This window comes from Meriones unguiculatus, chromosome X (genome assembly GCF_030254825.1).
Source record: "Meriones unguiculatus strain TT.TT164.6M chromosome X, Bangor_MerUng_6.1, whole genome shotgun sequence".
NCBI classification, from domain to species: Eukaryota; Metazoa; Chordata; class Mammalia; order Rodentia; family Muridae; genus Meriones; species Meriones unguiculatus.
The window spans coordinates 76,340,116-76,455,334 of record NC_083369.1 but is presented as its reverse complement, the minus strand read 5'-3'; the positions used below and the strand labels follow the sequence as shown (position 1 = coordinate 76,455,334).

Below are 115,219 nucleotides of genomic sequence, written 5' to 3'. Positions count from 1 at the left end.
CTGTACACAAGGTTGGCCTCAAACTCGAGAATATGTATGTCTTCCAAATGCTGGAATTAGAGGTGTGCACAAACATACCACACTAAGCTAGAGGTTTTTTTAAGAGGTGAATTGTCAAGATCAACAAGTTAGAGCTTAGTTTCTGAGGATACTAGTAAAATACTTATCATTTCTTGCTTTTTATTACTTACAATGTATAACAAATTAATTTATGTCAAAATGTTTGAAAAGCAATAACTCTGTGACTGAAAAGTTGAAAAGAGGTTTTCTAACAGTATTAGCTGTCTATTCCCAGAAAGCATTTTTTGCTTTTGTTATACTTAATTTTAAAAGGAAAGATAGATAGGAAATCCCTAAAAAATTAATAAAAGTGTGAACTAAAATTTAAGGTTATTTATTTACAACTTTTGAAAATGTACAGTTTTTTCATGGGTTACTTGTGCAAAGTATGAAGTGCTATAAATGCATAAAAATTAATAAAAATTAACAGGTAAAATATATTACACAAAAATTTATAAGCCTCACCTCATACTGTATATTTTAAAATGTAAATATCCAAAGAAACATTGCAGATGTGGGCATTAAGGTTCTCAAAATACTGAAAATATACAGCAGTAACTCAGGTTTTATTGGGGACATTTTGCAAGATATGCTCCCTTCCTTGAATCATAAAGAGAAAGCTTGTTTAAGACAACACTACTCCTTTAAAAAGATTAGAGGTACTTCAATTTTCCCTAACTTAAAAAAAAAAAAAGAAGATAGCTTCTAGTCCTGTTTTCACACCTCTTTACTAAGCAAAGACCTCTGTAGGTCAGGATTCTAAAACATAGTGAGTTTGCACTATGAGTATCTGGCAAAAAGTGGTCTATGTCAGTTATTAAAATTGCTTCAGTTTGTTAGCTGGGTCCTTTTCTCCTTGCTACCAATAAATGCCATTTTGTAGTTCATATTGCTTAGAATAGGATTTTTTTCAGATTTCCTTCCCCTTTCAAATAATGTTTATACGGATGCGTTCCTGGTTTTTTGTTTGTTTGTTTGTTTTGGGTGATATTCAAAACATTGAATTTACCAAATCAAACACAAGGGAAGGACCAGGATGAAACATGGCAGCAATCATTTTGTTACAAATAACATCCTGGTCACCAGGCTATACATAACATTTTATCTTAAAAGCTTGGTATAAAAAGTACAATAACCTGATAACTACTTGGAGGCTGGAGATGAGCTACAACAAAGGGACATGCAGTTGTGTTTGCAAGTAACCCAGGTACAGTACTTTGGATTTCAAATAGTATCTCTGCTGCTCCACACAGAAAGGAGAAGAAAAACGTGGGAAGTGAAGACAGAAACAGCACAACAGCTATTTAGTTTTTAATAAAGTAAATGTAATGAATTAGGAATAAGGTGGTAAATTCATCAATATACATTTTTCATATAGCCAGCCTCTTCTTTTGCTGCCAGCCTCTTCCTTTGCTCTACCCTGAGTCAACAGTCACGCCAGCTTTGTTCTACAATTGCAGAAACACGCTTTTCATATTCCCGCTTGTTCTCCTGGTACAGCTGTGCAGCCTGGCTGTTTGCTGGACTATTGGGATTAGGTTCATCCAATAGAGACTTCAGAGAAAAGATATATTATGTCAGTTCCTCAATGAAAGACCAAAAAATTGAGAACAAACAGCTAGTTTATCAGTTGGTGACAACACAGCTGTCCCAAATAATAGTTAATTTTCCCATCTTCTACATACTAACTTAAATTAACTGCAAGTAGCTCAGGCAAATAATACATGACTATTCACATATTTCCTGGTGACTTGGATTTTAATGCTCCCTTTACTTATACAATATTTAATACTCTTTTACTTATACAATAAGCTTGGTCGAAAAAGTTAAAAGATCTAAACAATCATTAATGTAAAAACATCAAAGATCATAATCCCATTAAAGAAAAAATCACCTGTATGGATGTTAAAATGGATGACACATCATAGGTTGGACTCCAGCGATTCTGGAGTATATCCAGACATATACTACCATCTGCATAGACTAAGAACACGGAAGTAGGTATATTAAACATAAGACGATAAAGTTTAAACATACTCAAGACAAAAGTGCTTAAGACTACTTTGCTTTCGAAGTTTTAGAGATTCCTAGGTAACTGTCTAAAAAAGTATCATAATCATTACTAGGAAAATAAGATGATCAGGAAATAACAAATGGTATAAAACTGGAAGGCAGTGTTTATCTGAAGAAACAGTCCTGTTTAGGGTGTCATAGATATTTTTCCAGTGGATATCCTATCCATAGAATTGTGGGAAATTCAGCCCACCAAATCTGAAAGCTATATATCCTATTTGTAATATTAACAACTTAATATTTTCAAAGTTTTATTTTGGCTTAAAGATAAAAGTCTTAACACCATGAAAAAAAATTATCATTACTAGAAAAAAAAGTAAAAGTCAGAATCATGTAGATTAGTACCACATTTCCAACAATTGCCAGGTCCTTCAACAGAATCTGGTATTTGGTGGGTCTGATGTGGAACCACAGAATCTGTGTATTCAAAATGCTCCAAGGAAATTCTGATTTGCACCTCAAGTTGAAAATCATCTTTCTGAATGCTAGTGAAGATAATTACAGTACACAATTACCCTAATTTGGCCTATCATTAAACAGAACTCCCAATAGCATCCTTATTTTTAATAAGTAACAAAGATCACAAAGCCAGCAGACTGTTAAGACTCCAAGCAAAGGATGGTACCATCCTCTTGCATTTCTAGGGCTACAGATCAAGACAGCAAAAGACCATAACAAATTTCAGTTTCTAGAGAAAGGAAGATCCCTAAGCAAATACTCAAATGCTATACATATACAACAACAGCATTCAGAATAGCAGTGTAATAAGCACTGTAGGACCTTACAAAAACATGTTTAAAATACTTGCCATTAGGATGGAACATCTTAGAGACAAATCTAACAGTAGGTGGTTTATTTGGATATTCTTCAGTGAATTCAATTGTAAGTTTAAATGTTCCTGTAGTGAAAAAGAGGAGGAGGAAATTTTATCACATTTTTCACATGTACTTTGTTTTTAATGCTACCTGAGTTTTTTCAGTTATTAAATAAGATAATATAAAGACAATCACCATAAACAAAATTGCTTTTTGCTTTAAGTCACTATGCACCTTGATGATATCCTTCAAATGACAAGGTACTGAGTCCCAAATTTGACTTTCTTCCTTTAGACGAAGAGAACTTGGGACTAGTGATACAGATTAGTAGGAGAGCACTTGCTTACAATGCAGGGCGCCCTAGGTTTAAACTCCAGTAAACCTGAATACCTCAAAGGACTATTGCAATCAGCCATCACCTTAAAATTCTTTTATAGTCCCCAGTTGATAGGAAAAAAAGGGTTCAAAACCATTGATAGAAATGAAAATCCAGAGTCAATACATAAAATAGAACACAGAAAAACATTCATTGGTTTCTTTTTATATAGTATTATAATGAAAACATAAGCTAAAACAAACTTTACAGTGCCTCTTACAACCCCATAAAGTTTAACCCACTAAAAAGTCAGTGCATTCATTCTAATGGAGGAACTAACAGAAATAATTTAAAAACTATTTGGTTTATATTGCATTGATGGCTCCTACAAGTTTATCTTTAATGACATTTGTTAAGGTTACTGGCATTAAAAAGAAACAACTTAGAAAACAATCATCCTGAGTGAGGTATCCCAGAAGCAGAAAGATACAATAAAATTCTTAATAGCATGGTGACCATGTATTTATTGAAATGAAATAAAACAAAATGTAAAATCAAAAAAAAAAAAGAAACAACTTTTAAAATACATGCCAAGCTAAGGTTAGCTGAAGGCCCTAAAGTATACAGGTTATAAATGCTCTGAGTATCATTCAAGATTTGTAAACTGTTGTGATGTGGTGAGAGGGCACATCCTTTAAAGTGTTACTTTTAATTGTCCTTAGATTTAAGAAAGCGATAGGCTTTTTATTTTTTTCTGACTTAAATCTCTTTGAGTAAACCAAGAATCAGTTATGGGGCCTGATGAGGTAAGCTAAGTGCTTGCCAAGCAGCATCTCTAGAACCCAGATACAAGTAAAAAGAACAAATTCCATGAACTTAGCTTTAGACCTCCACAAGCACACCCTGGCATACATAGAAACACATCATATACATATACAATAACATAAAACAATCAGGCAGGGCAGTGATTGTACATGCCTTTAATCCAGCACTCAGGCAGCAGAGGCAGATGATCTGAGTTCGAGGCCAGCCTGGTGTGCTCCAGAAGAGCTACAGCTACACTGAGAAATTCTCTTGAAAAAAAAAAAAAAAAAACAATAGATATACATATGTATGAACATATACATATATATGTTTACATATGAATGGTTCATTATTATTATCTGGTTAGTATGCATGTGCATTACTATGACCCATTTAATTATTTATCACTATGAAGTAGCCTATACTTTAGACAGAGTATAAATTATTACAAGTTCCTTTAGAGCTAACAATTTATTTCCTCCTGGCTTTCATTCATAGGTGTATTCCTACTTAAGAAAACAGAATACTATAATCTTTTTACTATTATATCTGACACATAACAATATCAAAAATTTGATATTCTACTACCAAGCTGACCTTGCTATGAATGTGTCAAAAAAAAAAAATCCAGAATAATTTAAAATACAATACAGGGACTGGCAGAATGGCAAAGTTGGTAAAGGCACTAAGCCTGAAAACTTGAATTTGATTCCCAGTCCCATGAGGTGAAACGAGAGAACTACCAGGTTGTCCTGTAATTTAAACATGTGTATTCACAAACATACAGAAAACAAATGTAAAAAAACAAAAAGAAATGCTATAAAGCATCCCACCCACCCACAACAAAAGGAGAGAAAGAATTATTTTAAAAAGGCAACATCGCCTGTGAGTATAACTTAGTAACAGTAGCATTTAGCTTATTCCAAGCCCTGGGTTTCATCCACAACACCACAAAAATAGAAGTAAACAAAATGTAACAACTGCAGTTGTACCGTTTCCCAGTTACTGTTACTCTAAGAACTGTTTTCTTTTGAAGGCCGTTTGTAAATACTGTATGAAGGAAAGGGAGCAAAACAAATGGTCATACTACAGGGCATCAGAGCATACTTTATGCTCAACAGCTCCTGCTTACAGTTTTCCTTTTTGTTGCTTAAGACAGAGGGTCTCTCTGGGTAGCCCTGGCTGCCCTGGAACTCCCCACAGAAATCAGGCTGGCCTTGAACTCAGAGAATCATCTGCCTCTGCACCTGAGTGCTGAGAGTAAATGTGTGTGCTGCCATACTCAGCAACCTTCCTCTTCTTGATGAATTGCAATTCTTCTTTTTCAGTATGAATGACTGTGAAATGCAAGGAAAGTGGAAATGGTAGACCATGTTTAATCCTTAGAATTTTCTTATGTATAAACAACTGGATTAGTGAGGAAATCTCACTAAATTATTAGGTAATGGATTTATGACCAAGAAGCAGCTCTAAAACTGGGCAGAGACTCCAGCTACTCTGAACTAAACCATCATTAAAATGGGGGACCATAAGGGAGTAAAGCAATACACAAGGAAAGCAACAGGAAAAACACCACAATAAGCTTAAGAGTACAAGCTCAGGGCTGGATTCCCAGCACATACATGGAGGATCTGGGGATCCCATGCCCTCTTCTAGCCTCCATAGGCAATAGGCACACACATGGTACACAGAAATGTAGTAAAACACTCATATCTTTGTTTCTATATTTGACTAAACCTCATTTTTTCATGCACAAAAGAAGGCTAATAATTAGTATTCACTGCAACTGTTGTGAGGCTTAAATATGGCACATGTGTATAGTCCTACAATGTTCTTCACAAGTGAACAATTACTATGATTCTGCTGCACTTATCTAGACTTGGCTGAATGACAGAAAACTCTAAACTCTGAACTTTACTACCAGTCAGAAACACACAAGCAAATTCAGATATTAATCAATTCATTTTCGGTCACGTAGCAAACACTATATTCATAAGTTGAGTATATTTGCAGCCTGTTCAAATTCTTTGGCTGGAGCCCTTTGCCTAACTGTGGCCTGGAAAAGCAAGGACAGCCTTACCCTAGCTACTAAGTAGTGAATCCAGTCTTTGTAAAAGCTTTAGTTGTCTTCAGAAGTGAAACAACCTGTTTGTGTTTACTTGATTCATAAATTAAGACTTACCCTAAAAAATAAAAATAAAAAATAATAAAATAAAAAAATTAAGACACCCAAATAAATCTTATTCAATATATACATTTAAAAGTCAACATCCCTTTCAGTTACATTAAGTAAATAGATCCTCTTCAGTAGAACTCTTAATGCAATTTATGAGATCTATAAAAAATGTTAAGGAATTTTTTTTTAATTATAGGCTATTAAACAATTGCACAGTAGAGTTCAACTTCAGAGGGCTAGGCTCTAAAATAATAAGTTTCAACTCATAATTGTTGTGCATAATCTTTACTGATTTTCTTCATCTTCCTGAAGAAGCCAAACCATTTTAAATGCCAACACAAATATGGAGGCCAGAAAAATAAATGTCTAGTATATGGCAATTAAGACTAACATGGTTGAATTAATGAGTATATGTTCTTCCTAAAGATGTAACATAGATTCAGTGTTTTTGAATTTGAAGTTAGAAGTCAGGCCTGATGGCCTATGCGGCGCAAAAATCTCTAATCCTAATACTTAGGACTAGGAAGCAAGAGGATCAGGAATTCCAGATCTTCCTCAGACACATATTTGAGGCCAGCTTGGACTACAAGAAACCTTGTCTCAAACACACACACACACACACACACACACACAGAGAGAGAGAGAGAGAGAGAGAGAGAGAGAGAGAGAGAGAGAGAGAGAAAACCATGTTAGTCAAAGAAAACTTTTTCTAGTCATGTTTTTCATTTGACTAACTTAGAAGCCTGGAGGCAAAAGCAAAATTATGTGTACTTGTTAATTTTTTTGATGACTGAAAGAAAATTCTTCATCATTCTTAGTGGTCTTTAAGAGAGACCTTTTTAAAAAGAAAGGATATACACATTCAAAATCTAAAAGCCACATATATCATTAAAAGTAACTGCAATTATCTCACTCTTAATTTAATATATCCCATAACTTTATTTATGCTTATTACATTATATGTATTTAGCTTATATACAAAGGTATTTTAAGAAAATATTTTCTTACAGTGTTCTGGTAGTTGAAGTTTTCCAGAACATATTTCCTCTCATTTTAAATATATGAATCTAAAACAAAGTGCCTTTAAGATTTCCTTTTCTCTGGGGCATGCTCACCTGTAATCCCAGCACTCAGAAGGTAGAAGCAGGCAGATCTCTGAGTTCAAGGCCAACCTGGTATACAAAGTGAGTTCCAGGACAGCCTAAACTACAAGGAAACCCTGTCGCTAAAAACAAAAACAAAACCAGGATTCTTTTTCTCAGAATTTCCTCTTTTTGTTTGTTTGTTTGGTTGGTTTTAGTTTTTTTGAGACAAGGTTTCTCTGTATAGTCCTGGCTGTCCTGGACTCACTTTTGTAGACCAGGCTGGCCCCAAACTCATAGAGATCCATCTGCTTCTACCTCCAGAGCCCTGAGATTAAAGGCATATGCTACCACTCCTGGCTTAGGATTTCCAAAGTAGGACCAGGTTCAGAAACATCTAACAAGGAATAAAGAAAAGATGTGTGAGGGCTTTAAATTTGGAAACACATGTGAAACAGCAAAATCAGCTGTCATTTTTCTCTATCAAATTTCTTCTATAATTATAAATTCTCCAAATGTAATTAGGAGTAATGAAAAAATGGTCAGAATTTGGTTTTACCAGTCAGAGCTCTCCAAGGCAGCATCCATGTATAGTAGACTGTTTTACAGAATCAGTTCAATACTGTCATTTAGCTTAACAGGGCAAATCTCAATTCTGAAACTGCTTTGAGATTACGGATCAGAAAATCCTAGTTAAAGCACACACTGTAAATGGATTAAAAAAAAAAAGGAACAAGGAGGAAGGATAGGATTGGGAGGGGATGAGGGAAGGCACTACAGCTGGGATACAAAGTGAATACACTGTAATAAAAAGTAAATGCATTTAAAAAAATAAAATCAAGAAACAATGTTACACTGAAAGGCATTTAAGAGCATTGTTAAAGCAGTGAGGCTGATGCACCTTCTACGTCATAGTGTAAACGCCAGGTAATTGTGTGTCAGGGAATCTTGCACCCATTTGGCACTCACCAAACCGCACACTAAGCACTGCTGAATGTCCTTGGAATGGAAAGCATACTAGACCAGATGGCCTTTGGTGGACTAGTTTCATACAGAACTATCTCCGTGGGGGCTGAATTTAGCAGGAACACAACTCAAAGCCCACAGTCCTTAACACCAGGCACTCTTTGGTACTTCTTTTAAAAACTGACTATCTCTACCCAGAATGTATTAAACGGAGGAAAACACCCGAAAATGTGCAGTTCTGGTTAAGCAGAGGGACCATCCTGAACAACAAGCCACACACACTTGAGCCTTTAGTAGGCGGAGGAGGCAGGTTCTTTAAGCTGGGGGCGCTTGCTGATGACAGGGAACCCCTTCCCCTGATGAGTAGGCTCCTGTAAGATGGGTTAGGAAACTCTTTCTTACCATCCTCAAATGGGGTCCCTTCAGGCCTGTAACAGAAAAAACAAAAACAAAACCCAGTTAAGACCCGACAGCCGCGAGGCTTCCCCATCTTCCCAGAGGCCCCCAAAGAGAAGGCTCCGTCAATGTCTCCCATCCTGGCCTCCCGTCCCCCACCGCTGTCTTGTGTGAGGAAAGCTACTCTGGTCCCTTTAGGGGCTCCCTGAGGCTGCGCAGGCAGCCACCGCGGCAACTGCCACCAATCCCCACCCCGCCCCCTAGAACCCTAAACGGCTTCCCTGGCAGCGGGGAACCAAGCTAATCGAGGCAGAGGCTCCGTGTAGGCGCATAGGCCCGAACAACCCCAAATATCTTTCCCTTTTCCTCCCAACCCCCCGCAGTTCGTCGAGGGGCCGGCCCCCGTCCCTCATCCCTCAGTGGCGGCCTGAACACAGACTCACCCGAAAATGACCGCGTTCCAAACCATTATGTTGTTCTCCGACGGAGCCCCGCTCACTCCGGCCGGAGGATCCTCTTGTAACCTTCAGAAACACACGCAGGCTCCCCTCAGTCCCGCCACTCGCGGCCGGCCCCCCTCACCACACCCGAGCCACTCCGTTTCGGGATCCGCCCAGCGCCCCGGCTGGGCAGCCCCCCTACCTCCTCTCCCTAACCTACGACAGGTTACCTCTTGAAGTCCCTCATGAGGCGCCGCCGGGCCGGGGTCGACATGTCTCTAGCGGCGTCAGAGGAGGGGCATACACCAGGGTCCGCGGTCCCTGAGGAATCCGAGGTAGCCGAAGTAGTCTAGTCGAGGAAGCGCCAAGAGTGACAGCGCTGACTCTCCGAAGCCGAAGGTCGGTCTGGCGCCGGCTAAGCCCCACCCCTGAGTAGACGGGGACAGAACCAACCTGAGGGAAAAGCAAGGGGGGGGGACGTCTCACAGAGGGCGGGCTGTACCAAGACGAGCGCGGGGCAGGGGGGATTCAAAGTTGTTAGGTCACTCAAGCCCAGCCAGGAAGACCACGCCCATGAGCGTGGGGAGGTGGCAGCCAATTTTGAGGGGAAGTGCTAGGGAGGGAGCAAACGGAAGCCTCCGACTTTTTACGGGGCAGCCAGTCTGATTTGAAGAACCCTGCGAAGTTTTCTTTTAATATTTACCTACTTTTTTCTTTTTTTCTATTTTTGCTGTTTTGAAAGGAAGTCTCATGTAGGCCAGGCTGCCCTCGAACTCACTGTGTAGTTGAGGATGACCTTCTACGTCCCACCTCCCTGCGTTGACCTCCCAAATGCTGGAATTACAAGAGTGCACCACCGTACCACTCTTTAATTACTACTTGTTTTGTTGTTGGTTCCCCTCCCCTCCTCTTCTTCCTCCTCCTCCTCCGCCTCCTCTTTTTCCAGTTTAGAGACAGGTCTTCTGTAGAACAGGCTGGAGTCGAACTCACAACGCAGTTGAGGATCACCTTGAACTCCTCACCCTCCTGTGAGGATTACCAGAGTGGACCACCACACCAGTCTTTAATTACTACTTGTTTTGTGGTTGGCTCCTTTCTCTCGATTTTATTTCCTTTTTTTCTTTTTTACTATTTTTAAATTTTGGTCTCAATAGTAACACAATTTAACACAACCTAACTCAAAAACTGAAACTCACTGTGAATCACAGAGGCTAGACCTTGAGGTCACCTCAGACTGCCAAGCACCTATGATGACAGGAATATGCCTTAACGCTTTTTTGTTTGTTTTGAGAAGGTATGCTTTATTAAAGTGCCAACTACTCTCCAAGATGAGGTAAAGAGGAGAGAAGAGAATATTGGTTGAAAGAGAAGAAAGGAGGAAAGGGTTAGCAAAGGCAAACTGGTTCTCGAAAGGCAACCATGTTTTGGTCACAATCCTGCAGACACAGGAGACTAGGGTAATATTAAAATCACGGAGAACGAACAAATAAAAGGGTTTTGACTCTGAAAATGGACTCTGGGTCCATTTTCTCTGGGATGAGGATGCACAATTCAATCCCAACATTTAAGCCTAGGGCTGAATAAAACGTTTTGGGGATGGTGGTGGAAATGAGAGCTTCAGCAGAGAAAACAGACTTTTAACAATTGCTATGGGCACTCACAATTTGTCTCTGGAACCACATTTCCCCTTGTCAATTCAACAAACCAAGCAGCTAGTTTAGAAGAGTCCAAAGTATGAGATTCTCCAGATGCAGAGAATTGTTAAGGCAGTAGTTTGGGTGGAAGGAGAGGTAACTGTAGGATGCATGTGAAAAAGGTGCAGGCTGCAGGGAAGGCCCACAGATCATATAGGGATGTGGAAAAGTAGTAACAGCTTGAAAGAAGCATTTAGAAAGATCAATCCAAAAATCACTTAGTAGGCAGACAAAATACACCTTTAAACATGATGGAAATTATCATAAAGGTAGGTTTGACTTAAATCCTGGAGAGCTTTGAATGCCAAGCTAATTGAATCCTTGCAAGGTAGTTGAGCAGGGAAGTGACACCATTAGAGCTCTGCTAATCAGAATATGCTCCCAAAAGAGCTCTTGTGCTACTGTTGGGAGAGGGGGGAGATACTATACCAGGCAATCTCACCTTCCAGCAGCCAACAGCATTCTTTACCATGACCTACCACAGCTTCAAAGTCTTGAACACATTTTCTCTCCCATTAAATCCTCTCTGTCTCTCTCTCTGTCTATCTATCTATCTATCTATCTATCTATCTATCTATCTATCTATCTGTCTGTCTCCAGGAGAGCCCAGTTTTTTATAGTCATCAAAGAAAAGGAGGAGGTAAATAAAGAGTACCTGGCAATAGATTGAATGTGATGGCAAGAAGCCAAAAGTTCCTGAAGCTTTCAACACCAAGAGAAGTAGAGATTTGAAGTAGCATTAACAGAATTCGGTATAAAGGGTAACAGACACATTTGGGAGAGGAAATTTTGAGTAGAACTTTCTGAGCTACTAGGGCCGATGTGAAGATGTTAAGAAATCATCAGATGCAAAATAGAATTTGTTTTATGCACAGGAATAGGAAGCACATGCCAACAGTAATGATTTTACTAGGTGCTCTACAGCAAGTACTTTCCTGGCTAGCAATTGTTATCTCCCATTAACCCCAACATATGTTTATGCCTGATTCGCCAGACCCCCAAAAGACTACCAGGAGTTGAGTCTGTTGCAAAAACACATGAAGGTCATTATTTGAAGCTCGAGCTGAGACTCTCACAGACACCAAGGCATTGGTTTCCAGCTGAGAGCCCTGAGCTCCAGACTGTGGTTGATTTATAAGTCCCAGTCCCTCCCAGAGCACCCAAAGCAGGGGGATTCCAGCCTGGCAAGCTTCTAGTGGTTAAAACAGGAAAGGGGAGGCTATATTTCAGAAACCATTCTGGCTTTCTTTGTTCTCTCTCTTGTGAGAGGGTGGCTGGCCTTGGGTAGTCTGTGCTTCTGTGCTATTTTCATGGACAAAGCTACAAGTTGGAACGAGTTGGGGGCTATCTGGGCCAGTTTCCTGTCAATGATATCTCTAATGAGCAGCAAGGTCAGCTCTTCCCTGCAGTTGGCTGGATTTGCCTAGAAGCAGCAAGGTCAACTGGCCTGATATGTTTTAAATTTTTTAGCTCAGTACCCCAAAACCTAGTTTTTAATTCTCTGGCCACTCAATATCAGTTAAAATAAGTTTCCCTAGCAGTAGTGTATTATGGCTGTGGTCAGGAAAGGTTACAAAACTAAATATCAAAAAATCCTTTCCCCTCATCTAGGAACTTAAAGTTTTCTATTTCACACATGAAATTAGCAAAAGCAAGGCCTGCAAAAACAGAGCATTTGCTTTCTAGCACAGCTTAGTTGGTCACCATTAACTGTAGGCCATGTCCTGTTCCTTGTGGTTATAGGACTCAGGGCCTTATTTCATTATTAATTGCCAAATTGAGACAATTCCCAGCTCCCAGAGGCCGCCTCCATTCTTTGCTATGTAACCTACGCACTTTTAGTCACAAACAGAATATTTCTTTTTTATTAACTCCTCAAACTTTGAAACTTCTTCAAGGAGAACACAGTGTACTTTCTCCAACTTATCTGATTAGATCAGATCCAACCTCGATAAACTCTGTATTTTAAACATTTTAAAATTGGTAAATCATTACTTAATCTATTTTGAGGAAATAGTTCATTTCCCTTCTGTTTTATGACCATCTTTTAAATATTACTGTTAGATGTTTTCATGTTTGACCTGTAATATAGTAAAAGTTATATCTGTAACAGTTTTCATGTCATAATGTCTAAAATATTGTTGAATTCCAATAGAATACATGTTGAAGCACCACCAGCCCCAATTATTCAAGGGCATCTCCAAAACATTCACCATCTCTAACGAATGTGTAACCTTAAGATCATGCTCTCCAGAATTTAAAACAAAAGTCCACTGGAAATCTGAATATGAATTTATGGCATGCTACATGTATTTCAGTTCTCCAAACTCTGTAAAATGGAGCACACCAGCCACCTTCTCACCTTGTTCCAAGACAACACTAAATAGGATCTACATTTCTACTTTAGCATATAGGCCGTCATCTAGTAATTGAACCTTAACAATACACACACAATCTCCAGTCTGACAAAGTTGGCCTATAGCTGAAGACTTTCTCTCCAGCATCTCAATGGGCTGTCATTTTGTAATATCTTCAAGCCTCTGTGGACATTTCTCATCTGGAACTACCTCTTTTGGTGTTATTGTAAGTACCAGATTGGATTGCTATGAAGGCTCTTTATTTTGATTCAAAGATTCCCCCAATTTCTGTTCTATGACCTTTAATTGTTTTTTTACTCCTAGACCACTGTTCAATCCAAATAGGTTGGTCAGCCAGCCAACTTAGTAGTAAGTCTATGGGTGTTTTATCAGCAGTGTCTTCCCAACACTGTTGAAAAGTTGAAAAGACAGCCTCTGCTGTATTTTGCTTATGGACAGCGTGGACATTCTGTAACTATTTTTTGATGACATTTTAAAATTATTTTAACTTCTTTATCAGGAGTATTACCTGTTTTTTGGCTTGCCTTTGAAATTGGGGGGAGGATGTTAATCTGGGTTTTCTATTGTAACAGATCTCTTCCCCTTAAGTTTATGGCTGTCTCAGCCACGTATGGCCTTAATTTTCCCATTTGACCTTCTGGTCTTGTACATTTAAGCCACCTGACACTTTGTTTTACTTTAGATAAAGTTCCAACTCTTAGGAATTGAATATCTACCTCTTGAAATGGCCAATCTGGGGGCCAGGATTTAGGAATGATAACTGTGACATCAGCCCCAGTATCCACCATGCCTTCAGTTTCAATATTATTTAAAATTAACTTTGGCTGTTAATCATTTAGAGAGGTTTGCCAGCATATTCGTTTTTTGTTTCCTTCCTGGTTTTGTAATTTATCTATAGAACTTGCTCTGACCTCTCTGATTTTTTAATGTTTATTCCCAGAGTAATGGTGTTTAATTTTCTTGTAGAGGAGTATCCCTGTCCTGTATTAGGACTTTTGAGAGGTTCCCTTGGGTGTTGTTTTTGATAGAGGATTACCCCATTGATCTGTTGCTGCTCTACATTCACTAGGCCAACATCGACCCTTGCCATATCTTCTGCATATTCTAGGAAGCATAGGCTCCCTTTTTGAATTATTTTGGATTTCCTTTGTAGTAACCTTGCTCACCACAATTATGACATTTCCCAAGGCCTGTAGGGCTCATTTCTTCTATCAAGGTCATACTGGGTGAATGAGATCTGATGTCAATTGTATTTCTAATCCATTCTTCTGTTGGTGCAGATCTTGCTCTTAAAGGCTTATTGTCTCTTTGCATTCAGTATTAGCATTTTCAAAAGCTAAAGATCCTATGCCTTTCTAGATAGTGGATCTGATATGCTTCTATCACAGCTGAGGTCAATCTTTGTAAAAAGTTGGTGAATGTTTCACTTGGACCTTTTATGACCTGAGAGAATGGCTCAAACCTTTTTCCTGATTCCTCAATCTTGCCCCAGGCATTTAAGCCTGCTAGGCGACATAATGCTAAGGTTTCTTCATTATATACAGCTTGTTTCTCTGTGTCAGCATATTGGCCATCACCAAGCTGCTGTTCATTAGAAACACCAGCACCTTTGGCTCTATTTTTGTATGCTATCTCTCTAGCCTTTTTTCTCCACCATGAAAGTCATTGTAAATATGATCCAGGTTCTAATACTGCCATTTCCTGGGCTGGAGTGATGGCTCAGAGAATAAGAACACTCACTGTTCTTCCAAAGGTCCTGAGTTCAATTCCCAGCAACCACCATGGTGGCTCGTAGTAATCATCTACAGTAAGATCTGATGTGCAGGCAGAATGTTGTATAAATAATAAATAAATCTTAAAAAATTGCCATTTCCTCCTGGTCTTTTGGTATTACTCTATTTCTGATTGACCAAGAAATCAGCATTTGTTTTACAAATGGTGAATGCATTCCAAAATCAGTGACACTTTCCTTGAATTTCCTCAGATCTAGTACTTTCACAGGGCGTCATTCAGTTTCGTGATAATCCTTGGATGATCATCATCTGTTGGTCTCTGTGTATACTGACTGGATAAGCTACTGTTTGTTTTCTAACCACCTTTGGTTGGCTTTATTTATTTTTATCTTTCACCTCTGCTGAGTATTTTCTTTACTTAGTATTCTAAATTCTTCTCTTAAGGTGTGTTCCTGTATTTCACACCTATCTCTCTGTTGTTTGTTTTGTTCAATAATCTCTTGAATCCCTTGTTTTATGTCTCTCTTCCAACTTTTAATTTTTTTCTTTATATTGTTCTAGTTGTTCTTTGTGTTATTCCAGTATCTTTTCTAAAGCCTTTACCTTTGAGAAGACATAATAGGCGAATCCAATGATTAAAGTTAAATTGAGGACTATGAATGTACCCATAGTCATAATTTCTAAATTTTCCTTTATTTCTGTCTTAAAACCATAGAAGAGATTATCAGCCAAGGTCCAAGAAGTCTGTTTTATTGTCTTTCCAATCCTGTTTCTTTGTTTACTTAAAATTTGTGTATAGCATAAACAATTTACCTCATCATAAGTTCTGTTTCCCGTCTGTGTTCTTTTGTGCTGTGTGGTGTCTCACAACTCTTGTTTATCAGCTCACAGCAAAGAGGCATAGTTTTGCCTCCCACTTTTTTTTTTTTACCAGATCTCTACTCCTCCCACAATCGGTTGAGTTCTTGTCTACCTTGGAAGAGCACTTAGTTTGGACCTATTAAACTGGCCTTTTATTTTTACATAAGCTTTTATCCTAAGAAAGTAGTTTAAACAACCTCCCAGCTTTTCTTCTCAGTTTGGCTACTGCTTCCAAGGAGAGGTATTTTATCTGCCTCCCTCACTAGATTCTGACACCTTCTTCACCCTGGGAAGTTATTGGGGCCACAAACTTTTGCTCCTCAGACCAGCAAGAACCCTTCTCAAATTCCCCTTTGCCTTGGCTAGCAAAGTCTGGCTTTGAGAAGCTTCCTTGTTAAAAAGCCACTCCTTTTCTCTTCCTAAAGAAACTGCCTCTGTGGAGGTTTGTATGTGTCAATTTTTGATTTTCTGTAGCCTGCTGAAAGCCTTGCTGCTCTGTAGGAGGTCTGTCTAATCATGAATCTGTGAGCTCCTAGTTTAGGTACTGCCTTTGTTCTGTTTTTAAGAAATAAAACTAGGGGCTGGAAAGATGGCTCAGTGGTTAAGAGCACTGTCTGCTCTTCCAAAAGCCCTGGGTTCAATTCCCAGCACCCACATGGAAGTTCACAACTGTCTGTAATGCCCATTCCAAAGGATCTGATACCTTCACACTAATGCACATAGAATAAAGTTAAATAAATTTAAAAAAAAGAAATAAAACTAAACAAAAAAAACCTGCTCTATAGTTTTACTTTCTATGTAAATTCTTGTTAGATTATTGTAAATTCTGCCACACGTTGGTACACCATCTGTTGTTGATTATTAATATTTATTATTGATTTTTTCTTTTAGTTAAACTGGTTATAACTAATCCAGCTGTATACCCAAATCACCACACAAGAGCCTAGGATTTATTTAATTAACTTAGAGCACAATGCTGGGAAATAGTTACTCCATCCTAAAACTCCAAGCCCACATACTTTCCTCCCATTCAGATTTCCCACATTATCCTTGCTCTTAGTCAAATCTTAGGTCAGGTTCATCTCTCCTCATGCTTCCAGATCCTCTCCTACCCAATCTCTCCCTCCCACTCCTCCCCCTCACTTCTTTCACTTCCACTCCAGAAAAGGATGTCCAACCCTATTTTCTCCATTGCACAACATTGGCTGGTTGTTTCATTGAAAATACAGAGAACAAATGGTGGCATGTTTACACAAACTTGAGACAGGTGATGCTTAGAATAAACATAATGCAATGTCCAGATTGTAACCAGACAGTGGGGATATCCGCATTTGAATAAAAAAGAGTAAATTGTATACATTCCACGGCAACATTATAACAACATGAGAGTTTGAGCACAAGAGAGAGAGAAAGGTACACATTGTATACTATTGAGAAGCAACATACAAGCTGGGCGAGGTGAATGATGTCTGTACATCCAGCACTGGGGAGGCTGAGGCAGGATGAGTGCAAGTTTAAAGCCAGTTTATGTTAAGTGTGAGACTGGGAAGGAAGAAGAGAGGGAAAGGAGTTGGGGGGAAAGGAAAGGGGAGAGGAAGGAAGAGCTAGGGAGAGCCTCTAGGGATCTATTAAAGGGTTAATTTATTGACTGGATGTAAGTGTATGGAAGAAATTACAAAATACAGTAGGCATGTTTAAATTTTCTGTGGACTTGTTTATTTCTTATTTTTAAAAAATTTATTGTTTTCCTTTCTTGGACTGTACACTCAAGTCAACTCAAGGGCCTGAAGCAAAGTAATTTTTAAGCCCCAAATCACCTGATTGAGAAATGAAATTGCATCCTCGCACACTGTGTCCCCAACACTCCTCATCAAAGCAAGGTTGCCATAGCAAGCAGGAACACAGTGTTGTTTCCCAGTACAGATGCTTATCAGACTAGAACATATCACCTACAGTACAGTTAACCAAGCATTCTTTCGCCCCCATCTTACCTCGAAACCTTCAAGAAATGGTCTCTTCACAGACAAGGATTACACTCTGCCTGAGAGCAGAGGATCATTCACCCACTCTCGTGATGGAACCATTTTCAGTTCCCTGACTTTTATCAGAGATGATAAATGAGTGTTTGACTTGTCCTGCCAGCTGCAGCTCTACAGATCAGAAAGTTCTTAGAACTCAGAACTGAAATTCTCAAAGAATAAATAAAAATATTACTAAATGCTTTAAAAAGTTTTTTGTTGTTTGTTTGTTTGTTTTGGTTGGTTGGTTTGGTTTTTTGAGACAGGGTTTCTCTGTGTAATAGCACTAAATAGCCATAGCTGTCCTGGACTCACTTTGTAGATCAGGCTGGCCTCAAACTCATGAAGATACACCTACCTACTTCTGCTTCCTGAGTTCTGGGATTAAAGCTGTGTGCCACCATGCCCAGCTTTAAAAGTTTGCATTCTTATATAAAGTTGTAGGGAGTATATTTCCCGAGTTCATATTATAATTCTAACAGCATTTTCCAGGTCATAATGGAAGTGCAAAACACTGTGCATTTCAGAAATCAATGCAACTCCACAACTAAGGAGCATATATTCAAACTTGTATTGAAGGTTATTAATCTGCAATGCAGGGACATGATACAAGGTAAATGTCTTTGATTCCCTGCCCCAAAGGAAAAGAGCAAACATCAAGAGTTTATATTAGGGTTGGAGAGATAGCTCACTAGTTGAGAGCCCTGGATGCTTATCCAGAGGCGCCTGGGTCAATTCTTAGCACCCACATGACAACTCACATCCTCAGTAGCTGCAGTTCCAAGGTGTCTGATGCTCTCTTTGGCCTCCATGGGCACTGAACATGTGATGCACAGATATACATACACATAAAGAGTATGAACTAATAGAATTGTACGAATGCCTTCTCAGAGATTAATATGCTGAATTAACATAATGTCCTGTGGACTGATACAAGTATATGGTAGTAGTTATCTCTGTGGAAAAAAAATTTCAAAGATCAAATGTTAATCTACAAATATCTGCAACGAATTTACTGATCAGAAATACTCACTCTGAACCTTAATATTTGAGAAATACTATTCCTTTTCATGAAAGTATGCAATTCTTCTAATTAGTACACCTGCATTATTATATATTAAAAGGATGGTGTTGTACTTTGAAAATTTTCAATGAAGGGCCATAAAATGTATTTCCTCTTATATAAATTTCTAGACCATGTTCTTTATTTTGTTTCTTGCCCCTCTATCCTAAAGGATTCATTATCGAGTCCTTTAAGGAAAAAGCTTGCTAATTGCAGCAGAAGAGTAAGCTACATGAGGGGTGAGAGCATTTGAAATTGATTATTATAGCACAGTGCCTAAACACAAACTTGGAATAGTGTGGAATGAAAGGGGTGATATTGGTTTAAGACCTACAGGTCAAAGAATGAAAGAGTGTTATACTGTAAGACTTTCATTAATAATTCTCTTAAACTTGGAGCTAGGTGTGTAACTAGTAGGACAGTACTTTCCTAACATGCACAAAGCCCTTGGTTCAATTCCTAGCAACTCAATAAAGCAAAAGGAATGATCTTGACAGGTGTGTTGTGTTTGCCTGTATTTCTGGCACTGGCTAGGCTGAAGCAGAAGAATTGTGAATGCAAAGTTATACAGGAAGCCTGCTGCCAAGCCTGACAATGCGAGTTATATTCCTGCACGCACACACACCATACACTAAATAAATGTTTTTGGTTTTGTTTTTGTTTTTTAACTGGATACTGGAGAGGTTATAGGTCCAAGGCATCTGTCTAATTACCTTCTACATATTATGTTTATGCCCATAGGATAATGCTGCTGTCAACTTTGGTCGGTGAAGCTTCTTTTTGCAGTGGGTAAAAATGATTACTGCAGAGACGCACAGCTGGTCAGAATGCTGACGAGTCTTAATGTTGGGGGCTCAGTCCTAAAGGAAATATCTTCAGGACCACGGAAACACCCTCAAAGAGAGGGTAAGAATATAAGCGCTGAGGGAAGGGTTGGGGGAGTTTGGAACACTGTTTTTTTTGGGGGTGGAGTGAGGGTGGGGGCATGATTTGGTGCTCTCTTGAACTTCCAGCAGTTGTGATTACTTGCCACTCAACCATTCTGTCCTGGAGGGAGAAGGGACTCAGGAGATTCTTGTGGAGCTACACAGGCAGTTGCTGAAAGCCAGCCACCGCCCCCTGCTGGGCGTGGTGGCACATGCCTTTAACCCTAGCACTCAGAAGGCAGAGACAGGTGGATGCCTGGTCTACAAAGCTAGTCCAGGACAGCCAACGCTCTGTTACATAAAGAAACCCTGCCTCAAAAAAAAAAAAAAAAAAAAAAAAAGAGAGAGAGAGAGAGAGAAAGAGAGAGAGAGAAAGAGACCATTTCTTCAGTGGTGTAGCCACTGGTAAATTGTCCATTCTCTTGTAAATACCTCTCATGCACACTACTGTAACTCTGGGAAAAAGGAGAGGATCAGTGGAGGTGGGAAGGGAACAAGACACAGTAATGAGATTGAATATGATCAAAATACATTAAAAACATGTATGAAAATGTCACAATGAAATCTATTTAAGTATAATATAAATTTATAAGTATATTATAAGTATAATTAAGTATATTTAATATATGTTATAAAGTTAAAATATTTTTGTTTTGTGCGTTAATGTTTGCCTGCATTCATACCTGTGCACCATGAGTGTGCCTACTGTCCGTGAAAGCCCGAAGAGGGTGATGAACCTCCTGAAACTTCACTTATTAATGGTTATGAGCCACCATGTGGGTTCTCAGAATCAAACTCAGGTCCTCTGGAAGAGCAGCTGGTGCTCTCAAACACTGAGCCATCTCTCCAGCCATGGCCCCCTTAACTTGTTAAAAGAAGAGTCTTATATTTTAAATATATACATCTTCACTGAAGGTCTGGTAACTGAATATGAATTGTCTTGATGTGTTTATTCTAAGTTTCCTCAGGCTCTTATCCTCCAAAAAGAGAACGTTGGGAGACTTTCTGGGGTTGGAGTAGGAAGCATGAGAGATGGTCCCTCACACATAGGACAAACAAGATCAGCAAGATACCTCTAGTCACAAATCAGTTAGTTACATGATTAAGGCTTAGTATCCAAAATACATCAAGAATCCTGAGAATTCTTGACAAAATTCACGAGGACCTGGGTTTGATCACCAGCACTCCAAGAACTCTTACAAGTCAATAATACACTGATTAATTAAAAGTGTCCAAAGGATGTGAGTTGACATTCATCCAATGAAGATGTATAAAAAGACCAATAAGCATATGAAAAAAAAATCCTCAACATCATTTGTTATCAGGGAAATACAAATCAAACCCATAATGAAACACTATTTTGTACCTACCAGGAAGGCTATAAGAATAATTAAAAAAAAAAAAAAGATTGACAGTAGGGGCTAGAGAGATAGCTAAGCTGTTAAGAGCATTTATTGCTCTTAACAAGGCTCCAGTTTGAGTCCATATCGGACATTTCACAAATGCTGGTAACTCTAGCTGCCGATCAGGACAACCGATGCACACTTCTGGCTTTCACAGGTACCACACAGATGTACATACAATACATGCATATACATGAATAATAAAATAAATAACAGAAAATAATAATTACTGGCAAGGTTGCAGAGAAACCCTTGTATACTGCTGATAGGAATGTAAAATTGTGTACTGCTTTGAAACACTCTGGTAGGTTCTCAAAAGATTAAGTGTAGACTTGTACTTGATCTAGCTCTTTCCCTACTAGGTATATAAGCGAAATAATTGAAAAGAGCCACCCTGAATATGATCTGTGCATATATATGCATTGTAAGTTGTATATGAATGTCCATTGCAGCATTATCTATAATAGCCAAAAAGTGGAAAAAAGTGACAACCAGTAATGCTCAGATAAACAAAGAAATAGTATATCCACACATTGAAATACTACTCAACCATAAAAAAAGTTATTAAGTTCTATAATACGGAAAGCAGGCAGGCAATGACTAATAACAGGTATGAGATTTCCTTTTGAAATGATAAAAAATGTCCTGGAATTAGATAATGATATTGGTTACATAACTTTGAGTAAACTATTACCGAATTTGTTTACTTGTATACTTGGTTGGCCTGGAACTCACCAAAGTCTACTTGACTTTGGTTTTTGAGTACTGATATTGAAGGCCTGCAACCATGTCTGGCTATTAATACACATTTTAAAAGTGAATTAGGTATTAATTGAATTTAATCATTTTTTATCATTTCAAAAAAGAAGAATTTGAATTGTATTTTATTTTTAAATAAAGAAACATCAGTGAGTCCGCTTAAAATCTCAGTACACAGGAGGCAAAGATAAGGGGATTATGAGTTCAGGCTACTCTGTACTAAATAATGAAACCCTGCATAAAAACAAAGAAACAAAACAAAATAAAAAAAAAGTAGGGGTGGAGAGATGGCTGAATGATTAAGAGCACTACCTGCCTAGCCAGAGGAGGTCCTCTCAACTCAGCGTCCTACACCTCTTCCTCTGGCAAGTTAGCGCGATGGGACTTCCCGGAAGTTAATCAGGCTGAAACCAACACGTGACCAGGGTGGAGAACGGAGCTGGCGCCTGTATCTGTGACGCCATCTTGACGCGACTCTTCATGTCCTTGTAGTATTTTGGTTGTTCCACCGGAGCTATGCCTAAAGTCGTGTCCCGGTCGGTGGTCTGCTCTGACACCCGGGATCGGGAGGAATATGATGACGGCGAGAAGCCCCTCCATGTCTACTACTGTTTGTGCGGCCAGATGGTCCTGGTGCTAGGTGAGTGGTGGGAAGCGGCGATAGCAGCGAGGCGGCAGTAGCAGCGAGACGCCGGGCTTTTTCTTTTTCTTTGAGACAAGATCTCATTGAGTTACCCAGGCCAATTTTGAATTCATTTTATAGCTTAGACTGGCCTTGAATATGCTGTTCATCCTTCTGCATTACAGGCGTGCATTACTACTCAGTTCTTGGAGAAGGAATAGTCCTGGTATAGGTAATGTGAAAGCGTAAAGAGCATCAAAAATCCTTGCGAAATTTCAGTAGTCTTTTGTGGCGAGAGCATGGGTTATTAGGCTCAAAATATTTTCAATGACGAAATCTTTCTCCATTCCTTCAGATTGTCAGTTAGAGAAATTGCCCATGAGGCCCCGGGACCGGTCTCGCGTGATTGATGCTGCCAAACATGCCCATAAGTTTTGTAACACAGAAGACGAGGAAACTACCTATCTTCGGAGGTAGGGACTTGATGCTCTAGTTCACTGCTGTGTTGAGGTCTGTTTCTGAAGAATGTAAATTATCCTGTGTGGTGTTAAGCAGCTCATACAGTTAGGCCGGATACTTTGACATTTGTGCTAGTATTGTAACTTATTTTAATGCAGCAAATTCTTTGTTGTGCTTTGTTGAAATGGTATGGAAATTGGGTTCCCTTGACATTTGACAGCTATGATGTGCCAATTACAGGTTTGAATGAGTTAGTACAACCTGTAACTTACGTTGTTGTTTTGTTGTTGTTATTATCAGTATTATTTCCAGGGCTGGGAAAGGAACCAAGTGCCTTAGTCTTGCTGGGTGAGCACTCTCCCAACAGAGTTACATCCCCAGATTATAATCTTATGCATGCCATGTGCCAGGTACTGAGCTAGCTACCAAATCTGTGAATTAATAAGTTACAGTCTTTTTAAAAAGAAATTGGTGAGGAAACAGCCTCTTTAAAAAAAAAAAAATTATTCATTGTGAATACAATCTTCTGCCTGCATGTACACTTACATACCAGAAGAGGGCACCAGATCTCATTATAGATGGTTGTGAGCCACGATGTGATTTCTGGGAATTGAACTCAGGACCTTTGGAAGAGGAACCAGTGTTCTTAACCTCTGAGGCATCTCTCCAGACTGGAAACAGCTTCTTATTGTGATAGAAAGAAATTCTGGTGCTGTGAAAAAGGTTATAGCTGGGAGAGGTTTATTTTAATGTGTTGTGGTCAGGAAAGACTCTGAAAAATAATGAAATTTGTGCTTGGCTTGAACTAAGACTTCACCAGTTCTTGGAGGAGGATGAGGAACAGTCCAGGTACAGGGAATCTGGAAGCAATAGAGCATTAAATATAATGTCCTTGGGAAATTTCAATAGCCTTTTGTGGCCAGAGTATAGATTACTGTTTTATAGAAAAGGCTTCGTATGTTCTGTGGTGAGGGCAGTGAAATGCTATTTCTTTGTGTGTATTTATGTTGGGGGGGTATTACACGTGTGTGTGTGTGTGTGCGCGCGCGCAAGTATGCTTGCCAGAGGACAACCTTGGGTGTCATTCCTGAGTGCCTTCTACTTTTTTTTTTAAGGATTTATTTACTGATTATATATACAGTGTTCTGCCTGCATGTACATATGCACACCAGCTCTCATTATAGATGGTTGTGAGCCACCATGTTGTTTCTGGGAATTGAACTCAGGACCTTTGGAAGAACAGACAGTGCTATTAATCTCTGAGCCATCTCTCCAGCCCCAACCCATTGTTTTTAAAGAAAGTTTTGGCGGTGGTGGTACACGCCTTTAGTCCTGGCACTCATGAGTCAGAGGCATGGGGATCTCTGAGGATCTCTGAGTTTGAGACCCAGTGTGGTCTACAGTGTGAGTTCTAGGATAGCCAGGGATACACAGAGAAACCCTATCTCAAAAAAAGTAAGTGTCTCTCTTACTGGCCTACTTAGAATTTGCTAAGTAGTTTACATTGGCTGGCTAGTGAGTCAAATGGAACTGCCTGACTCAGTGCTGGCATTACAAGGACACCACCAAACCTAACATTTAGCTAGGTTCCAAGTGATGAAACTCAAGTCCTTCTGCTTGCTTGCAGTGTGTGTGTGCGAAGCACGCGCACATGCTGTGTTCCTGTGAGTGCAGGTACCTATAGAGGTAAGGAGAAGATGTTTGATCTTCTGGACCCAGAGTTCCTGGTGGTGGTTGTCAACCACCTAATGAGAGCTCTGGGAACCAAACTTGGTTCTTCTGCAAGAGCAATGTGCTTTTAGTCACTGAACCATCTCTCTAGGGCCATGATTTTCATTCTATAAGGAGAGGGTGACATAGTTAGATATGTATGTTTCTAAATTGAGGAATCCTTGGTGTATATGGATAATTAAAATGAGGGAGAATAAAGTTACATAGAGCAAAGGATAAGGCTATAACTCAGTTGGTGGAGTATTTGTAATCCTTGGTACTGCACATGGCAGGGATGGTAATACACACTTGTAATCCCAGCTCTAGAGAGATAGAGGCAGAAGGATTAAAAGTTCAAAGTCATCATCAGCTATATATAGTGCAGGCTTACATGAGACCCTTTATATGCATTAAAGATAAAGCAGATAGGAGAGAAAGAAAAGGACTGAAGATTTGCAAAGTAGACAAAATAATTGGACAGAATCAGGAGAACCTAATAATGCAGAGAATAAGAAAGAAAAGAGGGGCTGGAGTGATGGCTGGTGTCAGAACACTGTGTCAGAGGATCACTGGTGTCAGAGGATCGAGGTTCAGTTTCCAGCAACCACATGACAGCTCACAACTGTCTTTAACGCCAGTTCCTGGGGATGTGATGTGCACTTCTACAGATATATAAAGGTAAAGCACCAATACATACACATACACACACCATTTTTTAAAAAGAGGACAGCTGTTGGTCCATGTTGGTCCCAGGGACAGAACTTGGGTTGTCAAGTTTGGTGTCAGATGCTTTACTCTCTCAGCCATGTCTTTTACTCTCTTCTCAATTTTTTCCCAGCTATCCTTAGTGTTCCTTGGCTCATCAGTGCATCACTCCATTATCTGCCTGTACAATCTTGTGGCTTTTTTTCTGTGCCTTTTCATTTTTAGAAATTTTATTTTCAATGTTAATGTTTTGCCTGCGTGAATGTTTGTGTGCCTTGTGCCCAAGGAGGGAAGAAAAGGGCATTGAATCCCCTGGACCTGGAATTAAAGAGGCTTGTGAGTTGCCATGTGGGTGCTGGGAATAGAACCCTATTCCCATGGAATCAAAGTGTGCTCTTAACCTTTGAGCTATCTCCCCAGTCCCTCTTCTCTTATTTGAACATTTTGTTGTTGTTTTTGCTTTATTTAGTTATGTTTGGACAGTCTCTCATGTAGCATAGGCCTTGAATGAGACACTTAGTGGAAAATGACCTTAATTCCTGATCCTCCTACTTATACCTCCTAGGTGCTTGGATTACATGTGTCATTTTGTCCTATGCTTTATCTTCCTCCATTATTTAGGTTACTGGTTTTGAAAATTATCAACTATCTTTAGGATCACTATAATAATTACATAAATATTTATAGAACATTCTGTATATGATAGTATATATATATTAATGTATATTATTCAGTTAGTACAGAAAGTAATTTAATACAACTGGGCTTCAGTATCCTGTGACATAATAAACCTAGTCAAGAAAACTACTGGGTGACCTGGAAATCCAATCAGCCTTACCATTAGGGTGACTCAGCCTCAGGCCTAGCCTTACTTAATGGCAAGTAGTGCCTTAATGGCAGGGCCTAGGCCAGGGGCTTGTAGACAAGCCACTCTTAGGGCTCACAGCTCTTTGTTTTCTTTTCTTTCTTTTTTTTTTTTTTGAGACAGGGTCTCACTATGCTGGCTGTCCTTCAACTCAATTTTCCCATCTAGTGGGCTTACAGGCAAGTGCCACCACACCCAGCTATGTCATTCTTTTTCATTCTAGAATTTCTATGTTAGCTAATTTATTGGTATATAATTACTCATAGAATAACCTAGTGGTGTTTTTATGTCTATGATATAAATAGGAAGTCCTTGATTTTTAAGTCCTAATAACATCAGATAATAATTCCATGAATACACTATGCATGTATGGAGTATTTCCTTTGGATGACATCCCATTTTTTATCAAGACCATGGCAGGAGCATCACCTCTTCATGAAGTTTTTGTGACTTCCTCCAACAGAGTATGGAGCTACCACTTCTGCTGCCATTACAGATTCCTCCATCTAAGAACTTCACTTTTTCAGCCAGATGTGATGGCTGGAAACTGCTATCCTAGTATGTGGGAGTCCAAAGCAAGAGACTTGCTTGAGTTTAAGGCCAGCCTGGGCTACATTAGGCAAACTCCAGATCATCCTAGGGAATAGGATCTTATCTTGTACATCTTCTGTGTGTCAAGTACTTTTAATTTTATGTGTATGGTATTTTGTCTTCATGTATGTTTGTTTAACCATCTGTATACCTTGTAGGCAGAGGCCAGAAGAGGGCATTGGATACCTGGAACTGGAGTTACAGACAGTTGTGAACTATTGTGCAAGTGCTAGGAATTGAACCCAGACCCTTTAGAAGAACAGCCAGTGCTCTTAACTGCTGAGCCCTCTCTCTAGCCCCTATATGTTGGGCTTAGCTCAGCTCTGGTGATAAAACAGAATCAGTCTCATCTCAGGGAATAGAATGATGGGAAAATAACAAGTAGAAAAATCAAGTTATTATGATATTTAAAAGCCATATGAATGAAACAAGTGGTTGGTAAGGAGAGTCACATGAGAACTTCTTAGTGAAGGTGGTCCGGGAAAGGCCTCTGACTAGGTTACTTATGGAGTGGCATCAAAGTAGATGAGGACAGCCACAGCAGTGTATAAACAGAACATTCCAGGCAGAGGGATAGACGTGTGTATAAACTGCCAGCTGTGTGAAAGTACATGTTCTTTTCAAAGAACTGAAACAGGAGGAGGACTGATTTGGCCAGTATATATGAGAGGCAGACAATGTGTATAAGATGCTGTGGGACCCAGTTATGTTCTTAGGTGGTGCCTGGTAAGGAGTCTGGATTTTATTCTGTAAAGGGAGGATGCTTCTGCCTCTATTTGAGAGCGAGTTGGAGGAAAAAAACAGATTGGCAGCAGATTCTAGAATAAGTTGTTAGGATGTTTTATTTCAGGTAGGAAATGAAGTCTTAGCTGTGTTATATATGGCAGAGAGTGAGAGCAAGAGAGAGAAATTGACTGTAGTGACTATAGAATGATCTAAATATTTCCATGTGTTCAAAATAAACAAAAAAAAAATCAAAGACAAATGACAAACTGAGAAAGAAATACTTGCAGGGCCCATTAATAGTGCAAGTATTTTTAATGTAAAAGAAAAGGTGACTGAAAAGATATGAGCTAATGGTTCACCAAAAATATATAAATGGCTGTCACACTGGTGCTAAGATGTATAGCTTCAGCAGGTTTTTTTGTTTGTTTGTTTGTTTTATTTATTTTTTTTTGTTTTGTTTTTTAAGAAATTAAATTTTGGAGGTCCCATTTTCTTTTCTCTTTGTTTCCGAGATGAGTCTTGCTATGTTACCCAGGTGTCTCAAACTGTGATCCTCTTGCCCCAGCCTTCTGAGTAGCCATGATGCTATAGCACCTTTGCAGATTTAATTTTTCACATATAAAATTGACCAGGTTGCAGTGAAATAGTATACATCAATAAGACAGTAGAGAAACAGAACTCTTAATACATTGTTGCTAGTATAAGCTGGTGCAAGTTTTCTAGAGAAAAATTTCATAGTGTGGTGGTTTGAATGAGAATGGCCCCATAGCCTCCTATATTTGAATGCTTGGTTTTCCATTGGTGGACTGTTGGGAAGGATTAGGAGTTGTGACCTTGTTGGAGGACATATGTCACCTGGGGGTGAGCTTTGACTTATGACCAGGTCCAGATTATTTATAATACCTAGTCCAATGTAAATACTATGAAATAGTACGTATTCCTTAGGGGATAATGGCAAGAAAATATGTGTATTTTCAGTATGAATGCACCTTTGTGGGGTATGTGTATGTGTAATATGCACATAGGTGATTAGGTATATATGCACATTCAGAGTTTAGATTGGAATGTTGGGCTGTTTTCCTCTGTCACTCTCCATTTCATTCCCTTGAGAAAGGGTCTCTCACTGAATTAGAACTTTGTCATTTCTACTAGGCTGACTTGCCTGTAAGCTCTCAGGATCTGCCTATCTCAACCCCCCAATCCTGGGGTTATAGCATATATAACCGTGCCTGACTTTTATGTGGATGCTGGGGATTCTAACTTGAGTCCTTGTTTTGGCAGAGCAAGCACTCTTACTCATTGTATCTTCTCCCCAGCCCCGATACAATTTTGTCTAATATTTTCTATCTGTGGTTGGTGGAATTTACAGATTCAGAACCATGGATACAAAGTGTTGGCGATGTAATTGGTTGCTTGCTACATTGTGGTTATTATTGTTGATACTATGAGTCCAGCCACTCATCTGACTATTAATATTGCTACCCTTTCCTCTGCTCAGCTAGCATGGTACCTGACCACTATTAGTTGCTCAGTACATGCTTGTGAAAGAAGGAATACACACTAGAGTTGTACGTGCTGAGTTAATACATGCTTTGTGAGCCAGTAGGTCTACAAAATGATGAACTTATGAACTTTTAGCATGAATTTTTATAAGTGGTAAATGAAGAGAAGAAATTAATTAGGAGGTTAATTGGATATGAGATTTGCTCTTAATTTTTTATTTTTAACTTCCATTTTCTGTGCAGAACTGATGGCGTTGAACGTCAATACAGGAAAAAGTGTGCAAAGTAAGTATCAACAGTGTGGGTTTTTCTGAGTGTAGGTAAGTAAAAGCATAATGTGTTAGGAAAATAAGTTTCTCTTTGGCCTCAGTAATCTCAAAGGCCTTCAAACCAAATGCTTATATGCTTCCCAAAAACTCTAGGTCAGTTCCATCCCTGACCAGCTGATTACAAAAGTGAAGAAAATAAGAGCCTTTTTTTTTTTTCCTTTTTGAAGCAGAGTCTTGATATGTAGTTTAGGCTTGAGCTTTGGATCCTTTACCCTAGCCTCCCAAGTACTGGAATAATAGGCTTGAGCCACCACACCAGGCAAAAACTTGAAGGTTTTTGTTTTCTTTTCTCTCTCCCTCCCTTTCTTTCTCTCTCTCTCTCTTTCTTTCTTTCTCTTTTTTCTTTCTTTTTCTCCTCTCTCCCTCCTTCCCCCTCCCTTTCTTCTTTCTTTCTTTCTTTCTTTCTTTCTTTCTTTCTTTCTTTCTCTCTCTCTCTCTCTCTCTTTCTATCTTTCTTTCTTTCTTTCTTTCTTTCTTTCTTTCTTTCTTTCTTTCTTTCTTTCTTTCTTTCTTTTCTTTCTTGACAGGGTTTCCAGAGATTAAGATGAAATATGTAATAAAATTTACCATTTAAATATTCAATTCAATGAGAAAATTCGATGACAGAAAAATACAGTTAAATAATGTGTAGCCTTGGTGGTCCCAGACTTACTTTGTAGACCAGGCTGCCCTCGAATTCACAGCAATCCGGTTGCCTCTGCCTCCTGAGTGCTGGGATTAAAGGCTTGAGCCACTGTGGCTGGCTTCTATAATATTTTCTACTACATACAAATGCATATCTTTAATATCTGGTCTGTCTTTCTCTTTCCTCTCCTCCTCCTTTCCTCCCTCTGTCCCTCTCTCCCTCCCTGCTTACCTACTTGTCTTCCTTCCTTCCTTTCCTTCCATACATGTAGGAACTGAAGGACAACTTTTGAAGGTTCTCACCTTCTTCAATGTGGGTGTTGGGGATCAAATTCCTGTTGTCGGCTTGGCAACTGGCTCCTTTAACCACTCAGCCACCTCACTGGCCTCTATACCTACTTTTTTTCCCTCAGTTTGTTGTTTTAGAGATTCATCCAAGGTGTTATTCCAGCTGTTATTCTCCGTGAGAAATGGGGAAGTAAATGCTAATAAAATACATCAGGTACAAAGCAACATTTTACTTTTGTTGTGACAGAAAAAAAGTCACATTTTACGGATAAAATGTAGAACCCTAAAAAAACTGACATAATTCTGAAGTTCTCTTACAGTTCACTTTAAAACTGCAATTAAAAACGTACAAAAAAGAAAAGAAAAAAATTAACCCACAAAGCTTTTAAAAGAGGAACTCACAGGTACTTCCTCCTATGGAATGTTTAAAAAGTTAGCCTACTAAAGAAAACAGGTGACTTCTTGTGAAGGTTTTAGAGAAATATGTATCAGTTCGTTTCATTTGGGTATTCAATAATATCCTTGGTGATAATGCTAACTCCATGGCTTTTGACCCCAGAATTGACCCTGCTGCCATTGGTTGTTGCCTTGAGATTGATTTTTGTAACCATGATAGTTTCCTCATCCTCTGGTTATAGTTCCTTCTGTTGGGCATTCCACTTCTGTTATAATCACCTCTGCCAGGAAAAACAGGGCCACGAGGATATGGATAGCCAATTCTACCACTTCTACCACCGCCACCTCTATGTGGCATGTTGCTTCTCCTGTTATATCTGTAACAATTCCCAGGAGCTCTTCTTTTAAAATTGCCACCTCACATTTTGAATCCTCCATGCCCTCTATTGCTACAACAGCTGTTTTGCTACTCTTATTTTTATTGCTCTTCTTTGAGCCACTGTTTTCTTCATTTCTGATGGGAGTGCCTTTTTGCTTTCTTTATATCACTCCAAAAGCAAGCTTGTGGGCTTCTTTCTTCTGAAGTTAAGTAAAAAGTAAAACATACTCCCAAACAGACAAACATGAAAAATCATGGTTGGAGTGAAAACAAAAACAAAGAAGTATTTTACTTGAGATGCTGGAGGATAGAGCATTGAGCTACCCCTGTCAGGGTGAAGTTTCCTTTCATCTTAAGGACAGCATGTTCTGGTAGGTCTTTCTCCTCTACTTCTGCTTTCTTCTGTGTCCTCCGCTCATAGTCTTCATCTTTTAGGCAAACTACAACAGATTTTCACTGGAAGCCTGCAAACAGGCACATTTTTCTCCTCTGGGCAGCAGCAGACATATTTGTTTGGTCCAGAATAAAATTTTGTTTCTTGCAGGTAGCAATCTCAATAAACTTTCCAAGACACTGTGGGGCTGTCTGCAGCAGTGTGTTCAGTTTCCTGGTATCTGCCGTTTGCTTCTTAAAACCTACCACCATCATTTTGTCCATAATGGTATCTGTTCCAAGAATGTATACTTCCCAGGGTTTTCAGCTCCATGTTTAGTAATCCAGGTAGTTTTTCCAGCTCCTGGCAAGTCAATCATCATTACAGTTTCACAATCATTTTTTCTTTTCAGGTTCCTTTGGCCCTCTAACTTGGTCCTCTAAGGGGACATTTTGGATAAAAGTACAGTCTTCAGGTATTGGAAAGTATGGCTTTTCCTTCTGACCAAAACTAAATTCAACTGCACAGTTATAGCAGAAAACATGTAGGAATAGTGGCCGGTCAGCAAGAACATCTTTACTGATCTTGAAGGCAACACCAAGATCTTGTCCATTCTTTGTGTAAGAGAGTTCGACTTCATCAGTTTCAAAGTTAGCAAAACGTGTAATGTAACATCATTTTCTCGAACTTATTTCCATAATCTTCTGTCTGGCAGTTGCATGTTTTTATTCCTTTCAGAGAATACCCATAGGAAAATTCTTCTTCACCAAGCAACATTCTAATTGTGGTTAGTCACCAGCCAATCTGAACTGCATGGAAAGCAATATCTTTTGTATATAAATGCCTTACTGACATCTTCTGTTACCTTCATCTCAAAACAGACTTTGCCCTTTGACATAGCATAAGATGCTTTTCCTCTAGCCCCAAGAAAAGCAAAACTCTCCGTAGTAAGAGAAGCACTGAGGAGGTCTCTTGATATCTTAAAATGCAGATCACAATTATAAGTATCAAGACAAACCACTGTGTCATCGAAGTGTCCATCTTCAACAAGTGGCTGAGGAGACTTGGCTCTGCTGTACTTATTTTCTTCAGTATACTCAAAATATCCTCGGCCATGATCTTGAGGTCTTTTAATACCTGTCTTTTTATCTCTGCCTTTCTGTTCTGTTTTGCCTGTCTCCTGTTGGCCCTCACTAACAGTGAAGTGGGGCCACTGTTCCCCACCTTCTCTTGGACCCCTTGCCAGCCCTGAGCTGCTGGGCAGGGTGCTGCGCCACCATCATCATCTGTTGGGACTGCTGCTCGCTCGTGCCCTCCCCCTCCTGGAAGCCCTAGTCTTCACCGTTCTCCTGATGCCTGTGGCCTCCTCCATCACACCGGTGTTAGCTGCCCCCTCTGCCCCATTCTCCTCACCCATATCCATCGTCCTCTTTGTCTTTGGTGCTGGCCTCAGTCTCCTGCTATAGGCCCCGGCCACATTGTCACCCAGGTAGAGGCTTCCTGGTCTCCATGGCTGGCTGGCCTCCTGCCTCATTGTTCAGCATGGCCTGGAGTTGATCTGTGAGATTGCCCTTGAAGCCCTTGTCCAAGAGGCACTGCTTCTTGAGCTCCTCCTTCATCTCTGACACCTTCAGCTTCTTGACATTAACAGGCAAAGAACTCATGGTGAGGGCCCAGGTCTACCATTGGTTGCTAGTTGGCCCAGGCTGTGGCTGCTGCGGCTGGAGATGATTGAGTGCTGCTGCAGAGCAGACCCAACTGGTGTCAATTCCAAATGCATATCTTTTATACATGATCTGTCTTTCTCTTTCTTCTCTTCCTTCCCTGCCTGCCTTCCTTCCATACATGTAGGGATTGAAGGACAACTTTTGAAAGGTCTCACCTTCTCCCATGTGGGTGTTGGGGATCAAACTTACATTGTCAGGCTTGGCAACTGACTCCTTTAACTACTCAGCTACCTCACTGGCCTCTGTACCTTTTTTTTTTCTCAGTTTGATGTTTTAGAGATTCATCCAAGGTGTATGTGTATCAATTATTTATTTCTCTTTATTGCTAAGGATGCCATCCTATTAGTTCATTTACTCATTCACAGTGTTCTTTACTTTTGAGTATTCTACTGTATTAGTTTGTTTACCCTTTCACAGTGAATTTGAGTTGTTTCCAGCTTGGGCTACTTACTGGTAAGTAACATTGCTCTGAGGATTCTAGATAGGTGTTGTTGTGGGCATATATTTTCTTTCAGAGTGGAATTGGCTGAGTCATAACAGAAAATGTGACACAATATCTTTTTGTCCCAGGTTTATGTAAAAAGTGTGTTATGTGGGCTGTAAAGCTAAGAATTTTTTTTTCTCTGTGTAACAGCCCTGGCTGGCTTGAACTCACTTTGTAGACCAGGTTGCCCTTGAACTCACAGACATCCACCTGCCTCTGCCTCCAAAAGTGCTGGGATTAAAGGTGTACGCCACCACGCCCAGCTAAAGCTAAGAATCTTAAAGGATATTGTTTAAAGCAAATTTTTTTCCAGCTTTAAGGTATTAATAATAATAAGAATGTTAGTAAGTTCAGTTTTTGTTGTTGTGGTTTTGAGAAAGGATCTATCTCTCTGTGTAGCCCTGGCTGGCCTCGAACTTACGGCATACTCTAGGCTGGCCTCGAACTCACAGAGCTCCACCTGCCTCTGCCTCCAGCTAGTATGAAAGGCCAGCCACTGTGCCTGGTAGTTAAATTTAATCTTGATGGAAGAATAATTGTGTTTTGGCCCTCAGAAGACTCAGAGTAGTAGCATTGAAGCAGAGGAAAGTAAGTAGAATATAGGAGGGCATTTGAGTTCCTAGCCATACTGGATTCATAAAGCTGTTTTTTATCATATCTTTTAGATCTAGTTTTTAGCTTAGAAATGTAATGAAAGAAAGTGTAATGCTAAAGAAAGTGGCAGCTGTACAGGATTTGGTTTGCCAAATACTGCAGCGGCTACACTTTTTCTGTTTCCTTTTTCTTGATGCTGTAACATGAAACAGCAAAGTGGACAGAATGTGAAAACCAGTGCTAAAAAGCCTGGAAAGAATGGTAGCAGTTTTTAACTACAAAGCCAATAGCAGCATTAACTAGCTTTTTGTAAACTTTGTCTAATGTCAGTAATTACGTGTGATGCAGATGAAAATTGCAGAGTATCAGGCCTCACTCACCACCACCTCCAACACACATTTGCCAAACCAGGATATTCTGGAGAGACCTAGGTATCTGATCAGAAATTTCAACATGCATCTTAATTGAGTCTTATCAAGTTTTGTTTTGTTTTGGTGGTGGTGGGAAAGGTAAACATTTTATGCCACAGACAAAACTGTTCTCAGAAACTGAGTCTAATTTTGCAAGCTTTGGGGATGTAGAATTAGAGGCCTCCCAGTGATTCACTCTGCCATTTGCAGGTGTGGACTGCCACTCTTCTACCAGTCCCAGCCAAAGAATGCTCCTGTGACCTTCATTGTGGATGGAGCAGTAGTGAAATTTGGCCAAGGCTTTGGGAAAACCAATATATATACTCAGAAACAAGAACCTCCTAAGAAGGTAAATATCATCATAGGACACAGACTGATTAATATAGCTACACATTATCCCCAAATTTAATTAGTGCTGGGGAATCAAACCCAAGACTTGTACATATAAGGTAAGCATCACTGAGCTGTAGCACCACCCCCTAATTTTTTAAAGAAGGGTATAAGACCCGAGAAATTTCCATTTATAGATGAAATATTTATTAAGAACATGCATTGTTATGTACAAGCAGATGTTATACAGCTATAATGGTTACTTGCTTTATAAACATTAGTCTCGTAAGGTTAGAAATTGTGTAATTTTTATTTTCCTTTTATTCAGTCTTTTTTTTTTTTATTTTTAGAGTAGAAGCAACCAAATCCTCAGTGAATTAGACTGATTTTTATCATTTCAATTTTAGTATATGTGCTGCCGAAGCGAGCACTAGACTGATTTTTAAATATACTTAAACGCCCTCAATAGTGGGGTGGAGGGATGGCTCAAGCCATTAAAGGCTGGGCTGTCAACCAAAAATATGAAAGTTTGCTTCTCAGCACCCATGGTTCTCTCTCCAGCTACCTTTTGCCTGGTGGTGGTGGTGAGACACATTATATCCTAGCACTCCAGAGGTAGAAGTAGACAGATCTCTGATTTCCAGGCCAACCTGGTCTACTGAGTGAGTTCCAGGACAGCAAGGGCTTCAGAGAGAAACTGTCTCAAAAAACAACAAAAACAAAAACAATCCTTAATAGCAATGGTTCAAAACATTTATAAATATAAATGTTAGCCTGTCCTCAAGAGGCAGTTATTCTCACACTCCACCTGTACACAGACACGCACACAAATACACTTGTACACACAGCTCATGAATCCTTTTGGGGTGAACTTAGCTTAAGACCTCTTCCTACTGTTGTAGGTTATGATGACCAAACGGACTAAAGACATGGGCAAGTTCAGCTCTGTTACTGTGTCTACCATTGATGAAGAAGAAGAAGAGATAGAGGCTGTAAGTGCTTCTGCATTCAGGGGAAATGGGGTCAGAGGTTGGGGGTAAGGTGACTCCAGGGCCACAGATCCCTTGCAGAGCAGAACATCATCAACCCAGCTTTCACACCCTGCTCTGCTAGTAGGAAGTTCTATACTATTGGGCTGGTTGGTACCTGTTTCCCTGAATGGAAGAGACATTTGTAAATGAGAGCAAGGAATTTGGATCCTCTCATCAGGATTCAGGCCTGATAATTCAGGCCTATTATTCCATCTCTAGAGGCTTAGACAGGAGGATCTCAAGTTTGGGATTTACATGCACTACATAACAAGACTCTATCTCCAAAACAAACAAATAATAAATAAATGAGGTACTGGAGCAAATAATTTTCAGTCCCTTTCAGTCTGGCTCTGATGGCATGAGTATGTCCTTAGCAGTACCAGCAGTTACTTTTCTGGTATTTCAGTCAAGTGTTTTTTACGAAGGCTTGTTACCAAATGATCACCATGGAAACCTGAACTCTTAAGGGTTATTGAGAAGATGAAGAGTTCAAAGTATAGGGAGTCCTGCTGTTTGAGTTACAATTCCTGGGCTTGAATAGTATAACTACTGAGATCTTTGTTACAGTTTTTGATAAGTGTGTTGGTTTAAAGTCCTTTATTTTTCCTACAGAGGGAAGTTGCTGACTCCTATGCACAGAATGCCAAAGTGATTGAAAAACAGTTGGAACGCAAAGGCATGAGCAAGAGGCGACTACAAGAGCTGGTAAGCGGTATGGGGAGGAAGACCCAACCTTCCTGTCTTGACTTTCTTGCTTTGAATCATTTTCAGAGGCAGAGGGAGCCTTTAAGAAGCTGTTGGGAAGTACTAGTATGGTTGGCTGCCAGCAGATCGCACCTGAAGCTCTGGTGTTGGTAAACCCTGCTCTACAATAGTACTAAAGTCTAAGGCCTAAATTAGAAATCTTACTTGATAGGCCTAAGTAGGATGATGTTTTGCTCTGCTGCTTGTGCTCTAAGCTCAGGAGTTAAGGGCCAGGATTTTGAGTGCTCTCCAGGGTGTGATGGCATACAATTGTGCTACCTCAGTATACCTAAATTGGAGGTATCATTGCTTTTAAAGCCTTGTCCGTGGGATTGACTTAGAGCACAGCACCTCTGTGTAGGGTGGGATCTACTTTCCTTTCTTTTTAAAAATTATTAATGAAATTTGTTCTTTTGTAATTTCATGTTGAGATGTATACTACACATTCTGGTTGCTCTTACCCCTGCCCTTTTATCTTCCTCTCACTCTTGTTAACTCCTGATTTCTTTGTGTTTTTTGGATAATAATGTTTAGATAATAATAGTTGCTTATTTCATTAACCTCAGAGATTAGTTCATTGATGCTGTATCAAAAACTATTTTTTTAGGTTAGCGTGCAAAATAAAGAGTTTCATTATGGCATTTTCATAAATATATCACATTACCTTTGTTCTCATTCTTTCCCCATCCCACCACCCTTCCCATGCTCCTTGTCCCCTCTGATTGGTCTCCTTCCTTCTTCCACATAGTCTCCCCTCCTTTGCTTTTTTGTTCTTTCTGTCTCTGTCTCTGTCTCTGTCTCTGTCTCTCTCTGAGACAGTATTAGTCCAGGCTTATCTTAAACTTGCTATGTAGCCAAGGCTGGCTTTGAACTCCTGATCCTCCTCTCTCTGGCTCCTTAGTTCTGTGATTACAGGTCTACACTCTGTTTCACCTTCTACTATCTTATCACATATATTCCATTATCCCTCCTCCCCCTTCATGATCCTCTTTCAAGATTCATGACCTATAACACACATACACATATGATTTTAGATTAGACTTCATGAACCAGAATTTCATGTTGATGGATAAGGATTCTAAAACCACTTGTGGTTTGTACACTGAGCAGTAAGGGAGAGTGGACAGTTAAAATTTTCATTATTATGATATATCAGGGCATACTTTTTTTCTTTCCAGGCTGAATTGGAAGCCAAGAAAGCAAAAATGAAGGGGACCCTGATTGACAACCAGTTCAAATAATCAAGATCTTTCTGAGTGCTGACTGGATGCCAACATTTAGATCAGGAAGAATAACTTCAAGATTTCATAGTCTAGTTTCTAATTATGTCCCAAGAAGAAAACCATCCCATTGATTTTCCTACATTGCTGTTCTTTTCTTTCATTCAAGTCCTTAACTCCATTTCACTTATTCTCTAAGAGATAGATTGTTTTCAAAATTTTTGTATATCTATGTTTTCTGTCTTTTTTGTCTTTGAGACAAGGTCTTGTTACATACCAGGGGCTGGCCTTGAACTTGTGATCCTCCTGTCTTAGTCTCTTCAGTGCTGTAATTACAGGACTGCACCACTGTGCCTGCTTGCTCTACCAGTCCTCATTTCATTTGAAGTACACTACTTCTGCGAAGTATTTAGAGATAGTAAGTGTTTGAGTTCTCTTTTGTCTGAGGTAGATGCATTTTTTTTATTTCTTCCTCAGAATAATACAGTGTTTAAAGATCTTTATTTAATATGGTATGAGAAGAAAGTGGCAAAAATTAAGTTTAAAGTTAAAGCCAGGTGGATCCTTTTTAGAAACTCTGTCTCTGATCTTCCAACTGCTCTTAAAAATTGACCATAGCTTGAATATTTCTGTTATTGTCAGTAAAGATCAGGAAGAAATGCAAATCTGCAGAAGTATTTCTTTACTTAAAGTATTAGAGTTATAGGTGAACCATGCCATATCAGACTTCAGAATTAAAGAAGGAAAAGCCATGTGGCTGGGGGTGTAGAGGAGTGCATGCTAAGCATGTGTGAGGATATCTCCAGCACCAAATAGATAAATGGGTAAATAAAAGAAAGCCAGATTGCAGATGCAGGGGTAGGGTAGCTCAGGTCTGAATTAAAATATGGCCTTGCTAAGTAACCCAAAGGAGTTAACCAGTCAGCTGGGAGAATACTCAGTGTGAGTACACAGGAGGGGCCATAGTGGGTTCCATTATCTGTGGGCTGTCTTGTTTTACATTTTCTATGTGCAGAAGAGCATTTTAAGTGTGTCACTATTGAATTATGTCAATATCCATGTAATTCTTCCCATAGTCTTATCTTACCTGAATTGCAAGACATGAGGAAGCATGGAGTGTGTTGCCCTCCTAGTGTTATCTATGACAGATTGCACTTTTTAATCATTCAAGGCTTGCCTGTGAGGTGTTGCCAGGAAATAGTTTTCTTTACCATTTTTTTTCTAATTTCTGTATTTTCAGGGGTAAGTAGATTAGAGTAGAGGTACAACCGGGCTAGCAGGAACTGGGCTAAAGTGGATTGGGGACCCTGGGAATGCAAAGGGTGGGGTTATGTTGCCACCTGCCCAGTTATTCTATGCAGCCAGGAGGGTCTTTCTATAGCTCTATTGTTCTCCACCTCATTTCTTGTCCTAGTTGTGAGACAGAATTAACATTGTGTGAATGACCAGCTATGTCCACCAGACAATGACCTCTACCTGTACTCCACGTATCTCTATATTCCCATGTGTACAGCTTGAATATACCTACACCACCTTGGAAATTTAGGTTCCTATTTTCTGGCGACAGCCTCTGATTTTTGCTAGCCTCATGTACTCACATCTTTGTAAAGCTTTCAAAGGTATGTTTTTAGGTTTGAGGGGTGATTATTTTGTTTGTAATAATGAAACATAATGATAATAATAGTAACATTAACACTCAGTAGTCTCCATTGAGTACTTGGTTATGGAAAGCACTTTAGAGGTATTAGTTTACTCTTAACAATACCTCCTTTGAGATAAATTAACTATTGTCATCACTGTTTTATAAATTAGTGCTCTGAAGCTCAGAATTTTCCTTCATCAAGGTTCACTAGTCAGTAACTGGTTAAGGTAGAACACTGACTTTAAAACTCAACCTCTTTACTATGCTGAACTGCTTCTCCTGTGGAATCATGTATAGTTCGATGCGAACATAATTTCATTTTGAAAAACTAAGTGAAGTATAATGTAAAAAAATTCAGATAGAGACCCCTAAAGCAATTCTGTAGTTATATTTCTACATATCTTCTGAAATACTTTCTCTTAGATAAATCTTAACCATTTCAATATCTGGCTCAAGTTACACATTTTGCTTGTTCTAAAGATTGTAAAACATTATGTCATTAGTACCAAGTAAATGTGTACTTTATTGAAAGTTATTAAAACAATATGATGTACTTTCTCTATTCTTAACTTCTAGTGTTTTTCTAGCAAATGTGTTTCGATGTTAATAAAAAGAGCCATATCGAAATTTTAGAAAGTCATACTCTCTTTTCTTCTTTTTACAAATGATCAACTGTGACAAAATTATGAAAATGTTGTGAAACATTTTTACTCTATTAGTTGGGAGCATTTGGAATTGTAACTGTCTTTTAAGAGAAATTAAAAATCTTTTTAAAGACTAACCTGTCTTGTTAGGGCTGCTGGCATGTGTATATAATTCTAAGACGTATGAGGATCAATCTGACTATCATACATATGAGTATCAAGCAAGACTATCTCAAAAAAATAAAATAAAAATATGATAGAATGGAATAAACTAAACCAGTTTGTTTTGATTATCTTAAGATTCATATTATCATGTACCATATTTTCTTAGTTTCCACTGATCTTTTCTCAGGCGTATCTACTGATTTTCATTTAATTTTCTAATGGCAGATGATGTTGAATATACTTCTTTTATTACAGTTTCTTTAAAAGGGTTATTATCTTAGCCATATTTTTTTTTGTTTTGAGATGGGGTCTCATGTAGCAGCTGGCTCTTTTTTTGTTTGTTTGTTTAGTTTTTTTGAACCAGAATTTCATAGAGCCCAGGCAGATTTCAAATTTCCTGTTTGCCTGAGGCTTACCTTGAACTTCTGATCTTTCTGTCCCTACCTCCTGAATGTTGTGATTATATACTTAATGGATTTTAGTTTTAGTGGATTTTGTTTAGTTCTTCTTTTTTATATGTATGAGCATTTTGCCTGTATATATGTATGTGTATTGCATGTATGCCTGGTGCTTATAGAGGTCAGAAGAAGGCATGAGATTCCTGAACTTGATTTATGTATGGGTGGATACTTATAATGTAGTTCTGGCTGTCCTGGAACTAACTCACAATGTAGACCAGGATGGCCTCAAATGCAGTGATCTACCAGCTTCTACTACCCAAGGACTAGGATTGAAGGCATGTGTTACCTTGCCTGACCCTATTAACCATTTTTAATTATGTAGTTCAGTAGTGTTACTTTGCATTATTTTGATACAGATCTATAGAACTTTCCATCTTCTAAATCTGAAACCATACACATTGACCACTACTCTTTCCGTGCTCTTTTTTTTCTCCCTTCAAGACAGGGTCTCTCTGTGTAGTCTTGGCTGTCCTGGACTCTCTTTGTAGACCAGGCTGGCCTCAAACTCACAGAGATCTGCCTGCTTCTGCCTCCCTGAGTGCTCTGATTACAGGGGTGTGCCAATGCACCCAGCACATGTTTCTCTTAATCCCTGGTAATCACTGCTATTCTTTCTGCTTTTATGGATTTGTCTACCTTAGGTGACTAGTGTAAGTGGAATCATTTGGCACTTCTCTTTTTGTGATAGGCTTACTTCAGATGGTGTGAATCCATGTGTGTGACCAATCGCCTTCCCTTTTAAGGTCAGTAATAATTCCCTAGGATGTGTACTACCCTTCATTTGTTGTCTGTAGACTATTTGGGTAATGTTGCAGTGAACATGGTATGTAAAAATATCTTTTGGACATCCATTCAGTTATTTAAGATAAGTGTTCAAAAGTAAGATAGCTCTAGGGTTTTGTGTTTTGAGGAGAATGTTTTGTTTTTGTAGTGAGCATGCTGTACAAGTTCTCTATCACTTAACAGTGTCCCTAACCCTTAAAAATTTTTTTGTAAATAAAAATTTCAAGACAGGGTCTTGCTAGATTTTTCAGGCTAGCCTTGAACTCACTCTGTAGCCCAGGCAGACCCTGGGGTTTTTTTTTTGTTGTTGTTTTGTCTTGTTTCTTGCCTCTTAAGGATTATGGACTCCTACCACCAGGTCTCGCTATAATGTAATTTTTCCAGATTTCTTTCTGTTTTCCCTAGCTGTTGTGCTATTTTGTAAACTTTCATAATCACCAACTGACAGTATACAAACGTTCAAATTTCTCTATACCCTTATTGAAATTTCATTGTATTTTTATTGTATTTCTTTTGAGGATTGGTGATGTTGAATATCTTTTCATGTGACCTTTTAGATATCATCGTTAGAAAGTGTTATGCAAGAGCTTTTTTTGCTACACACATTTACATGTTAAATTTTTATCTGTGTGTCTTTGTGTAATCTTTATTTAGCTCTTATACCTTTTGTTAAATGTTTTGTTTGAGATAGAGTTTCTCTGTTTGTCTGTCCTGAAACTCTGTAGACCAGCTGGACTCAAACTCACAGAGATCCTCCAGTCTCTGCCTCCTAAGTGCTGGGATTAAAGGTGTGTGCAACTACCACCTGGATCTTCTGCCCATCTTTAAATCACTTTTTTTTAATGATTAAGAGATCTTTATACAGTCTTGTTCTAAGTCCATATAGATGTATGATTCATAATCTCATCCAGTTGTGGTTTGTGTTTTCATTTTCATAATAATTATTTCTTTTTAAGATTATCTATATTTACTTTTAATTGTATGTGTGTGGCCACTTGTATGGGAGTGCTTGTGGAAGCCAAAAGATGATATTGGATCCCCTGGAACTGGAGTTACAGATGGCTGTGGGCACTAGCAACTGAACTTCGGGCCTCAGCAAGAACAAATGCTGTTAACCACTGAGCCATCTCTCCAGCACCTATAATGCCTTTCTTGACTCAATCATAAGTGCCTTCTGTACTTCCAAGTTTTTTTGATATTTATATCTGTAGTCTATTTTGACGTAGTTATTGTATAATACACAAGTTGTGTGTCAGTTTATTTTAGCACACAGATGTCTAGTTGTTTTGATGCCTAATTATTGACAAGACTATTTTGCCCTCAACTATTCTTTTATAGGGTGTCAAAAATCAGTTCATCACTGGGTGGGTGTTGTGGCATAAACTTGAATTTCAGCACTCAGGAAGTGAAGGCATTTTGTATCCCTGTGAGTTTGAGGATAGCCTGGTCTACAAAGCAAGTTCCAGGCCAGCCAGGACTGCATAATTGAGACCCTGTCTCAAAACCAATAAAACCATCAGTTCACTATATTTTATCCATTGTCATTTTACCTGCACAGTACTTTCTTTTTTTCCTTTTTAATTGTGAAGCTCAAACCCAAAGTGTTACACGTTACATTCCACCACTGAGCTCCACCCTCAACTCCATTTTTCTTTTTCTTTTTTTTTTTTTTTTTGAGTTTTGTTGTGTTTTTCCAGGCTGGTTGTAAACTTATAGGCTCAAGTGATCCTCCTGCCTCAGCTTTCCAACTGTGACTATGAGTATGTGCCACTCTGACTGGCTATATAGGGTGTCTTGATTTGATTATTGCACCCTTTTCGTTAGTTTTAACATTGGGACATGATTCTTCCAGCTTTGTTTTGTTTTAGAATTATTTTTGGCTATGCTGCATTTTTGTCTCTCTAATGTTTTAGAATTAGCTTGTTGATCATTGTTCTAGGATTTGGGGGATTTTGTAAAATTTGAAGATCATTTTAAGGAGACATCTGTTTATGTCTTTTTCTTTTCATTTGTGTTTTATATTTTTTATGTACAGATCCTGTAGATAATTAGTTAAAATGTATACGTGTGTACTTCACTTTTTTTCTGGTGCTGTTATAAATGTAAGTTTTTTTGTAAAATTAATGAATTTTAATGCTTTTCAAGTTTTTTTTATGTACATGAGTGTTTTGTCTGCATGTATATATATATGTAGCGCATACATGCCTGGCGATAAAAGAGGCTAGAAGAGGGTGTTGGGTCCGCAGGAATTGGAATTACAGATAGTTATAAACCATTGTATGGGTTCTGGTAATGAAACCAAGGTACTCTGCAAGAAAAGCAAGAATATGATCCTAGCCTGTGAGCTGTCTCTCCAGCCTAGTTTTTCTGGTTTTTTTGTTTGTTTGTTTGTTTGTTTGTTTGTTTCTGAGACAGGGTAGAGCCCTGGCTGACCTCAAACACATTGTATATCCAGGAAAGACCTTGAAACCCTCTTCTGCTTGTCTCTACCTCCCAAGTGTTAGGATTACATCCTTGCACCTACACACTTGGCTTTTTGTTTTTGTTTTAAAAAAATTCAAGTGATATGTAATGTTTCATTACGACATTTCTATATAATTTGTTTTTTTTAACAATTTATTTAATTTTATTTTCTGTGCATTGGTACAAAGGTATTAGAATCCCTGGAACTGAAGTTATAGACAGTTGTGAGCTGCCATGTGGGTGCCAGGAATTGAACCTGGGTCCTTTAAGGAAAAGCAGGCTGTGCTCTTAACCACTGAGCCATTTCTCCATCCCCACATAATTTGTTTTTGTTGATATTCCCCATCCCCTTTTCTTTCCATTCCCTGGCGCCTCTTGTACTCTTCCACTCCCAGGAAACCTTTTTTTTGCTTTATATCACCTATGTTCTGTTACTATACCCACTTCCTTTTTCCCCTTCTTATAATCCCCTTTTTAGTTTCGTGACCTATATTTGAAAGGTAGGATCTACATGTGACAGGGAATGTGTGGTATTTGTCTTTCTGTTTTTCTGATCTGGATGATGTCACAGAATTCATTCTGTAAACTTTCACTTTAGTCATACAGTCTGTCTTCTCTAATCTTATACCTGGATAGTTGAATGGCCACATCTTGTAAATCAGTGGAGTTTGAGGCCATGAATGTATGGTTCTTATGTCAGATAGGATCTCACCCCAGATAGTCAATTGTTCAATTCAATGTTTGGAGGCAAGCAACTCGCTTACTTCTATCAGATCAAATTAAGGCCATTTTCCTCTGATCTTTCAATCTTTCTTTCCCTGCAAGCCCCACCCTGCTCCCAAGCAAATGGCTTCTGTCTCCAGAGCACTAAGATCAGGGGAGTATATTTAGATGTTTCTGTCCTTTTGACTGTGCAGTCTGGGGGAGGGGGGAGATGCCTGTCTTCCTGTTCAAGGTTTATCCACTATGTTTTAGTCATTTAGCTGTCTCTGTGTGTGCCATTAGAACATGGGGACATAAAGAAAGCACTTTACATTGTGAAAGCAAAGTGACAGGAATTACTGAGTATGAAAATGGAGTTTAGGGAATGGTTCAGCAAGCCTACCAATTTGCATTCAATTCCCAGAATTCATGATAGGAAGAGAGAACTAAAAGTTGTCCTCTGACCTTCATATATGTGTGACATGGTTGTGCATATACATCCACAAATAATACATTGTTTAAAAGTTAAAGAAAATTTTAATCTAATGTGATATGAAACTGGGCAGATGGCTTAGAGTAGAGTACTTCCCATACAGGTGTGGGGAATTGGAATTCATATCCCCAGAGCTCATGTAAAAGCCTGATGTAGTAGCAGACATGTGTGATCCCAGTATATCTATGGTGAGGTGGGAGGCAGAGACAGGAGAATCCCCAGAAGCTTGAGGCTAGCTAGCCTAGCATATGCAGCAGTGAACAAGAGACTCTGTGTCAAAGTAGAAGATGGATAACTAAAGTTGTCCTCACTCCACATGTGCTTTCCTACACTCACAGAGAATTATGGGTCAAGCTGGGTATGGTGGTGCACACCTTTAATCCCAGCACTCAGGGAGGCAGAAGCAGGAGGATCTCTGTTAGTTTAAGGCCAGCCTGGTCTACAAGGCAAGTCCAGGACAGCCAAGGTTACACAGAGAAACCCTGTATTGGAAAAAAAAGTAAAAAAGAAAGAAAGGAAGGAAGGAAGGAAGGAAAGAAAGAGAATTATGAGTCATCAGAGAAGTGGGCTCCTAGGAGGAGCCATTTCTAAGCCATGTGATATCTGAAAAAGCTGAATGGGCCAACATAAAAAAGCCTAGGGAAAGTGTTCCAGTTGATGGCATTGAAAGTTGATGGCACAGAAAGAAAGAAGCTTACTATGAAGAAACTAAAAGGTTATGGCAAGTGTGACTGAGTGAAAGAGCAGGAAGTGAGGTTAAAGGCATGAGCAGAAGCTAGGCCATAGAAGGCCCTGTAGACTGGAGGAAAAATTTAGAATCACAGATGTAGTAGTAAATTGTTAGAAACTTTCAAGCCAAGGTGTAACATTATATGATTTATGGCTTTCATTTTATTTTAAAAATGTACATGTATTCGGGGTTGACCATTTGGCATTGGACAACCAATTGGTGTGCTCTTCTCCGGTAAAGACTATTTCCCCCATTTTCAACATTCCTTAGTTGTCTGTAGTTCTTTGTGTAGGGTTGAGGCCGTGTGGGCTTTCCCTTGTCTACTTCAGCATGTCTGTGGTTGTTATTATGTCATGTTATGTTCTAATCACAAAGAAAAAATTAATTTTTTAAAAAACTTTTAAAAAAATTACAGTGCTAGGGATTGATCCTAGGGCCTTGCAAATTCTACACAAACATATTGCCACTAAACTATGTACCTAGGTTCCCTGGTTCATGTTTCTTTTTTTCTTATTTATTGTTAATTATGTGTGTGCATGTATATTTGTGTGTTGTATATGCCCACATGTTTGCAAGTGCTCATGGAAGCCAAAGGCATTGGATCCCCTGGAGCTGGAGTTATAGGCAATTGTGAGCTGCCAGTTGTGAGTGCTGGGAATCAAACTTGTCTGGAAGAGTGATTTGTGCTCTTAACTGCTGAGCCATCTATGTAGCTCCATTCCTGCTTTAAAGTAATAGCTGCAATATGGAGAATGGCTTGTTGTAGGGAAGCAAGAATGAAAACAGGGAGGCCAGTTAGTACACCATTTTTGACAATTCAATATGAGGTATGAGTAAGGGGAAATTCCAGAAAGGAAAGTGAATGAATTTGAGATGTGGCTTGGTGGTGGTGGGGTCACTATCAAGGCTATCTGCTGGATGAGATGTGGGGAATGAGGATAAGAGACGACCCAAGCTATTCTAGCTCCTTGAATTAGGTCTAGAATAATTGAGTGAATAAGTGCCATGGTCTTTTTTGAAAAGCTTTCTTGTATTTCTCTCTGGGTGGGAGTGGGGTGGGGTGTCACTGTGTGCAGGTGGAGGTCAAAGGAAAATTTTGTGGAGTCAGTTCTTTCTTTTCACCCTGTAGGTTCCAGGCTTACACAGCAAATGCCTTTTCCCGCTGAGCCATCTTGCCAACCTGGAAGTGTCATTTTCTCAGATGGAGAGGAACAGCTTTGTGAGGAAGCAAATGACTGTGTAGTGCACATGTTTCTGAAATGCTTATTGGCTGTCTAAGTGGAGATGCCAGGTAAGCAGTTGGATGTTGAGTTAGTCAGACATTTTGTCATTGTGACCAAAAGCCCAAGAGAAACAATTTTAGAGGACTTACTGTGTCTGTAATTTCAGGGCTTACATAAAGGCTGATAATTAGCCTCCATTGTTTCTGGGCCTGAACTGAGGAAGAACATCATAAAGGGAAGTAGAGGACCAGAGCCAGGAAATAGTAACAGAAAGGGGCTGGGGCAAGATCCGAACCCAAGAGCATGACCCCAGTGACCCTTTTTCCTTTAACTATCACAACTTTCCTATTGGAAAGTCTATTACTGTCCAATTTTTAAATCTATCAATGAATATAACAAGTTGTCTGATGACCTTACAGACACAGCAATGGGTCAATGAATATAACAAGTTGTCTGATGACCTTACAGACACAGCAATGGGTGTGTTCTACTAATCTGGGTATCTCTCAACCTAATCAAGTTCACAATCAAGATTAATCATAACAGATCCTGCAGTATCATAGCCATGGTGGTGTCCTTTCCACCTGTGTCTACCCCCTGCCTGTGGTCTTTGCTTCCCACACTGACCTTGTCTCAGCTGTTCAGTACCACTCTGCCCTGAGGGAACCTGGAGGAGACCTAGGGCTCTGCAAACTAACTTGGCCCTCTCGCAGGTGACTCATGGTGACTTTGCTGGGGCTGGTCAGGGGTCAGGGCCCTGGGCCACCTGGGCATGCAGGAGGGCCCCCAGCAGCCTGTACAGTAGCTGCAGGGGTGATTTGGGGTACAAAGCTAGACGACCTGCCTAACAAGTTTTGGTTGGTCCTTGTCATAAGTGTCTTATTTGAGTATAGGACTTTGACCAAGTCTCAACTGAACAGCAAAATTGGGCACCAGCTCTTATTCTTGAGGTGTGGCAATGAAGTTTAGTTGAGGGAGGGAGAGTAGAGCACCTACTGCAGGTGTTGTCCATTATAATGACAGCAATTACTGTGGTCACTTCCTAAAAAAGGGTAAAGACAATGCACAAGGGGGAAGCCACTACCTACAATAGCCTTCTTCTTCAGAGTATTCTCTCCCTAGAGTTCTGTTGTAATTTTTTCCTTGTGGCACCTTTTGGCTGTGAGCCTTCTATAAGTAAGGATAGGAAACAAGCACCTGTAGCTTGCATAGCTGATGAAACCAGTGGAAACCAGTGTGAGGCTGAAACTCTGTGCGGACGTGACTTTCATCCCAAGATGCCCAACAGAAGACTAACTAGACCTCTTTCTGATCCTCTTCTGACTTATTCCTCTGGGATCGGGCCCTGGTGTGGCATTTTAAGTTCCCCGTGTATATCCAAGTTTAGGAACTACTGTAGGATAGATAGACTCTGAGCCAAATTGAAGAACCCTTTTTCCTACTCATGAGCTTCCTGTGGTAGTGGTTTCAGTCTTACCTGCACACTACAAGAAAAAAAGATCTAAATCCATTGTTGAGATTCACCGACAGTGTAATAGATACATAGGCCATTGTCCCATTGGCTATATCAAAAGGTTGCCATTAAGAAGGGCTATCTCTGACATGAACTCAGTGGCTGACTCTTTGACCTCCCCCCAGGGAGGAGCAGCCTTGCTAGGCCGCAGAGGAAGACATTGCAGGTCTCCTGATGAGACCTGATAAGCTAGGGTCAGATGGAAGGAGAGGAAGACCTTCCCTATCAGTGGATTTAAAGAGGGGCAGGGAGGAGATGACAGAGGGAGGGTGGGATTGGGAGGCAATGAGGGAGGAGGGGGATACAGCTGGGATACAAAGTAAATAAACTGTAATTAATATAAAAAATAATTTTTTTTTAAAAAAAAAGAAAAGGTGCTACAAGGGCAGTAAAATTGTTGTTTGCGTTTAGAGACTGATAATCAGATTAGGCTAAAATATAAACTTAGTCTTACATACAGATCATCAGTATTATAATAGAACACTCTGATCCACTAGGTCTGGAAGGTATTTGTTTTCACGGGCTTTCCAGGTGGGGTCCTGAGACCATGTTTTGAATGAGTGATGCTATCTCTGCCTGGTTTATATAGACAGCAGAGGAACACCCCTCCCCCCCCCAAAAAAAAAAAAAACAATCATAACAGAGATATAATCTTTCAACCCAATTGTGGATGACTTAGTACAAATACAAGTTTGGGAGTTGTCTACGAGTAGCAAGATGGCTCAGCAGTTAAGAGTACTTGCTCTTGCAGAGGATACAGGTTATGTTCCCATTACCAATGTGGCAGTTCCCAATTGTCTGTAACTCTAGTTCCAGGAGATTTGAGAGCTCCTGGCCTCCACAGATACCAGGCACACATGTCTCTCTCTCTTTCTCACACAGATATACATACACACATATATGCAAACAGCTATCCACATAAAATAAAAATAAATAAATAAATGGGAGTTTTCAGTACATAGATGCTAATTAAAGACACGAGACAGGATGAGGTTGCTAAATATAAAAGTATAGAGAGCAAAAAAAGATAGATCCTAAAGAATTGAGTCCTTTGGTACTGTATCATAGAAATAAAATCATCAAAACTGAGAAGTTGTGGCTAACGTTGGAGGATAGATGTTAGTACAGGACTGGAAACTACCTGATACAGCAGAAACACCAGTCCAGTAGAAAGTTGGTCCGTGAAAGGACCAACTATCCAGTGGAAACCACAGAGGAGGTGCAATTGCTGCTGGAGGCAACATTCATAACAGAGAAAGGAAGGGAAATATCCTGGCTTCCCCCTCTTCTCTCCTCCTGGCAGTAATTCCCATCAGTAAAACATATCAGGAAGTCAGAAAAGAAAAGAGCATGGGAAATGTCATCATCTTCTGTACTCAGCATAGCAGGAAGAAGCAAATGGGCAAATGACCAGCTAGAGTTTAAGGGAAGAGGAAAGGATCATCTGCCAAATGCCACAGATAAATATGATGAGGGCTTGGAAATGCCTGTTGCATTTAGTAACAAGCAAAAGGTTGCTGACCTGGACAAGAGCACCAGGAATAGAGCACTGTCAGCAAACACCTGACAGAAATGAATTCAAGAAAGAAGGACAAAGAGGAGTTGCAGCTTTGATTATAGGGAAAAAAATGTTTTTGCTGTAAAGAAAAGGAGGAGAGCCTGGTGCAGTGACTTATGCCTGTAATCCCAGCACTCAGAGAGACAGAGACAGGCAGATCTCTATGACTTTGAGGCCATCCCGCTCTACAATGTGAGTCCAGCATAGCTAAAGCTACACAGGGAAACACTGCCTTGAAAAAAAACAAAAAAAGAGGAGAGGAATGGAATAATGGTATATAAGGAGGGGGAAGTAAGACTGACAAGTACTCTCAAGATAGGAGAAATTACAGCAGAATTGAATACTGATGAAAAAAATTCAAGAGAGGAATAAGAATGGATGATACAGAAAAGGGCATTATTGGAGGGATATAGTTGAGCAGGCTAGGGACAGATCTGGAGAAACTCAGTGAAAGCTGAGGGAGTGCATAGCATAGTGGTATAGTGCTCCTCCCATTTCCATCTGACCCTACCCTATCAGGTCTGCCCCCTAGCAGAGTTGAACAGTACCTGAGTGGGGAGTGAGGATTTAAAATAATTAAAACAAATCACACTACACGTGGGACAGCTTGAGTGAGCTGTCAGTCTGACTGAAGCAGCATGGGTTTATTCCGGGGGTTCATTTTTTTATAGGTAAAGCAAAAACAAGTCACATTAATTAAAAAAGAAAAGGTTCCTGGAAATGCCCAACTTCCTTTTAAAAACTACTTCCCTAAAGCGGGTATAGTCCTTTTCTGAAACTAATTCCCAAAAGCAGTTATGGTTCAAGGTCAAGCTTTTAAGGAATTTGGTGACACTTCCTCTCTTCTCTGTCAAGGTGAAGGCAAAGGTGAAAGCAGTCTTTCCGCTGAGGTCTAAATATCAAAGCAAGCTGGCAGACCAGGGGCTCCTAACACAGGTCTCATCTGGACTGGCTTCATTGTCTTCCTCTGTACCCTGGAAACAGTGCTCCCCCCTTAGGGGGAGGTGATCAAAGAACTAGCCACTGAGTTCATGTCAGAAACAGTCCCTGTTCTTATTACTAGGAACCCCACTTGGAGACTGAGCTGCCATGGGCTACATCTGTGCAGGGATTCTAGGGTTTCTAAGTTATCTCCATACATAGTCTGTGGGATCAGTCTCAGAAAAGACCCCTGGGCCCAGATTTGTGGGATGTACTGCTGTCCTTGTGGAGCTCCTGTCCCTTCCAGGTCTTCCTATCTCTCCCTTCTTTCATAAAATTCCCTGCACTCTGCCCAAAGTTTGTCTATGAGTCTCAGCATCTGTTTCAATACCCAGATGGATAGAGTCTTTCAGAAGCCCTCTGTGATAGGCTCCTGTCCTGTTCCCTATTTTCTCCCTCTTATGATGTCTGTTCAATTTTGCCTTTCTGAGTGAGGATTGAGCATCTTACCCAGGGTCCTCCTTCTTGCTTAGCTTCTTGAGGTATACAGATTTTTAGTATGATTATCCTATACTATATTTCTAATATCCACTTATAAGTGAGGATATACCATGTGTGTCTTTCTGCTTACCTCACTCAGGATGATCTTTTCTAGTTCCCACCATTTGCTTGCAAATTTTGTGATTTTTATTTTGTTTTGTTTTTAATGGCTGAGTAGTATTCCATTGCGTAAAAGTACCACACTTTCTGTATCCATTCCTTGGTTGAGGGACACCTGGGTTGTTTCCAGATATTGGCTATTATAAATAAAGCTGCTACAAACATGGTTGAGTAAATGTCCTCGTTGTGAACTTGAGCATATTTTTGATGTATGCCTAGGAGTGGTATAGCTGGATCTTGAGGAAGCGCTATTCCTAGTTGTCTGAGAAAGCGCCAGATTGATTTCCAGAGTGGTTGTACAAGTTTACATTCCCACCAGCAATGGAGGAAAGTGCCCCTTTCTCCACATCCTCTCTAGCATTTGAGTTTTTGATCTTAGCCATTTTGATGGGTATAAGGTGAAATCTCAGGGTCATTTTGATTTGCATTTCCCTGATGACTACGGATGTTGAGCATTTCTTTAAGTGTTTCTCTGTCATTTGATACTCTGCTTTTGAGATTTATCTGTTTAGCTCTGTATCCCATTTTTAACTGGATTACTTGATTTCTTGCTTTTTATCTTCTTGAGTTCTTTATATATTCTGGATACTAGCCCTCTGTCAGATATAGGGTTGGTGAAGATCCTTTCCCAGTCTGTAGGCTGTTGTTTTGCTTTGATGTCAGCGTCCTTTGCTTTACAGCTTTTCAGTTTCATGAGGTCCCATTTATTGATTGTTGATCTTAGAACCTATGCTGTTGGTGTTCTGTTCAGGAAGTTGTCTCCTTTGCCAATGAGTTCAAGGCTCTACCCCACTTTTTCTTCTAACAGATTTAGTGTGTCTGGTTTTATGTTGAGGTCTTTGATCCACTTGGACTTCAGTTTTGTGCGGGGTGCTAAGTATGGATCTATTTGCATTTTTCTACAGGTAGACATCCATTTAGACCAGCACCATTTGTTGGAGATGCTGTCTTTTTTCCATTGTGTGGTTTTGGCTTCTTTGTCAAAAATCAAGTATTCATAGGTGTGTGGGTTTATTTCTGGGTCTTCTATTCGATTCCATTGATCCACCATTCTGTCTCTATGCCAGGAACATGCAGTTTTTATTACTATTGTTCTATAGTACAGCTTGAGATTGGGGATGGAGATACCTACAGACAATCTGTTGTTGTGCAAGATTGTTTTAGCAATTCTAGGTTTTTTGTTTCTCCATATGAAGTTGAGAATTTTTCTTTCAAGGTATGTAAAGAATTGTGTTGGTAATTTGATGGGAATTGCATTGAATCTGACAGCTTTTGGCAGGACAGCCATTTTCACTATGTTAATCCTACTGATCCATGAGCATGAGAGATCTTTCCATCTTCTGATATCTTCATTCAAACAGGTCTTTCACTTGCTTGAATAGAATCACACCAACGTACTTTATGTTATGAGTGGCTATTGTGAAGGGTGTAGTTTCCCTAATTTCTTTCTCAGCCCTTTTGTCCTTTGTATACAGGGGGGCTACTGATTTTTTTTTTTTTTTTTTTTTAGTTAATTTTGTGTCCAGCCACTTTGCTGAAGGTGTTTATCTGGTTTATCTGAAGGAGTTCCCTGGTATACTATCATATCATCTGTAAATAGTGATACTTTGACTTTTCCTTTCCAATTTGTATCCCCTTGATCTCCTTTAGTTGTCTTATTGCTCTAGCTAGGACTGCAAGTACTTTGTTGAAGAGATACGGAGAGAGTGGGCAGCCTTCATTTGTCCCTGATTTCAGTGGGATTGATTTAAGTTTCTCTCCATTTAGTTTGATATTGGCTGTAGCTTGCTGTATATTGTCTTTACTATGTTTAGATATGTGCCTTATATCCTTGATCTCTCCAAGACTTTAAACATGAATGGGTGTTGGATCTTGTCAAATGCTTTTTTGCCATTTAAGGAGATGATCATGTGGTTTTTCTCCTTCAGTTTTTTTTTTATATGGTCGATTACATTGATGGATTTCCATATAGTGAACCACCCCTGCATGCCTGGGATGAAGCCTACTTGGTCATAGTGGATGATATCTTTTATGTGTTCTTGAATTCGGTTCGCAAGTATTTTATTGAGTATTTTTGCATTAATGTTCATGAGAGATTTGCCTGAAATTCCCTTTCTTTGTTGGGTCTTTGTGTGGTTAATGTATAAGGTGACTGTGACTTTATAGAATGAGTCCTTCTGTTTCTATTTTGTGGTATAGTTTGAAGAGAATTGGAGTTAGCTCTTCTTTGAAGGTCTGGTAGAATTCTACACTGAAATTATCTGTTCCTGGGCTTTTTTTGGAGGGGCCACTTTTGATGACTGCTTCTATTTCCTTGGGGGCTATAGGATTATTTAATCTATTTACCTGATCTTGATTTAATTTTGGTAAATGAAATCTATCAAGAAAATTATCCATTTCGTTTAGATTTTCAAATTTTGTAGCATATAGACTTTCGTAGTAAGACCTAATACAGAACATGATGGCTCAGAGCATGAACACTTGCAGCCAGGCCAACTGAATTAGAATGACATGCATGTGTTGCACTGACATAAATGCAGGTAAAACACCCATTCACATTTTTAAAAAAGGTTGTTTCTACTTGTTCATAGCTCCTCATGGGTGACAAGCAGGGTTGGGTTTTGTTGTTGGTTTGGTTTGTTTGGGTGTTGTTTGGTTGGTTGGTTTTGGTTTTTGAGACAAGGTATCCCTGTTGTAGCCCTGGCTCTCCTGGACTTGCTTTGTAGACCATGCTGGCCTTGAATTCACAGAGATCTTTCTGTCTCTGCTCCTAAGTTGGGATTAAAGGCGAAAGCCACATGCTTAGCTAAATATTGTTTTATTTTATGTGTATGAACCTTTTGTCCTTTGGACGACAGAAGAGGGCCTTGGGTCTCTCGCAACTGTAGTTATAGGGAGTTGTGACCGACTTATGTGGATGCTGGGAACTGAACTCAAGTTCTCTGAAAGAGCAGTAAGTACTCTTAGCACACTTGGCCATCTCTCCAGGGACAAGTGGGTTTTAAGAGTGAGGCACAGTTGTGTGCTCAGCCCAAGCTTCAATCCCAGTGGATTCTCATTAAAACTATTCTTCTTCACCTCTCTCAGAACAGTGAGGCACTGAATTACCATGTATAAAAATGATGTCCAGGCAAACTACCTGACTATTGTCACCTCAGCATGTGAGGAGCCACCCGCTGTCTATTTTGTCATGTATACTTGTGCTTTTTTTCCCCCTTTGTAGCTTTATAATTAGTGTTCTTCTGTTATTTCCTGCACATTGTATCTGCCTACCAATTAGGTTTAATCCTGACTCCTATAATATTTATTCATCCTCTGGTAAACAAGTGTTTATCTTCTTCATTTTCAAGCCTGGACTAATCACTTTGTAATTTTAATCTGCACATAGGTTTTGTTTTCAATCAACAAGATTGTTGTCATTACTACCAGTAATTATTGTAACAAAAATAAATCATCGTAGGGGCTGGAGATGAGGCTCACATCCTAGCATGTTTGTCCAGCAGGCACAAGGCCCTGGGGTTAGTAGCCAGCGTCAAATAAACATAGTTTGCCTGTCCGTGCCCATAATCCCAGCACTCAAGTGGAGGCAGGAGGATGAGAAGAAGTTCAAGGTCATCCTTCAGATGCAAAGCAAGTTTAAACAACAACAAAAATCCATAGTCATGGCTTTATATTTAATTCTCGTTCAGAAAATGCCTTAAGTAAAAGTCTGGGGTTCTTAGGAACACAGTCTCATAAATTGTCCTTGAAATAATATGCACATTTTCTGGTACAAACTGATGAAGTCTGAGGGAAGGAGACTTAACCATAGGCAAGGAGGGCTAGAAATTTGAACAGTTTGATTCTATTAGAATGGTTAGTTCTCTAGACCCAAGAGAATACCCCTTGGCAAATGCATTGTATGTTCATGTCAGCTCCCCTTCAGTATCCTGAAGCAGTCATTTTGTTCTTCTCCACCAGACTCCTTCAACCTGAGTGGTCAACAGAAAGGTTGTTTTCTGTTTTCTCAGAGCAGAATTCAGGCTAACAGTGTGAAAGCCTCAGGCTCAGGCCAACGCCCGTGCATCAGCACCCTTTTTCCCTATGGTGGATGCTGAGATGTGCTTCCCTATTCCTCTGTTCAGAAGAGCACTGCCTTCAATCTTCAGGCCCCTGAGGGACTACCTTGGCTGAAGAGAACTGCTTTCCCAAGGGCTTGTTTCCTCCCCAGGGCAACCTGTATGCAACCACTGACTAAGGCAGGGATACAAAGGCCCACCCCACTGTTCTAGTTTAAGAGCTTTTCAAAAGTTAGTGCCTATACCCTAGCCTCATAGATATTCTAGGCCTGTTTCCATGCCTTCCTTCCCCTGATACACCTCCTGTAACTAAGAGTCAATAGTGAGGACTTCTAAAAGACTACCCAGCAGGGTATTAAAGCAGATGCTGAGATTCATAGCCAAACTTTGGGCAGAGTACAGGGAAGCTTATGAAAGAAGAGGAAGATAGAAAGACCTGGAGGGGACAGAAGGAGAGCAACAAAACCAAAATATCTGGGCCCTGGGGTCTTTTCTGAGACTGATACTCCAAGCAAGGGCCATTCATGGAGATAACCTAGAACCCCTGCACAGATGTAGCTCATGTCAGCTCAGTATCCAAGTGGGTTCTCTAATAAGGGGACCTGGGACTGTCTCTGACATGAACTCAATGGCTAACTCTGAGTGGCGAGTAGCCTTATGAGGTCACAGAGGAAGACAATGCAGCCAGTCCTGGTGAGACCTGATAGGCTAGGGTCAGATGGAAGGGGAGGAGGACCTCCCCTAGCAGTGGACTTGGAGAGAGGCCTGGGAGGAGATGAAGGAGTGAGGGTAGGATTGGGAGGGGATGAGGGAGGGAGTTACAGCTGGGATACAAAGTTAATAAACTGTAATTAATATAAAAAAATTTAAAACGAGTCAATAGTGTTTTGGGGGCAGTGAGGGATGGGGTGGAAAGATGGCTCAGGGGTTAATATCGCTTGCTGGTCTTGTATAGGACCTGGGTTGGGGTTCCCAACATCCACATAGTGGCTTAACAACAATTTTAACTTCAGTTCTGAGGTATTTGATGCCATCTTCTTGCTTCCCCTGTCACCTGGTCCACAGATATACATGTAGGCATGTATGACGTCTTCTCAGTTCTAGTGAATGCTACTACCAGGCACCCACTTACTCAAGCCAGAAACCAGATTTTATCGGCATGATCCCTTCCCCCTTATCACCTACTTCTCCAAACCACCACAGACTTTTTGGCCCTCCCCCTTTAAGAGTTCTCAGATCCCTGCCTTTCTTCTCACCTCAATGTCCTAGTTAGGTTTTAAAACCAGGGGACCCTGAATGACTCTAATAGCTTCCTTCTGCCTTGATACCCTGCTCTTCCCACCACTTCTAGACCAGACTGAGCCAGAGTGGTGGCATTCTCAACCCCTGGGTCGAGACCCCTTTGGGGTGGAACAACCCTTTCACAGGGGTCACATATCAGATAGTCTGCCTTTCAGATATTTCTATTACTATTCATAATGATAGCAAAATTGCAGTTATAAAATAGCAATGAAAATAAATTTATGGTTGAGGGTCACCACAGCATAAGGAACTGTAATAAAGGGTTGCAGTATTAGGAAGGCTGAGAACCTGCCTTAAAGCATTCAATCCAGATCATGATGCTCCTCTGTTCAAAATGTCTCCAATGGCTTTCTGCTGCCTTCAGTACGAAGTAGGGTTTCCTCAAATTGTCACCCCTCTCAAATGTATCTTGTCTACCTGGCTTCGCCTTACCTGCCACTCGAACTTGAAGTCATTGAACATGCCTCCTTCTGCCATATCCAAGGCCGCCTTTGTATATGCCCCCTCTTTGGGATAGCACCTATTCCCACTGACTCCTTCCTCTTTCGAATCTGTACAGAGCTTCAAGTGCCTTTACCAACTTTCCAAACTCTTGGAGCTGGTGAGGGTATACCTCACCCTGTTCTTCCTTTTTACAGACATCTTTTTGGCCTACCATGCCCTCCCTGGTACCTGTCAAGTTGAATTCCTTGAAGCCAGCAGTTTTGTGCCATAAACCCAGTACCCAACACAGGGTTCAGCATGTGCTTTGATGCTCTGCGAGTGCTTGTTGCATGAATGAATCATTGAAGCATGAATGACAAGGAGCAAGAGGAAAGGCACAAGGAATGTGATGGAAGGCAAAAGGCAGATGTTCCTGTCACATAATTTAGCTCTGGAGAAATATCCTCTATGGCCTGTGACAGACTCAGATGATCCCAAACACTCTAGGCAATCTAGGTTTTTGTCTGTGGATCTGAATGTAACTGTGATCTGTTCCTTCCCCTCTCCCCTCTTGTTTTTATGCAGGCAATGGAACCCAGGGTCTCCTAGTTACTAGGTGAGTGCTTTGCAACTGAGCTCTGCCTGCAGCTTGTGACTGTGATCTCTTAATTTCCCTGAACAATAAAAAGAAGTGGAGCAGAGCTCATGGATTTCTGTCCTGTGCTCAGAACATTCGTGAGACCCTTTCTCAGCTGCTCTGTGGCCATTTCTACCTCAGCCTATAAGTGGATGTGATGGTACCTGGAACACAGAGACTTCCCAAGACACGGTGGCTTCTGCAACTGCTCTTTCTAATAGAACAGATGTTTTCCCACCCCAGATGCTACAGGGGATTCCAGAAATCCTGAAACATTGATGCTTTCTGCTTTCAGAGTAGCTAGTCTGAGGCTGAAGCAGATCTGTTCACAAAAGTCTCTCTCTTTCCCTCTCCCTCTCCTTCCTTCTTTCCTTTCTTCCTCCCTCACCTTTCCTTCCTCCCTTCTGTCTTTCCCTCCTTCTTCTTTTCCATCTTAACTTTCTTCCCTGAGAATAAAAACTAGAGCCTCTTGTATGCTGGGAAAGTGTTCTGTGGTGAGCTGAACCTCCAATCCCATTTTCTTCCATTGGCTGATTAAATGGTTGATTAATCGAGACTGGATTTTTCTGTGTATCTCAGGCTGGCCTAGAACTCACTATGTAGTCCAGGCTGGCCTCAAACTCAGGACAAGCTTCTTGCCTCAATCTTCTAAGCTCTAGGATTATAGACACGACCCCCCTCACCTGCCTCTCAAGCTTTCCTCTCTAATTCAGTTTTGCTAGACAAATGTTTTCTGTGTAATTTGTGACCTGAAAAATGGGTTGATTAGCCCTGTTGCAGAATCTCTAATAATGATGGTTATGTACCAAGAATTCTGTGAGTACCTAATTGGGGTCTTGACATCTTAGAATTTATTCATTTCCAAGTATTAAAACTGTCTCTTGTTTTTTTTGTTGTTGTTTTTGTTTTGTTTTGTTTTAATTTTTCTTCTCCTTCCCTTTTTTGATACATGATGTCCTATATCCCAGGCTAATTTCAAACTCACTGTGTAGCCAAGGATGACCTTGAACTATGGACTGTCCTCCCTCAACCCCCTGAGTGCTAGTATTATAAATATGAACACCCACACTGGTTTTACATAGTACTGGGAATACATCTCAAAACTTCATGCATACTAGGAAGTGACTCTAACAACTGAGCTATATTCTAAGACTTCCTATGATTTAAAGCAGGGCTGGGGACTTTGTTCATCCCTGTTTTATTGGTGAGGAAACTAAGGTGCAGTGAAACTGCAAGTCTAACCCACTCTAGCATTGTCAGAGCTGAATCAAACTGACTAGGCATAGCTAACTTCTAGTGTGAAAGGACAGTTGGCTGAGTTCTGGCTCTATAAGGCAATCCAACACAGTGAATTTATATTCTGCCCACAAGAGGTCAATAGGTCCTACAGGAGCAGAGTGCGCACAGAAGGGCCTGCACATCGAAAGGCAGGGTGTCCTCTGTGACAGAGGCTCCCTGAAAGGAACTTCTAAAACAGGACTTCCAAGAAGTTCTTCCACATCCCAGAGGTGGTGGGTGGCCAAGGATTGATTATTTCAGGAAGGCTATTCAAATTTCTTCTTTTAATATATATTGCTGTCCTCAGAGTATAATGAGCCACCTGTGGAGGACAGTGCTAATAGATGAAGGAGCTAGCATGTGGGGTGTCCTCCTGGAAAACTATAGCCTCTCTTTGGGAATAATGAACCACTAATATCAGAGGGCTATGTCTGCTGGGCTAGAACCTGAAGAGCCATATAATAACCTCCTTTTGATTTAGAATCCAAAGATCTGGATTTGGATCCTGACTCTTATTAACTGAATCCTCTAGCAAGTTGATTACCTTTTCTAAGCTCCAGTCTCCCAATTGTCAAAACAAGGACTACTATCTGCTTTTCAGGGTGTTCTGAAGATTTATGTACTCGTTCTTCTAAGAACCCATTTGGGTGCCTATTCTACCTATGCATGTTATCAGACTCAAGCAGCTACGATGTGTAGGCCCAGTGCCTGACACATAGCAAATATTGTTTTAGTAACAAGCTTTCTTTAAAGGTCATTCCATGAACTTAGACTCACAGTTGTACGCAGTTGGAAGCAACCTGAACAAATAAGTAGGAAATGGAAACTTTGAGGAGGCTCCACTCCTTATTGCATTGGAGAGCCAGGGCACAACAATGCCTGCCTTATTCCTTTCCTAAGTGCTCTTCAGAATGCCATAAAACATGCCGAGTGGTGGCACACACTTGTAATATCAGTACCCAAGAGGCTAAGGCAGAATGATTGTCTAACTCTGAAGCCAGTGTGAGCTACATAGGAAGCTTGAGGACAGTCTGAGGTATAGAGTGAGACTCTGTCTCCAGAACAACAAAGCCAGTTAGATGTATTTGCTGCTCTTGCAGAGAATCAGGGTTCAGTTCTCAGTACTCATGTTGGAGGGCTTACAACTGCCTGTAACTCCAGGTCCAGGAGATCTGGTACCTTTTTCCAGCTTCCAAGGACAACCCTGAACATGTATATATACAGACATACATATACTTCCACATAAGTAAAAAGTACGTTTATTTTTTTTAATGCAGAAAGTTGGCCTAGTGTTGGTGGTACACACCTTTAATCCTAGCACTCTGGAAGCAGAGGCAGGCAGATATATGAGTTCAAGGCCAGCCTGGTCTACAGAGCTAGTTTCAGAACAGCCGAGGCTACACAAAGAAACATTGTCTCAACCAAACAAAACCAATACAAAATAAAAATCCAGGGAGCTAGGTAGGGGCATGACTCAATGATTAAAAAAAAAAATAAGTACTTAGCATGCCCCTGGTTGAGAGGTAGGGGAAGGGGGGGGACGAGTACATAGCAAAATCTAACAACTTGAGCTGACATTTCACATTTCAGCAGGGACTGTTCTTAAAATCATAAGCCTCATAATCTCCCTTTTCCTTGGGAAGTGGCAAGGATGGAGGGGCCTAGAAGAAGCCTTCCGCCTGCTTTCTGAAAGCATAGAGGCCTTTATTTTACTCTTCAAGTGATGGCCATCCTGTGAGGTATCATAAGTCTCTCTTTTTCTTCCCAGCTTGCAGGTGCCTATGGTAGCTGTAATTCTATCATTACAGTATTGGAGGGTGGAGACCTTCTGTAGTAGGCCCCCTTTATCACCTTCTGCATAAGCAGACCAAAGTTCAGAGATGCACTGCAACTTGTTCAAGATCTCTCAATGATAATGGAAAGGCCAGAAGCTTGTAGCTAGGCAGTCTGGTTGATGCTAGGCCTCTCACTTTGATGGAACATCCCCATTGCCTTCCTTTTCCTCATCCTCCCTGATTTCTTTTCTTCAGTACATACAGGCCACAGCTAGCAACTAGGGAAGAATGATTTGTCCCATTTAGGGTCAAGAGGTTGAGGCATTCTGTTAGCCAGGTACCTTGCCTTCAGAGGAGCCAGTCAGATTTTCCATGAGTTGCCACAGGAACACCTGATGGAGCTGAGCTACTGTCGGATACACTCTCTTAGAGCAAGGGGCCCGGGAGTGTGACACTTTCTAGGCTATAGCAATGATAGTTCCGGCTCTCCAATTGCGGCCATTTCTGGGTGAAATTTTGATGACGTTAGAGCTAGAACTGTTGCATTTCATTAATTTCTCAAGAAAAATAGAAAGAGTGCCTCTCATGGTGCGTACCAAGTGCTGGTTTGGTGCCAAAGGATCTGCTAGTAATAAAAAGGGCAAAGACCGTGATGTCTTGGGTCTTACATCATAAGGACATTTTAAAAATGTTTATTGGTTGCTTTAAACACACACACATACACAGACATACGCAGCTGATTTCAAGGTTAGCCCGTTCTACATACTGAGTTACAGGCTGGCCAAGGCTATATAGTAGGGCCCTGTCTCAGAAAACAACACTCACACACACATACACACTTCCTCCTCACATGTCTGTCCTCTTCCATTTTGGTCAGGGTTTAAGAACTTCTAGGACCTCTGAACTTTGTATTTCTGTTACCAAAGTGGTTTTGAACCTTGGGCTTAGCCAGTGCTGCTAAATGTTTAACAGGCAGCTCTCTTAGGAGAAATCTATCAATGGATGTATGTGTGTGCAATAAGTTAATGATAAATTGAGTTTCTATACCAGACGAATAGTATACAAATAACATAATAAACATATGATATTATTTATTATGCATTTTTGTATTACAAATGATTCTCACAGAATGCTTTCATTTTTGTCAACTCATTTATCTGTAATTGCAAAAGACCAAAACAGTTCTGGGTAAATATTGGTTGATACTTGCATTAATGTGTGAACTGGTAAAGATGGTAGAACATCATCTGTCAACAATGAGAGCAATTTGCTCTTTTTTAGTTTTGGGTTTATTCAAACTGTAACAACATATGGCAAGCCTTTCAGTTTAGTCTGAATAATGTTTTTTTTTTCATTGCTTTCATAGATTTAGTCAGCAGAGCATTGAGTCAGAATCTGACTTGTAGCATTTGCTGATTTCTGAGCTCTACATCTTGCCACTATAACTGATTTCAAGCTGACATCTTCAATGTGATATTCAGAAAAGAGGCAATTGCCCAGCAGTATACATTACAACTCCTCAGGTATCATAATGCACATAATTTCAGGTACATATATAATAATATATTATAGTAAAAATAATTAGAATGTGATGGTTTGGGACATTCACCATCTTGATATTTTTAAATTTATTTATTTATTTATTTATTATGTATACAATGTTCTGTCTGCATATAGACCTGCATGACAGAAGAGGACACCAGATCTCATTATAGATGGCTATGAGCCACCATGTGGTTGCTGGGAATTGGAACTCAGGACCTCTGGAAGAGCAGACAGTGATCTTAACCTCTGAGCCCTCTCTCCAGCCCATCATCTTAGTTTTTAATAGAATTTTAATTGTACGTATTTCTTTTGGTTTTTTATTTTTTTGCAATACTAGAGATTGAATCCAGGGCAATTCCATGTATTTTTTTCTTTTCTATGTATGTATATGTGGTGTATGTGCATGTGTGTATACATGTTTGCATTTGTGTGGGGGCATGTGTGTGTGTGCCTACATGTGTCTGTAGAGGCCTGAGGTTGACATCTGATGTCTTCCTCAGTCTCTCACTGAACCCAGCACTTACAGGTTCATCTACTCAGGCCAGCCAATTTGTGCAGGTATGTCCTGTGTCTGGGTTTTGTGGACTGGGATTACAGGTGGGCCACCAAAGCTTTTAAGTGGGTTGTGAAGATTCAGATTCTCACCTTCAGCACTTTACCTGATGAGCCATCACTGCAATCCTTGTGTATGTTTAACTAATAACTGTGTTGAATGGGTTAACACAATTTCTGAAGAAAATGTAGCAATCAGTTGTCATGCGCCAGGTGGAAAAAGCACCACCTATAGAGTCAACTGCATTTCCACATCCCCAGTGATATTCCTTCCACCTCCAGCTTCCTTGTACCATTCACTCAGAATCCCCCAGCCTACAGCCTTGAACGGCAGTGCTTAGATCCTAGAGTTTACCCTAGCTGGCACCAAAGCATAACTGTTACCTTGTATGAGTGGGCTGGGGATCACCTGGCAACAGTGGTCCTCCCATAGGTTGGCAGCCCCTTTCTGACCGTGCCAAAAACACTTGCCCTGATTCTGGAAGGCCCATCTGGCAAGCACTCAAGCCTAAAGGGAAGAAGACATGTAGGAGGGAGTCTACAGCGCAGTGGCTTAGCCGCTAGTCCACTTGGCCATGCTCCAGACTGGGCTGTAATTGATAACTGAAGGCTTTCCAGAGAGACTGTGAATACTGAAGATTATAGGCCATGGGGCAGGAGGGGTGCAAATCTTTTTTTTTTTCCCTGTCTCTAAGGTGTTACCCAGAGCCCTAGAACCTTCTTCTGTCGGTGATTCCATGTTTGCTCCCTGGAGAGTACCTTTCAGTTCTGTTTTATTTTTGTTATGTTGAATCAGGGTCTCTCTGTCTCTCAAGATGGCCTGGAATCCACAGCAAGCCTACTGTCTCAGCTTCCCAAGTGCTGGGATTATAGGTTACTTTCAGCAGAAAGAGAGGGGAGCTATGAGACCTTGGGTCTGTAGTTAGGCCTCTTGCTAACTGAGCCAGGACTGGCCTAATGTTGCCTGGTGGAAAACCACGCAGCATTCTGGCCATCCTCTGTGTGTAAGCTTTGTATGAACTTTGTCTGCTTGAACGCTACATGTGCCTATCTGTTCCCCTTAGGTAACCCCTGGGCAACTGATCAGGTGTGAGTGCTCCAGTGCAGTTTGGGGCCATGTTTTGATGCCCTCCTGTGATGTTACTGCACAGATGAGTGTTCACTGTTGGCACCTAGGCTGACAGCTCTCCATTGGCATAGTCCCTGGCTCCACCCTACTCAGCACCCTACTCAGTACAAAGATCAGTGACTGAATGAATCAACCAGTCTAAGCCTGGCTGACTGTCAGGATTTCTTTATCACAAAGCGTAAGCACTGTGGGGAGTGTAGCAGGGGTGCCTTCACCTTGTCATCTTGGACAGAAAGTGTCCTTTTTTACTTCTAACCCTTAGACACTTGGGGGAAGGGGAACCTCAGCCTTCCTACACATACTCACTAGTGTACACACACACACACACACACACACACACACACACACACACACTGGTAAAAAGGTTTTTATGAGCCAGATGGTCTCTAACCAGGAAGTTCAGGTGCCATTAATTTTCTTGCAGCTTCTCTCCACTGCTCTCCCTCACCCCACTCAAGCACATTGCTGCGCCCCATGTCTCTGGAGGCTGGCGGAAGTGCTGACTGGGAGTGGTTTGTTCTTGGCCTCAGTCTGAGGACATCCTGTGCAGCTGAGAGGGTGGTGCTGCCCTCTGTGTAACGAACAGGATGGGAAGTGACTAGGGTGAGGACACAGATGTAACTGGGTCAATAATGCTCAGAAAGGGAAGGCTCAAACTTCAACAGAAATTAGAAGCCATTCACTGGCTGCCAAGACCTACCTAACACACACACATCCCAGGATCCACACAGCCTTCCAGCACTTGCCTTTGCCACTGCTTCCAGAACATCTGGAAGAGTGGAGGCCTGAAATTGGGGTCTATAGAAAGGTGTGATTCTGCATTTTAGTGTCTAGAACCTAGATTGCCATTGTCCTGATGATTATGGATAATAATGATTAAAGTGATGTTGTAAAATCACTGTACAGAGCTGGTTGTGGAGGCACACATCTGTGATCTCAGCACTTAGGAGGCTGAGGCAGGAGAATCATGAGTCTGAGGCCTGCCTGCCGGCAGCTTGGCAAGATAAAGAAATTTTTTTTTTTCTGAGACAGGGTTTCTCTGTGTAGCCCTGGCTATCCTGGAACTCAACTCTATAAACTAGGATGGCCTCAAAGTCAATGATCTGCCTGCCTCTGCCTCTGAGTGCTGAGATAAAAGGTGCCACTACCATTAGGCTTAAATTAAAACAAATTTTTTTTCAAGGGCTAGCAGGGCTGGAGCAATGGCTCAGTGGTTAAGAGCATTTGCTGCTCTTTCAGAGGGTCTAAGTTTGATTCCCAGCACCCATGTCAGGTGGCTCCTCAGACACTTGCACACATGTGGCAGATACATACAAGCATGCACATAAATAGAAAAACAATTTATTCTTAAAGGAGCTAGTGAGTTAACTCTGTTGTAGGACATTTCAAACCTTACAAATCTATCTTCCAACCCTCTAGGGGAGTTCTATATGGTTGTTGCTTCTGCCTGCCCCTCCGAACTCTAGCAAGGGAAAATAACTCTGTTACAGCTGCCCACAACACCCCCAGAACTTTGCCCCACCTACTTTTCTGGGGTGCTTCCCCTCCAGATGTTTTGGAAAGGGACCATTCATTGTGCCTTCTTTATCTTTATACCTACAGTATGGTAATCCTCAAACAAAACAGGCATTCGTGAAACGATCACTGTGCATCCCCTGCCCAGGCATTGATGGTTTGGGTTTGCTCTGCCCTCACTCATCCTCTTTCTTTTTTTCTTTAAAACAAAAAAGTCTCACTGAGTAGCCCTGGGCAGCCTAAAGCTCACAGGAGCTCACCAAGCTGCCCTCAAATTCACTGAGATCTTCCTGTCTCTGCCATCATGCCCAGCTTATTTTCATTTCATTCCATACCCTCCATCCCAAGATCCTTTCTAGCCCATGTCTGGTCATATTCTAAAAATATTTTATTTGGGAATAAATTCAAATTTCTAAAACATTGCAATACTTAAAACAGTCTAAGAGACACCTCATAAACTTTTCCATAGTTAGTTTCTGTTAACAGAGTTAACATTGAGTTTACACATTTGGTTCACACTTTGCAGATGTGGGGATAAAAATATAAATAAATCCACAAATATATACACTTGCATAAGCATGTATATACATTTGATGAATGTGTTATATTTATGCTGTGTGTATATACACATATATCCAATGCATATACACTCTATATGCATTTTATGTGTATCCTACATGCACACACAAATACATACACATTTTGTAAAGATTTATTTATTATATATACAATGTTCTGCCTGCATGAACACCTGCATGTCAGAAGAGGGCACCAGATGTCATTATTATGGATTGTTAAGTTAGCCACTAAGTGGTTGCTGGGAATTGAACTCAGAATCTGGAGGAGCAGCCAGTGCTCTTAACCTCTGAGCCTTCTCTCTAGCACCCTCCCCCCGACCACACACACACAATTTTTGGAAACACTTGAGAGTCAGTTGTATATACTATGGTCCTTTACCCCTATTCTTCTATGTGTGTTTCTTTTTAAAGATATTTACTTTTGTTATTTTAAAGATGATGTATACATGTCTATGCATGCTTGTGAATGCAGGTACTCACAGAAGCCAGAGTTGTCAGAAGCCCCTGGGGCTAGAGTTACAGGCAACCAAACTTGGGTCCTCTGAAAAGCAGTATATGCTCTTAACCTCTGAGCTACCTTTCCTGTGTGTTTCTTTTTTTCTTAATTTTTTAAATTAATTATACTTTATTTACTTTGTATCCCCCCTGTAGTTCCCTCCCTCTTCCCTTCCTAGTCCCTCCCTCCTCCTTCACGAATGCCCCTCCCCAAGTCCACTGGTAGGGGAGGGTTTCTTTTTCTTCCTTCTGATCCTAGTCTGATAGGTCTCATCAGGAGTGGCTGCATTGTCTTCTTCTGTGGCCTGCTAAGGCTGCTCCCCCCACAGGGGGAGGTGATCAAAGAGCAGGCCAATCAGTTCATGTCAGAGACAGTCCCTGTTCCCATTACTATGGAACCCACTAGGAGACTGAACTGCCATGGGCTACGTCTGTGCAGGGGTCCTAGGTTATCTCCATGCATGCTACTTGGTTGGACTAGCAGTCTCAGGGAAGACCCATGTGCTCAGAACAAGGAGAGCAACAGATCCTGTGTGTTTCTTAAGGAGAGAGACATCCAGCCAGGTGCATGCCTTTAATCCCAGCACTCCAGAGGCAGAAGCAGGCAGGTCTCTGTCTCTGTGAGTTCAGGCCAGCTGGATTACAAAATGAGTCTATGACAGCAAAGACAAGCCCTGTCCCCCCCCCACAAAAAAAAGAATAGAGATGCTGGATAGTAGTGTCACACTCCTTTAATCGCAGAGGCAGGTGAAGCTCTGAGTTTAACAGTCTGGTCTACAGAGGAAGTTCCAAAGTTCCAGGCCAACCAGGGCTACACAGAGAAACCCTGTCTCAAAACAGACACACACACACACACACACACACACACAATAGAGATTTTACTTTACATAGCCATCCTTATGTAAATATTAATTTTCCAAGTGTAATGCCTACAATACTCTAATGTATTGTACCTATTGCAGTTTCTTCAGTTGACATGTGAGTCTTTTTTAGAACACTTTCCCTTCCAGTTACAGGGGTTAGGCTATGAATTTAGTGATTCTTTTTAACTTTCCTCAATGTGGAGCATAATTGATAGCATGCGTATTTTCTGTCTTTTATTTCAAAAGGGGAGAGGAAATTTCTCTTGAAGATTATACTTGTCTCCCACTGACATTTTGAGCATGTGGAACATTAGAAGAATGTGTCTTTGCTTGGCATTTATTTGTTCTCTATCTGTTTCATCAGTGATCGCAATATTTTTTTTCTTATTCCTTCCTTTTTGTTTGTTTGTTTTTCAGACCATATCTCACTCTGTGACTGTCCTGAAACTCACTACATAGCTGCAACTGGCCTTGAACTCAAGGCAGTCCTCTTCTAAGCCTCCAAAGTGTTGATAATGCAAGTGTGAGCCACCATGTCTAGCCAATGATGTCAGTTTTGATTACCAGTCAAATTAGTAGGGGCTGAAGAGATGGTCACTCTTATAGAAGAACCAGGTTCAGTTCTCAGCACCCACACTGGGTGACTCACAGCTGTGTGTAAGTAACTCCAGTTCCAGAGGATCTGACACCTTTGGCTTCTGTTGGCACCAACACTCACATGAACAAAACCATATCCAGATGATACATAAATAGAGACATAATTTAAAATATAAATAAGTTTTGTTCTGTTTTGCTTTTTGAGACAGGGTTTCTCTGTGTAGCCCTGACTATCCTGGACTCACTTAGTAGACCAGTCAGGTCTTTGAACTCACAGAGATTTGCCTGCCTCTGTCTCCCCAAGTGCTGGGATTATAAGTGTGCACCACCACACCTTGCTAAAAATAAGTTGTTTTTTTGTTTTTGTTTTTTTTTTTTTTAAGTAGGGCACAATCTCTCTACTGTTTATCTACATTTTCCTTCCTTTGCACATAATAACGATTTGTGGGAGTTACTTTAAATCCAGGCAGCTATCTTGCTTCTCATGATTCCCACCTGGGCTTAGCTTACATTGATACAGTTCTTGTCCAGTCTTTTCTTTTATCTTTGCAAAATAATGTGTTTCTAACTTCCACACTCTGTCTGTAGTTACCACTAGGCCTTTGTACTCTAGCCAGTTTGGACCAGCTTTGGATCACCAGTGCCTGGAGTTTTCCAGTGTCGTGTTCATCCTCTAGCCTGGGGAGTAGACATAAATTGCAGTGTACAACTCTAGAGGTGCCATTCACTCACACAGCAGCTGTTTGCTACAGCAGCAGCGGGTCTAGATTCCTAAGGACTTTCCCCACATGTCAATTAATCATTCTCCCTTGCTTGTTCTCCAGGCTTTTTGCAGACCCCTATTGTCACTCTTGCAGTACTACTATACTGTAAATGCCTTCCTATCTCTCTGCCTGTCTCCTTGGACTGTAAGTTTCATAATGGTAAAGGTTTTCCTCCCTTGTCTTGTGTTTATCCATAGAAGCTAGTAGTACCTAGTTCAGAGTGTATGCTCAGTGAATGTCTTATATGTTTGTATGCATACATGCTGATATAAGTTCAGATTTATGCAAGACTTAAAATAGTATACAGGACATCTCATAACCTTTTCATACTCACTATTAACAGTTAGTCTCATTGCCTTTTTGTATATGTGTGTGTGGTATGCACAGCATGAAAGCAGGTGCACTAGTGCCACTGTGTGCATGTGGAGGAAAGAGGACAATTTTCAGTTCTCTTCTTATACCATGGAGTCTGAGAACTGAACTCAGATTGCCATATTTTTACTTAATGTGCCACCATATATATATACATATATATGTATAGATAGATAGATAGATAGATAGATAGATAGATAGATAGATAGATGTTGGGGAACAGATAGGGAGTGTATCGCTGTCAGAAGACAAAGTCCAGAAGGGCACCAGAGACAGTTGATTCATCTTTGTATTCTCTTCTCCCTTCCTCATTACGTAGTATAGAACTTTGCTCATAAGATACACTCAACAAACATTTGCTGAGTCCACATGTGTATACTGGTTGTTAGGGATACCTTCCCACCCCGTTTCTTTAGAACCTCACCAAACCACATGTAAGCAAAATCTGAGTCCTAGAGTGATGTGCCCTCTGAACTCCTGCTGTTCTGTACACCTGGATATTGCCCTGATTGAGCATGAAGCCAAGGGGATGTGGTTGTGTGTAATCAGGGTCATAAAGATGCTTGGGTGAACCTCTAAGGGAAATGGGAGGCTGACAAGGCTTCCTCTTGAAACTCTTAAGCCTTCCTAGTTGATAATCTCTGGTTTCTCCCATAGACTCACCCCTGACATCTAACCTAGATGAGCTGACTGTGGAAGCCTTTCTAGGGCTGTGCCACTTGAAAGGGATGCTATTTGTGTCAGGCTAATGTGGAAATAAAAGGCCTAGGAGGGGTCAGGGTAGCAATGCAGCCCCAAATTTGAAAAGCACAGGGCACCTCTGGGGTCCTGGTTTCAGAGTACCATTCTGGCTGGAAGAGTTCTGATGGACTCCAGATTGATGTTTTGCTGGGCAGCCCTCCCTCCTCCCATGTCTCCTCAAGCTCACTGCCATAGCAGCACATACGTCTTTGGAGAAAGCTGAGAGTTTGGTTCCCAGAAGGTACTGATGGAGAAGCTCTCCAAGGATTCATCTGAGCTCCCCAGAGGCATAGTCAGGCTTCAAGACAGCTCCAGGGAAACATTAGCAAAGTATAAACTTTATCGTTTTGTTTTTGTTTTATAGTGCTAAAAATGGAACTTTAGGAACTCATTCTTGCTTAAGCAAGTGTTTAACCACTGAGCTTTTTTTTTTTTTTAAAAAAAAGGATTTTTATGAATTATTTTTTTTGAGACAAGATTTCACTGTATAGCTCTAGCTAGCCTGCAACTTGCTATGTAGACTAGGCTGGCCTTGAACCCACAAAGATCCTCTTAAGTGCTAGGTTTAAAGTGGGTACATTACCACTCCCGGTCTTATTATTTTTGTTTGAGAAAAAGTCTCATTGTGCAGTACAGACTGGTCTTGTACTCACTGCATAGTCCAGGCTAGCCTCCAATACACAATTCTCTTTCCTCAAGCTCCTGAGTGTATGCACTGATTTTTAGTTTAATTTAGAAGTTTTTGATTTTCAGAAATTTTGTATTATGAGATGATTTTATTATTTTTATTTATCTTAATTACCATGAAGTTTGGGGGTTCCCCCTATGCCTCATCTCAATACCAGCACAGTTGGCTGAAGTAAAGAAGGAAACACCTGTGATGTTTGTGTTTCTGTAGTACTTGGCATGCAACCCGGGGCATCACACATTCAAGACAAATGCTGTGTCCCTGAGCTATACGCCCCCAGCCAGGAAACTCTGCCTTGAGACAGGCATTTTAGCCTAAATATAGACTATGCTTTAGTTTCTTATAAGATACATACCATATAAGAGCTGGGAAGTAGCTCAGTCGGTGGAGTGCTAGCCTAACATGCAGAAAGGCTTGTGTTTGATACCTAGCACCATAGAAACCAGGACTGGTGGTGCCCTGTAGTCCTAGCACTCAGGAGGTAGAAACAGAAGAATCAGAATTTCAAGGTTATCTTTAACTCTATGGTAAATTTGAAGCCAGCCTGGATTACACAAGACTGCATCTAAAAAAGCAACAATAAAAAAAACCCACACACATTCGTGTGTGGACAATACAAATTTAATTCAGTGTTTTGTTTTGTTTTGTTTTGTTTTTAAAGGAGCCAGGCATGGTGGCACTTGGGAGGCACAGGTAGGTGGATTGCTGTGAGTAAAAGGCCAGCCTGGTCTACAAAGCAAGTCTAGGACAGCCATGGCTACACAGAGAAACCCTGTCTCAAAAAAAAAAAAGAATTGAAGGAAGGAAGAAAGGAAGGAAGGAAGGAGGGAGGGAGGGAGGTAAGGAGGGAGAGAGAGAGAAAAGAGAGAGAGAGAAAAAAAAAGAGAGAAAGAAAAAAAAAGGAAGGAAGAAAGAAAGAGAGAGAAGGAAAGAAAGGAAGGAAGGAAGAAGAAAGGAAAGAAGGAGGGAGAGAGAGAAAGAAAGAAAAGAAAGAGAAACAAAAAAAAAGGAAGGAAGAAAGAAAGGAAGGAAGAAGGCCGGTTGGCCAGGTGCAGTGGTACACAGCTGTAATCCAGCTCTTGGGGAGTAAGAGATAAGTGGATTGCTTGAGTTCGAGGCCAGCCTGGTCTACAAAGTGAGTTTAGGACAGCCAAGGCTACAAGGAGAAACCTTTTCTTGAAAAGACAGAAAGAAATAAAGAAAAAAAAAAACGAGAAAGGAAGGAAGGAAGGAAGGGGTAGGGAGGAGGTGGGGTAGATCTGGGAGGAGTTAGGGGAGGAGTTTCAATGAGTTAATAAAACTACTATACTTTAAAAAAAAAACCTTGCATTTGCTATATTCCAGGTGCACTCTTTTAAATGCTTCACAATCTATTGACTCATTGCATTCTTGTAACAGTTCTTTAAAGAGGGTACAGCTGTCAGTCATCCACACTTTACTTTGCAAGAAATGGAAACACAAAGAAACAAAGTAGCATGCCAGAATTCACACAATTTGTAAGTGGTAGAATCAGAATTCCAGCCTGCAGCAACTCCGGAGTCTTGTTTTCTTTTATCTTTCTGCTCTGCTGACTAGTCATAATAGGGCAGGCAGAGGGGCAGCTGTCTCTTCTCCCTTCTCCTTTCTTCCTCAGGCACTTTGCCGTAAATCAAATGCAGAAATCCAGCGCTTCCCTCTTGTCATGGTAATGGGCGGGGTAAGAATGGGGAGGAGGCAGAAAGAATGTGAGGCCTTACTGTCTGGAAAAGTTAGCCCTGGGAGGGACTGAAGAGTATTGGTTAAAGCCTGTGCTTTTATTTTCCTACTGTGTTTAGAGAGTCCCTGCGGGTGAGAACGCTAGTCTCTTCCCTTCCCTTGGGGAATCATCTCCCAACCATGAAGAGCCAGGCCTACACTCTGCCTTTATACTTTTGTACAGAGTAGGGAAGAAAACATGTGCATCTGGGTACTGTAAGCACTATCCTGAAAGATAATAATTTGTTTGTATTAAGCAAGGACCCAGTGGTTTTATTTTATTTTGTGAATTTCAGTCTTGGGAAGTCCTGACCATGAGTAACATTTTCTTTCTTTCTTCTTTTTTTCTTCTTAGCCTACAGCACCCGGTATTCCCAGGTGGTCTCCCATCCAAGTACTAACCACGGCCGACCCTGCTTAGCTTCCGAGATCAGACGAGATTGGGTGCATTCAGGGTGGTATGGCCGTAGACCATGAGTAACATTTTCATAAGCTTATAGAGATTTCTCCAAGACAGTTCAGTCATCTTTGTGACTAGGGTGAGGGTAGCAAATCCACTATTTCTTTTCTTATCTTTAATATATTCTTTCTTCCACCTCCCCCCCCTTTTTAAGATTTATTTTATTATGTGTACAATGTTCTGTCTGCATGTACAGCTGCATACCAGAAGAGGACACCAGAACTCATGATAGCTGGTTATGAGCCACCATGTGGGTGCTGGGAACTCAACTCAGGACCTCTGGAAGAACAGCCAGTGCTCTTAACCTCTGAGCCATCTCACCAGTTCCCCAGTCCACTCTTTCAAATGCACACTCATGTTTGGCACTCTGCTAGGTGCCTGGAATATAAACATGAGTAAGAATGCTTTCATCGGGACTAAAATGCTACATGTTTGTGTATGCATGGATGACTTCTTGAAAGGGGCTGCCAGAATGTGGTAACACAGATGTTCCGTGGGAAGGTAGGGTACCAGTGTGGGAGAGAAAGATAGATGACATGATACCTACAGGCCATTTATGCTTTGGGACTTAGGCACTGTGGGCATATACATATTGCTCATGCAAGGATAAATGGTCATCAAAAAGATGAATGAAAAAGAGGGAGAGATCTGTATGTAAATATGTAGGAAAGTTGAATGTTTTGTTGTTACCTTTTATCTTCCTTCCCTCTCTCCTTTCCTTCTCTTTCTTCCCTTCTTTCTTTTTCTTCCTAGATAAAATCTCACTTTACCCCAGGCTTCTTTGGAACTCAATATTAATGTCTGGGAGTCCTTCTACCTCAGCTTTCTAAAAGGCATAGTTAAGGTACTGGGGTTGTTGACAATGGAGGAGACAAGATACAGACCGAATTAACAATTTCTCTTTCTGGCTTGAGCCAGAGTGCAGGTTTTAGCCATGACGGTTATTTTCAAGTGTTTTTTTTTGTTGTTGTTGTTGTTGTTTTTCAGATGTCTTAGGAAGGAAATGAAAGAAGAGGTATGTCTTCTAGCCAAGAATGCCAAGGCAGCTGAGACCTGCCTAAGGCAAAAAAAAAAAAGTGTCCTTTCCTTCCACATGTTTGGCCTTCTTTCCTTTTTAACAGTTATTTATTTTTATTTTGTATGAGTGTATGTGAGTGTGTATATGTGCGAGTGCACATGTGCCACAGTCTGTGTATAGGAGTTGGCTCTCTTCTTCCACCATGTGGGCACTGGCCATCCAACAGGTTGTCAAGTTTAATAGCAAGCCCTCTTAGCCACTGAGCCATCCAAGGAGCTGGAGACGTGGGTTTCTTACCCTGCCCCTCACCCCACCCTCTATAAAGGTGTGAAATGAATTTCTCAGAAGAAAACCACCCTTTGGTAAAGATTCTACACGCCTTATTGATTAGAACTTCATGACTGGAGAGTTGGGATGTTGCAGAATAGAGCCAAACAATATCATTAGCTTCCTTCAGAGCCATTCTTTGCCCTTTTGTCTATCTGGCTTAACATACACATGACTATCACGTGAAAACTTTAGGGATGTACTAACAGACCACTAGCTTTCACCAGGACAAAAGCTAAGACTATCCTCAGATAACATGAGGCCTACAGCAGAGATTACCCCCAGTTTGCTGTAACCACCTACCAGGTGTTTCCATCAATATATTGGAAGATTATGGTGTTTCTTCTGAAACTTTAAAAACCTTCACAAAATGGTGAGGTCATTTGTAGTTGTAGTGCCATGAAGGCCATATTCCTGGGCTATGATCTGTCATAAACTCTCTCTTATTCTCTTTGAAGTAAGAGCTGTTTTTGCTTCATCACAGGTACTTGCCATTCACCTTGTAAATACATACTGTCCCTTGCCCTGCCCTTGGCACAGAGAAATATTTCCCAGCAGGCTCTGGTCAGCTGGTCTCAGGCCAACACCACCTGCTTGCTCTTGCCTAAACCTGTTGAGGAATTATAGCACAGTCCTGAGAAGATGGTCAAGGGATCAGTCTCTAGTGGGATTCAGGGTCCAAAGTGCATGATTTGTTCTCTGTGCACTGTCTATCTCCTTCTGAATTATATGCAGAAAGTTTTTATTTTTGACCTGACTTTATCCCAGACACCTTTGCTGAAGTTTACCTTATGCAATGCTTCTGGGTACAGCACCGGACTAAGAACACTACATGCCTTAGATTCTGTGTAGGCTACAAAAACATGTGGTGGAGTATGCTGGCTGTGTTTTGCACAGAAGAACTGGAACCCCAGAAAGACAAACAGTACGTGGTGGTGACTGAAATGGAGATCAAGCTGTGCTTACACAGCCATATAACCCCTGGGCTGGAAAGGCATTTGTTTACACACTCTCTTCTATTGCCTCCCATAAAATGAAGTTTAATATCCTAAGCCAACCTTATTCAGGAAAGGATATGCAGTGCTAAAAAACAACAACAACAAAAAACACTCATGATGTCCCAAAGCTAACTATAAAAGCTTTTGCTATTATCTCTTGGTTGGGGTTGTTTAGGCCAAAGCTTCCCATCAAGGCCTGTAACCAAGGGTTACCCAGGAGTAACCCATTTGGGCAGAGAGGAAAGAGCCCAGCTTTCTGGGATCCAAGTCAGGGATCTACCTGTACCTGCTATCAGGGAAAGGTAAACTTATAAATGGAAATAAATACCTTAGAGCAGGTCCTGAACCTGAAAAATGGAGAGAATCACCTTCCAATTTGACATGATGGTCACAGCACTCAAGAGTGAGGGAACAGGAGGGTGGCTGCAAGTTTGAGGCCAGCCTAGGACATATAGTGAGTTCTAGGCTGGCTTGACATAGTGTGAGAATCTGTCTCAAAAAAAAAAAAAAAAAAAAAAAAAAAAACAAAGCAGAAGGGTAGAGAAATGGCTAAGTGCTTAAGATCATTTGTTTTCCCTCAAAAGACCCAGGCTTAGTTCCAAGTACCCATACGGTGACTCACAAACATCTGTAACTCCAGATCTCAAGTGCCAGGGGGTCTGATGGCTTCTTATGAGCAGCATGGGCACCAGGCACGCACATGGTATAACACCCTAACCAACATACATAGGCAAAACAACCATACACATTAATAAATTTTAAGAAATTAAAAACCAGGTGTCAGGAGTGTGATTGTCAGAACCACCATGAGCAAGCAGAACCAGGTGTCCTATGTGCAGCCCACCGAGCCCACCTTGTCCTGCTTCAAGGAGCTAGTCAGCTACTGGGAGAGGCCCACTGTAAAGACCAAGAAAATCCATTCACAGCTCCCAGATGAAGATGATAATTACAGTGACTAAGAAGATGAACAGCTGTTAGGGAGACCTAACAGCTGAAGAAGTCATGAAAATGAAAGCAGAAATAAAGGCTGCCAAAGTAGATGAAGAACCACCTCCACCTGATGGAAGAATTGTGTATCAAATACCAGATGAAAAGTGTTCAGGTTTAACAGTAAGCTCTAAAAAGAAGAAAACAAATAAAGATGCTGTAAATAAGCAGAATCCAGTTAGAAGTCACAAAACAAACAGTAGTCTCCTCTCTTCTGACAGTGATGATGAAAATGATTAAGTATAAACATTATGGACTTCATTTCCTTTGAAAGTAATGGGGTATTTTTTTAAAAATACTAGTTTTCCTCTAAAAGTAACATTTTCTACTAGTACTACAGGTTTATTACAGAAAACTTCAAAAATTATGGAAATTTTTCCTGAAAAAAAAAAAAACATCCATCAATGCCTCTTTGTCTGGCAATGCTAGACAATCACTATATAACCATTATATATACCCATCTATGGGTATGTATATCACACAGTCACTACAGAGTACAGAAACAAGGGCCTGGAAGATGGCCTCAAGGTGGTCACTGCCAAGCCTCATGACCTCAATGTAATCCCATGGACTCACACCTTGGAAGGAGAGACTCCCCTAAGCTGTCTGAAACTTTCATAGACATGAATCTATGGACAAAATAAAATTTTAAATGTAATAAATATCTAGAAATGATTTAATTTACAATATAACTAGAGAATCCGTGTACACTACAAGCAAATATCGTGCGTATTTTTGTGTGCCTGGTACCATACATGCTCCACAAGTGTTCTAACATTTAGTCTAACACAGGGGACTGGAGCATGTAGGAGTTCTTAGTATCCTAGGTAAGGGAAGGGGTCCTAGAACCAAAACCACATAGAAATTATGGGATAACTGTATATGCTCAGGGTGCGGACAAAAGAAACTTCCAGACCCTTATTTCATATTTCTTCTTCCTCCAGTGATGACCCATTCAGAGGAAGTGTTAGGACACCTCTTTTTTAGTTTGCTTTTATATCTTTGATTTTTAGTTTGCTGATGCTGGGGCTGGAGGGATGGCAAAGTGGTTAAAAGCACTGAGTGCTCTTCCAGAGGATCCAGGTTCAGTTCCCAGCACCCATATAGTCCCTAGGAGAACTCCAGTTCCAGAGGAATTGGACAACCTTCTCTGGCCTTCATGGGCACTGCATGCATGTGGTGCACCAACATACACACAGGCAAAGCACGTGCACACATATCACCAACCAATCAATGAATGAATAAATACTGAGGCTAGAGAGGAGACTGCTCTGCTAATCACCCGAGACATTTTTCCTTAATGGTTATGTCACTGACTTCTTATTGAGATCAGGAGCAAAGTAATCTGGCAAAACCTGGTTGGCTCTGCACTGGGCTTGGCTGACCAGGCATCTGCTCAGCTCCCTGACAGCAAACTCTGTCCTTGACAGTAATATTCACTAGGGCCAGCCCAGTAGTCACTTGCTATCCCTTGAGCATTGGCAGTTTCCCTCTGCCTGGAATGTGCTTCTTTCTCTGCTTTCTCAACTTCTGCTCCTCCTCTTTCACGAGCTCTAGGTAGCCCCTACTCATCTGCCATTTGAGCCTTCCAACTGCTTTACATTCAGTATATTCAGCAGAACCATATTGCTTTATTATAACCGCCAGCAGGAACAAAAATTCCTAGCAGCATTTCCTAAGTGCTGATTGTGGCAAGTGTGATTTCACTTCTGTATGATTCCACTGAAAATTCACAGGTACCCTCTGAGATGGCCATTGACATTACTCTCTCCATGTTACGAATGAGAAACTGTGGCTCTGGAGCTTAAGCAGTGTGTCCCAGGCAATGGAACTCAGATGGTAAACTGGTATCTGAACCTAGGTCTCTCTGATCCTAGAACTGTGCTCTGAACTCTCATAGGAAGCCTTTTTTCTTATTGTCCATTCAGTTCATTAAGAAATCTTCCATTTCAAAGGCAGCGGTGACACATGCCTTTAATCCCAGCACTGAGACAGACTGGATCTCTGTGACTTTGAGGCCAGCCTGGTTTACAGAGTGAATCCCAGGACAGTCAGGGCTACATGGAGAAACCCAAAATTCCATTTCTTCTGGATTTCCACCGCACCCTAACCTGACTTCTGTTGTACATCGCTCTGCCTCTTCTAGCCTTGCTAGAGAGATTCAGACAGCAGGACAGCCATGTTCCAGGGACAGGAGGAAGACTAACTCATCAATAATAATCCCTGTGTCTCATACTCCAGCCAGGGCTTCCCCAGTGTTCAGCTTATCACCAAATCACAGTCCAAATGCCTCTGTGATTGAAGTTGCTTTTAATAGTTCAGGGAGAAGGGATGTCTTCAATGTCCATTTTTGTGCTTGCTTGTTCAGACTGTCTGAGGGAAGATTGCCATTGAAACATCACCAAATTGCTGCTGAGACTGGACTTGGTCAGACATCATTTGCCCCCTTGTGGACGGTGCATTCCTGACTCTTTGGGGAAAGGGAGAGGAAAGGGAAATATATGCAAGGTCTGAAATTGCCCAGCAAGTATCATTGTTGACATTGTTTACAATCTTGCAAAGTCTGGGGACTGGCTACTCTGACTGGCTACACTGACCAGGGACACCTTGAGAATGTCCCAGGTTTCTTTAGTCTGTGACAAGGGGGTTGGGTGACTCTGGTGATAAATCACACTTAGCAGGTGTTGGTAGCACTCTAACTACCTTTCCGAATTACATTCTTAAACACAAACCCCTGTTCTATTGATTCCCTCTTTCCTACTGCTCCTTTTTTGCTAATCCTGGCCACCAAGCCAACCTGAAGCAAATCCCCTGACTATTGTTGCAACCTTATCCCTAGCACTCTCAGCCTTCTGTCTCAACCCATGTCTTAAGATACACTGCCTTCTGCCTTCGTGTTAGTCATCCAACTCTCTACTTTGAATTCCAAGCTCTCACTGTCTACCGGGAGTGAAGGTTCAAGGTCCCAACCTACCTGTCAGACAACAAATGCTGCCTGGCTGCCTGCTGCATCCAAAGCACTGTTTGGAAGTTTGTTCCAGTCAAAAAGGTGTAATCACAATGACTATCCTGCTTTTATTTATTTTTAAATTTAAAAAAAAAATTTGGTGTTTTGTTTGTGAATTTTTTGTTGTTGTTTTGTTCGTTTCTTTGTTGTTTTTGTCAACTCAAAAGCTAGAGTAAGCTGAAAAGATGGGACATCTGTTGAGAAAATGCCCTTGCCAGATTGGCCCGAGGGCGAGTTTGTGTGGACGTTTTCTTGACTGACATGAAGGACTCAGCCCACTGTGGGCAGTCCTACCCCTGGGCAGGTGGTCCTGTGTTGTATTTTTAAAATACTCAGCTGAGATAGCCATGGAAAGCAAGCCAAGAAGCAGTATTTCTTCATAGTTACTGCTTAGGTTCCTGCCTCCAGGTTTCTGCCCAGCTTGACAAGGTTCCTGCCTTGGCTTCCCTCAATGATGGCCTGTGATAGGGATATGTAAGCCAAATAAACCTTGTCCTTCCCAGTTGCTTTTGATCATGTTTTTTTGTTTGTTTGTTTGTTTCACAGCAATAGAAAGCAAACTAAAACTGCTACCTACTGTCTTCAAGGGATACAGTATGCACTTCATACATGCTATGTCCATTAATCTTCAGGACAACTCTGTCTTTAGCTTTCCTGAGAGTACTGAGGCAATATATAACAACCAGGACTTAACTTATCCCTGGGGCCCTTTGAATCCACACTCTTGGCCTTTTCCACCATTGCCACATTCACTTACTTACTCCATCAGATAATTTTTTCTAGAACCTTCTCTGTGTAATGGCTACTGTTCTTTTTAAAAATGTTTTATTAGCCCATATGACATAATGATAGGTTTCATTATGACATTTTCATACATATGTATAATGTATTTTAATTATATTTACCCCCATTACCCTCTCATCTCCCTTCTATCTTTTTTCCAAACTACCCCATCCCCTTCTACTTTCCTCTCCCTCTGTCTTTGGTGCTAGCTACTGTTCATTATGAACAAATCAGGCATGTCTCTGGTCTCCACTTTGCTTCATGTAACTGTATTCTCCTAGTTTTTACTGGTCTGCTTGTCCCAACTCTCACAATTTGTAGTAAGTTTTTATTTCAACTAGCTAGCCAAATCCATCTCTTCTCCTCATTCCCACCATCTTTTCCTTCCTTCCCTTTTTCCTTGATTACAGAAACACAAACTGAGAGCCTACTATATGTAGGGATGGTACTAGGCACAGTTAGAAATTGTGTCTAATGGCACTTGCGATTCCCAGCACTTTGGGCCATCCTGCCTCTGCACCATCACCCATGTAGCACCTTGAATCCCCCCATTGTCTTCTTAATGCTCCTGTGCCAAACTTCAAGCCAGTTACCAGGGCCCATCTCAAATCTTACCTTCATGGCGGACAGTCTCCATTGGCCCCTGCCACAGTCATTCTTCCCTTCTCTGAAGTCATTGAACACGTTTGGGAAACTCAAGTGTCAGAACAATGCATTTAGCACACATTTAGTGTTCTCTAGCCATAACGCTCCCATCTATACATGGATCTTAGCACTTGACCTAAGAAACATTTACTGTTTATTATGGATTTCAATGGAGGGAAAAATGTCAAACCTTTATAAAGGCTCTTTCAGTTAACAAAGAACCATCATAGCTGTTTTATCATTTGATTGTCACAAAAGCCTATTCCTTTTCATCTTTCAGCTAGAAAATTGTACTTCAAATGACTTCCTGAATACACTGTCATTGGGGAGAGTGAAGGGAAACGGCAGATCATCTGACTGCTGTCTTCTTTAATGAGACCCGCTACTATCCCAGACTCTAAGATACACAGGCTGAAAATGAGGTTTGGAGAAGGGATATGATGTGCCCAAGGGCACACAACTTACTGTGCCTGGGGGGGTTTTCAGACTCAGTCTCTTGCTGTTCTCATTTTCCCTGGGCTGTCTTCCAGAAGGCAAGAATCGTGTTTTATCAGGAGTTCTACATTAAAGCTGGGACTCAGGGGGAAAAAATTGTTTTAAATCCATGAATTCCCCTGCACGTGGTTTTGCTTTGCACAAACCGTTGCCCTCTAAGGTGGATTACACTGACCCCCAGCTGGTCAGTAAGGCTCCAAGGGGCAATTGAAGCCATTTAGGCATCATCTTAGGTGTCTTTTTAAAAATCATCTTGAGGTGCTATGTCATTGAGACCCTGAAAGTCTACTTTAGGAACTTCTACAGCAAGTCCAGGTCTGACAAGCATTTTTTGGACATACGCCATTGAAGAGAATACTAGGTATGCTATTGTTGAAGAGCTAAGGCTTGCTTAACACATCCCACACACTTAGAAGACTAGCCAGCACATGCCCAAATTCTATACTATGCTGCCAATGACGTCTTTGGTTTTTTTTTTTTTTTTTTTTTTTTTTTTTGAGGGCTCAGGCCAGCAAGCGATTGGCTGGAGCGACGTTGAGAAGGCTCCTTGGAGGAGGTGTGTCTGAGTTCAATCATTGGCTTGCAGCCCGCGTGGTGAACAGGCTTATTGAAGAAGCAGCGCACCCTCTGCAGGCAACTTCTGGAAGGGCGGCTAGAAATCGGCCCGGAGGTGGCTGAAAGGAAGTGGAAAAGATAAGTAAAGCTACTGTTCCTAGGGCTGCACCACGCTGTGCTGTCGCCACTTCCTACACTTCTCTTTTCAGTCAGGCCACCCGGCTTCCAAAACCCCATTAGGCCCATAGCGCTAAAGATTTCCTCTCGGGGCATTCCCAGACTTCTTCCCTATTCATTCTTGGTTCTGGGCGTGGCGAGCAGGGGCCTTGCCTTCCTGTACTCACCACTCTCTGAGCGGCGGCGATTGCTGTCGCCACCGTGCTGAAAACACCCAGGCAAACTTTCCCAGACATCTGAAGAAGCCAGAGGCTACTGAAGGAACACTTAAGCATTTTTTAAAACCCGACTTCTGGTAAAATACTTACTCTTTTAATCCTCACCACAGTGCTGCAGGTGCCATTCTTCAGGCCATTTTACAGCAGAACAAACTGAAATGCTCAGAGTTGTGTCTTGCCCAGTCTCAAGTCTGGAAAGGGGAAGGACCACTGCACAAGCACCTCTCCGTAGGCAATTCTGATGTGTATTCGATCAGTACCTTGTTGTGCCCGATTCGTGAGACCCCCAAAAGACTTCCAGGAGTCAAATCCATTAGAAAACACATGGGGATCTTTTTATTAGAAGCTAGAGCTTGGACTCACACCCTCACCAACCCAGCTGTTGAGAGTAGAGCCCCGTGCTCAGGTTAAGTGGTTAATTTAAAGATCCCAAGCCCCTCCCAGGGTGCCCAAAGCAGGGGAATTCCAGCCTGGCAAGTGTCTATTGGTTGAAACAAAAAAATGGGATGTTGCATTTTAAACTAATCGGCTGTAGGAATGCCCCCAAAACCATTAACAGTCTGGCTTCCCTTGTTTGGCTGTCCTAGGGAAGGGGAGCATCTGGGCAGATTTTCCAGAAACTGTATCTACAGTGAGCATAAAAGAATGCAGTAAGGCTGGTTCCTCCCCACATGTGGCTGGACACATCTCCACCTGTCTGACCTTTGTTCAGGCTTGTGCTTTAAACCTTAATCCAATAACCCCAAAAAACCTAATTTTTAATTCTTCAGTCTCTCATTCCCCCCTTCCCATGATCATTTGAAGACCCAATCATGGGTCTTCCAGATATAACCCCTGGTGTCCTCCAGATTTACCTTCCATACTGTAATCAGAGTACCATTAACTGTATGGCTCCCAAACGTACCTTCATGAAAGCCATCAAGCAATTTAAAATATAAGTCCCAAAGGTAAAAATCAAAATGAGTAGGGGTCCCATCAGGGTGGATATAAAGGTAGTAAGCCAAGGAGAACTATTATACCAGGATTTAAATCATCCTCTGGAATTCTATCTCTCTTTTCAGCATCTCTCCTGGCTTTTTGTTATTTTTGCTAAGGATTTCCTAATCATTCCTGAGTGGTTTACATAAAAACAACATTTCTCTCTAAGGGCTACACACAGCCTGCCCTGCTGTAAAAACAACAGATCCAAGCCCCTTCTGTTTTGCAACACTACTTCTGCCAGGGAATCAACATTCTTTTCTAAATGGGTGATTAAGTTCTCAAGGCATTGAATATCTTTACCAATATCTGCTTTTAAGCTATTGTAATTCTGGCTTTGTACATCCAGTGCTATAATACCAGTTTTTGCTCCAGCTAAGCAGGTCTCCAAGGTAATAGCTAATGTCAGGAAGCCCCTTTTGGCTTAGTATTTCAGCTTGTTAGATAGGATAAAGGCTGATGAATCTCTCTCTTCTGTAATTTCTTCAGGCTGACATTGGGGAGGAGATATTGGGGACCCAAGAAGGCTGAGAGGCTAGTCAAAAGCTAGGCAATGGGGCACTTTCTTTTTTTTATCTTTTAATTAAATTGACGGGGCGCTTTCTAATTAGCGATCCAGTTGAAGAGACATGGAGCTATCACATCAGCTGTCCTGGATTACTTCAGCTTTCAGCAAGGTGGCTGGACATGTCTGCACCTGTCTGGCCTTTTTTTAGGCTTATGCTTTAAACTTTAAACCAATAACTCAAAAAAAAAAAAAGCCAAACACCTAATTTTTAATTCTTTGATTCTTCTCAACCCCAAAAAGCCCATGTTTCTTGGTTTCTAAGTCCTGGTCATTTTCTAGACATCACGCCATGCAGTGGCTGGCCTTCTTGAAGTACAAATCTGTGTGTTGGTTAGGGTGTGTTGTTGTTGTTTGTTTGTTTTTCAGTCAATTTGACACAGGCTAGTATCATTGAAGAACTCTCAATTGAGAAAACGCCCTCATCAGATTGGCCTTGTACAAAAGCCTGTGGGGCATTTTTTTTTAAATTGATGATTGATGTGAAAGGACTTAGCTCACCAAGGGTGCTGCCATCCCTGGGTGGGTAGTCCTAGGGTGTATTAAGAAAGCAAACTGAGCTAGCCATAAGCAGTAATGCAGTAAGGGTTCCTCTACAGCTTCTACATCAGTTTCCGCCTCCAAGTTCCTGCCTTGAGTTTCTACCCCGACTTCCTTTCACAATGGGCTAAAACTGTAAACTGAAATAAACACTTTCCTTCCAAACGTTTTGTTTGTTTGTTTTTGCTTTTTGCTTTTTCAAAATGAGGTTTCACTGTGTAGCATTGGCTGTCCTGGACTCGCTTTGTAGACCAGGCTGGCCTCAAACTCACAGAGAGCCACATGCTTCTGCCTCCCCAAGTGCTGGGATTACAAACATGCACCACTGTGCCTATCTTGTTTTGTTGTTGTTGTTGTTGTTTGTTTTGTTGTCATGGTGCAAACCTAACAAATACAATTTGCTTTTGGTGTTTTCAGCTGTGGGTTTTATATATAGATATGTTACTGGCTGCCTCAGTTTCCCCATCCAGAAACTGCATTGTAAGGGGGGGTAGTTAAATAGGGGAAGCCAAATACATTTAGAGGAAGGTCTACCCTAGAGCAAAAGCTGAAGAAATGACAAGGAGCATATTGTGAAAGGGAACAGCCTACGAGCAAAAGAGACCCCCACAGGCTTTTTAAGCAGGCCAGAGCCTTATATCCATTCTAAGTTTTCATCTGCTTTCTGAGGATGGACTCAAGAGTACGGCACTTAGGCTCAGGCCCAGGAACATGCCCAGTCTAATAAGCCCTAGTTAGTTACATGGATGTGCAGTTGGTACAGCTCTAATGGCAGTATCCTTAGGTGCTCCAATAATATGATTGCTCTTCTCCCCTTGGAGTGGCTTGAATCATCTTGTGGGACAGCCAGTGTTGATTATTGTAGCCATTGCAGCCAGCATATGTTCAGAGGGTGGTAAAATCATTTGAAGTGGAGTCATCTGTGGTTTACTCAAGGTATGGGGAGGAGATTGTCTTAGGTCTCTGCCTCTCATATTATCTGACTTGCAAAATGTATTGAAAACACAGAAACCATGCTCTGTCCAAACTCCTAATGTATCCAGATATTGTCTCTAAGCACTATACTTAAAAATAATAGATACCTTCATGGAGACCAAGCTGGCCATCAGCTACATCTGTGTAGGGGGCCTAGGTCTAGTCAATGCATGCTCTTTGGTTGCTGCTTCAGTCTCTTTGAAGCACCATGGTTGAGAACCATGGTTCTCAGTTAGTTGACTCTGTTGGTCTTCTGTGCAATTCTTGTCCCCAGTGGGTCGGGTGTCTCTATCCTTCCCCCAACATACAATTTGTTGCCTAATTTTGAAGCCCTTTCTTCTAGCTGGTCTGCCGTGTCTGGCCACAGTGGAAGAGGATGCACTTAGTCCAGATTCGACTTGATATGCTGGGATGGGTTGGTTGGGGGACTTGCTTTTCTGAAGAGAAGTGGAGGGGGGAAGGGAGAAGGTGGTGGGAGGATGAGACCAGGAGAAAAGGAGGTGAAGGGGCAATAATGGGGATGTAAATAGAATAAATTAAAAAAATTAAAATAGATACAAGTTAGATAGATTCTGAACGTTTCATTGTTGCAGAATTGTTACCAGGCATCAAGGGGCTGGATTCAACAAAAACTCATTCATGCCAATCAATAATCAAAGAAACAAACCCTATAGTATGTCATTCATTCATTCATTCATTCATTCATTTCTTTTTCCAAGGAGCATTTACCACACATCTACTATATATGTTAGACTCTATGTACACTGTTAGGAATGTAAAGAGGAACAACACAGAACACCTAATGGAGATAGACAAGGAGATACTCTGTTACCATACAATGAAACAATTAGAATAATTAATTAGTTGAACAAAGGTTTCTTAAATATCTATTACTTGCTACATACTGTACTTCCTAGGCACTGAGGATACAAGCATAAATGAAACAGACAGAATCCCTGCCCTCATGGAACTGACATAAATGGCTTTGGAAGTCTAGAAGAAAAATCAGGGAATAGTGGCTGGAGGAGTGCAGGAACCCTGTAAGAGGAGGTGTGGTTTGAGCTGGAACTTGAAGACCTGTGTCCTGACTGGTAAAGAGGCAGGGAAAGACATTCTGGGGAATAGACCCTGAAGGAAAGCTTATAGAAATAAGCTTTGATATTTGATATTTGATCAAATGATATTTGATCATATCATTTGATCATAAATGATATTATCCGGGCATGGCAAATGGGACCAATGAGCATGTGCACAAGTAACAGAACACACAGTGTGTGCTGCTGTCTCTCCATCCAAGGGACAGTCAGGTACTGGTGGATAAAGGCACTTGCCAGCATGTTTGATGAATGGACTCTGACCCTGGGCAGTTGAAGGAGAGAACTGGGAGAGCTAACTCATCCAAATTGTCCTCTGGTTTCTGCAGGGACACAGTGGCGTGCATGCATCCCCCATATTGGTAAATAAATAACTGTTTGTTTGTTTTTAAAGAAGAGCTACAATCAGAGCAAAGAGTCCAAAGCCAAAGCCTCAGTTTTTTCTTTTTTTTTTTTCTTTTGGATAACACCCTGGATAAAAGTGAAGGGCTCCCAGTGTCCTTTGCTCACGTGCTTTGTACTTGTTAATTGGGGCCTCACCCAATAGGCTAATCAGTCTAGGCTCAGGCTTGTATCCTCACAAGAGGTGCTTAGCATTCTAGGCTAAGACCCTTCATTTAAAAGGGAAGCCCAGGCCTCGGTGGGTAAAGGCACTTGTCATCCAAAGCCGTCTGATGAGTTCCATCCTGGGAACTTGCTCAAACACACAAATAAATTGTTCTTAAAAGCAAGTCTGTTTTGGAGAAGCTGAAGACATTTGAATAAAATAAAACTTAAATCTAGAGCTTTGAGTAGTTTGTGCAATGGTGATTCCTACATGATTCCTAACGTTGGCTAGAATAGAAAGCCACCCACATGGAGTCTGTAAGCAGTGCTTTTTATAATTAAAATTTCTATTTGGTAGCTGTCAAAAGGACTTTGTTGGTGGATACTAAAACTATCTGACTTTCATTATTTTATTTTGACAGGCTCTTCATATGTAGCATAGGCTGGCCTTGAACTCAAGATCCCCCTGACTTTTGAGTTCAGGAATTACAGGATGTACTACCACGCCTTACTGGCTTTACACATTTCAATACATTTTATGACTCACCTCTGACAGATCACCTTGAAGTTCTCCTTGAACTCTATAAGTCAGATAGCACAGAGTACATTTCTTTACTTTGCTACACCTCAGTTTTATCAACTATAAAATGGAGCAAATAAAAACACCTACATAGCAGGGAGGGCTGGTAAATTGAATTCATGGAAATGGTGCTTAGCACAACACCTGACATTGGAGAGGTCAAAATAATAGAATGCCTGGTATGTAGTAATAGCAATTATTTCATTACCAGAAGCACATTTTCTTACTTCAATCTGTTTTGTTCTCTAAACTCTGTAAAGGGCTATAGCCCCATTTAAGAAATGAGCTGGGTGTGCTGGTATATGCCAATTACCCCCCCCCACAGCTCTGAGGAGGCTAAGGCAGTATAATCACAAAGATTGTCAGTTCCATATTAACCTACATGGCTAGGCACATGGCTAGACCCTGTCTCAATCAAACAACTAATCAATCAATTGATTCACCTTCCTGGAAAAAAGTTGCTTTCTTAGCTGTTAAACACAGATACACACACACACACTCACAGGCACACACACACACAAATGCACGCATGCATGAAAGCGCATAATTCCAATTTTCTTGATGGAAAAACTGATGGAATGTGACATGACTCAAGACAGACATGGGGCTGAAGTAGGTTTATAATTTCCATGGCCAATTGTCTAATTGGCAAGCGGGGTGCTTTTACCCGTAAACCCAAGTGCTTTTATCCCCTGACCTTCATTTCTAGAGTGAAGCTATTTACTAAAAAAGCATTCTTAAACTTTATTTTAAAAACATATTTTGCCGTGTTGAACATTGAACCTTGCCCTTGGGCTGGCAGGGTAAGCATTCTACCCACTGAGCTACAATCCCACCACTTACAGCTTTACAGCTCACTTTTTACTATGAATGGACTCTTGAACCCTGAGCTTCCTTGCAAAAGTGAAAGGAGATTATTGCCTTTGTAGGTCTCAGGGGGTTGGCTCTTCTCAGCAGTTTCTTTCTCTGGGGAGTGAAATCACAGGATTGGGCAATCAGGTGAGGGCCTCACAGATTCCTTGAAATACTGTGAGAGCAAAGGGAGCTACAAGGGCCCTCGTGATTGCACAGGCTTGTCTGGCTGAGTAGCACAGACTGCTTGGGGGTGGAGGGAGCACAGGCCGGATATAATTTTGGCCTTTGCTCCCTTTCATAATCAGTGTTGTAAAATAAAACCACATGTGCCCGTTGTTCAGTCAATTCCAGGAGTGTCATTTTCTTTACAACCTTTGTCTGATTCACTTTCTATCCTGTATTTGTGGAATTTTCTAGAGACTTTTTTTATTTTTATTTTATTTTTTTAAAGTGCATACTGGGCTTGGGATGCAGTTAGAAGAATTGTTTCCTAGAGTGCACAAAAACCCTGAATTCATTTTCAATAGTACAGGAAAAGAAAAATATGCAGACAAAGGATTCATCCATTTATGCCAGCCTCCCATCAGTGACATGAGAATAAAATATATATATATATTTTTTTTATTTTTTGGTTTTTTTGAGATGGAGTCTTTCTGTGTAGTCTTGGCCATCCTAGAACTAGCTCTGTAGACCAGGCTGGTCTCAAAATTATAGAGATCCATGTGTCTCTGCCCCTCAAGCACTGGGATTAAAGGTGTGTACCACCACTGCCCAGCAAAAATAAATATCTTGATAAAGCAATTAGTAGTTATAATATTAAAAGTGTTGGGAAGCTTGGAAGTACAACCTAGTTATGTGCCTAGTATAAGTGAGACCTTGGTTCTGATCCCCAGCATATACATACATACATACACATACACACACACACACACACACACACACACACATACATATGGATAGATAGGTAAAGACAAATAAGCAACAACTATGAAAACAAAAAATTGCTCAAAATAGGTCTTTAGCATTGTTCTAAGAACTTTTTACATACTAATCTCTTTAATCTCTACATGTTTTTTGTTTTTTTTTTTTCTTCTTCTTCTTGAGTTAGGTTCTATCATTATACTTGTGTTCCGGATGGAGAAACTAAGGCAACAAAGTAGCTAGGTAAAACTTGAATATCAAGTGAAACACTGTAGCATCTGAAAAGCCCCAAGCTTCCTGAGCAGGAAGCCTAGCAGTGGTGCGTTTGACTCTGGGAGTGATCAAACAATAAGGAAGTCCCAAGCTGTCCTGGTATACTGTCCTAACGTGAAAACCCTCCATTCCTTCCAATTCCAAAGCAAGACTGGATCCAGGGTTTACGGAATATTGGCTTATGGAATTTGAGAGCCTCTTTTAAAAAGCTTCTGAAAAGTTTACCAAACCTTCAGAACAAATGCTTCTTGGGCTCCTTTCTAGAGCTTGGTAGGGACTGTGCAAAGGATGAGGACAACGCGGCCTTAGAGTCATCTCCTTGGCCTGTGAAGCTAACATGTCTCCCTTCTCTGCAGCCAGCCACTGGTGCTTGCTCAGACAGAAGGGCTTTCTTTTCACTCCTGAACATTGGGCCCTTGGAAATTGACCTCTCAAGAGCTATTTAGAAGAGTCTTTGATTTGAGTATGTCCATTCTAGGAGTTAATATAAGAGGCAGTGAAAAAAAAAATTAATGTGATCAGGTTTTAAATCTCACAGTGCTCAATCCCTGGCAAATGGCTTAAAGGAATGGAATCCTCATCTCCAACCCCAGGACTGCCTTCCATTGCCCATCTGTTGACAGTCATAGGGAAAACCACAGATTAATAGGTTCCTTTAATTCAACTCAGTTTTGTCTCCAAAAGGGTCCCAAAAGGGTGAAAGCAGTCACCCAATTTGTCACTTACCAGTGTTTATATCTGTTGCTGGAATACTTCAGGCTCTTTCCAGGGTTTGGCTAAGAAGGACACCATGCCTCTGACCTATATTCCCCTACACATAAAGCCCAAAATGTCAAAATGATAGGAAGGCGCCCCCAAACATTTAAAGTGTAACACAAGGCATCCCCAAATTGCAGCATCCAGTATTTGTTGTTTAAATAAATTTCAACCTGCATACAGAAGTGCACATTACACATAATAGGACAAGGCTTTGAAAAGACAGATGTTAATTATTTGGAGGTAAATCGGAGCACCTCTGACCAACAACCCTGAGATGGAATTTGGTGGCTCTGCTTCTTGGTCCTGAAATTGATGTAAATCTTCACATTTGTAGTTTTGCTTGCCAGCACCAACCCACCCACACAGTAACAGACTGCTGTGAGCCAGAAACAACGCAGTTACAATTGTGTAAGATATTTTCAAATCACCTAATTAAAGTTTTTTCATTGCTTTTGCATTTTCTGTAAAAATGGTGGAGCTGGAGGATGTCTAAACTGAAAGGGAGAAGTTTGTCTTTTCCCCAGACTCTTTTTTTTTAATTTATTTTATCAGTTACATTTTATTAACTCTGTATCCCAGCCGTGTCCCAATCCCTCATTCCCTCCCAGTCCCTCCCTCCCTCCCTCATCTCCACCGTGCCCCTTTCCAAGTCCACTGATAGGGGGGACCTCCTCCCCATTCATCTGATCCTGTTTTATCAGGTATCTTCAGGACTGGCTGCAAAGCCCTCCTCTGTGGCCTAACAGGACTGCTCCTCCCTTCGGGGGTGGGGAGACCAAAGAGCCAGTCATTGCGTTCCTGTTAGAAATAGTCCTTGTTCCCCTCACTTTGGGAAACCAATTGGTTACTGAGCTACCACAGGCTACATCTCTTTCTTTAATGGGTGACAAACTAAGGCTCTGATGTTAGAAATGGCTTGGGAATTTACCCCCTGGTTGCTCAGTGATCATGGCTAAAAACCCAAAGGAAAGTGTTTGGGGGTGTAAATAAAAGGCCACACTTAGGAAACCTTACCTAGAGTCTAGCAGCTACCTCTTCCTTGCCCTTTTGCCTCTGACAACATCTGTGAGTCTTGGCTGTGGCCAACAAATAAATAAATAAATAAATAAATAAATAAATAAATAAATAAGATGACATTTTAAAATCCAACTGGTGAGAATATGGTTCTGATAAATCAGCTACTGTTGTAACAATAAGCATCAGTTTGGAAAGGATAGATATACCAGAACATGCCAATAATGGTGACTTTTGAGGAGGCGGCTAGGCATGGAAGAGGCAGATGCAGAGATCTTTACTGTCTATTTTATACCTTTTCTTTATGACTTAGGTTTGGTTATGATGCATAGACAGTAACTATATAAAAAAAAAAACTAAGAAGCAACTTACAAACACCATATCCACAAATATCAAAGGAGAAATAGAATGCACCCTAGTAACACTATTCCCTCAAAAACCATTACACAGTACATCACTATTTTGAATATATTTTTTTATTTCAAAGGATCCGTAACAGCAGAGAAGACCGAATTAATTGGGGAAGAACCAGCAATGGTCCTTGTTTACAAGAACTCACTTTGCAGTTTAGGTTTTAAAAATACTTTTGAATTAATGAACCCCTAGTCTAGCACATCTGCATCTCTTTTAATACAAAATGATGGCTTAAATGACTTACCCTCCACCACAGCTGCTCATCATCTGGGGAGGGACCTCTGTTTCTTTTCTCGGAGGTCTGGAGCACCCGCAGCACACTGCTTTCAGAGACTGAGTGGAGAGGCCCTCTGGAATAGGAAGCACACTGTGCAGGAGCTGGCCTGAATTCTGGCTCTCTCACCTGGAATCAGGCTCCACAGATCCTGTTAAGCATTGAATAGTAACAATACAACAGGATAAATTAGGATGTTTCTAAGATGGTGTACTATCAACGGTTGCGTGAGCATAATGGATGTAATGACTTCTATAGCTCTGTCCTGCAGAGAGAGATTAAAATCACTTTGTCTTTAAATTAAATGTGAAAAATCATTGAGCAACAAGACTAGCAAGAACAGAAACCACCACCTCATCTGTGTCAGCCATCCAATGACAGGAGGCACACCTCTTGCTTTCTGATCATCAATGCTCAGTCCTATGTTTATTTTAATAGCTGGCAGTTTAGTGAGTACACATCTAGTGTAATAACTGTAAAGGGGGCTTGGGTCCTCTTACATTGGGTTTGAAACCCTAAGTGCAGAGCCTCTCATTTCCTTTCAGGAACAAAATCTATAACTGAAAGGCCTGGGCTAAAATTTATATCAATGCCACACAATACGGTACGTCGTTTTTTGTTTTTTTTTTAAGTGGGCTCGAATTTATTCATAGATAACTGCTGTACTTTGTTCAATAGAAATGGGTGCTAAATGGCAAAATAAAACCTCACATTAGGGTGTTGATTAGGTGTCATGCATGATACATACTACTCAACAGGGTTCTTCATCCTCAGAACACCCCCAGGAAATATGGCTACCATCACGAAGTTACAATTTCACCAGTGAGTTAACTGAGGCTCTGGGAAATTAACTGATTTGCCTGAGGTCATACAGTATGAAAATCTGGGTTCTTCTTCATAGAACTCTGGAGGCTCAACTGCCCCCTGACGATCACAGGTGTTATGCGGGGAGTGCTTATTACATCTGTCCTGTGTCATCTGGTTCACATAAACAATTTAGCCTTTACAACTACCCACTGCACAGGCATCTTTCATTAGCTTTATCTTATGCATATGAAAAATGGAGGCTTAGAGAAATTAAGAAACTTGTTGAAAAAAATCAGAGTCCAAATTTTAGTCCAGGCCCCTGATACCAAAACAGCATTGCTTTTAAAATACTTCCTTCCAGAGACATCTCAGATGATGCTCTTTTTTATCTTTGCCTGAACAAAGAACAGACTACCAAAGATGAATGAATTGAAGCAAAGCAACACCGAGTGGCAGCTTCACACAGGAGAGAATGCTGTCGCCTCCTTGTCAATACAGAACTCTTAACTAAGCTATCCTATGATTCAGGGGCTTGGCAGTAGGCACACAGCATCTCCCAGACATTATGAATAGGTCCCATTACTTGTCTGGGAACAGCCTTAACACACACCAGTGAACTGGATGTTTCCAAACCTTATCTGTGTGATCACCCATCTTATTTCTTATACATGTTGATACAGGTGGGATACTTTATTCTTCATATAAATCTCATGGCAAAATCCACTGGATTTCTGAGCCCTACTGATACAGCTTCTGGAAGTATATATGCTCCCATGGACCCTAAATAAAAGCTATCCAACAGAAACAGGAACATTCTCTACTAACGGCTACAAGCATGTCAGACAAGATGCAGCTGCTGTTTCTCCTTTGTAAAAGGAGTTCTGAGGTTGTGGCTGTCATCCAGCACTCTCCATAATCTTGAACAGCATTGCAATCTCAGCACTACAGAGCAGTGCCAGCCCTAATCCTCTGCTTTGAATGAGATTAAATAAAAATGGCTTGAGCCAGGTGAAGATTAAAGAAGGCAATTGGATGAAAACTGAGAACTATGACTACCTTATATTTTTAAAAAATTAAATGAGGTGATAGTCATGTAACAGCCATTTGAAAGCCAACAACTTGGCTTATCGTTCCTATTTAAAAAGGAATGGGAAACCAGGTACAGGATACCTGAGCTCAAGCAGCTAGGAAAGGCTACAGGTAACAGACAAAAATTGAGATACACAGCTCCTAAATTTTATTTTGCTAGTGAATTGACCACACACATCCAAGCTATCCCTTGAAAAATGGATTGCGGACAATTTGTTCTAAAAGTTTTTTTTTTTTTTTTTTAGCCAGGCAGCGGTGGCACATCAATCCCAGCACTCTAGAGGCAGGTACCTCTCCAGAGTTTCAGGCCTACAGAGTGAGTTCCAGGACAGCCAGGGCTGTTATAGACAAACCCGGTTAAAAAAGAAATTGCTAGACCCAATTCTAGTACTGACCCACAAATTTTTATATGGAAACGAACAACAAACAACTGTTTTTAGATATTTTTATTTCTTCAATTTGTATTATCAGGAGTGACTGAAATAAAAAATATAATTGAGTCCCATCATTATTGTCATTATGGAAATGGCTTTAAGAGAAAACTGGTCTGGTGAGTATTATTGCTTCCCATTTTCAACTGGTCAATAGATGCCACTGATAAAACAGACAGGCCCAAAGAGTCTGTCCAGAATGCTCAAGATATGGTGTATTATACAACATGCCTGTTCTCAGGGAGAACACCTAGAACATAATTATGTGTACTTCTTGATCTCGTCATACAAGACAAGCACAAAGGCACCACCCATGCCTCTGAGAACATTGGACCATGCACCCTTGAAAAAAGCCTTGCCGCCTTCATCACGAGCAATCTTCCTCCAGCAGTCAAGCGTGCCTGTATACATGATATCCGCTGCAAAGAATAAAGACATGCAGTTGATGACTAAAGGCCATAAAATGCTTCCAAATTCATAACACTAAAGAGCCACACCTTTAAAAAGCAATTTCAGTTGTTTTTTTTTTTTTTTTTTTTTTTAGCTACACTGAGGACAGAACCCTGGGCCTTGTATATGCTAGAAAAGCTCTCTATTACTGAGCTCTTCCAAGAACTTAACAGCAGTTTTAAAGCCAGCATTTACACATTAGCACAGGCAATCCTTAAGTATTCATGTGATCAGAGAACAGGGATGACATCTTATTATAATTTAAGCACCACAAATCACAGGCACTTGTGCAGTCAACTACCTGCCAATGACAGTGTTTAATGACAGTGGAGATTGAATCTAGGGTCTTGCGTATGGTGGGCTAGCAGCCTACCACTGAACTATATCTTTAGCCCTAGGCTACAGTTTTTAAAGGCAACTACCCCTTGTTTTTGTGGCCATATCATTCCCCAGGCTCATGACTTTTTACCTCATGCTCAAGCAGAACTTACTTCCTTTGCGTCCTGACTGCATCATCATACGACGGCGAACTGTGTCAAAAGGATAGGAAGTCAGGCCAGCAACAGCAGTGACAGACTGAGCAATCATCCAGCTGATGAAGATGTGAGTATTCTTGGGATCTGGAAGCATTCCTGAAAGCAAGATATAAATGTTGGGATTCTGTTAGGTTGGTGCAATGATCTCTCATCCCAGCACTTGGGAAGCAGAGGCAGGCAAATTCCAGGACAGCCAGGGCTGTTACAGGAGAAACCCTGTCTTGAAAAAGTGAGCCAAAATCACACACACACAAAGCCAGCTGGCTTTATAGCTTAGTGTGATGGTTCAAGCTTAAAAATCTCAGCACTTGAGAACCTAAGGCAGGAGGACCTTGAATCTAAGTTCAGCCTGAGCTACACAGAGATCTATCTTAAGGAATAAAGTAGGAGCTGGGCATGGTGGTGGATGCCTTTAACCCTAGCACTCAGGAGGCAGAGGCAGGTGGGTGGCGGTGAACTGGAAGACTAGTCTCCACAGCGAGACCCTGTCTCAAAGGAAAAAAAAATAAAGACACACACACAAAAAAAACTAGGGCTTAGAGATACAGCTCAGCAACTGGGATTAATATACATGAGGTCCTAGGTTGAGTTCCCAGCACTGAAATAAATACCCAAAGCTACCCCAACTTCTAAGCATATGCAGACTTACCCTTTGCAGTGTCATAGATGCCAAAGTAGGCAGCTCGGTAGATGATAATTCCCTGTACTGACACATTAAAGCCTTGGTACAGGCCCTTAATCCCATCAGATTTGTAGATCTTAACAAGGCAGTCACCAAGGCCTTTGAATTCCCTTTCAGCTCCAGCTTTTCCCACGTCAGCTGCTAGACGGGTACGGGCAAAATCAAGGGGGTACACAAAGCACAAGGATGTGGCCCCAGCGGCACCACCTGATGCCAGGTTCCCTGCAAAGTAGCGCCAAAACTGGGTCCTCTTGTCCACACCACCCAGAAAGATCTGCTTATATTTATCTTTGAAGGCAAAGTTGAGAGCCTGGGTGGGGAAGTATCTGATGACATTGGCCAGGTTACCACGCCAGAAGGACAGGACTCCCTGCTCCTTGGGGATACGAACCACACAGTCTATAATGCCCTTGTATTGCTTATCTGCCGTGATTTGCTTGCTGGCATGCTGCACCTGATGGATAGGAAGAAGGCAATAGGGACAGTTAAACCACAGAAGTGAAAAGGAAAGAATATGCACACGTAATCTTTAAGATTGGTTCCCCTTTCTCCAAAGCTAGCTTTCAGAACCACAAGAGCTGGATAATCCTAAATGCTGACACAATCCCAGGGGGTAAGAATTAATCTGCACCATCAGAAGTGGCAAGCCTCCACCTATGTGAGTGGAGCACCCTCAAGTGGACCTATGACCTTTAGACCAAGAAGAAAGGTCATTTCCTCCAAGTCAGGTTCAGAAGTGTTAGGGTGGGACCTGCTTAGGACATAGTCACCTAGATGAACAGAGTCAACTTCTCAGGTCTGAGCTCCTTCCTTTCCGCCCCACCCCCACTTCTGTCGAGGAGGGTGGTGGTGGTGACGACTAAACTTTTGCCCGCGTGCGCCCCCTAGATGCAGAGAGCAGCGTGCGCGCCGCAGGAAGACTGGAGAGGGGCTGCGCGGGGGCGGACGTAGCTGGCACATGCTCTTCCCAGCGTCCACTTCCGGCCTGCCGGCCGGCGAGCTTACACCGCGTTGTTCGCCGGCAGCGCGGCCACGGAACAGGTCCGCGTGGCTGGCCCAAACCTATAATCTCCTTGCTGTGACCTTGAGATTTGCGGTAAGGCCAGGTGTTCCGTATTCCAGCGCCTGCTTTCGGGCCTATTGCTCTTGATTCTAAATCGCGGGTAGACAGTGTCTCCCCGGTATCCCTATCTTAGTTCTCTGTGCTGGGGATGGCCTCGAACGCCTCAGCACCCCCTGGCCCCGACCACTTGCCACACTCAAACTCCAGGTCCTTAAAGGTTATTTCCTTCGGCTTGCCTTTCCGTTTGATACTGTGGCCAGGCCCGGCTTTCACCTTGCCCAAAATCTAAAGACTGAGTCCCATTTTCCGGCTAGGGTACCCCCTTTCTGTGCGGATCCTTTACTTCTTTCCTGGGCCCCCCGATCCCAGGACCTACCTGCAGCAGCAGCTTGACCCGCTCGATGGGTGCTACGGCCGTCTTGGAGATGGCCGCGGCTACTCCACCAGCCAAGAAGTCCTTGGCGAAAGACACAGCGGCATCTGTCATGTTGAAAGAAAAAAAGAAGTGGCAGGAGACTGCGGGACTGGACTGGGAGGACAACCGGCTTTGACTCCCGGACTCTGGGGCGGAGCAAAGCAAATGGCCGACTTATATAGTGGCAGCCAGGCGCTGAGCTGCCGGCGTAAGGGGCGGGCCGAGGCGGGCGCCCGGCTCAGGCGCGCAGAATGACATAGCTGCTGAGTGGCTCAGGACACACGGGAGGAGCTTGGGGAGGTCGCCCTCCCAGACTCGCCTGCCCTTGGCGCCTGATTAGGCCAGAGTAAGGGGCGGTGGCTGGAAGTACTTACAACTTGAGACCTAGACCCTGGGAAGTGTCTGGGAATGGGGAAGGAAGGGCGTGGATGAGTATGCCCAAAAGAAAAACAAACAAACAAAAAACAACCCAGGCCTAGGGTGAAGACGCTCCAGGCAGACAAAACTTCCCCAAACCTTAGGAATCGAGATAAATATCTACTGGAGGATTAAGATTTCGTTCAGACACTTTCTTTTTTTGAAAAGAAAATTGAGACACAGGACTGGAATTACAGTGAGGCAAGGTCATGCTAATATAGGATGGGCTCCCTGCTCTTATAAAGTTCTGGACATTAATAACCCAAGGATTTTTGCATTGTTTTTGAGTTTTTAAAACATTACATTTATAAATGGCATTCATATACCTTGGTTGCTGAGTTGTTCTGTGTCAAGTTCTGTGAACTTCACTCTGGACCTGACACTACCCTGAAGCTTTGTGCCGAAGCCAGAGAAAATTGAGGCACCAGCAGGGTGCGATCCTGTCAGCATGCCCCAGACTGGTCTGCAAAAAAAGATCTTAACAAAGATCTTTCAGGGAATTTGCTTTGGAGAGTCCCAAAGACTGGACTCAAGGTGAGGAAATGATTTTAACTGGCAGCCAAATAGAGTATCCAGAAGGACAAGAGACTTAAAAAGGTTAAGAATGCAGTTGGCATTCGACTTTCCTGGCTCCAGGAAAGGTACTTTTGGATTGGACAGATTGCTGAACTCAAGCTGTAGTGCCAATGGACCCGTGTTCCCTGAGCCCCTTAATCCTGAACTGAGTAAATATTTGCCACAAATGACCTTAAGATCAGGAGTACTCCCTCAGGTTCAGAGCGGCAGCCGATAATGCGTTCATGAGCCTGCTTCTAAATAATACTATTTATTTTATAGAAATAAAAGGGACAGTTGAAAACGTCACTGTATCTGACCCTTAGGTGTCCAACCTTCAAATTTTTCAAAGACAGAATGCCAGCGGGGCAGCCTACATTTAAGACATAGAGGGCGTTTTAGGTAGGGTTTCTATTTCTGTGATAAAACACGGCAACCAAAAAAACTTGATGAAGAAGGCTTTATTTCATTTTACTTGTAGTCCATCATACAAGGAAGCCAGGGCAAGAGCTCAAACAGGGCAGAATCCTGGGGGCAGTAGTTGGTGCAAAGGCCTTGGAGAAATGTTGCTTACTGGCTTGCTCAGCCTGCTTTATTATAGCACCCATGCCCACCAGTCTAGTGGTGGCCCATCCACAATGAACTGGGCCTACTCATATCAATCGTTGATCAAGAAAGTGCACCACAGGCTTTCCCACAGACCAATCTGGTGGGAGCATTTTCTCAACTGAGGTTTCTTTCTTCCCACGTGACTCCAGCTTGTGTCAAGTTGACATAAAACTAGCCAGCACAATGAGCACAATGAGCACGTCATTTATTTTCTTTTCTTGCCCTCTCCCACCTCATCTATATCTGTCTACTACAGCTTTCTCCAGGGGTTTCAGGCATTTCTATGAGTATAGTTTGTTAATTGTTAGCCTCCAAGAGCCTGGCAATACAAAATGATGGGCATAATACCTGTAGGTATTCCAAGGAACGTTTTTTGTTTTCTTAGAAGTTTCAGGGATCTACCTTATTTGAACCAGTATATCTACCATATGTATGCAAGACATGTGTTCTACAGCCCTAAATTTTTACTTGTAAATTACCACTAGCATGCAAAATAATGAGTTTCATTATCACATCTTTACTCACACCTATCATATAGTTTACTCATATCTACCCCTCATTACTCTCTTTGGTTCCCCCGCCCCCTCTCTGGTTCCTATCATCTTCCTTTATACATCTGTGTGAAACATGTACACAAACACATACACACACATTTAACCCTGGATTCTACATATGAGAAGAAAACTGCAATATTTGTCTTTCTCACTTAACAACATGACCCTAGACCATCTATTTTCCTGTAAATAACAGAATTTCATTATTTATGACATAATAAAACTCCATTGCCAGATATATAGCTAGCAGAAACTTTTGCTCCCTCCTGTAAGCTGCCTGTTCACTTTGTATATTGGTTCCTTTTTAACTTTAGGCAAAACTCATTTGTGAATTCTTGATTCTCTTAGCTATTGGGATTCTTTACAGAAAGTTCTGGCCTATGCTTATGTCTTGAGGTGTTTTCTTCTAACAGTTTAAGAATTTCAGTTCTTATGTAATGTCTTTGATTCATTTTGAATTGCTTTCTGTACAGGTAAGAAAGATAACTCTAATTCCATCCTTCTACTTGTGGATATCCAGTTTTCTCAGACCATTTGTTGAAGGAGACTGTCTTTCCTCAAGGTATGTTTTTGGTGCCTGCATTAAAAAAAAAAATCACTGTAGCTGTGTGGATTTATGTTGGGGTCCTCCATTCTATTCCATTGGTCTATGTGCCTGTTTTTGTACCAATACCATGGTTGTTCTATTACTGTGGCTCTGTAGTACAGCTTGAAATCTGGCATTGCGATGCTGCCAGCATTTATTTCTCTACTCCGGATTGCTTTGTGCGTGTGCTTGGAATCTTTTGGGTGCCCATATGAAATTTAGGATTTTTTTTTATTTTTTGGAAGAAACACTACTTGAATCTTTATAGGAATTGCTTTGAATCTATAGATAGGTTTTGTGTATAGCCATCTTTACAGTATTAACCCCGGTGATCTGTAGCCCTGGGCTGAGGGGTATTTCTCCCTTCTAAGGCCTTTAAAAATGCCTTCAGCATTTAAAAGTTTAATTGTAGGACTTTTCTCCTCCTTGGTTACATTTACTCCTAGGTATTTTATTTATTTGCTGAGTCTGTTCCTTGGTTGATTTCTACCTTTTATGTTGAGCAGGGTCTCACATGAATCAAGAGCTCACTGATTTTACTAATCTACCTAGGAGATCTCCTGTCTGTGTTTCCTGAGTGCTACATTTATGTGGGCCATGAAGATCCCAACTCTACTATGCATGCTTGTTTGGAATGTATTTTACCCAGTGAGCTATCTCCTTAGCCTTATATTTTTGAAGCTATTGCCAGTGGGATCTCTGGCCCCCTTAGTTCTTAGGAAGTTTGCTATTATTATATAGAAAAGCTTTCTTCCAGCCAGGCATGGTGACACACAACTGTAATCCTCAAACTCAGGGAGGCAGAGGTAGGCAGATATCTTTGAGTTCGAGGCCAGCCTAGTCTACAAAGTGAGTCTAGGACAGCCAAGGCTACACAGAGACACCCTGTCTCAAAAAACCAAAAATAAAAAATAAAAAGCTCTCTCTCTCTCTCTCTCTCTCTCTCTCTCTCTCTCAGGTGTGATCTGTGTGTACCCAAGTGTATGTAAAAGTGCATGTATGTGCACATTCACTTGGGGGCCTGACCTTGATGTTGGGTGTCTTCCTCTCTTGCTTATATATTGAGGCAGGGTCTCTTATAAGAGCTCCTTAACATGGCTAATCTAGCTGACCAGCTTGCTCTAGGATTCCCCTATCTCTGCCTCCTTCAAGGTGCAAGTGAGTTGCAACGTCCACTAAACTCCATTTGCCATGCTTAGGTTTTTGGTGCTCCAAAAGCTACTAGCTTTAGCTTATTGAGTTTGTGGTCTGAAACTTCGTTGCAAGTGTTTATCAGATGTAAGAATTTTCTGGTGGGGTCTTAACAGTCTTTTAAGTATGGGGTACTATCATCACCAAATAAGGATAAAGTGTTATCTTCCTAAGGAACAATTTTGTATCCAGCCTTGTTAATCCCAAGGGATCCTTTGATACATGTGTATGAGATACATGTTTGTGCTACAGTGTTTCTTTACTAGCTGCGTACATCAATGATTTTGTATCCAGCCTTGTTAATCCTAAGGAAACTCTTTGATACATGTTTGGGAGACACATTTGTGCTACAATGTTTCTTTACTAGCTGAGTACAGTGATTCAGCTTCAGAAATGACCATCCTACGTATGTCAAATAATGGTAAGGCATATCCTGAGAAAGCCACTGTAAGTGTTTTGCAAAAAAAAAAAAAAAAAAAAAAAAAAAAACTAAAACAAAGTTGCATGAACCTAAATAATTATTTTAGTGTTGAGGATCAAATCCTGCACCTAATGCATACTAGGCACTATAGAGAATTTTATTTGAAGAGTGTAGGTTTTGTTTGTTTTTCTTTTCTTTTCTGAGACGGGTAGATCAGGCTGACCTGAACTCAGCGATCCACCTGCCTCTGTCCCCGAAATGCTGGATTAAAGATGTACCACCATACCTGGCTGATCAACTTAAAAATATTATCTATCTGATCTATCTATCTATCTATCTATCTATCTATCTATCTTCTATCCATCTATTTATCTATTATGTGTATATATGTGTGCTCCTGTGTGTTTATGTGCAGCACATGTGTGAAAGTGTGCACATGCCCACAGAGTTCATAAGAGGATATCAAATTTCCTGGAACTGGAGTTCCAGTCAGTGTGAGCCGCCTGATACCTGTGGGTGTTGGAAGCTGATTCTAGCTCCTCTGTAACAGCTGCAAGTGTCCCTAACCACCAGAGCAATCTTAACAGCTCCAGTGTTTACTTTTTCTGTAGTGCTGGGGATGGAATTCAGGACTCTGTAAATAGAAGACACACATTCTACTGTGGAGCTACATTACTAGCCTTTAAATTTTTTATTTTATTTTTGGTTATTGCAAATGACAGGATTTCATGATTTGGATAGCTGAGCAACATTCCATTGTGCATATAGTCCACATTTTCTTTGTCTATCTGTCAGGTGATAGACATACATTTGGCTGTGTCTACTTAAGGGTTATTGTTGTAATACCCGAAATTAACCTGTAAGCCTCACCAGGTAACTTCCTGGAATGCTGGGAGTTGTAGTTCTTCGAAAATAACAATGCCTCATGGGAAAGTATGGTGGCCTATTGGTTTTGTCAGTATAAAATGCCTGCAACACATGTCTCGGGCCACTAGGGAAATTCTGGGCAGTGGCACTGATTAAAGCCCATCTGTTGGTCGGTATTTAATATTTAATACAGTTTGCTTCCAATTTGGCCCAAAATGGTGGATTTTTCTCTGCTGAATCTCAGGATTAATGTGAACAGTGCTGAACTGAATGTGGAACAGATGTTTCTTCATCAAATCAGATTGCATTTCTTTTAGATATATACATACTAGTGAGATTGCTTTTGAGAAATCATCAGTTTTCCAGGGTGGAGTTACTAATTTACATCCTTAATAATGACATGCAAGAATTCTCTACTTCCTTACCAGAGTCAGTTCTTTTCTGTCTTTTTGATAAGAGTAATTATTACCTCACTGTGATTTGGGTTTGTACTACCTTAGTAACCAGTGATTTCTTTTGTTTTCATAAAACAAAAGAAATTTTGTTTTGATTTCTTTTGTTGCCCAATTCATAAATCTTCTTTAGGAAATGTCTGGGTAGGTTTATTGCTGCAGCTTCTTAGGAATTTTGCTAAAATTAAGTGTAAGTTTATTGCTCACTCTTTTCTTTTCTGTCTTTTTTTCTTTCTTTCTTTTTTTTTTGTCTTTTTGAGACAGGGTTTCTCTATGTAGCCTTGGCTGTCCTGGACTTGCTTTGTAGACCAGGCTGGCCTCGAACTCACAGCAATCCTCCTGCCTCTGCCTCCCAAGTGCTAGGATTACAGGTGTATGCCACCACACCTGGCTCTCTTTTCTTTTAAAGACAGGGTTTCTCTGTGTAGCCTTGGCTATACTAGAACTCACTGCATAGATCAGGCTAACCTCAAACTCAAAGATTTGTCTGCCTCTGTCTTGAGTGCTGGGATTAAAAGTATGAACCAACTCTGCTCAGCTATTGCTCACTTTTTAATTTGGTAATTATTGTTTTGTTGAGATTAGGAGTTCCTTGTATTGTGGATGTCAACCCACTCTCAAATGTTCCCTTTTTGCAAAGTTGGGAATTGAGCCTAGGGCCTCATGTATGCTAGGCAAGCGCTATATGACTTAATTATATACCCAGCCTCCTTGTACTATTTTTGCAACATTTTTTATAAATCTGAAAGTTAAAAACTTAAAAAAAAATCAGGATTAAGAAGAGGTCAGGAGAATAAAGAAGAATGTGAATGATGATGATTATATTTGGTCTGTTCATTAAGAACTCACTCCCCCAGCAAGACACAGTGGGGTTCTATATTCGTAACAATTTTGTCTCTGAGAGTTCAGGAAAATACAACTATAGTAAAGAAGCAGGAACTGAAGCTAAGACACTGCCTAGTAGTTCTGAATTAAAAAAACAGGAAGAAGCTCAAGCAATACCTAGAGGCCTTGGATATCTATATGCCTATATGCCTAGAATGTAGGTAATAAAATGAATGTAAAAATTTTAATACAAGCAGGAAAATACAATGTTATACACATTGTTCAGACACTATGGAATGGGATGTCTGGATGGCATGGTCAAGGAAAGGGAAACCTGGTTGAGATACTACAGGAAAGTGAAAGAGAACAATGATTTTTCAAGACAGTATCACCTGTAATTCATTGGCTGGAATGTGAAAAACAGCCATCAAGAAGAAGCTGGCCCCTGGACTGTACTTCTGGAATCCCAACACTCTGGAGGCTGAGGCACTAGGATTGTGGGACTGAAGCCATCTGGGATTACATAATGAGACCCTATCTCAAAATTAACTAAAGAAGAGCAAGCAAGATGGTACAGGGGTGAAGAGAACAGACTCCAAAAAGTATCCTCTGACAGCTACACATACACCATGGCGCAGAGGTACCTGTGTTCCCTCTCTCTCTCTCTCTCTCTCTCTCAGACATACAAATAAGTAAATAAAACAAAAAAGGTCGTTACTATGTATTTTAGTCTGGCCTTGAACTCAGAGAGATCCAACTGACTCTTAAAAGCGTGCACCACTAAATCCAACTAAAACAAATTCTTTTCTTTTCTTCTTCTTCCTCCTCCACCTTCTTCTTCTTCTTCTTCTTTTTGAGATAAGATTTCTCTGTTTAACAGTCCTGGCTGTCCTAGAACTTACTTTGTAGACCAGGCAGGCCTTGAACTCACAGAGATCCATCTAACCTTTGTGCTGGGATTAAAGGCATGCATGGACATGCCCTGATAAAATAAATTCTTTGTTCGTTTTTGAGACAGTGTTACTCTGTGTAGCCTTGGCTGTCCTGGACTCACTTTGTAGAGCAGGCTGAACTTGAACTCACAGAGATACACCTGCCTCTGCCTCCTCATAAAACACATTCTTAAAGAAAAAAGTTACTAAGGATTTCACCCTGGCGTGGTAGCAAACCATGAACCTCAGCATTCAGAAGATGGAGGCAGGAAGATTGCAGTTTCAGGCTAGCCTTTAGTACATAGTAAATTTCAGGCCAGTGTGGGCTACAGTGGGAGACACTCCACCCCCAAAAAACCTGCCACAAAAATAGAACTGAAGAATGAAAGGGAGGTACAAAAGTGTAATTGTGAATAGTATAAGACAGTGCTTAGCTAGATAAAAGATATGAATAATACTGCATATTGCTGGCTGTCAGAGGCACGCCCTTTTGACAACAGACATACACCATCTGAATATTGTCTGGATATTTCATTATTTAGATAGTAACACATCTGATAAGTACTTTTCATAATTTAATTCCATTTTTAATTCATTCTATGTGTGCCTATGTGTATGGGCATGTGTGTGTGTAATGATGATGTGTGTATAGAACTCAGAGGACAACTTTTCAGGGTTTGTTGTCTCCACCATGTAGGTCCCAGTGATTAAATTCAGCTCATCCTGCCTGGCAGCAAGCACCTTCACATGGTCCACATCTGCTAAATTTCTGACCCTTTTCCTGATAACTAATAGTTCTTGTACTAATGAGAAGCAGTAAGTTATGTTGCTGGACTTGCCTTAATGCTGATGGTGAATAAAGAAGATGAGTTTAGTAAAGCATGAGTGGCAAGCATCAGGATGAATGGGACTGGCCTCTGTCTCTCCTAAACAAGTGTCGAGTATTGTCTCATAGGCTAGGTCAAGCATGTGCAATCATGTGTGTCTGGGTCTGGGTTTAAGGTAGACTTCAGAGAAAAAAAAATAATGTGATATCCTGGTCAGATACCAAAAGAGAAAGAAAATTCAGGCGGGAGAGGAGTCCAAAGAGAAAACTCAGATTTCAAAATTGTACAATTTTGAAAAGTTCTGATGAGAAATTAAAAAGGGAAAGATACTTAGTAAACTACAGGGTCTAGATTATTTTCTGATGAGCACAGATTTTTAAAAATTACATGTAAGGGAGACAGAAGGACACCTAGTCTTCCCAGTACAAAGACCAACTTACCACAGACTTCTGGGAGTTGAATCACAAAAGGCAAAATTCAAAATAGGCCCAGGCTTACAAAATGGGAAGGATCACAATAAAGGGTTCTAACATCTGATTTACAGCCACACATTTACGGGTGTAGAGGTTGAACTTAATGGTAGCATGTGTGCAAGAGGGGACTGTGAATGCTGGACTGATTGATGGCACAGTGGTTACAAGCACTTAAGAGGACTTGCTGTTCTTCCAGAGGATTCAGCTTTGGTTCCTAACACCCATGGGATGGCTTATACCCACCTTTAACTCCAGTCCCAGGGGATTCAACCCCTCTTCAGGCACTAGACTCACAAATGGTGCTCATTCATACAGGTAAGGCAAAACACCTATACACACAGAGTTAAAAAGAAAGAAAGAGAGAGAAAGATAAAGATAACTAGAAGGTCTCTGTTAATTGGGAGTTACCAGTGCCAAAAAAAAAAAAAAAATGCTGCTGAGCCTTGCTTGAGTAGAGAACATAAGTTCAGGAAAATTTTCAGTTCTGCTTTGTTTTTGCTGGTAGACCTGTAGTGTTAGCTCAGTTCTGAGTGCCACATTTAACAGGTCTAGGTGAGGTGGCACATGTCTTTAATCCCAACACACAGAGGCAGAGGCAGGCAGATTTCTGTGAGTTTGAGGCTAGCCTGCTCTACAGAGTGATTTCCAGAACAGCCAGTGCTACATAGGGAGACCACCAGTTGATAGGTACTTCATGAAGGTAGGGTTCAGCCCAACAGAATATTGTTTTCTTGGGTGGGGCCAAATATGAGCAGATTACAATAATCTGTATGTACTGGAGGATGTATTTAAATTGGAAGTGTAATTGTTTAGCATGCATAAAACCCTGGGTTCAGACTCCAGCACTGCATGAACTGGACATGATGACTGTATGCCTGTTCAGGCATACAGTCATACAGTCATAAGTGGGAAACCCAGCACTTAAGATATAGAGGCAGAAGGATGAGATATTCAGTGGTATCCTAGGCAACATATTGAGTCTGAGGCAAACCAAGAAATGAAAAAAGTAAAAGAAGAAACCACTTATGTTTGTACACACACACAAAAAAAATTAAAATGAACTACAAAAAGAAATTGCCTTCTAAAATATGGATGGTTTCAAGGTAATATGGATTGCATGATAGGGTGAACTTTTTATTATTGGAAATGCTTACCATACAAAAAGAACAGTCACATACTTAGCAGGGAGTCTGGAGAAGAGAGAGGTAAAACAAAGCCTGATACATAGTAAGCATTCAGTGCCTGTCTGAGTTCTTCAATATAAAAAAAAATACAGGTTGATTGATTAATTGAATGATTGCTGAGGATGGAACCCAAGCCTTCCTTGGGCATGCTAGTAAAGCACTGCATCCCAAAGCTACATCCTCAGCCCTCCAAATCTGAATTTTAGCACACAGTCCATTCTAACTGCTTAAACAAGGTGGTAATCTGTTTAACACAGTTGGCAATAATGTATGAAACCACACAAGTAGAACTTGAATTTCTAGTAAGCACCCAGAAAAAGCACTGTTCATTTTCAGACCTGGCCCACATTTCCAGTTGAAGCTATAGTTACAGTTATGTTTGTAGCATCATTATTGAGGAAGAATCTCCCTTTGCCTAGTTAGTTAGTACATTGCTTTCTAGACTATTCTTGTTTCTGCCCAGTATGTTTGTTTATTATTAGTTTGAAACAAGATTTCACATAGTCTATCTTCGCTAGCTTTAAACTTACTATATAAATGAGGTTGGCTTTGAACTCCTGATCCTCCTGTCCCTATCTCTCCTGGAATTACAGTACTGTGCCACTATGCCTTGCTTCTTATACAATTTTTATTTTATCACATATTACTCCAAAACCTATTGATTCCCCTTTTTTTACTGTATCAAACTTAAACTCAGATTAGCATTTGAAACCCTTCTTTTCTTTCTTTCTTTCTTTCTTTCTTTCTTTCTTTCTTTCTTTCTTTCTTTCTTTCTTTCTTTCTTTCTTTCTTTCTTCTCTCTCTCTACTCCAATGCTTTGAAGGATTTGGTTTCTGAAAGGATGAGAAAGCATTTGATGAATTTCAGCCATGGATGACTGCTCCAAATAAAGCAAATCAAACAAAACAAGCAAGTTTTATTGAAGTGTTGTGGTCCTACAACAGAAATGTATATTGTTTTCTTGTTTGGGGGCTTCAGCCTATGGTATTATGCATGCAAGGCAAGCAATGAGCTACATCTTCCCAAGCTTTGTCATTGAGACAGGGTCTTTCTTATTAGGTAGCTCAGGCTTGCCTCACACTCCTGACTCTCCTGCCTCAGCTTCCCAAGTACTGAGATTACAGTCTTGTGACATTACGCCTGTTAAAAATGTACACATTTGAAAGCCACAAATATATATATATATATATATATATATATATATATATATATATATATATATACTTTTGTTTTTTGAAGCAAGGTTTCTCTGTATAGCTCTGGCTGTCCTGGACTCAAACTCACAGAGAATTAAGGATTCAGAGATCACAGGCATACAGGCATGTGCCGCTGCACCCAGCAATAATTTGATAATATTTTTACATATGTGTACACTAATGAAACCATGGCAGTTAACACAGTGAACTGACCTATTGCCAAAATTTTCACATGTCTCTTGGTAACTACTCTATCCAAGCAAACAGTTTTCAGCATACTGTCACTTTAGATTAGTTTATACTCCCTAGAATTTTGAATAAATGGGACCATGCAGTATATATGCTCCCCTTTGTCCTGACTTCTTTTGGCATATTAGCAGTTGATGAACCTTTGGGTCATTTCTGCTCTTTGCTTATTTTATGTGACCATATTCTTCCTTCCTTCCTTCCTTCCTTCCTTCCTTCCTTCCTTCCTTCCTTTTTTCTTTTTTTCCCTAGAGTTACTACACTCTTTATTGTACATCTCTAACAGCAGGGCACAAGCATTCCATGTCCTCCATATCTTTAGCTTCTGCCTCCTCAGTTTCATTCCTTGTTGCTTTCCTCACTCTAGGAGTTTCATCCTATCCTCTCTTTTTAGTGGTCTTGTTCCATCCCTCTGTTTCTTTTATTTTTAATTAAATTATCTTATATTTTTGAGCATTTTACCTGCATGTATGTCTTTGACCTGTATGCATGCCTGGTGCCTGCAGAGGACAGAAGGCATCAGATTCCTGGAACCTGACTTACAGATTGTTGTGACTCAACATATAGGTGCTGGGAATTGAACCTGGGTGTCCTCAAAGAGCAACTAGTGCTTTTAACAACTGAGCCACATCTTCTCCCCCCATTTCTCTTTTTTAAATGCCATTTGTTTGTTAATGAGAACCATGTTTCTGTCTTTCACCATCACTCTTCTCTGAACTTTCGATCTGTCGCTGTTATTCTAAATAAATTTCATTAAGGTTCTGTCAGTTTCCTGTTGCTTCTATAATGACTTACCACAAACAAAATGGGCTATACAATAAAGAATCACTATGCTACAACCCTGATGCAGATCTCTTTGGGCCAATGAATTCATTTCTGGAGGCTCCAAGAAAAAGCCTGTTTTATAGCTCACTCAAGTTATTGACTAACTCAGCTCCTTTTTGGTTACAGGACTAAGGTTCTTGTTGGCCTACTGGCTGTCAGCTGAGGATTGTTCTTAGGTTCTTGAAACCGTCCCTATTCTTTGGCTCTTGGGCACCTTTGTGTTCAGTCAGTCCTTATCACGTCTCTGCTGTCCTTGCAGTTTTCACTTACTCCCCATGCTTTGAGTACATGCCCCCAGTTTTTCAGGGCTCTTTTGAATAGATTGGGTATACCCAAACAAAGCAGAATGATCTATATATTTCTCTATGTATGTTACAATTACTATAACTCTAATCACTTGTTCAAGATCTTGTTCGTCACAGGGAATGGTGTCTCAGGCCTATAATCATAATACTTGAGAAGCTGAGGCAGGAGGGTTATTGTGGGATACAAGAGCAAGATACTGTTTCAAAACAAACAAACAAACACTGCCAAACTTCTTATGTTGTAGAGGGGAATACATTAAAAGGTCCTGGGGATTAGAATATAGATACTGCACTGGGTGTGGTGGTGAATACCTTTAATCATAGCACTTGTGTGGCAGAGGCAATCAGATGTCTGTTGTCTACAAAGTGAGTTCTAGTACAGCCAGGGCTACACAGAGAAACTCTGTCTTGAAAAACCTATATACATATGGGCACTTTGGGGGGGGGGGTCCATTATTCCATCTACTACAAATTGGGCAATTCTAGGGACAGTTTAGGCTCTGGCCAACTATTTCTTTACTTATTCTGGGCACTTAGAATTTAAGATAGCCAAAGTATTAGCTCTGAACTTCAATGCTCCCTTTTACTTCCTGAATTCAGTTGTTCAGCAAATCTAAGTCCAACTGCAAAATGTGTCTTAATATTTTCTTTTTATAATAATAATAATAATAATAATAATAATTTTATTTTTATGTCTGTGGGTGTTTGGCCTGCATGTATGACACTTCGTGCATGCAGTGCCAAGAAGGCCAGAAGAAGTCATTGGATTCCCCAGGGATAGAGTTACAAACAATTTTGAACCACCATATGGTACTGGGAATAAAATCTGGATCCTCTGGAAGAGCAGCCAGTGCTCTTAACCACTGAGAAATCTCTCCATGACCTATTTTTATTTTTCTGTGTGTGTTTATGTGTGTGTGTGTGTGTGTGTGTGGTTTGGGAGTATGTACATGTGTGTGCAGATGCTCTTAGAAGCTACCATGTCAGATCCCTCTGGAACTAGAGTTACTGGCTGTTGTGAGCCACCCACTGTGGTTCCTAGGAATTATACTCCAATTCTTTAGAAAGGCAGTATCTTATTTAAGGTTTCTGTTGCTGTGATAAAACACTGTGACCAGAAAGCAAGTTGGGGAGGAAAGGGTTTCTTTGGCTTGCACTTCATATTGCTGTTCATCATTGAAGGAAGTCAGGACACAAACTCAAACAGGGCAAGAACCTGGAGACAGGAGCAGATGTAGAAGCCATGGAGGGGTTCTGCTTACAAGCTTGCTTCCCATGGCTTGCTCAGCGTGCTTGCTTATAGAACCTAGGACCACCAACCCAGGGATGGAACCACCCACAATGGACTGGTCCCTTCCCCCATTGATCACTAATTGAGAAAATACTTTCCAGCTGGATCTCATGGAGGCATTTTCTTAACTGAGGCTCCTTCCTCTCTGACATCTTTATCTCGTGTCAAGTTGGCACCAAAAAAATCAGCCTGTAGGCAGTATGTGATTTTAGTCGTTGAGCCATCTCTCCAGACCTTGAACTCAGTTTTGGTTTTGCCACTATTCTAGACTGAGCTGACATGTTTTGGGTATAGTTCTGGAGTCTGCTCTCACTTGGTCTTCTCATTTCTATTCATGCATCCCTCCACTCTCTCCTCTACATAACAACTGGAACTGCATTTTAAAATTGAAAACCAGATTGTACTGTTTCTGCTTAAAAACCTTCAGTACTTCTCATTATACTTAGAATAAAATTGATGTTCTGGCTGTGGCCTATGTGATTTTTCCAGCTATGAATTTGACTTTTACAGCTATGGATGTAGTTGCTCAGTAAAGGGCCCTGCCCTTCATGTGCAAGTTACTGGATTTTATCTCCAGAACTACAAACGAACAGATGCAAATGATCTGCTTCTCTATTACATCTCATCTCATTCAAACCCTTCAACTGCTGTTCTCTTTGCTTCTTTCTTTGGTTGGCTCATTCTTGTCTTTTGGGTCTTATCTCCAATGTCACCTCTCAGAAAGGCCTTCACTGACTCCCCGACTGAAAGATTTTTACCTTTCTCCCACATAAATCCTTCAATTAATGCACTGTTTATTCTCTTCCCAACATTACAATGTAAAACTACCTTATTTTTGAAAAGTTGTTAATTGACCTCCATGCTCATTAGATCGTGATCTCCAGAAGGAGAGCAGTCACACTTGCCTTTCATATCACTTCGTCCACAGTGCTTAGTTGTTGAATAAATGCATAAGGCTAGTCTCCTCACTCTGTCTCAATCAACTTTGCCTGCTCTCATCTCTCTGCTACTGCTTATACCCTTGTATTAGTTACTTTTCTGTTGCTGTGATAAACACCACAACTAAAAGCAGCTTATAGAAGAGACTTCATTTCGACTTATGGTCCACAATGGTAGAGAAGGCATGGCAGCAGTTGATAGGCAGCCAGATCAGGAGGCTCAGAGACAACATCTTTAACCACATGCAGAAAGCAGCATGGAAGTAGGGTGATGCTTTCCACTTTCAAACTCTGCTCCCAATGATGCACATCCTCCCGCAAAGCTGTTCCTAACAGCTCTGTAACATCCCAAATAGCACCATTAGTGGCAGCCAACATTTCTTATTCAGACTACTAACAGTCTTTCCTTCAAAACTCAGTTCAGAGCTAAGCATAGAGGGCCACAATTTTGGCATTTTGGAATCTAAGGGGAGGAAGATCATGAGTTCAAAGCTAGCCTGGGCTATACAGTGAGATCCTACCTTAAAATACCTTAAAATCTAGCAAGCCACGTGGCCTGATACCTATAATCCCAGCAGTCCATAGGCTGTGGCAGGAAGATTGCCATGAGTTTGAAGACTCTACCCAACAAGGTATTGAAGCAGGTGCTGAGACTCATAGCCAAACTTTGGGCAGAGTGCAGGAAATCTTATAAAAGAAGGGGAAATAGAAAGATCTGGAGGGGACAGGAGTTCCACAAGGAGAGCAACAGAACCAAAAAAATCTAGGCACAGGGGTCTTTTCAGAGACTCATACTCCAACCAAGGACCATGCATGGACATAACCTAGAACTCCTGCACAGATGTAGCTCATGGCAGCTCAGTCTCAAAGTGGGTGTCCTAGTAAGGGGAACAGGGACTGTCTCTGACATGAACTCAGTGCCTGGCTCTTTGATCTCCTCCCCCTAAGGGGGAAGCAGCCTTACCAGGCCACAGAGGAAGACAATGCAGCCAGTCCTGATGAGACATGATAGGCTAGGGTCAGATAGAAGGGGAGGAGGACCTCCCCTAGCAGTGGACTTGGGGAGGGGCATGAGAGGCGATGAGGGAGGGAAGGTGTGGTTGGGAGGGGGCAAGGGAGGGGGCTACAGCTGGGATACAAAGTGAATAAACTGTAATTAATATAAAAAGAAATTAATTTAAAAAATATTTAAAAAAAAGAAGGCAGAGCATCTCTTCACATCTCTAAGGAAGTAAAAATAGCACTCAGTTCATTTTAGGAACAGAATTAGAATTTTAAGGAGTTTTTCTGAAACTACAGAAAAACATTCTTGATTTTATTGAAAAATATTGCAACTCAGGCTGGAGAGATGGCTCAACTACTAAGAGCACATACTGATCTAGAAGAGGACCTGAGTCTGGTTCCCAGCAACCGTGTCAAGCAACTTATAACCATGTAAAACTTCAGATCTGAAGACATCTGATGCCTCTGGCCTCCAGAGGCATCTGTACTCACATACACATTCCCACACACAAATAGTTAAAAATAACTCCACTTATCACAGAGGTGTTTTCTGAGCTGTGGGGTGGTTTTTAGAGTTATTTGTGGAAGAATGTACAGAAGAAATACTAAGATGTATATAAACTGAGGTTGGATGTTATCTTTTGTCAAAAAAATGTTTATAATATTCAGTACTTTCTGAAACTTTGTTTTGCTGTTTCCAAGGAAGTACAATTGACAAACCTGGCGTGTTGACTGGATTCAGTATTTGCCTCCCCCCAAACACTAACAGATTGGGTTACAGAAGTGTGTCAACTTCATTCCCCATAAAACAGTCTGTCACAGGAGTTGTAAAAATGAGTTATTTTGTATATTTAAACCAAAAAAAGGTCTGAGAATTTAACCATAGTTTTATAACTGATACTTTTCTCCTTTTAAAAAATTAAAGAAAAAATAGATTTATTTAATTATTTTATGTATGTGGGTGTTCTGTCTATATACATATGGGTGTGTGTGTGTGTGTGCACCATGTATGTGCCTAGTACCTATGGAGTTTAGGTGAGGGTGTTGGATCCCCTGGGACTGGAGGTACAGTTGGGTATGCGCTACCATGGAGGTACTGGGAACTGAACACCATTCTTCTACAAAGTAACAAGTGCTGTTAACTGCTGAGCCAACTCTACAGCCCAGTTTTTTCCTTTAGAAAATAAGCTTAATATGAACGAATACTTTCAACGTTCTGAAACCTTCATGTATATGGTAAAGGGAAGGAAAAGAAAATATGTGAATTCATATCAGCAATACATTTAATTATTTATTTATTGTTTTCTGAAAGAAGATTTCACTATGTACAAAAATTTGAACTTACTTATGCAACTAAGGCTGGTTTTGAACTCATGATCTTCTTACCTTAGCCGCTTAAGGGCTGTGATTGCAGATAGGCACCACCACATCTTGTTAGCTATTAATGCATTTTTAAAATGCAAAGATTGGTACTATTTGAAAAGCACAGTTATATAAATTTTATACAGAACCCCCC

At 40.9% G+C, this 115,219-nt stretch overlaps 3 protein-coding genes, 1 non-coding gene and 1 pseudogene across 7 annotated transcripts; 1 reads left to right on the top strand and 4 right to left on the bottom strand.

Annotated features, from left to right (window-relative positions):
- Positions 1 to 1,355: 1,355 nt before the first annotated feature.
- Ube2a (ubiquitin conjugating enzyme E2 A) lies at positions 1,356 to 9,568 on the bottom strand. Its single transcript, XM_060374471.1, has 6 exons — positions 9,359 to 9,568; positions 9,132 to 9,212; positions 8,695 to 8,720; positions 2,942 to 3,031; positions 1,955 to 2,043; positions 1,356 to 1,614 (listed from the first exon to the last, which is right to left on the bottom strand). Exons 1-6 carry the CDS (start codon positions 9,400 to 9,402, stop codon positions 1,486 to 1,488), a joined length of 459 nt encoding a protein of 152 aa, XP_060230454.1. The 5' UTR covers positions 9,403 to 9,568; the 3' UTR covers positions 1,356 to 1,485.
- A 12,808-nt stretch (positions 9,569 to 22,376) lies between these two features.
- Positions 22,377 to 59,341, top strand: Steep1 (STING1 ER exit protein 1). Of its 4 annotated transcripts, none has more exons than XM_060374467.1 (8): positions 22,377 to 22,603; positions 22,941 to 23,058; positions 29,387 to 29,428; positions 34,958 to 35,096; positions 35,980 to 36,069; positions 36,721 to 36,813; positions 47,285 to 47,446; positions 58,399 to 59,341. In XM_060374467.1, the coding sequence occupies exons 1-7, from the start codon at positions 22,480 to 22,482 to the stop codon at positions 47,396 to 47,398; spliced, it is 720 nt and encodes a 239-aa protein (XP_060230450.1). In that variant the 5' UTR covers positions 22,377 to 22,479; the 3' UTR covers positions 47,399 to 47,446; positions 58,399 to 59,341. The 4 variants fall into 4 exon arrangements, with proteins under 4 accessions (XP_060230450.1, XP_060230453.1, XP_060230452.1 ...); XM_060374470.1 differs by lacking the exon at positions 47,285 to 47,446 and adding an exon at positions 41,673 to 41,727 and having other exon boundaries at positions 22,378 to 22,603; XM_060374469.1 differs by lacking the exon at positions 58,399 to 59,341 and adding an exon at positions 41,673 to 41,727 and having other exon boundaries at positions 22,378 to 22,603; positions 47,285 to 47,421.
- Positions 30,856 to 33,196, bottom strand: LOC110566445 (heterogeneous nuclear ribonucleoprotein U-like; annotated as a pseudogene).
- Positions 59,342 to 73,429: 14,088 nt separating the features above from the next.
- On the bottom strand, positions 73,430 to 73,548 carry LOC132650155 (5S ribosomal RNA). Its single transcript, XR_009588550.1, has one exon. It is a non-coding gene; the product is annotated as a 5S ribosomal RNA (ribosomal RNA).
- A 21,313-nt stretch (positions 73,549 to 94,861) lies between these two features.
- Slc25a5 (solute carrier family 25 member 5) lies at positions 94,862 to 98,213 on the bottom strand. The gene is made up of 4 exons (XM_021664291.2): positions 97,969 to 98,213; positions 96,497 to 96,983; positions 95,803 to 95,943; positions 94,862 to 95,280 (listed from the first exon to the last, which is right to left on the bottom strand). The coding sequence occupies exons 1-4, from the start codon at positions 98,077 to 98,079 to the stop codon at positions 95,123 to 95,125; spliced, it is 897 nt and encodes a 298-aa protein (XP_021519966.1). The 5' UTR covers positions 98,080 to 98,213; the 3' UTR covers positions 94,862 to 95,122.
- Positions 98,214 to 115,219: the final 17,006 nt, after the last annotated feature.

Coding starts and splice junctions, on each gene's coding strand:
- Ube2a (XM_060374471.1), bottom strand. CDS start 9,402: ATGTCGACCCCGGCCCGGCGGCGCCTCATGAGGGACTTCAAGAG. Junction 8,721..9,131: donor TGGAACGCGGTCATTTTCGG/GTGAGTCTGTGT, acceptor TTTCTGTTACAG/GCCTGAAGGGACCCCATTTG. Junction 2,044..2,941: donor TAAGATGTTCCATCCTAATG/GCAAGTATTTTA, acceptor CCGTGTTCTTAG/TCTATGCAGATGGTAGTATA.
- Slc25a5 (XM_021664291.2), bottom strand. CDS start 98,079: ATGACAGATGCCGCTGTGTCTTTCGCCAAGGACTTCTTGGCTGGTGGA. Junction 96,984..97,968: donor GGGTCAAGCTGCTGCTGCAG/GTAGGTCCTGGG, acceptor CCTATCCATCAG/GTGCAGCATGCCAGCAAGCA. Junction 95,281..95,802: donor GCAGTCAGGACGCAAAGGAA/GTAAGTTCTGCT, acceptor TATTCTTTGCAG/CGGATATCATGTATACAGGC.
- Steep1 (XM_060374467.1), top strand. CDS start 22,480: ATGCCTAAAGTCGTGTCCCGGTCGGTGGTCTGCTCTGACACCCGGGAT. Junction 23,059..29,386: donor GAAACTACCTATCTTCGGAG/GTAGGGACTTGA, acceptor TTTTCTGTGCAG/AACTGATGGCGTTGAACGTC. Junction 36,814..47,284: donor AGAGGCGACTACAAGAGCTG/GTAAGCGGTATG, acceptor TTCACCCTGTAG/GTTCCAGGCTTACACAGCAA.